Here is a 126,338-nt window from a genome sequence, read left to right on the forward strand (position 1 = left end):
GCGCTACCTGTTTATCCTGGTTTGAGGACGAAAAGTCAAATGAATCAGACGAAAAATTGCATTAAAAAACGTCCGACAGGACTAATATAATTTCTATGAACTCCGTTGAAACATTGATAATGATTTCATTAACTGTAAAAACTATGCAGCAGTTCATTATCAAATCTTGGAGGAGGCTCCTAGGGCCCTGGTGCCAAAAAGATTATAAAAATTGAAGAAGACTATTGCAAATATTTCTTTAGAATTTTTCTGATATTCAAATCTTGAAAAAAAATCATTCAATTACACCTGGAAGCAATGCAGTAACCTATAACAAAACCCTAGAGAAGGTTATGTGGCTCTTGAAGCAGGAGAAACCTAGACAATGACAAAATTCAGAAAAAAGTTGCAAGTTGCATAAAAAACTGCTAAAATTTGTGATAAAATGAAAACTAATCTATGGCCTTAAAACATTCCCCAATAACTTATTATTAAACCCTAACGCAGATAATGTGTTAGGCTGATAAACCTGAATAATGACAATATATGTCAAAAATTGCAAATTTTGTTTAAAAAAATGCTACAATTCGTGGTGTTGAACATTCCATAGAGTTAGAAACTATACAGTAACCTATTGTCAAACACTAGAGGATGTTTCTCGGTTCTTGAGGCAGGAGAAACCTAAAAACCGATAAAAATTGAAAAACCGATAACCTTGAAAAAATGCAGGTTTTTTTTTAAAAATCGATAGAAATGTATCATATTAAAACATTGAAAGTTATTCCATGTCAAATAAGATTTTTTCATCAACTTTTTTATCAAACACCCTATCAAACACCCTAGTGGAGGTTCCTTGACATGTACGGCTGAAAAAATTCAAAAAATGACAGATTTTCAAAAAAAAAATTGTGAATTGTAGAATAAAATTGATTCTTTTTAGCGAGCAGTTGCAGTTGTACGAACGTAGCGACGGGGGGGGGGGGGGGGGTCACCGGGGGGCTCATGAAGAGGGAGGTGGGGGGAGGTTGTGGGATGGGCAACAGTGGGGTGGGGAGCAACAACGCAGTGAGGTAATAGCGGGGGGGTCAACAGTGGGGGTGTCTTCAATTTCTAAGAACCGCTCTTTACACCATAAGAATTCACGCCATAAACCTTCACACCATAAGCATGAGTCTCCAAAATCGCTTGAGCTGAAAGGCTCTAAGAGCACTTAATGCCCGCTGGGAGCTACCTGTATTCCATTTTTGAGAACGAAAAGTCAAAACGTCAGACGATAAATTGGTCAAGAAAAAAATCGCATAAAAAGAACACTATTTTCTCCCTCTAAAGCTTGAGTGAAACCAATTCACACCGCATAAACATTCACTTTTCCGCTCCACTTCGTTTTGTGACCTAAAATCACTAATACAATTTGACTTCGAATCATGAGGATGTGTAAACAGAATCTAACCAAAAAGACAGCCACCCAATACAATTCAAATTCTTTAAATTGTAAAAAACGGAAGGACAATAATCGCTCCGGCTATCGCTTCGCGCGTATTAATAAACCACCTGTCAATTGCCCTCAAACAAATGATATGAGTTGTTCCAGGTTTGCGACGAACTTAAAAACATACCCGGCAGATGGCCGGAAAATAGCCGCCGTTGATTCAAATAAGCATGCTTGGGATTAAAAGAATAGATATTGAAAAAAAAAACAGTTTTTGTACAAACATTTTTTAAGTTCGATTTGTTTTGATGGAAATTTGTAGTTGAACATACTTCTGTTTCTTAAAGAGAGGCTACAGGGCCTACTTTCAATACAAATAAGCATTAGAGATGTTAACTTAGACTTATAGGTACGACGTTCAAATAGCGGGCATCTAAGATTGGGCTTTATGGGTTTATCCCATTTCCATTTCCGACTTCAATTTTTTTATACTGACTCTGTTCATTTTGAATTCCTTTGCTGAGCATCTGATTTTCAAAATCACTTTTAGCAGAATGAGAAGAGAGAACCTATCCTAGAGAAGTCAAAAAGATTTAACACAAAATGTTGAAAAAGCGGCAAAATGAGGTAAAGCGAAACATTTTTTTGTTCGACAAAGATAAAAAAAAATTAGGAGCGCTATAATAGCCGGCTGAAATGAGGGCAGCTATTAAAAATTAGTAACAATAAAGACATTCTTTCAAATGGTTAAACGTTATCATTATTGAAACTTAAACATAGCCGGCAGAATGCCGGAATAGCTGCAAAAGAATAGACCTGCGTGCCATATAATAGAGAAAGAAACAGATACAGATCTAAAGTGAAAACAAAAATCGACGCCTCTCAAAAAACTAGGCTAAAAAACATTCAGCGATAAATTAAAAGCTTGTTAAAATTCATTCCCCAGAAGCCTCTTATTAGGGCTCTTAGTGCATATATGAGTTCCTTTGACCTTAAACAAATTCAAATTAACTTGAAGTTTTAAGAGTGCAGAAGTCATTTTATTGAGTGGTTAAGTCACGTATGATCAAAATTTTAATCACGCATATAACCTAAAAACTTTTGCTAAAGCGAGTGAGAAATGACATCACGCGCGCAAATGACGTTAGTGAGAGGAAGAAGTCATTCAGAAAATTTGACTTCAGCTTTGCGGTGTGAACAACTGTAAAACGAAAAAAGAGCGTCAGACGACGAAACAAAAAACCAAGAGCACCGCAATATAGCTTCGCTCAGCTTACAGCTTCGCAGCTATAAAAACTAACTACTGCTCCGTCCAGCTGTTTCTTTAATTCCGCTTTTTTGATAACTCAAACGTTTTCAACATAGTTTTGTCTTGTAAAAGTTGGTTTCCACAGTATCCACAGAAACTAAATCATTGTTCAAATTTCTATTAGTCTTCGTGATAATCGTAAAGTTACTTTATGTCTAAATCTACTGATAAATAAATCTTTCGATAATGTATACAGGAGTACTCAAAATCAGTTTGTACAATTGCACCAAAATATACAGAAGTTCGGCTAAACAAGATTTTCCAAATAGTTCTAGGCATTCGTAAAGACTGAGTAGAAACTCTCCGCGGTCTCCAACTTTTCAGATAATCATTTGAAGACCTGAACATGCTATCTCTTCCACTTGATAGAGCGATCCTCAAGAACTCTTATGCACTCACGCATTTCTTTAGAACCCGGGGCCAATCTAAAACAAGCGTTATTTGGATCATTTACATTACATTCACTTTGCATTTTCTCAATTCCACCCTTCGAGAACCTCTGGAGGTTTGCTGATTTTTGAAGCCAAGAGACAAAAGCTTCTGGGAAAATTTCAAACTTCTTATTTTAATATCTTAAGTATTTTTATGCCTCTAACTAATGTTAAATCTTGATCGGCTAGCGCACTGTAACATTTTTATTTGGCAATAATTCATCTAAAAATCAATCAACTAGATGACATGTTTAATTGTTAGTAGGAAATTACCTGGCGGCTATAGATTCGAGACTGCTTTTGTCTTTATTCTCAATATGTGTCATTACAACCGCCAATTTACAGTCCAGTACCCCTGCCTGTTGTAGCCTAAAACACAAGCATGAAAGCGGTTGTCAATGGCACAAATCAAATCAAAGCAAATACTGGCCAAACCTAGCTTCTAGTAATAAAACAAGAAAACCGAGCGTTTTTGGTTTGAGATGTATTCTTTTCAAATATTTAAAATGAAATTTGTAAACATCTCAACGTTGTTGAAAACTCATGGCTCTATACTCTATACTAATTTCATGCTCTATACTATATGGAAGCTTGTAAATAGTTCAACAAAGGTCAGGTCTCGCCTTAAATCGAAAATACCATTTTATGCCCAATTCCTTTCTTCGCAATGAAGTCAGAATTACATCGTTTTCTAAATGTGAACGTCTTATGATGCACGCCTAAAATTTTAGCAGCAGCAGCAAATGTACGCATAACTGGAACAACATTGCCTTAAGTTTTTCCTAATTCCATAGAACAAACTCCTGAGTGATTTTGTATCAGTTGTTTTTAAATACAGTGCTGGGTAACCCAGGTTCAGGTTGACTATTATTTTTGATTAGATACGGACCTGGCGTGCTGGTCTTTGATGCCCATGAGGTATTTGCTCACAATGTCTGAAGGGGCATTATTGTCTGTCAGGATCTGGGCCATATTGTCAAACCCAATTGCACATTGGCTGCCTTTGGCCAAAGAACTGCCACTACTTGAGGACTGAAAAGTTATGAAACACCATCTTCACATAAGTCGAATGCAATGCATCTACAAGTCATTTTTCCTTAAATCACGACAGAAGTTGCGGGGCAAAAAGAGGCGGGGATGTCCGTACTACCTAATATTTCTCGTAACACCGTAAATTTACTCTTACATAGTCCGGAGGGTGGGGGTTGCGTGGACGGGTTGGAGTCTTGGGGGTCAATATTGAAGAAGCGCCCTTCACTATTTTATGTGCCCAACATTTTCGATGAATCGCATACTTAGACTTTTTATTGTTACAAACTTCATTTAAGAGCCTTTAAAAATAAATTCTTTTTCACAATACCTATCCAGGGTATGGCTTGTCACGTATTCAATAAAAATCTCAAAAAAATGCGAAGTATTTCCTGCATCACATCCGGAACTCGTCATAGCTAAGGATGCACTGATATCTTGATATCAATTGATATGGGCCAACTAACCGAGGAATTGCTTCCCATTCCCACTCCTCCCATAATTGAGGATGCAGCACTTGACAGGAATCCCTTCTGGACCATCAACTGGTCCAACCTATCCCACTGTCGCCTACTCGCATACACTCTTACCAATGGCCACTGATACTCGATGTCTGTCAACTTGAACTTGACTTTGTACATGGCCGAATCAACTACTCCTTCTATAACAAAGGCAACACTCATAATACTTAGAAACATTACCCACTAACGCCGTACGATTTCCTCTCAAAGGACAGGGTTTGCGCTCAGAGGACACGTGATCTGATGTCTCCAAAACAGTTTCGGAGAATTGCAAATTTGGAGTCTAGTAAGACGAAATGCTCTTAAGATAAGAGAACTTAATGCCCTCAGGGCGCTACCTGTTTATCACCTGAGGACGAAAAGTCAAAAAGGTCTGACGAAAAATTGCATTATAGAAGACCACTATAATTGCTACAAGCTTCGTTTGAAAGTAATTAAATAAACTTGAGGACAATCTGAAGTACACTTCAAAGAATGTTCAACAACACAGCTTAAGTAAGACCTCGATTAAAATCGCAAAAAACATTGACAAGAAGTTAAAATGCCACGTGAACACAAAATCATTTTTGCTTTAAAATTTACGCCAAAAATCACCTCTCGATTAGTACAAAAAAATGATTTATTTTGATATCAGAAGACAGCAACAGTTTGTTGAAAACTTAGAATCGATGATCAGCACTATTTGAGAGAAATATTTTCAAACTAAAGAATGATGCTTCAAAACTTTTCGCTTATTAGATGTCTTCGGAAGGGATTCATTTTTTGACATATCGAAAGAGCTAAGACTCTTTTTCACTCATATGAAGGACGCAGTATAAATCAACTTAGATAATTCAGCAGGTGCAGGTTAGAGAGAGTACTCGATGTTCGCATTGTTTAAAAAAACGATTATTAATTCTGCGAAACCCTCTTGGCTGTTGCAAGAGTTTTCAGAAAGAAGTTGACAGATCAAGTGTCTGAGATCTCGTGATAATTTGCAGTTGAGGTGACATTTCGATCAATTTTTTTGATATCAGAAGAAGGCAACCCAAAGGTTTGTTGAAAACTTAGAATCGATGATCAGCACTAATTGAGAGAATTATTTTCAAACTGCAAAAAAGATCTCAGAAGTTTTCGTTTTTAAGGTGTGTTTATTAGAGATCAGATTTTTGATATGAAATCGAATGAGCAAAGACTCTCTTTCATTAATATGAAGGAAACAATATAAATCAAGTCAGATAATTCAACACATTACAGGTTAGAAAAAGTACTCGATGTTTGCATTTTTTTTGTGAAAATCGAACGTCAATTCTGCAATACCCTCTTAGCTGCTGCAATAGTTTTCACAAGTGAATTGATCACGTCTGATATCTCGTGACAATTTGCGGTTGAGGTGGCATTTCGAGCAATGATTTATTTTGATATCAGAAGACAGCATCTTAAAAGTCTAATGAAAACTTAGAATCGATAATCAGCACTATTTAAGAGAAAAATTTTCAAACTTTAAAAAATGATCCTTCAAAACCAGTCGTTTAGATGTGTTCGGAAGGGATTCATTTTTTGACATGACATCGAAAGAGCTCAGACTCTTTTTCACTCATATGAAGGACGCAGTATAAATCAACTTAGATAATTCAGCAGGTGCAGGTTAGAGAGAGTACTCGATGTTCGCATTGTTTAAAAAAACGATTATTAATTCTGCGAAACCCTCTTGGCTGTTGCAAGAGTTTTCAGAAAGAAGTTGACAGATCAAGTGTCTGAGATCTCGTGATAATTTGCAGTTGAGGTGACATTTCGATCAATTTTTTTGATATCAGAAGAAGGCAACCCAAAGGTTTGTTGAAAACTTAGAATCGATGATCAGCACTAATTGAGAGAATTATTTTCAAACTGCAAAAAAGATCTCAGAAGTTTTCGTTTTTAAGGTGTGTTTATTAGAGATCAGATTTTTGATATGAAATCGAATGAGCAAAGACTCTCTTTCATTAATATGAAGGAAACAATATAAATCAAGTCAGATAATTCAACACATTACAGGTTAGAAAAAGTACTCGATGTTTGCATTTTTTTTGTGAAAATCGAACGTCAATTCTGCAATACCCTCTTAGCTGCTGCAATAGTTTTCACAAGTGAATTGATCACGTCTGATATCTCGTGACAATTTGCGGTTGAGGTGGCATTTCGAGCAATGATTTATTTTGATATCAGAAGACAGCATCTTAAAAGTCTAATGAAAACTTAGAATCGATAATCAGCACTATTTAAGAGAAAAATTTTCAAACTTTAAAAAATGATCCTTCAAAACCAGTCGTTTAGATGTGTTCGGAAGGGATTCATTTTTTGACATGACGTCGAAAGAGCTCACTCTTTTTCACTCATATGAAGGACGCAGCATAAATCAAGTTAGATAATTCAGCAGGTACAAGTTAGAGAGAGCACTCGATGTTCGCATTGTTTTTAATGAAAATCGAACATCAATTCTGCAAAACCCTTTTGACTGTTGCAATAGTTCTCAGAAAGAAGCAAACTGATCAAATGTCTAAGATCTCGTGACAATTTGCAGTTGGTGGCATTTCGAGCAATTTTTCATTTTGATATCAGAAGACAGCGACTCAGCAGACAGTCAGAAGAGACAGAAGATTTGATATCAGAAGACAGACAGAAGGTTTGTTGAAAACTTAGAATCCATGATCAGCCTTATTTGAGAAATATTTTTCAAACTTGAGAATTATTTGACTTTTCTCAAACTTTTTCAAACTTGAGAATTATTTTAAATAATTTTTCAAACTTATTTGAGAATTATTTTTCAAAATGATCCTTCAAAACTTTTCGTTTATTAGATGTGTTCGGAAGGGATTCATTTTTTGACATGACATCGAAAGACCTAATACTCCTTTTCACTCATATGAAGTACGTATTATAAACCAAGTTTGATAATCCAGCAGGTACAGGTTAGAGAGCCTACTCGATGTTCGCATTGTTTAAAAAAACGATTATCAATTCTGCGAAACCCTCTTGGCTGTTGCAAGAGTTTTCAGAAAGAAGTTGACAGATCAAGTGTCTGAGATCTCGTGATAATTTGCAGTTGACGTGACATTTCGATCAATTTTTTTGATATCAGAAGAAGACAACCCAAAGGTTTGTTGAAAATTTAGAATGGATGATCAGCACTAATTGAGAGAATTATTTTCAAACTGCAAAAATGATCTTCCAGAAGTTTTCGTTTTTTTAGGTGTGTTCAGTAGAGATCCGATTTTTGACAAGACATCGAATGAGCAAAGACTCTTTCATCAATATGAAAGAAGCAGTATAAATCAAGTCAGATAATTCAACAAATTACAGGATAGAAAAAGTACTCGATGTTCGCATTTTTGTAAATGAAAATCGAACGTCAATTCTGCAATACCCTCTTGGCTGCTGCAATAGTTTTCAGAAGTGAATTGATCAAACGTCTGATATCTCGTGACAATTTGCGGTTGAGGTGGCATTTCGAGCAATGATTTATTTTGATATCAGAAGACAGCAACTTAAAAGTCTAATGAAAACTTAGAATCGATAATCAGCACTATTTAAGAGAAACATTTTCAAACTTTAAAAAATGATCCTTCAAAACTAGTCGTTTAGATGTGTTCGGAAGGGATTCATTTTTTGACATGACATCGAAAGAGCTCAGACTCTTTTTCACTCATATGAAGGACGCAGTATAAATCAAGTTAGATAATTCAGCAGGTACAAGTTAGAGTACTCGATGTTCGCATTGTTTTTAATGAAAATCGAACATCAATTCTGCAAAACCCTTTTGACTGTTGCAATAGTTTTCAGAAAGAAGCAAACTGATCAAATGTCAAAGATCTCGTGACAATTTTCAGTTGAGGTGGCATTTGGAGCAATTTTTCATTTTGATATCAAAAGACAGTGACTCAGAAGACAGTCAGAAGACAGACAGAAGATTTGAAATCAGAAGACAGACAGAAGGTTTGTTGAAAACTTAGAATCCATGATCAGCCTTATTTGAGAATTATTTTTCAAACAAAAATGATGCTTCAAAAGTTTTCGTTTTTTAGATGTGTTCGGAAGGGATTCATTTTTTGACATGACATCGAAAGACTTAATACTCCTTTTCACTCATAGGAAGTAAGCATTATAAATCAAGATTGATAATTCAGCAGGTACAGTTTAGAGAGAGTACTCGATGTTCGCATTTAAAAAAACGATTATCAATTCTGCGAAACTCTCTTGGCTGTTGCAAGAGTTTTCAGAAAGAAGTAGACAGATCAAGTGTCTGAGATCTCGTGATAATTTGCAGTTGAGGTGACATTTCGATCAATTTTTTTGATATCAGAAGAAGACAACCCAAAGGTTTGTTGAAAATTTAGAATCGATGATCAGCACTAATTGAGAGAATTATTTTCAAACTGCAAAAATGATCTTCCAGAAGTTTTCGTTTTTTTAGGTGTGTTCAGTAGAGATCCAATTTTTGACATGACATCGAATGAGCAAAGACTCTCTTTCATTAATATGAAAGAAGCAGTATAAATCAAGTCAGATAATTCAACAAATTACAGGATAGAAAAAGTACTCGATGTTCGCATTTTTTTAAATGAAAATCGAACGTCAATTCTGCAATACCCTCTTGGCTGCTGCAATAGTTTTCAGAAGTGAATTGATCAAACGTCTGATATCTCGTGACAATTTGCGGTTGAGGTGGCATTTCGAGCAATGATTTATTTTGATATCAGAAGACAGCAACTTAAAAGTCTAATGAAAACTTAGAATCGATAATCAGCACTATTTAAGAGAAACATTTTCAAACTTTAAAAAATGATCCTTCAAAACTAGTCGTTTAGATGTGTTCGGAAGGGATTCATTTTTTGACATGACATCGAAAGAGCTCAGACTCTTTTTCACTCATATGAAGGACGCAGTATAAATCAAGTTAGATAATTCAGCAGGTACAAGTTAGAGTACTCGATGTTCGCATTGTTTTTAATGAAAATCGAACGTCAATTCTGCAATACCCTCTTGGCTGCTGCAATAGTTTTCAGAAGTGAATTGATCAAACGTCTGATATCTCGTGACAATTTGCGGTTGAGGTGGCATTTCGAGCAATGATTTATTTTGATATCAGAAGACAGCAACTTAAAAGTCTAATGAAAACTTAGAATCGATAATCAGCACTATTTAAGAGAAACATTTTCAAACTTTAAAAAATGATCCTTCAAAACTAGTCGTTTAGATGTGTTCGGAAGGGATTCATTTTTTGACATGACATCGAAAGAGCTCAGACTCTTTTTCACTCATATGAAGGACGCAGTATAAATCAAGTTAGATAACTCAGCAGGTACAAGTTAGAGTACTCGATGTTCGCATTGTTTTTAATGAAAATCGAACATCAATTCTGCAAAACCCTTTTGACTGTTGCAATAGTTTTCAGAAAGAAGCAAACTGATCAAATGTCAAAGATCTCGTGACAATTTTCAGTTGAGGTGGCATTTGGAGCAATTTTTCATTTTGATATCAAAAGACAGTGACTCAGAAGACAGTCAGAAGACAGACAGAAGATTTGAAATCAGAAGACAGACAGAAGGTTTGTTGAAAACTTAGAATCCATGATCAGCCTTATTTGAGAATTATTTTTCAAACAAAAATGATGCTTCAAAAGTTTTCGTTTTTTAGATGTGTTCGGAAGGGATTCATTTTTTGACATGACATCGAAAGACTTAATACTCCTTTTCACTCATATGAAGTAAGCATTATAAATCAAGATTGATAATTCAGCAGGTACAGTTTAGAGAGAGTACTCGATGTTCGCATTGTTTAAAAAAACGATTATCAATTCTGCGAAACCCTCTTGGCTGTTGCAAGAGTTTTCAGAAAGAAGTTGACTGATCAAGTGTCTAAGATCTCTTGACAACTCGCAGTTGAGGTGGCATTTCGATCAATTTTCTTGATATCAGAAGACAACAACTCAAAAGTTTGTTGAATCGAGGATCAGCACTATTTAAGAGAAACATTTTCCAAATAAAAAATGATCCTGCAAAACTTTTTGCATTTGTCTCTCATAGCCAAGTCTCTTCCACTCATAGGAAGGAATCGGTTTAATTTAAGAGAAATCAGCACGTGAGCAAGGAGAAAGAAGTCCATCATCTCATTCTTTATCAATTAGGACATCAATTATGCAAAACCCTCTCGGATGTTGCAAAAGTTTTAAGAAGGAAGTGACTTGATCAAACGTCTAAGATCTCGTGAGTATTTTCATTGGAGGTGACTTTTCGAGCAAGGTTTCATTTCAATATCATTCAACAATAGCTCAAAAGTGTGTTGAAAAAGTGTGCAAGCTCTTTTTTAATCATATGAAGTAAACAGCTACTCAAGTTTCAGGCCTGTATTACCTTTGCCTCGTAAGATGTTTTCTGTAGCGATAAGCGAGAATGTGAGTTTTCAACTCTTCGTAACTTTAATAATGCGTATATCTCCATAACAATACAATGTTGGAGCATTTTTTGGTGAAAGCTTTTGATGCGGCCCTTGCAACTGCAGCAAAGTTTTAAAATTAGTTTAAAGCGAAGTCATCGCTCGCAAAGTAAAAAGCTTTCGTAAAGCAGCATCTTTTATTCAGTACTAACCAGCATGCATTAAAAAAACGAAATTAAACTTGTCGCTTTAAAAACCCACCAAGTTATAACAGATTGTCAAAAACAACACAGTTCCTCAATTGCAATTGAACAGTTGAATGAAAACCTATTGCCTCTAAAGTTAATTTGTTGAAATACGAAAGCCCATCTGAGGTATTTTTGTTAGTTCTAACTTTGATATTACTCCCACTAATCCCCGCAAACTGATTACTCTATTTAACAAAGATCAGATTCAACGTTGAATTCTTCGATAAACACAATCAAAACAGAAAAAAATCGAAAACGAAAACGGTCATACGCATATAACGTGGCAAAAATTGAAACATCACAAAATGCATAAAACTGAAAATCAAATCAGTTGAACATAGGAAGCAATCGAACTTTGCACTTTCATCTATTTTTAAGTCAATCAATTATGTTCTAATCAGCAACTTCACCCTCCTTAAAAATTTTCCTTCATCAAGACTGGCCTTTTCTGGTTTGAAAGCGTCTTTGCTGCCATCTTCGCCCTTCTAATAACATTTCTGATGGAACATTTCCGACCCACGGCTGTCACCATTCCGGTCAATAACAACCGACTTTCCAACCATTTCCTTCAATGATGAGCTCTCCAATTCCTGTCGGGAGCCGGCTTTGTTACCTGCACTAACATGAACCTCCAATTGAAGATCAGTCTTTGACAAATTTTGACTTTTCTTCGCTGCGCTTGAAGCTTTCGCTGCACACTGCATTTAAACATCAGCAGTTTGTCCACCTTGACGCTCACTTTAGTACTCTTCGAAGCTAAAGACTGACAAGTCTTTGTACTCTAGGTATTGTTGACGGTCACATCTTTCAGGTTTGTTATCGCATGGTTTTGAGGGAAGCGCAGTAGTCCCATCTGTCCTTGTAAGAACTCAAACCCCAATCTCTTCATTCTTTTTGCCCCTCTTCCTCGATTTCAGGAACAAAGCCAGTTCGTCTCTACCACCTGACACCAAATCATGTGAATTGGGGTTGAGGGGATCAATGTTTCAGCCAATACAAAAAGAACCGACGAATTAAATTTCACAAGCTGTTTTTTAAAGGAATCACCAAATTCTTCGGTAAAGGAATCACCAACTTTTTTCAAATCGGAAATTTCGGATGCTCTTTATTTTTTTCCAGTGCACGTTCAACATGCGTAATAGAAAGTTTGACATCCTTCTCCACACTTTCAAATGATTTTTAAAATTGTTCTGAAGTGAGGCAAGAGCAAACGTAGACGATAACATTTGAACAAAGGGATAAGTTTGAAACTTGGCAATTCCAAATGAATATTTCTAGACAACTTCGATTCAGATCTCCCAACAATGAGTGATGCACAATAAGCAATCAAACACCAGTCAATTTCTGATTTGGGACCAGTTATATTCGCGTCGCTCGTCTTGAGAATCACAGTGGCAACAAGTGCTCTTTTTCAGCCGATCGAATTATAAACACATAAAAGACGAACACACTCACATGAAGACTGCAAATGATAACTCCATAACAATCGGACACGATTGCACAGGGTTGGTGAGGGGGCGGAGGTGGGGTATGTTGGTGTGATATCCGGGCTGGTTATTTGGAGGGGGGAGAAATGTTAAGATTAAATATTGCCGCTCCACCCTGGCGCCGTGTTGTGTTGATGAGGTGTGTGTGTGTGTGTGTGTGTGGTGTGTGTGTGGGGGGGGGGGGGGTAGATAAAACATATTCAATAAAGATAAAATTCCCCGCGCAATCCCTCCACCTTGGCGCAGTGGCTACCGACTTCTGTTGAATAGAATGAACTTAGAACTAGGTCAAGGTTCAATTCTCAGAGAGAGCAAAACTTATTTGTCACACATGTTTAAAGGACGTTAAAACATGTCAAGATAAGGGCTTAAACATTGTGCCTTTCATGTCGACACCGAATTAATATGTTGAAAACAATTATACAAACTGATTGTTGTACAAAAACATTTTTTAAATGCCGGCTATTTTGATTGAATTTATGCATACTGTTTCTTAATGAACGATACAGTCAGTTTTGATTGCTTTGATGAGCAACATTTTTAAATGCAGACCAATTTGATCTGAATTTATACATACTAGGTTTCTTAATGAACAAATCTCGTCATTTTTTATTGCTCTGCTGAGCAATTGCTCCTTAAAGTACTTTGAGTAGAATGAGCGACGAAAGGAACTAGCATAGAGAAGTCAAAAAAGATTTCATGCAAAATTTTCAAGCTGTGAATTCAGGTAAAGGGAAACAAACTTTTGTTCAACAAAAACATAGCAGGACAAGTCCTGAAATACAATCCAAAGAATTGAATGAAACACTTAGAACTACTGTATCTGACCAGCAGATCAATTGAACAATGTCGCCCTAAAAGGCATACGGTCTCAAAATTGGAGAAACTAAAAAAAAACTAATCAAACAAACAGAACAACACTATAATTATTGCTATAGCTCTTGAAGCTCTTAAACTGAAGGTCCAATTTGATCAACTTAAATTTACACATTAACCTATACACAAGCCTTGAAATGGGTTTATTGGCCACCAAAGATAGAAAGCCTCGAGAAATATGACAAATATTTCAAATATTGAAAATTGCAAAATTTATTCACATTTCTAAACTTCTCAATCCATTCAAAACAAATTCTTCCCTCAAATCCGTCTAGAAAACCATCTACAAGACTTGAGAAAGTTCAATTGGCCCCTAAAGATAAAAAACTCCAAAACTGATGAAAAAGAATTCAAAATTTGAAAAGAATTGCAAACTTTATTGGAGGGTTTCTAATATTTGTGCTATTGATATCTTAAGAACCATTTCATTGTCTTCTGTTGTGGTATAATTATAGTTATATAAGAAGTAACAAAAGTGAAACGTACACTCTCAAGACAAGCAGAAACTTAGCGCCCTTGGGCTTTATCAGTTTATCCTGATTCTATTGATAAAAGTCAGACAGGCCACACCGAAATACGATCCAGCGTAAATTGTATAAAAATATCAGGAACCAAATAATAACTGAAAACTTTGTTCGAGGAACTAGTCAAATCTCTTCGGTCAAAACTTCGAGAGAATTTAACATCGAGTGTTTATCAGAGCTCATAAAACTTAGCAGGTAGATTGCCGAAAATAGCCGCGTTGACCCCACTAACCAACGTTGATTGAAGAAGTATGAGAAAAAAAACGGAGAAAAATTGACGACAGCCATTTCATTTTGCTAAGTGTTGAAAGGTGTTAATTTTTGTTCAAACAGTTTTCTCACTACTTTACAATTAGAGTCAAAAAATATTTCACAGCAAAACCAGTTGTTCGTTTCACTTTTTTTTCATAGCGACCGAAATCACTACTTCAATTTGATTTCTGAATAGACCTTTAAAAAACAAGGTAGACATCAACACCATTCAAACAGAGCCGGCAGACGGTCGGAATAGCTGCGAAATAACAAAGATACACTAAAAAAATTTACAAAGGCCATCAACAAAACTTTATTCAAAACTCCAATTCTATCTTTGAGAGCATTTTGGGAGCAAAAAATATTCACACGAGGTGAAGCGACAGAATGTTCTGGAAATGTTAAACGAAAAAGGGCGTCAGACGACCAAACAAAAAACATAACAGGTTAAGTCCTGAAGTACAATCATAGAATCGAATGATCAAAGAATCGAAAAACTTGAGACTACTGTATCTGGCATCAACTCAACAGAGCCAGCCACAAAAGCAAAGTTAAAGTTTCAAAATTCGAGAAAATATAATCAGAAAATATAATCAAACAAACTAAACAAAAACAGTAATTGCTTCAACTCGTCAAGCTCTTACCTGGAAGATTTTATTTAATCCACTCAAAAATACCTATTAACCCACAAGCCTTTGGAAGAGTTTATTGGCCACTAAAGATGGAAAAACTCGAGAAATATGACAAGCTTTTTAATTATTCACATTTTGAAACAAACCGAAAAATGTCGGAATTGCTCTTGAACGACAGGCGAGGCAATTTGAATCAAGGGCTGTAGCCTAGATCAATTTTTTATGGGTGCAAAAAACCTTTTCCCGACGTGATTCGAACCAATGACCTCCCGATCCACAGCCAGACGCAGTAACCACTGATCTACGAATAACTTACCTCTGCTATTCTGCAACCTATTTTATATTAGCAACAAGCTTTACTTCGGAGCAATAGAGATCACTCAAAAATGAAGGACGAAAGCGTGAAAAAGTCACTTGAGAAGTCAAAAATGTTCTTGAAGAAAAGCGCACGCAAAAACTGTCAAGCAAAAAAATTGCATAAAAAAGACAAACGTTTACAATAATTGCTATGAACTTCGTTCAAGAGCAATTACAAATTCGCAGAAATATGTTTAAAAACGTTTGATTTTTTGTCTTTAGAATCTGTCCAGTAACCCATCTGCAATACCTAAAAATGTTTACTTGGCCCTGAAAGATCGATAAACTCAGAAAATGACAAGGTTGCAAAAATTTGTGGAAAATAGCAAATTTTATTTGCAATGTTGCCAACATTCGTGCTATTAATATATTAAGAACCATTTCATTGTCTTCAGAAACTATCTAGTAACCTAATTTCAATTCTAAAAAGCTTCACTGGCCCATAAAGATCGACAGACTCGGCTCAACAATTTTCAGAAAATTTCAAATTCTATCACAAAAAATGAAAAAGTTCGTCACAAAAATTCAAATTTTATCACAAAATTGCAAAAATTTGTCACAAAATTGAAAACCATTCTATTGCCCCTAGCAACTACGCAATAGCATGCTATTAAAATCTGGTCTGGAGGAAGTTCTGTGGACACTAAGGAGAGCAAAACTAAGGATAATTTGCAAAAATTAGTGTTCTTTTGCGTGTTTATTTTTACAGTACCAAAACATATAGCTCAAAAAATGGTCATAAAATGGTATTCAAATCTTGAACAAGACCTTGATCAACTTTGACAAACGTCAAATCAAAACTAATCAAACAAAAAAACTCGAAGACAAAAAACGGGAAAAATTGCACCACTTAGGGCTCAATTACCGCTTAACCTTGAACTAAGGCCTTCTCAGCCGCTGTACCACTCTAAGCACTTGCAGGACTGCTAAAATTATCTTATAAAAAATGCAGAGCACCAATACAATCCAATTCTTGGATTGTAGAAACCAAGAGTACCGCAATATAGCTCCGCTCAGCATAAAGCTTCGCAGCTATAATCAATATCTTTGAATTTTGAAAACAAAACCGACTGATTTCCGATGAATTGCTCTTGAACGAGAGCCAAGGCAACTTAATTTAAAGATGGTGTACCTTAGAAACTTTTTATGGGTGCAAAAAACTCTGACACCACGGGTTCGAACCCCAGACCTTCAGGACGCCAATCCTTCATCTTAGACACTAAGCTATAGTGGCTTCGCTTCTCTGTCTATAAATCGCTTTTATAGGCATCAAACTCTATTTCAGAATGAGAGCAACTTAGATTAGTTAATAATGAAGAAATAAAATGCTCAAGAGTCACTAAAGACCTCAAGGAATGTTCTAGGTGCAAAACTGTTGCATAAAGACACGTTTATAATATTGCGTCAGAGTTCGTTCGGCAATGAAAAATTAGGAGCACTATAATAGCAGACTGAAGAGATGAGATTGGCTATCTAAAATGATACAAATATCGGCGCACTCTTCATACGGCATTTAGTGGTAAACTGAAGCCGCTCAAACTGCAATCACGCAACATTCATGTCAACGTCGCAATATTCACCAGTCAGTCAAAACGATCAAGCAAAAATTAGCATTAGAAGACACGTAACTGCAACAATGCTTCAAGCTTTGTTCGAGAGCAATACACTACTTCGTCTGAAATTAATCATCTATAATAAACAATGTTTTATCAGGCAAATAACTTCCGTTCTCATTTAAGTATCGGCAATGCTCAGTGTTCTCATAATGCCTAAGTTCTCACAATGGTCATCTCCAAACAGTTCCCACTCCAAATATCTTACCGTTCCCACTCCCGGTTGCTGCAGATCCCTGTTTGACAGCTGACGTGCCAGTTGTGCTACTGGAGTTAGGATGGTAGAGCTCACAATGTTCTACAGTTGAGACCAGAGACAGACTTGTGATTGGTTTGAGAGGTGGCTGTGCCAGGAGTATTTGATTTGTTTTCTTCTTCAACATTACTTCATTAACCTGTCAAACGATCATTTCGTCTATAACAGTCAACTTTCTTCCCAATTTCAAGAGCCATATAGCTAACAAGTAGCAATTTAGAATAATTGCCTTTTAAGAAGCAAAAATTTCATTTAAAACGGCGGCATAAACTATACTTCCAAAGTCAACTCTCTTGCCTAAAAAATCGCGGTAATCAACTAAGATAACCCGAGTGAACAAGAATGTTAATCTTCATGGTCTGGTCAAAACATATTTGCTCAGAAAAGCATGGGGCTGTTCACAATTTCCCTTCGCCCCCTGAAGATCTGCTTTCTCAGCAGCTTCGGTGAACCATAAAGCTTTAAGAATCGTGCTCGGACATTTTTTCCGCTTTGAAGACGGAAAGTCAAGCGAGCAGAAGAATATTCCTAAGAAGTCAAAGCGGTCAAGCAAAAATTTTGCACAAAAAGACATGACTACAATACCTGCTTAAACTTTGCTCGAGCGCAATTAAAAATTTCGTATTCAAAGAAACGTTAGATAAAATAAGACTAGTAGGCAGTTAGTACTGACCTGTTGAATTCTAAGTTGACATTCCAGCAAAGAGATTTGTTCAGAGAGCATTTCTAGTTCGGACGGCGACACTCCGGCTATTTTGAGCCGAGGCTCCACATCTTTTGAACAGATGCGATGTTTGATTGTCTGCAGTGCCCAAAGTTTCGTCTCTGCTACAGGTTCACTAAAACATTCACTACTGCGTTCAACACACTACGCCAACTACTAGATTCGTGAATGCACTACAGAACTTCTGGATAGAACGACAATCTACAAGATGAAGATGCCTGTTTATCCCGATTTTTGAGGACGAGAAGTTCAGTGATCAGACGCGAAATTTTCGGACAAAAAAACTGGTTGAAAAATTGAATAAAAAGACCAGCAAGACTAAAATAATTGCTACAAATTAAGTATCAGAGCAATTAACAATCGACCCCCTTACATCATCATGAAAGGTTTTCTCAGCAGCTTCGGTGAGCTGCAAACTTCGCAAAACTCTTGAGAATTCCTCAGCGACTTACCTCTTTTACCCGCTTTGCGGACGAAGGTTGAATGCTCAGACAAAACAACCATCAGAAAAAAAACGTGTTTGCACCTGATATTGAAAAATGCAACAGGACAACTAAGTTCTTAACTCTTTGAGAGAGCTTCGTTAGAGAGCAAATAAACAGAAAAGATCCCACTAAGAAAATAATCTGAACAATTTGAAAAAGCAAGGGTTTCGGTTGTGGCGAGCTTCAGGTAAAGGTTAGACAACAATGCTTTGGGGGAGGTCAGCAGGAAAGTTGAAGTTGTGGCAAGGCGGGGGTAACCATAGCTTCCATTCACGTCTGGACTTTCTTACCTAGCCGCAGTTTGGGCGGACCGCATATTCAAACATTTTATATATCTAAAAGAGCTGCTCACCCGTTTTTTTAGCAGGACAATTAAAATTATCAAAGAGCGCCAGTGAAAAGTATTTATCAAAACGTATAGTAAAAGGTCAAAAAGGTACAATATTTGTTCACTTCGTTCACAAGAGCAATTTAACAAAACACATACGAAAGATTGCAGTAAATTCGCTGCCATTGATTCCCATAAAGAGTTATGATTGAAAAACAGAAACTGCAACTGATTTCCAACAAAAAAATGTCAACGTTCGAGCCATTTTGAGTGGATTTTGTAGTTCACCAGAGGAGAGGGAACAGGGATTGTACGTGAGGAGGAGGAAACAGGGTTTGTAGCTGAAGGGGAGGAAACAGGGATTCATCTCAATACCAAACATAACCGCCTAACGTCGGAAGAATTGCTCTCGAACGACTAGTGAGAGCTCTAACACAAAAAGTAGCCTGGTTCAGCAGGAGGTGCGGAGGGTAACAAAAATCACTATGGGGGCTTAAAATGACCGTCATTACAGGATATTATATAACCACTATTCACTAAAAAAAATTAAAGTAAAAAAAACACTAATTTCGCCGCACTTTTCAATTGACCTTTAGTAGTGAACTGCCGCCAGTTGAGTTCAGCTATTTAAAATTGTGAATGAGAGAGAGAGGAGAGAGAGAGTTAAATCACGCAAAACGAAAAAGTCAGGGCGCAAAAGTCACTCGAAAAGTCAAATCGGTCATGCTAAATTTTCCATAGAAAGACCAACACGTTTACAATATTTCTTCAGTCTTCGTTCGAGAGCAATTGATAAACATTACACCTGTATCTGAGAATAAGTAGAACACATTTCAAATACAGGGCTTCGAAAACTGGCTTTTATATTTGTTTATCCCGATTCTATTTTTGATTCAGTTTTCCGGTATTGACTCCGCCCACTTTAGACGGCTTTTCTGAGCAACTGCCGTTCAAAAGCACTTTGAGAAGAGTGAGCGCATAATTAAACAAGACTAGGGAAGTGAAAAGATTTCACCTATAACAGGTGAAAAAGCTGAACCCACTTAAACCGAAACATTGAGGTAAAAACGTAGCCCTATAATAGCTGCCTGAGAAGACGAGGGCAGCGCTAAAAAATCACTGAAAACAACATCAAGCAATATCTCCAAAGCAGTCAAACAATGTAAACGTTACGCAACGCAAGTTTTATCGAAAGTTTTATCCTTATTCTCAGAGGGAAATTAAGACTGAAGTCATATCATAGCACTGTAATTAAATGAGAAACTAAAGGACGCCAGTTGATTTGTGCTCTCAAACAGCAGGTGAGCGGTTGCCTTCGGTATTCGCTAGCCTAGTCTTAGGGAGGCCATCTTAAGCTGAAGATGGAAGCTAGATTATGGCTCCGGTGTAATGTCGGGAGAGGGGAAGCTGTAACCCCAAAAATTGAACCTCACGGCATGAATTCAAATCTTCCCAGAAGCTTTGGTCATTTGTACCCATAGAGGCCAGTGAATTTCTCAGACAGCTGCTTAGCAACTTAATGAACTCCAGGCTCTCCCCGTATTTCCTGATTTGAGGACAAGAACATATGCCCATACGACAAAAAACTATCAGAAAACTTGGTTGTACGAAAAGTAGCAACACAATCCAACATGATAGTCATATTTTGCATTAACTTCACAAAAACTTCACTTGAGAGCAAAAAGAAACATACCCGACAGATTGCCGGAAAATAGCCGCCGTTGATTCCCATAAGATTGGGATTGAAAGAAGAGGAAAATCTACAAAAGATTTTTGTACAAACAATTTTGAAGTGCGAACTATTTTGATGTCATTTTGGAGCTGAACATGCTCGTTTCATAGTGAGCTATTGATACTAGCCCCACACAGGGACTAGTATCAATACCAATAAGAATTAGAGATGGTAACTACGAATAAAGTTTGAGTAACGGGCATCTAAAATCAGGCTTTATGGGTTTATACCGATTATATTTCTGATTTCAGTTTTTTTTTACTCTGTTCATTCTGAATTGCTTTGCTAAGCAACTGCTGTCTAAATACACTTTTAGCAGAATGAGAAAAGAGTAAAACTAGCCTCGAGAAGTCAAAAAGATTTCACGCAAGATGTCGAAAAGGCGGCAACAAAATGAGGAAAGGCGAAAAATTTTTATCCCACAAAGTAAAAAAAATAGGAGCGCTATAATAGCCGACTGAGAAGCTGAGGACTTAAAAGGCGAAGATCCCGCTAAGAAAATAAATTGAATACATCAATTAGAAAAAGTCAGTAGTTCGGTTGTAGCCAGCTTTATATCTAAGAGTTAGGCAACTATGCTTGGAGGGTGGCGGAGAAGATATAGAGATTGAAATCAGTGTCAACAAACAACATATCTGGTAACTGAAACTAGTTAGAGCATTATCAAAATACCGGGCATCTAAAACTGGCCTTAATGGGATTACCCCGATCTATCATTTTGAATTGCTTTGCTGAGCAGCTGCTGTTTAAAAGGACTTTGAGCAGAATGACAGCAGAGTGAAACTAGCCTAGAGAAGTCAAAAAGATTTCACGCAAAATGTCGAAAAAGCGTCAAAATGTGTAAAGCAAAAAAAGTTCGACGAAGTAAAAAAACATAGCAGGACAAGTACTGATGTACAATTCAGAGAATTTTCATTGAATAGACAAAAAATTAGACCAAGAACAGACTATGAGTGAATTGGGAAAACCATTTATAAAATAATCAGTTGAAATATTTAAAAACAGAAAATCCATGTCAAACTGCCGCATGTGAAGAAAAAAAACCAAAAGCGAGAAATAGAAATTTGGTTAAAAAAAACCAATTAGAAAAAAATCCGATCCAAAAAATCGAAAAAACGGTAAAAATCAGAGTGAAACTGCCGCATGTAAACAAAAAACCACTAGCGAGAACGCGAATTTTCGTTCAAACACCGTTTTCTCACTACTTCAAATTCAGAGCAAAAAAATTTTACGCCGCAGAACCACTCGCTTTTTCGCTCCATTTCCTGTTTCGGCGTGACCAAAATCCCTACCCAAATTTGACTTCAAAAACCATGAAAATGTGTGAACAGATCTTAAAAAAACATAGCCGGAAGAATTCCGGAAACGACTCGAAGTGAAAATCCATTTAAACGCCATCCAACTACTCGTCAAACAAAACTTGCCTTCACTGATTTATGATTATCTTGAAACACGACCATGAAACAAAGTAAAAACAACAAAATCAAATCTGTTAAAATATGATAAACAAATCCGATCAAATTTTGCTATTAATTAAGATCCCGAAAAAACTATCTCTGTCAAAATAACTACCTCAAAACCACGAGTACTTACTAAAACCAGTTACGTGAATTTTTTCAAAAAAAAACTTGAGGCTAAATTATGGAAAAAGCTCTTATAACAACTTTCACTAAAAAAACTGGGAAAAGTTATTAAATTTTTTAATATTTCAAAAGCATATAAATCCAAAGAAAAAATCCCTTCAGTCAATAGGGTATCCAGATGATCGCAAAACAATAGGCAAGTCATAATAGGCTAAGAAACTTGGTCTGAAAACAGAAACATACCCGGCAGATTGCCGGAAAATAGCCGCCGTTGATTCCAATAAGGATGATTGGGATTGAAAGAATAGATATTGAAAAAAAAGATTTTTGTACAAAAACATTTTTTAAGTCCGATTTATTTTGATGGCATTTCGTAGTTGAACATAACGTACTTCTGTTTCTTAGAGAGAGGCTACAGGGGCTACTATCAATACCAATAAGCATTAGAGATGGTAACTAAGACTTATAGGAACGACGTTCAAATAGCGGGCATCTAAAATTGGGCTTTATGGGTTTATCCCGTTTCTACTTCTGACTTCAATTTTTATACTGACTCATTTCATTCTGAATTGCTGTGCTGAGCAACTGATGTTCAAAATCACTCTTAGCAGAATGAGAGAAGAGAGAAACTAGCCTAGAGAAGTCAAAAAGATTTCACGCAAAATGTTGAAAAAGAGGCAAAATGAGGTAAAGCGAAACAATTTTTTATTCGACGAAGTAAAAAAAAATAGGAGCGCTATAATTGCCGGCTGAGAAGATGAGGGCGGCTATTAAAAAAAAACGAAAAACTGCAAAAAATTTAGAAAAATAGTTCCAATTTCTGCCATTTTTGTCATTCTCAACAAAATGATTTGTTCTCACAAAACTGTAACCAACTGTTATCTTAAATTTGCTCAAGTAGAAGGCGTTTCTTCAATACCCATTTGCGCCAGTAAAACAAAATAATCGTCAAAAAAACGCAAAAATTAGCCCGAAATCAGCAAAATACATTAAAACCTCCGAATTATCATAAAATTTATATGAATTGCCAGAAACTTTCAAACCACTACGAAAACCGGCCTAAAATTAAAACAATCATAACCAAACCTCTTAACCAAAATAAATAAAAATGCTTTAAAATGCCGCACGTGATCAAAAATTTCGCTCGCTTACAGAATTTTTTTCACACCTCAATTTCTCGCTCTCTAGAAACCAGCGATATGAACAAAAAAACCACTCTCTTTTCGCTCCACTCTTCATTTTGTTCAGCAACAAAATCACTCCAAATTTTTTCACGTGTTTCATTTCGTTTCTAAATTCACTCCAATAAAATTGATTTTAAAAAAAGGCCTTCTCCAATACTCCTCTTCGAGTCGTAATAAAAAGACAGCGCCCCAATACAATTTAAATTCTTTGAACTGTAAAAAAATATAGGAGCGCTATAGTAGCCGGCTGAGAAGATGAGGGCGGCTATTAAAAAGCAACTAGGGAGCATCTTCAATGCAGCCAAACGATGTCAAAGATGCTCAGCGCAAATTCGGTTCATCCTTACTTTTATATTAAAATTAAGACATCATAGCATTGTAATTAAGAAAGCACCTCACTGACGTCGGCTGATTTGGTCTTGAATGAGTTTTTGGCTTCATTATTAGCTAGTTTACTCATAGGGAGGATATCTAAATGCAGCAAAAAGACGGTAAAAATATGCAACGCAAAAAAAGCAATGAAAAACAAACGAATGTTCGACAAGAAAAAGAAAAAGTCAACGGTCAAGTCGAACAAATTGTTGTTAATTTTGCACATAAATTAACCAAATGATTTGGATTTGAAGTTTGGAAAAACTGTGTTGGTGGTCTATCAAGACAGATGAACTGCTGCATTTGAGATTCTGTATGGACTTAAAATTATTATGCAAGACAATGATAACTACTAACATCCATTCAACTCAATATAGGGCTGAAAAGTTGCGTCAATGCTGCAATTCAAACAATTAATATTACCTTTACCTTTTAGTAGTCCAAAACCTGTGTCCTATTCATTTTCAGAAGAACGAAAGTATTCATCTCACGGAGTCAAATTGAACTGCAGTCATCATTTGGAAGTAATCCAATATACACAACTGGGATTGCTTAAAAAATTATTTTGGACCTGCAATTAATCAAAATTACAGAAAAGATGAACAAAAGCAGTCAGTAACTTTTTTTAAAATCATGCATCAGACAGCTTTGGGTACACATCAGTTGCAGCAAAACCCTCAAATATCAAATTTCACAGCGTTTCGGAGAATCAAACAAAAAATACATAAAGATGCGTTTCATATAATACCACATCGTCTAGATTTCAATTACAGATGCATCCAATGTCTATGAAGAACGAATTGCTTTCAAATAACACGACAGTTGGCTGAAAATTCGATAACACAAATGAAAACAAATGAAACAAACTTTCAGGGAATCTAAAAAAAGGCTACCAACTTCATACGAGAGCAATCAAAAACAAGGCGCAAAAAATTACACCTCGCTTTAAAGCTTTAGTCTTTCTCTATTACACGTCGCATTCTATCGATAAAATCAGAATTCTAAAATTGGACATCTCAAACAAAAGCGAAGTAACGGAATTTATGGTCAGTCAAGATCATGTCTGTCTTCAGAACATAGAAAATTATCGCTTCAAAAGGGGTTCAGTTATCAGAGATCTTCATTGAATCAGAGAGCAAAAAGTGTACATCACCTTTCATACAGGTTATCTAATCTCAAAATTAGTTACTGGTTCAAAAAAGCACAATTATTTTTCAATGGAAACTATAAAACGAGAACCGATCAATTGACACCTCTAAGCTAACACTATTTTTTTTACTTGCCATGACCAGGAGAGGAAACAAAGCGAATTTAATTGGGCTAAAGGAAAACAACTATTCAGGGACACTTTTATCATGTTTCAGACAGCTTTGGGTTAACATCTCTAGCAAAAACGTCCAAAACATTTAAACGGATCGAAGAGTGTAATATGAAATACAATTTAATTCATCTAAACCAAGTACATCATATTTTTGGCAACACTATCACCAACAACTTAGCAAAACAATTACCTCAGACCAGAACGAAGACGTGAAAACTGGGACTCATTTATTGCTTTCATTTTTTTCAAGTATGTTAGCTTAACGAGATTCAAATCAGGTATCAAAACCATGAAGATCATCATCTGTCCAGAACTAACTAGACGGGGAGAGTAAACTTTATCTTGACAATTGAAACCACGATTTGAACCATTCTGCTACATCAAAATTCAGTCTCTCATTACGATCAAATATTATTGCTTAAAGAAGGGCGAGGTCAAAACACCTCATGTAAGAAATGCCGAATATGAAGGCCACCATTTCTTGATTCTTAATCCACTCAGACGAACGAAAGTTTCATCTCAGGTAATCACTGACAGCTTTAATCACTAATTTGAAATCGACTAAATCAGTGCTTCTAAATACTACGATTGCCTCGGAAAATCAAACAAAAACCACTGATTTGCAACACTGAGTCAAATTGAACTGCAGTCATCGATTGGAAGTAATCCAATATACACAACTCAATTGCTTAAAATTAAATTGGACCTGGAATTAATCGAAATTACAGAAAAGATGAGCAAAAGCAGTCAGTAACTTTTTTAAAATCATGCATCAGACAGCTTTGGGTACACATCAGTTACAGCAAAACCCTCAAAAAGCAAATTTCACAGTTATTCGATGAATCAAACAAAAAATTTCAGTACCAATTCGTCTAGATTTCAATGAAAGATGCATCCAATGTCTGAAGAACGAATTGCTTTCAAATAACACGACAGTTGGCTGAAAATTCGATAACACAAATGAAACAAACTTTCAGGGAATCTAAAAAAAGGCTACCAACTGCATACGAGAGCAATCAAAAACAAGGCGCAAAAAATTACACCTCGCTTTAAAGCTTTTGTCTTTCTCTATTACACGTCGCATTCTATCGATAAAATCTGAATTTTAAAATTGGACATCTCAAACAAAAGTGAAGTAACGGAATTTATGGTCAGTCAAGATCATGTCTGTTTTCAGAACATAGAAAATTATCGCTTCAAAAGGGGTTCAGTTATCAGAGATCTTCATTGAATCAGAGAGCAAAAAGTGTACATCACCATTCAGGTTATCTAATCTTAAAATTAGTAACAGGTTCAAAAAAGCACAATTATTTTTCAATGGAAACTATAAAACGAGAACCGACCAATTGACACCTCTAAGCTAACATTTTTTTAACTTGCCATGACCAGAAGGGGAAACAAAGTATATTTAATTGGGCTAAAGGAAAACAACTATTCAGGGACACTTTTTTATCATGTTTCAGACAGCTTTGGGTTAACATCACTAGCAAAAACGTCCAAAACATGCCCGCATATTAACGGATCGAAGAGTAATATGATTTACAATTTAACTCAGCTAAACCATGTACATCATATTTTTGGCAACACTATGACCAACAATTTAGCAAAACAATTACCTCAGACCAGAACGATGACATGAAAACTAGGGACTCATTTAAAGCTTTCATTTTTTCAAGTATGTCAACTGAACGAGATTCAAATCAGGTATTAAAACCATGAAGATCATCATCTGTCCAGAACTAACTAGACGGGAAGAGCTTACTTTATCTTGACAATTGAAATCAGAATTTGAACTATTCTGCTACATCAAATTTCAATCTCTTATTACGATCAAATATTATTGCTTGAAGAAAGGCCAGGTCACCTCGCCTAAGAAATTCTGAATACGAAGGCAACCATTTCTTGATTCTTAATCCACTCAGAAGAACGAAAGTTTCATCTTCTCAGGTAATCACTGACAGCTTTCATCACTAATTTTAAATCGACTAAATCAGTGCTTCTAAATACTACGATTGCCTCGGAAAATCAAACAAAACCCACTGATTTCAAACACCGAGTCAAATTCAACTACAGTCATCGATTGGAAGTAATCCAATATACACAACTCGAATTGCTTAAAAAATTTAAATTGGACCTAAAATTAACCGAAATTACAGAAAAGATGAGCAAAAGCAGTCAGTAACTTTTTTAAAATCATGCATCAGACAGCTTTGGGTACACATCAGTTACAGCAAAACCCTCAAATAGCAAATTTCACAGTTATTCGATGAATCAAACAAAAAATTTCAATACCAATTTGTCTAGATTTCAATGACAGATGCATCCACTGTCTATGAAGAACGAACTGCTCTCAAATAACATGACTGTTGGCTGCAAAACCAATAACTCCAGTAAACAAAATTGAAACAAACTGTTTCATAGAAAATAAAAAGGCTACCAACTTATGAGCAATCAAAAACAAGGCGCAAAAAATTCCACCTCGCATTAAGCTTTAGATTTTTACTATTACCCGTCGCATTCTATCGATACAGTCTGAATTCTAAATGGGACATCTCAACAAAAGTGAAGTAACGGAATTTATGGTCAGTCAAGATCATATTTGTCTTCAGAACATAGAAAATTATCGCTTCAAATGGGGTTCAGTTATCAGAGATCTTCATTGAATCAGAGAGCAAAAAGTGTACATCACCTTTCATACAGGTTATCTAATCTCAAAATTAGTTACTGGTTCAAAAAAGCACAATTATTTTTCAATGGAAACTATAAAACGAGAACCGATCAATTGACACCTCTAAGCTAACACTATTTTTTTTACTTGCCATGACCAGGAGATGAAACAAAGTGAATTTAATTGGGCTAAAGGAAAACAACTAATCAGGGACACTTTTATCATGTTTAAGACATCTTTGGGTTAACATCTCTAGCAAAAACGTCCAAAACATGCCCGCATTTAAACGGATCGAAGAGTTTAATATGAATTACAATTTAACTCATCTAAACCAAGTACATTATATTTTTGGCAACACTATCACCAACAACTTAGCAAAACAATTACCTCAGACCAGAACGAAGACGTGAAAACTGGGACTCATTTATTGCTTTCATTTTTTTCAAGTATGCCAGCTTAACGAGATTCAAATCAGGTATCAAAACCATGAAGATTATCATCTGTCCAGATAGAACTAGACGGGGTGAGTTTACTTTATCTTGACAATTGAAATCACAATTTGAACCATTCTGCTACATCAAATTTCAATCTCTTATTACGATCAAATTTTATTGCTTAAAGAAAGGCGAGGTCAAAACACCTCATGTAAGAAATTCTGAATACGAAGGCAACCATTTCTTGATTCTTAATCCACTCAGAAGAACGAAAGTTTCATCTTCTCAGGTAATCACTGACAGCTTTAATCACTAATTTGAAATCGACTAAATCAATGCTTCTAAATACTACGATTGCCTCGGAAAATCAAACAAAACCCACTGATTTGCAACACTGAGTCAAATTGAACTGCAGTCATCGATTGGAAGTAATCCAATATACACTACTCGAATTGCGTAAAAAAATTAAATTGGACCTGGAATTAATCGAAATTACAGAAAAGATGAGCAAAAGCAGTCAGTAACTTTCTTAAAATCATGCATCAGACAGCTTTGGGTACACATCAGTTACAGCAAACCCCTCAAATAGCAAATTTCACAGCTTTTCGGTGAATCAAACAAAAAATACACAGAGGCGTTACATATTTCAATACCAATTCGTTTAGATTTCAATGACAGATGCATCCACTGTCTTTGAAGAACGAACTGCTCTCAAATAACATGACTGTTGGCTGAAAAACCAATAACTCCAGTAAACAAAATTGAAACAAACTTTCATAGAAAATAAAAAGGCTACCAACTTATGAGCAATCAAAAACAAGGCGCAAAAAATTCCACCTCGCATTAAGCTTTAGATTTTTACTATTACCCGTCGCATTCTATCGATACAGTCTGAATTCTAAATGGGACATCTCAACAAAAGTGAAGTAACGGAATCTATGGTCAGTCAAGATCATATTTGTCTTCAGAACATAGAAAATTATCGCTTCAAATGGGGTTCAGTTATCAGAGGTCTTCATTGAATCAGAGAGCAAAAAGTGTACATCACCTTTCATACAGGTTATCTAATCTCAAAATTAGTTACTGGTTCAAAAAAGCACAATTATTTTTCAATGGAAACTATAAAACGAGAACCGATCAATTGACACCTCTAAGCTAACACTATTTTTTTTACTTGCCATGACCAGGAGAGAAAACAAAGTGAATTTAATTGGGCTAAAGGAAAACAACTATTCAGGGACACTTCTTTATCATGTTTAAGACAGCTTTGGGTTAACATCTCTAGCAAAAACGTTCAAAACATGCCCGCATTTAAACGGATCGAAGAGTTTAATATGAATTACAATTTAACTCATCTAAAACAAGTACATTATGTTTTTGGCAACACTATCACCAACAACTTAGCAAAACAATTACCTCAGACCAGAACGAAGACGTGAAAACTGGGACTCATTTACTGCTTTCATTTTTTTCAAGTATGCCAGCTTAACGAGATTCAAATCAGGTATCAAAACCATGAAGATCATCATCTGTCCAGATAGAACTAGACGGGGAGAGTTTACTTTATCTTGACAATTGAAATCACGATTTGAACCATTCTGCTACATCAAAATTCAGTCCCTCATTACGATCAAATATTATTGCTTAACGAAAGGCGAGGTCAAAACACCTCATGTAAGAAATGCTGAATATGAAGGCCACCATTTCTTGATTCCTTATCCACTCAGACGAATCAGACGAACGAAAGTTTCATCTTCTCAGGTAATCACTGACAGCTTTAATCACTAATTTGAAATCGACTAAATCAGTGCTTCTAAATACTACGATTGCCTCGGAAAGTCAAACAAAGCCCACTGATTTCCAACACTGAGTCACATTGAACTGCAGTCATCGATTGGAAGTAATCCAATATACACAACTCAATTGCTTAAAATTAAATTGGTCCTGAAATTAATCGAAATTACAGAAAAGATGAGCAAAAGCAGTCAGTAACTTTTTTAAAATCATGCATCAGACAGCTTTGGGTACACATCAGTTACAGCAAACCCCTCAAATAGCAAATTTCACAGCTTTTCGGTGAATCAAACAAAAAATACACAGAGGCGTTACATATTTCAATACCAATTCGTCTAGATTTCAATGACAGATGCATCCAATGTCTATGAAGAACGAATTGCTTTCAAATAACACGACAGTTGGCTGAAAATTCGATAACACAAATGAAAACAAATGAAACAAACTTTCAGGGAATCTAAAAAAAGGCTACCAACTTCATACGAGAGCAATCAAAAACAAGGTGCAAAAAATTACACCTCGCTTTAAAGCTTTAGTCTTTCTCTATTACACGTCGCATTCTATCGATAAAATCAGAATTCTAAAATTGGACATCTCAAACAAAAGTGAAGTAACGGAATTTATGGTCAGTCAAGATCATGTCTGTCTTCAGAACATAGAAAATTATCGCTTCAAAAGGGGTTCAGTTATCAGAGATCTTCATTGAATCAGAGAGCAAAAAGTTTACATCACCTTTCATACAGGTTATCTAATCTCAAAATTAGTTACTGGTTCAAAAAAGCACAATTATTTTTCAATGGAAACTATAAAAAGTATACTATAAAGGAATCAAAACCATAAAGATCAGCATCTGTCCAGAACTAACTAGAAGGGGAGAGATTAATTAATCTTGAAAATTAAAATCACGATTTGAACCATTCTGCTACATCAAAATTCAGTCTCTCATTACGATCAAATATTATTGCTTAACGAAAGGCGAGGTCAAAACACCTCATGCAAGAAATGCTGAATATGAAGGCCACCATTTCTTGATTCCTTATCCACTCAGACGAATCAGACGAACGAAAGTTTCATCTTCTCAGGTAATCACTGACAGCTTTAATCACTAATTTGAAATCGACTAAATCAGTGCTTCTAAATACTACGATTGCCTCGGAAAGTCAAACAAAGCCCACTGATTTCCAACACTGAGTCACATTGAACTGCAGTCATCGATTGGAAGTAATCCAATATACACAACTCAATTGCTTAAAATTAAATTGGTCCTGAAATTAATCGAAATTACAGAAAAGATGAGCAAAAGCAGTCAGTAACTTTTTTAAAATCATGCATCAGACAGCTTTGGGTACACATCAGTTACAGCAAACCCCTCAAATAGCAAATTTCACAGCTTTTCGGTGAATCAAACAAAAAATACACAGAGGCGTTACATATTTCAATACCAATTCGTCTAGATTTCAATGACAGATGCATCCAATGTCTATGAAGAACGAATTGCTTTCAAATAACACGACAGTTGGCTGAAAATTCGATAACACAAATGAAAACAAAAGAAACAAACTTTCAGGGAATCTAAAAAAAGGCTACCAACTTCATACGAGAGCAATCAAAAACAAGGCGCAAAAAATTACACCTCGCTTTAAAGCTTTAGTCTTTCTCTATTACACGTCGCATTCTATCGATAAAATCAGAATTCTAAAATTGGACATCTCAAACAAAAGTGAAGTAACGGAATTTATGGTCAGTCAAGATCATGTCTGTCTTCAGAACATAGAAAATTATCGCTTCAAAAGGGGTTCAGTTATCAGAGATCTTCATTGAATCAGAGAGCAAAAAGTGTACATCACCTTTCATACAGGTTATCTAATCACAAAATTAGTTACTGGTTCAAAAAAGCACAATTATTTTTCAATGGAAACTATAAAAAGTATACTATAAAGGAATCAAAACCATAAAGATCAGCATCTGTCCAGAACTAACTAGAAGGGGAGAGATTAATTAATCTTGAAAATTAAAATCACAATTTGAACCATTCAGCTACATCAAATTTCAATCTCTTATTCCGTTTAATATTATTGCTTAAAGAAAGGCGAGGTCAAAACACCTCATGCACGAATTTCTGAATACCGAGGCTACTAAATTCTTGGTTCTTAAAATTACTTTCCATAACCAGGAGGGGAAACAAAGTGAATTTAATTGGGCTAAAGAAAAACAACTATTCAGGGACACTTTTTATCAAGTTTCAGACAACTTTTGGGTTAACATGACTAGCAACAAGGTCCAAAAACTTTCCGCATATTAACGGATCGAAGAGTAAAATGATGTACAATTTAACTCATCTAAACCATGTATATCAAAATTTTGGCAACACTATCACCAAAATATTAGCAAAACAATTACCTCAGAATTTCTTTTCAAGTATTTCAGCTTAACGAGAGACTACGAGAGACTAAAGAAGGCTACCAACTTTATTTGGGAGCAATTAAAAATAGGGCTTAACGAGGCTCAAATAAAGCTTAGGGGAGCAATTAACGAGAGCTTAAAAAGGCGACCAACTTGAAAAGCAGCAATCAAAAATAAGGCGCAAAAAATTACACCTCGTATTAAGCTTTAGATTTTCACTATCACCCGTCGCACTCTATCGAAACGGTCTGAATTTTAAACGGGACATCTCAAACAAAAGTGAAGTAACGGAATTTATGGTCAGGTCAGCCAAGCTCATGTTTGTCTTCAACACATAGAAAATTATAGCTTTTAAAGGTGTTCAGTTATCAAAGATCTTCATTGAATCAGAGAGCAAAAAGTGTACATTACTTTTCGGACAAGTTAACTAATCAAGAATTAGTTATTGTTTCTAAAGAGCACAACTGTTTTTAATGGGAACTATAAAACGAGAACCCACCAATTAACAACTCCACAGTAACACTGTTTTTTACTTTCCATAAACAAGAGGGGGAACAAAGGGAATTTAATTGGGCTAAAGAAAAACTTAACTATTCAAGGACACTTTTATCATGTTTTAGACAGCTTTGGGTTAACATCAATAGCAACAATGTCCAAAACATGCCCGCATTTTAACGGATCGAAGAGTGTAATATGATTTACAATTAAAATCATCTAAACCATGTACATCAATTTTTTGGCAGCATTTATTACCAACAATTCAACAAAACTACTACCTCAAAGATGGACAACATGAAAACTAGGACTCAATTGTTGCTTCCATTTTATTCCACGAATGTCAGCTTAACGAGATTAAAATCAGGAATCAAAACCATAAAGATCAGCATCTGTCCAGAACTAACTAGAAGGGGAGAGATTAATTAATCTTGACAATTAAAATCACAATTTGAACCATTCAGCTACATCAAATTTCAATCTCTTATTCCGTTTAATATTATTGCTTAAAGAAAGGCGAGGTCAAAACACCTCATGCACGAATTTCTGGATAACGAGGCTACTAAATTCTTGGTTCTTAAAATTACTTTCCATAACCAGGAGGGGAAACAAAGTGAATTTAATTGGGCTAAAGAAAAACAACTATTCAGGGACACTTTTTATCAAGTTTCAGACAACTTTTGGGTTAACATGACTAGCAACAAGGTCCAAAAACTTTCCGCATATTAACGGATCGAAGAGTAAAATGATGTACAATTTAACTCATCTAAACCATGTATATCAAAATTTTGGCAACACTATCACCAAAATATTAGCAAAACAATTACCTCAGAATTTCTTTTCAAGTATTTCAGCTTAACGAGAGACTACGAGAGATTAAAGAAGGCTACCAACTTTATTTGGGAGCAATTAAAAATAGGGCTTAACGAGGCTCAAATAAAGCTTAGGGGAGCAATTAACGAGAGCTTAAAAAGGCGACCAACTTGAAAAGCAGCAATCAAAAATAAGGCGCAAAAAATAACACCTCGTATTAAGCTTTAGATTTTCACTATCACCCGTCGCACTCTATCGATACGGTCTGAATTTTAAACGGGACATCTCAAACAAAAGTGAAGTAACGGAATTTATGGTCAGGTCAGCCAAGCTCATGTTTGTCTTCAAAACATAGAAAATTATAGCTTTTAAAGGTGTTCAGTTATCAAAGATCTTCATTGAATCAGAGAGCAAAAAGTGTACATTACTTTTCGGACAAGTTAACTAATCAAGAATTAGTTGTTGTTTCTAAAGAGCACAACTGTTTTTAATGGGAACTATAAAACGAGAACCGACCAATTAACAACTCTACAGTAACACTGTTTTTTACTTTCCGTAAACAAGAGGGGGAACAAAGGGAATTTAATTGGGCTAAAGAAAAACTTAACTATTCAAAGACACTTTTATCATCTTTTAGACAGCTTTGGGTTAACATCAATAGCAACAATGTCCAAAACATGCCCGCATTTTAACGGATCGAAGAGTGTAATATGAAACACAATTTAATTCATCTAAACCAAGTACATCATATTTTTGGCAACACTATCACCAACAACTTAGCAAAACAATTACCTCAGACCAGAACGAAGACGTGAAAACTGGGACTCATTTATTGCTTTCATTTTTTTCAAGTATGTCAGCTTAACGAGATTCAAATCAGGTATCAAAACCATGAAGATCATCATCTGTCCAGAACTAACTAGACGGGGAGAGTAAACTTTATCTTGACAATTGAAACCACGATTTGAACCATTCTGCTACATCAAAATTCAATCTCTCATTACGATCAATCATTATTGCTTAAAGAAAGGCGAGGTCAAAACACCTCATGTAAGAAATGCTGAATATGACGGCCACCATTTCTTGATTCCTTATCCACTCAGACGAACGAAAGTTTCATCTCAGGTAATCACTGACAGCTTTAATCACTAATTTGAAATCAACTAAATCAGTGCTTCTAAATACTACGATTGCCTCGGAAAATCAAACAAAACCCACTGATTTCCAACACTGAGTCAAATTGAACTGCAGTCATCGATTGATAGTAATCTAATATACACAACTCGAATTGCGTAAAAAAATTAAATTGGACCTGGAATTAATCGAAATTACAGAAAAGATGAGCAAAAGCAGTCAGTAACTTTTAAAATCATGCATCAGACAGCTTTGGGTACACATCAGTTACAGCAAAACCCTCAAATAGCAAATTTCACAGTTATTCGATGAATCAAACAAAAAATTTCAATACCAATTCGTCTAGATTTCAATGACAGATGCATCCACTGTCTATGAAGAACGAACTGCTCTCAAATAACATGACTGTTGGCTGCAAAACCAATAACTCCAGTAAACAAAATTGAAACAAACTGTTTCATAGAAAATAAAAAGGCTACCAACTTATGAGCAATCAAAAACAAGGCGCAAAAAATTCCACCTCGCATTAAGCTTTAGATTTTTACTATTACCCGTCGCATTCTACCGATACAGTCTGAATTCTAAATGGGACATCTCAAACAAAAGTGAAGTAACGGAATTTATGGTCAGTCAAGATCATATTTGTCTTCAAAACAAAGAAAATTATCGTTCCAAATGGGGTTCAGTTATCAGAGATCTTCATTGAATCAGAGAGCAAAAAGTGTACATCACCTTTCATACAGGATATCTAATCTCAAAATTAGTTACTGGTTCAAAAAAGCACAATTATTTTTCAATGGAAACTATAAAACGAGAACCGATCAATTGACACCTCTAAGCTAACACTATTTTTTTTTACTTGCCATGACCAGGAGAGGAAACAAAGTGAATTTAATTGGGCTAAAGGAAAACAACTATTCAGGGACACTTTTATCATGTTTAAGACAGCTTTGGGTTAACATCTCTAGCAAAAACGTCCAAAACATAGCCGCATTTAAACGGATCGAAGAGTTTAATATGAATTACAATTTAACTCATCTAAACCCAGTACATTATATTTTTGGCAACACTATCACCAACAACTTAGCAAAACAATTAACTCAGACCAGAACGAAGACGTGAAAACTGGGACTCATTGCTTTCATTTTTTTCAAGTATGCCAGCTTAACGAGATTCAAATCAGGTATCTCTACAACTCTACAATAAAACTATTTTTTTACTTTCATTTTTTTCAAGTATGCCAGCTTAACGAGATTCAAATCAGGTATCTCTACAACTCTACAATAAAACTATTTTTTTACTTTCCATAAACAGGAGGGGGAACAAAGTGAACTTAATTGCGCTAAAGAAAAACTTAACTATTCAAGGACACTTATGTTTTAGAAAGCTTTGGGTTAACATCAATAGCAACAATGTCCAAAACATGCCCGCATTTTAACGGATCGAAGAGTGTAATATGATTTACAATTTAAATCATCTAAACCATGTACATCAATTTTTTGGCAACATTTATTACCAACAATTCAACAAAACGACTACCTCAGAAAAGATGGACAACATGAAAACTAGGACTCAATTGTTGCTTCCATTTTATTCCACGAATGTCAGCTTAACGAGATTAAAATCAGGAATCAAAACCATAAAGATCAGCATCTGTCCAGAACTAACTAGAAGGGGAGAGATTAATTAATCTTGACAATTAAAATCACAATGTGAACCATTCAGCTACATCAAATTTCAATCTCTTATTCCGTTTAATATTATTGCTTAAAGAAAGGCGAGGTCAAAACACCTCATGCACGAATTTCTGAATAACGAGGCTACTAAATTCTTGATTCTTAAAATTACTTTCCATAACCAGGAGGGGAAACAAAGTGAATTTAATTGGGCTAAAAAAAACAACTATTCAGGGACACTTTTTATCAAGTTTCAGACAACTTTTGGGTTAACATGACTAGCAACAAGGTCCAAAAACTCGCCGCATATTAACGGATCGAAGAGTAAAATGAGGTACAATTTAACTCATCTAAACCATGTATATCAAAATTTTGGCAACACTATCACCAACATATTAGCAAAACAATTACCTCAGAAATTTTTTTCAAGTATTTCAGCTTAACGAGAGACTACGAGAGATTAAAAAAGGCTACCAACTTTATTTGGGAGCAATTAAAAATAGGGCTTAACGAAGCTCAAATAAAGCTTATGGGAGCAATTAACGAGAGCTTAAAAAGGCGACCAACTTCAAAAGCAGCAATCAAAAATAACGCGCAAAAAATTACACCTCGTATTAAGCTTTAGATTTTCACTATTACCCGTCGCATTCTATCGATACAGTCTGAATTTTGAATGGGACATCTCTAACACAAGTGAAGTAACGGAATTTATGGTCAGGTCAGCCAAGCTCATGTTCGTCTTCAAAACATAGAAAATTATAGTTTTTAAAGGTGTTCAGTTATCAAAGATCTTCATTGAATCAGAGAGCAAAAAGTGTACATCACTTTTCGGACAGGTTATCTAATCAAGAATTAGTTATTGTTTCTAAAGAGCACAATTGGTTTAATGGAAAATATAAAACGAGAACCGACCAATTAACAACTCTACAATAACACTATTTTTTTACTTTCCATAAACAGGAGGGGGAACAAAGTGAACTTAATTGCGCTAAAGAAAAATTTAACTATTCAAGGACACTTTTATGTTTTAGAAAGCTTTGGGTTAACATCAATAGCAACAATGTCCAAAACATGCCCGCATTTTAACGGATCGAAGAGTGTAATATGATTTACAATTTAAATCATCTAAACCACGTACATCAATTTTTTGGCAACATTTATTACCAACAATTCAACAAAACGACTACCTCAGAAAAGATGGACAACATGAAAACTAGGACTCAATTGTTGCTTCCATTTTATTCCACGAATGTCAGCTTAACGAGATTAATATCAGGAATCAAAACCATGAAGATCAGCATCTGTCCAGAACTAACTAGAAGGGGAGAGATTAATTAATCTTGACAATTAAAATCACAATTTGAACCATACAGCTACATCAAATTTCAATCTCTTATTCCGTTTAATATTATTGCTTAAAGAAAGGCGAGGTCAAAACACCTCATGCACGAATTTCTGAATAACGAGGCTACTAAATTCTTGGTTCTTAAAATTTACTTTCCATAACCAGGAGGGGAAACAAAGAATTTAATTGGGCTAAAGAAAAACAACTATTCAGGGACACTTTTTATCAAGTTTCAGACAACTTTTGGGTTAACATGACTAGCAACAAGGTCCAAAAACTCCCCGCATATTAACGGATCGAAGACTAAAATGATGTACAATTTAACTCATCTAAACCATGTATATCAAATTTTTGGCAAACACTATCACCAACATATTAGCAAAACAATTAACAGAGAATTTTTTTCAGGTGTTTCAGCTTAACGAGAGACTACGAGAGATTAAAAAGGCTACCAACTCTATTTGGGAGCAATTAAAAATAGGGCTTAACGAGGCTCAAATAAAGCTTAGGGGAGCAATTAACGAGAGCTTAAAAAGGCGACCAACTTCAAAAGCAGCAATCAAAAATAAGGCGCAAAAAATTACACCTCGTATTAAGCTTTAGATTTTCACTATCACCCGTCGCACTCTATCGATACAGTCTGAATTTCAAATGGGACATCTCAAACAAAAGTGAAGTAACGGAATTTATGGTCAGGTCAGCCAAGCTCATGTTTGTCTTCAAAACATAGAAAATTATAGCTTTTAAAGGTGTTCAGTTATCAAAGATCTTCATTGAATCAGAGAGCAAAAAGTGTACATCACTTTTCGGACAGGTTATCTAATCAAGAATTAGTTATTGTTTCTAAAGAGCACAATTGGTTTAATGGAAACTATAAAACGAGAACCGACCAATTAACAACTCTACAATAACACTATTTTTTTACTTTCCATAAAGAGGAGGGGGAACAAAGTGAACTTAATTGCGCTAAATAAAAATTTAACTATTCAAGGACACTTTTATGTTTTAGAAAGCTTTGGGTTAACATCAATAGCAACAATGTCAAAAACATGCCCGCATTTTAACGGATCGAAGAGTGTAATATGATTTACAGTTTAAATCATCTAAACCACGTACATCAATTTTTTGGCAACAATTATTACCAACAATTCAACAAAACGACTACCTCAGAAAAGATGGACAACATGAAAACTAGGACTCAATTGTTGCTTCCATTTTATTCCACGAATGTCAGCTTAACGAGATTAATATCAGGAATCAAAACCACGAAGATCACCATCTGTCCAGAACTCACTAGAAGGGGAGAGATTAATTAATCTTGACAATTAAAATCACAATTTGAACCATTCAGCTACATCAAATTTCAATCTCTTATTCCGTTTATTATTATTGCTTAAAGAAAGGCGAGGTCAAAACACCTCATGCACGAATTTCTGAATAACGAGGCTACTAAATTCTTGGTTCTTAAAAATTACTTTCCATAACCAGGAGGGGAAACAAAGAATTTAATTGGGCTAAAGAAAAACAACTATTCAGGGACACTTTTTATCAAGTTTCAGACAACTTTTGGGTTAACATGACTAGCAACAAGGTCCAAAAACTCCCCGCATATTAACGGATCGAAGACTAAAATGATGTACAATTTAACTCATCTAAACCATGTATATCAAATTTTTGGCAAACACTATCACCAACATATTAGCAAAACAATTACCTCAGAATTTTTTTTCAAGTGTTTCAGCTTAACGAGAGACTACGAGAGATTAAAAAGGCTACCAACTTTATTTGGGAGCAATTAAAAATAGGGCTTAACGAGGCTCAAATAAAGCTTAGGGGAGCAATTAACGAGAGCTTAAAAAGGCGACCAACTTCAAAAGCAGCAATCAAAAATAAGGCGCAAAAAATTACACCTCGTATTAAGCTTTAGATTTTCACTATCACCCGTCGCACTCTATCGATACAGTCTGAACTTCAAATGGGACATCTCAAACAAAAGTGAAGTAACGGAATTTATGGTCAGGTCAGCCAAGCTCAAGTTTGTCTTCAAAACATAGAAAATCATAGCTTTTAAAGGTGTTCAGTTATCAAAGATCTTCATTGAATCAGAGAGCAAAAAGTGTACATCACTTTTCGGACAGGTTATCTAATCAAGAATTAGTTATTGTTTCTAAAGAGCACAATTGGTTTAATGGAAAGTATAAAACGAGAACCGACCAATTAACAACTCTACAATAACACTATTTTTTTACTTTCCATAAACAGGAGGGGGAACAAAGTGAACTTAATTGCGCTACAGAAAAATTTAACTATTCAAGGACACTTTTATGTTTTAGAAAGCTTTGGGTTAACATCAATAGCAACAATGTCCAAAACATGCCCGCATTTTAACGGATCGAAGAGTGTAATATGATTTACAATTTAAATCATCTAAACCACGTACATCAATTTTTTGGCAACATTTATTACCAACAATTCAACAAAACGACTACCTCAGAAAAGATGGACATGAAAACTAGGACTCAATTGTTGCTTCCATTTTATTCCACGAATGTCAGCTTAACGAGATTAATATCAGGAATCAAAACCATGAAGATCAGCATCTGTCCAGAACTAACTAGAAGGGGAGAGATTAATTAATCTTGACAATTAAAATCACAATTTGAACCATTCAGCTACATCAAATTTCAATCTCTTATTCCGTTTATTATTATTGCTTAAAGAAAGGCGAGGTCAAAACACCTCATGCACGAATTTCTGAATAACGAGGCTACTAAATTCTTGGTTCTTAAAAATTACTTTCCATAACCAGGAGGGGAAACAAAGAATTTAATTGGGCTAAAGAAAAACAACTATTCAGGGACACTTTATCAAGTTTCAGACAACTTTTGGGTTAACATGACTAGCAACAAGGTCCAAAAACTCCCCGCATATTAACGGATCGAAGACTAAAATGATGTACAATTTAACTCATCTAAACCATGTATATCAAATTTTTGGCAAACACTATCACCAACATATTAGCAAAACAATTACCTCAGAATTTTTTTTCAAGTGTTTCAGCTTAACGAGAGACTACGAGAGATTAAAAAGGCTACCAACTTTATTTGGGAGCAATTAAAATTAGGGCTTAACGAGGCTCAAATAAAGCTTAGGGGAGCAATTAACGAGAGCTTAAAAAGGCGACCAACTTCAAAAGCAGCAATCAAAAATAAGGCGCAAAAAATTACACCTCGTATTAAGCTTTAGATTTTCACTATCACCCGTCGCACTCTATCGATACAGTCTGAATTTCAAATGGGACATCTCAAACAAAAGTGAAGTAACGGAATTTATGGTCAGGTCAGCCAAGCTCATGTTTGTCTTCAAAACATAGAAAATTATAGCTTTTAAAGGTGTTCAGTTATCAAAGATCTTCATTGAATCAGAGAGCAAAAAGTGTACATCACTTTTCGGACAGGTTATCTAATCAAGAATTAGTTATTGTTTCTAAAGAGCACAATTGGTTTTAATGGAAACTATAAATCGAGAACCGACCAATTAACAACTCGACAATAACACTATTTTTTTTTACTTTCCATAAACAGGAGGGGGAACAAAGCGAACTTAATTGCGCTAAAGAAAAACTGAACTATTCAAGGACACTTTTATCATGTTTCGGACAGCTTTGGGTTAACATCACTAGCAAAAACGTCCAGCTCGCATTAAACGGATCGAAGAAAGTAATATGAATTACAAATTAACTAATCTAAACCATGTACATCACATTTTTGGCAACACTATTACCAACAATTACCTCAGAACAGAACGAAGACATGAAAACTAGGACTCATTTATTGCTTTCATTTTGTTCAAGTATGTCAGCTTAACGAGATTAAAATCAGGTATCAAAACCATGAAGATCATCATCTGTCCAGACCTAATTAGAAGGGGAGAGATTACTTAATCTTGACAATTAAAATCACAATTTGAACCATTCAGCTACATCAAATTTCAATCTCTTTTCCGTTTAATATTATTGCCTAAATAAAGGCGAGGTCAAAACACCTCATGCACGAATTTTTGAAAACCAAGGCTACTATATTCTTGGTTAATAATCAAAATTACTTTCCATAACCAGGGGGGGAAAGAAAGTGAATTGAATTGGGCTAAAGAAAAACAACTATTCAGGGACACTTTCTATCAAGTTTCAGACAACTTTTGGGTTAACATGACAAGCCTGACAACTTTGTCTGAAAAGCCCTTCAGACAACTTTTGGGTTAACATGACAAGCTTGACATGAAAAAGGTCAAAATATCCCGCATATTAACGGAGCGAAGAGTAATATGTTTTACAATTTAACTCATCTAAACCATGTACATCAAATTTTTGGCAACACTATCACATCGCCAACATATTAGCAACAAAATTACCTCAGAATTTTTTCAAGTATGCCAGCTTAACGAGAGATTAAAAAAGGTACCAACTGTATTTGGGAGTAATTAAAAATAAGGCCTAACGATGCTCAAATAAGGCTTAAGGGAGCAATTAACGAGAGCTTAAAAAAGGCTACCAACTTCAATAGCAACAATCAAAAACAAGGCGCAAAAAATTACACCTCGCATTAAGCTTTAGATTTTCACTATTACCCGCCGCATTCTGTCGATACAATCTGAATTATAAAATGGGACACCTCAAACAAGAGTTGAGTAACAGAAATTATGGTCAGGTCAGCCAAGCTCATGCTTGTCTTCAAACGATAGAGAATTATAGCTGTAAAAGGGGTTCAGTCATCAAAGATCTTCATTGAATCAGAGGGCAAACAGTACATCACCTTTCAGGCAGGTTATCTAATCAAGAATTAGTTATTGTTTCTAAGGAACACAATTGTTTTTAAAGAAAACTATAAAACGAAAACTGATCAATTGACAGCTCTACACAAACACTATTTTTACTTTCCATAAACAGGAGAGGGAACACAGTGAATTTTATTGGGCGAAAGAATAACTTAACAATTCAAGGACAGTTTTATCATGTCCAAAACATACCCGCATTTTAACGGATCCAAGAGTGTAATATGATTTACAATTTAACTCATCTAAACCATGTACATCAAACTTTTGGCAACAACTATCACCAACAATTCAACAAAACGATTACCTCAGAAAAGAGCAACATGAAAACTAGGGCTCAATTATTGCTTCCATTTTATTCCACGTATGTCAGCTTAACGAGACTAAAATCAGGTATCAAAACCATGAAGATCATCATCTGTCCAGAACTAACTAGAAGGGGAGAGATTACTTAATCTTGACAATTAAAATCACAATTTGAACCATTCAGCTACATCAAATTCCAATCTCTTTTCCGTTTAATATTATTGCTAAAGAAAGGCGAGGTCAAAACACCTCATGCACAAATTTCCTGAATAACAAGGCTACTATAATCTTGGTTCCTAATCAAAATTACTTTCCATAACCAGGAGGGGAAAAAGTGAATTGAATTGGGCTAAAGAAAAACAACTACTCAGGGACACTTTCTATCATGTTTCAGACAACTTTTGGGTTAACATGACCAGCAAAAAGGTCAAAATATCCCGCATATTAACGGAGCGAAGAGTAATATGATTTACAATTTAACTCATCTAAACCATGTACATCAAATTTTTGGCAACACTATCACATCGCCAACATATTAGCAACAAAATTACCTCAGAATTTTTTCAAGTATGCCAGCTTAACGAGAGATTAAAAAAAGGTACCAACTGTATTTGGGAGTAATTAAAAATAAGGCCTAACGATGCTCAAATAAGGCTTATGGGAGCAATTAACGAGAGCTTAAAAAAGGCTACCAACTTCAATAGCAACAATCAAAAACAAGGCGCAAAAAATTACACCTCGCATTAAGCTTTAGATTTTGACTATTACCCGCCGCATTCTATCGATACAATCTGAATTTTAAAATGAGACATCTCAAACAAGAGTTGAGTAACAGAAATTATGGTCAGGTCAGCCAAGCTCATGCTTGTATTCAAACGGTAGAGAATTATAGCTGTAAAAGGGGTTCAGTCATCAGAGATCTTCATTGAATCAGAGGGCAAAAAGTACATCACCTTTCAGGCAGGTTATCTAATCAAGAATTAGTTGTTGTTTCTAAGGAACACAATTGTTTTTAAAGAAAACTATAAAACGAAAACTGATCAATTGACAGCTCTACACAAACACTATTTTTACTTTCCATAAACAGGAGAGGGAACACAGTGAATTTTAATGGGCGAAAGAATAACCGAACTATTCAAGGACAGTTTTATCATGTCCAAAACATACCCGCATTTTAACGGATCCAAGAGTGTAATATGATTTACAATTTAACTCATCTAAACCATGTACATCAAACTTTTGGCAACAACTATCACCAACAATTCAACAAAACGATTACCTCAGAAAAGAGCAACATGAAAACTAGGGCTCAATTATTGCTTCCATTTTATTCCACGTCTCTCAGCTTAACGAGATTAAAATCAGGTATCAAAACCATGAAGATCATCATCTGTCCAGAAGTAACTAGAAGGGGAGAGATTACTTAATCTTGACAATTAAAATCACAATTTGAAGCATTTAGCTACATCAAATTTCAGTCTCTGATTCCGTTCAATATTATTGCTTAAAGAAAGGCGAGATCAAAACACCTCATGCACGAATTTCAGAATAACAAGGCTACTAAAATCGTGCTTCCTAATCAAAATTACTTACCATAACCAAGAGGGGAAACAAAGTGAATTGAATTGGGCTAAAGAAAAACGACTGTTCAGAGACACTTTATCATGTTTCAGACAACTTTTGGGTTAACATGACTAGCAACAAGGTCCAAAACATCCCCGCATATTAACGGAGAAGAGTAATATGATTGACAATTTAACTCATCTAAACCATGTACATCAAATTTTTTGGAACACTATCACATCGCCAACATATTAGCAAAAAAATTACCTCAGAATTTTTTTCAAGTATGCCAGCTTAACGAGAGATTAAAAAAGGTACAAACTGTATTTGGGAGTAATTAAAAATAAGGCCTAACGATGCTCAAATAAGGCTTAAGGGAGCAATTAACGAGAGCTTAAAAAAGGCTACCAACTTCAATAGCAACAATCAAAAACAAGGCGCAAAAAATTACACCTCGCATTAAGCTTTAGATTTTGACTATTACCCGCCGCATTCTATCGATACAATCTGAATTTTAAAATGAGACACCTCAAACAAGAGTTGAGTAACAGAAATTATGGTCAGGTCAGCCAAGCTCATGCTTGTCTTCAAACGATAGAGAATTATAGCTGTAAAAGGGGTTCAGTCATCAGAGATCTTCATTGAATCAGAGGGCAAACAGTACATCACCTTTCAGGCAGGTTATCTAATCAAGAATTAGTTATTGTTTCTAAGGAACACAATTGTTTTTAAAGAAAACTATAAAACGAAAAATGATCAATTGACAGCTCTACACAAACACTATTTTTACTTTCTATAACAGGAGAGGGAACACAGTGAATTTTATTGGGCGAAAGAATAACTGAACTATTCAAGGACAATTTTATCATGTCCAAAACAAGCCCGCATTTTAACGGATCGAAGAGTGTAATATGATTTATAATTTAACTCATCTAAACCATGTACATCAAATTTTTGGCGACAACTTTCACAAACAATTCAACAAAACCATTACCTCAGAAAAGATCGACAACATGAAAACTAGGACTCAATTTTTGCTTCCATTTTATTCCACGTATGTCAGCTTAACGAGATTAAAATCAGGTATCAAAACTATGAAGATCATCATCTGTCCAGAACTAACTAGAAGGGGAGAGATTACTTTATCTTCACAATCAAAATCACAATTTGAACCATTGAGCTACATCAGATTTCATCCTCTTATTCCGTTCAATATTATTGCTTAACGAAAATCGAGGTCAAAACACCTCATGTACGAAATTCTGAATATGAAGGCTACTGTATTCTTGGTTCTTAGTCCAATCAGAAGAACGAAAGTTTCATCTTTTCAGGTAATCAATGACATCTTTCATCATTCATTAAAATCGAGTAAATCAGAGCTTCTCAGTACTACCATTGACTTGGAAAATCAAACATAACAGACTAACGTCGCGCGAATTGCTCTCAAAAGACGGCGAGCAGTTGGTTTCTGGAGTAGTCAACTGAGGCTTAAAGATGTTAGCACTAGGGGAGGGGGTGATGCGAGTGAAGGCTGAGGCATTTTTAATTCAAAACTTCGAAGACTACGAACCGCCCACTTCGATTCTAGTAAGGCGTAAGGCTCCAAGAGCAACTTAAAGCCTGAATTTCACGGTGAACCGAGGTCGACCTAACGAGAACAATCCATGAGGCGTATCAAAATAATCAGGCAATTAAGTGTACAGAAAAAGAAATTTACAGACGAAAATTCTATATCAGCTTAACGAGATTACAATCAGTTAGTCAAATCTAAGGGTATTCATCACAGCATTTCCGTTTTCAAGAGAAAGCGCGTCAAACGATTTAAAAAGCAAGCTAGGCCAAAAATTTCCATAATTCAAATTAAAAACGCCAATTTGCTTTTGAACAGATTTATATTTCGATATATTAAACAAATCAAGAAACTGACATTGTCAGAAATGAAGTCATATCAGATGTCAGACAGCTTTGGGTAAACATCATTATCGGCAACGAATCATTCATTCAGGTAATCGATCAAATTACATTGATCTAGTATCATTTAAACAAACATAAGGTCGGCAGATTGGTTTTGGTCGTTACTGGCAGTTTAAGCTCAGGGAGGCTACCCTCAATGGGCGCGGATTCCCATTAACCAGTATGTGATTGAAAGAACAGAAAAAAATGAAAATATTGTACAAAAAAACATTAAGTGCAAACTCCAGTGGTTTCATTTCACAATTAGACATACACCTGTTTCAAAGTGAGAGGACGTAAGTGCTAGTATTACTACCAAAAAGCATTCGAGATTCTAACGAAGACTTTTAAAAACAAAGTTCAAGAACCGTGCATCTAAAATTTGGCTTCATGGGTTTATTTGGTTTCTATTTTTGATTTCGTTTTTTAACTCTGTTCATTGGTTGCTCGGCTGAGCAATTATTGTTTGAAAGCAATTTTAGCGGAATGAGAGAATGGTGAGGCTAGCCTTAAAGATGTCAAAAAAGTCACACGCAAAAGGTTGAACAAGCTGTGAACTAAAGTAAAGCGAAAATTTTTATACAACTAAGTACAAATGAATAGCAAGACAGTTCCCGACACAATCAAAGAATTTTTGTTGACTAAAGACCTAGAATGGACAACGAGTGAATTAGGAAAACCATTTACAGAGAAACCAGATGCAAAAAATTGAAAAAAAAAACAGTAAAAGTCAAAAAGCTGCATGTGAAGAAAAAATCCAGAGAACGAAATATTGTTCATAGACCATTTGAGCCATATATTGAGCAAAATAGAGCAGAAACATTGACGCAAAACTACTGGCTTCCTGTTCAGGCGTGAAAAAATCGTCACTTCAATTTGACTTCAAAAATCATGAAAATGTGTGGAAAGATCTTAAAAAAACATAGCGGGAAACTCCGGAATCAACTCAAGTCCACTTCGGGTTTATTGTTCGCTCGCTCACATCAAAACAAAAAAACACCGCAAGAATTGAGAAAAAGTTTCGAAGAGTCGTCTCTGACAAAAAAAACAACTACAAAAACGAAAAAAAAAAACAGTCAATTCATGAAATATTTAACATCTGAAAACAATCAAAATTTTGAAAACTTCAATGATATCCTTTTATAAAATACACTGAGAAGAAAAGCTCAAGCAACAATAGGAAAGCCACGAAAGGTTCACAAACTTGTCAAAAATAGAAAAACTGCAAGAAATTAACAAAAAACAGTTTTAACTCGCCCTATTTTTTTTGACAAAGACCACAAAAATTAATAGTTTTGCAAATTAAACTGTAATCAATTGGTAAATCTGAGCGTTTTTCCAATTCAGAAAGTTGCAAAAATGGCCAAAAAATCATCAAAATAGCTGAAAACCAAAAATTAGTTAAAAATTCTTATTAATTACCGAGAACTTTAAGAATACTATTAACACAAACAGAAAGCAATTAACTTAGTCCAATCAAACCTATTAATGAAAGTTAAAGTCAAAAATTGGTTAAAACCAAACAAACTGCTTGAAAATGCAGCACGTGATAAAATTTCGATCGCTTAGAAAATTTGTGTATTCCCGAAATTCTCGCTCTCGAAAACAGCAGTATGAACAAAAAAAAACACTTATCGCTTCAATTTCCAAATTTTTTCGACACCTAAACCACTGTTTTCACGCGTTTCATTTCCCTCAAAATTCACTCCAATAAAAATGATTAAGCAAGGACTTCTCCAATTCTCAGAGTCGTAAAAAGACAGCGCCCCAATACAATTCAGAATCTTTGAATTACAGTAATCCCACTATAATAGCCGGCTGAGAAAATGAAGGCTGCTATTAATCCTATCTTAATATTGATATCAATTAAAACAAAACTGATCGAATATGCGGATACATCTTGTTCAGTTATGAAGTAAATCATAGATCAGACAGCTTTGGGTAAACATCACTGACTATGTTCAGAAACACTTCTCCACATTCAGAACGACTTTCTGGGATACTTTTGAGTAAGGTGACAATTATCTCAGAACCACCCCACTTTATCTTTAAACTGTCATTTAACTGATGATTTCATTCCAGAACATAGCTGGCAGATTGCCGGAATAGCTGCGAAAGAATAGACCTGCGTGTCATATAATAGAGATAGAAACAGATACAGATCTAAATTGAAAAATCGACGACGCTCAAAAAACTAAGTAAAAAAAATTTAAGCGAAAAATTGATAAAGGTTGTTAAAATTCAGTCCGCAGAAGCCTTTTATTAGGGACCTTTACTGCACAAATGAGTTCCGCTGACCTTAAACAAATTCAAATTAAACTTAAGTGCAAAAGTCATTTTATTGAGTGAGGTAAGTCACGTATGATCAAAATCGCATCACGCAAATAACCAAAAAACGTTTGCTAAAGCGAGTGAGAAATGACGTTACGCGCGCAAAAGCCGTTAGTGAGCGGAAGAAGTCATTCAGAAAATTTGACATTTTCAGCTTTGCTGTGTGAACAAATGTAAAACGAAAAAAAGGCGTCAGACGACGAAACAAATAAACATAACAGGACGTACAATTCAAAGAATTTTCATTAACTAAACAGAAAACTAGAACCAAAAAAGAAAAAACTGAATAAATCAAAGTCAAATTGCCGCATGTGAACAAAAAACCACTAGCGAGAAAGCGAATTTTTGTTCAAACACCGTTTTCTCACTCTACTTTAAATTTGGAGCAAAAAAATTTACGCCGCAAAACCACTCGCTTTTTCGCTCCACTTCCTGTTTCGGCTTGACCAAAATCACTACTCCTATTTGACTTCAAAAATCATGAAAATGTGTGAACAGAACTTAAAAAAAATAGCCCGAAGAATTCCGAAAACGACTCGAAGTGAAAATCTATTTAACCGCCATCCAAAAACTTGCCTACTCATCAGAAAAAAACTTGCCTCCACTAATTTATGATTTTCTCGAAAGCAAACCATAAAACAAAGTAAAAAAAAATCGAATCTGTTAAAATAAAAAAAAAATCTGATCATAACTTGAGATCCCGAAATAACTATCTCTGCCAAAATTACTTCATCAAAACTACTAGTACTTACTAAAACCACTTAAGTGAATGTTTTAAAAATACTTGAGGCCAAATTATGAAAAAAAGCTCTTAAAAACAACTTGCACTAAAAAACTGGAAAAAGTTAGTATATTTCTTATTACAAAAGCATATAAATCCAAAGAAAAATTCTTTTCAGACAATAGGGCATCCAGATGCTCGCAAAAACAATAGACAAGTCATAATAGTCTAAGAAACTTGTCTCAAAAACATAAAAAAAACCTGAAAAACTGCAAAGAAAAAAATTAAGAAAAATAGTTCCAATTTTCGCCATTTTTTGTCATATTTTTGTCAACAAAATTATTAATATCCAATATTGCCCATACTTATTACTAAACAACTAGAACAACTATTATGAATCCTAAACCTCCACAAATGCCATAAAAAATTAAGGAATAGAAACGGCATTCAAAAACAAATTCAACAAAAAACTATAAAAACTAAATGAGTTTTTTTAATAGTACAAGGAAACAAAGCCGAATAAGGTTCTTTTGCAAATAGAGCAATGAAAAACCTGCCAAACAATGGGCAAGTTATAAAAGGATGGGTAAGACACTTGAGTAAGATTTTAAAAAAACAACTGCAAAAATTGAGAAAAATGGTTTAAAATTTCTCAATTTTTCGGTCATTTTTCCTTAGAAAAAAATGATTTATACCAACAAAACTTTAGTCAATTGGTATCTGACAATTCCTTAATTAACAAGCTTCTATTCAAATCCCATTTAAACAGTAAAACAAAAAAAAACAGGTAAAAAACCGTTATATTTCGTCTAAAAATCAGCAAACCTGATCAAAAACCTCCAAATTAGCATTAAAAATCAAATTAACTACTTGAAACCTTCAATTCCTATCAAAACAAACCTAAAACTAATACAATATCATAATCAAACTTCATAACCATCAAAAGTTGCAAAAAACTGCTTTTAAAAGCCGCACGTGAAGAAAAAAATTTCGCTCGCTTAGAAAAAATTTTTTCACACATCAATTTCTCGCTCTCTCAAAAACAGCGGTGTGAACAAAAACCACTCTCTTTTCGCTCCGCTCTTCACTTTTGTTCAGCACCAAAATCACTCCAAATTTTTTCACGCGTTTCATTTCCCGCTTCAAAATTCACTCCAAAAATTGATTAAAAAAAGGACTTCTCCAATACTCCTCTTCGAGTCGTAAAAAAGACAGCGCCCCAATACAATTCAAACTCTTTGAATTGTAAAAAACCAAGAGCACCGCAATATGGCTTCGCGCAGCTTACAGCTTTGCAGCTATAATCACCATTCCTATAAACCACACAACTCCTCATTCTATAAAAAAAAATTTTATCGAGAATCAGCAATTTTCGTCATCAATTCAACTACTATTTCAAATGCAGCATTTTCAGAAGCAGTATTCATATCACGTAATCAATTAACCACATTTCACCATTGATAGATTGATCCGATATGAATTAAAACAAAGTTGACAGAATTTGCTAGCACAACCTGTTCAGTTACGAATTAAATCATAGATCAGACAGCTTTGGGTGGACATTGATCATAATAATTGATCAGAAAATATTTCAAATTCTTTAATTAAAAAAGATTGCACTGACTTGTTAGCTTTGCGTAGCAGAAGGTAGAACATGTCTCTATGTCTGCCAAGTGCCTTGTACAGCTTCTCCAGATTTGTGTAATCTGCCATTGAGGAGAAATAGGAGACTGCAAACAAAAATACATTTCTGAACTACTAGGCATTACTAAGGCTCGGTCATTTTTTCCTTGCAGCAGTCATTATACTTCTGCCACTTTTCGCAGACATTTTTGTTCCCACGTGGTTTGGTCCCACAAGATTGTGTTTAGCAAACATAACCGACTAACATCGGGCAAGTTGCTCTCAAACAGGCGAGCGGTTGGCTTTATCAGTAGCTAGCTACGTTTTAGCGAGACTAGCTTTAGCCTAATTGAAAGGGCGTGAGAGAGCGCAGCGCGGGGTGGTGTGCATCGTGGGGGGGGGCTGATGGGGAAAAGTGGGGGAGGGCAACGGTTGGGGTTGGGGGGTCAACCTCTAAGAACCTCTCTTTACACAATAAGTAAGTCTCCAAAACAGTTTCTGTGAATCGCATCCTTGGGGACTAGTGGGCTGAACGGCTCTAAGAGCACTTAATGTCCGCTGGGCGCTACCTGTTTATCCCGTTTTTAAGGACGAAAAGTCAAATGGGTCATAGACGAAAAATCGGTGAAAAATCGCATAAAAAGACCGACAGGACTTTTACATTTGCTACAAACTTTGTTTGAGAGCAAATAATTATTCAAATTCCATTCTATATTTTGGCAGTAAGAAACTTCAAGTAATTCTCACAAGAACTTCACGAAGCCATTCTCATGACACATGGTGCAAGTCATATGAGACGGGTAATTCGCAAATTTTCTCTCCAGAGGAAACTTCTGCTTCGTTTCAAGTTTTGGTTCTTAATCTAACCAGGAGCGTTCTAAAAACCCTCATTTTAGAAAAACCATTCGACAAAAATATCTCCACGGGAATATAATGCCGCTTGACTGATAAAAGCTGCGCATTCGACCATGCCTTCGCTGCCCGTGCGACTTAGTATTTTTTCCTTTCGAGATCAGACCGTTTGTTTTTCCGTGGGGTTTAATTCTTAGAACTAATTGAGAGGTCATATAGGCGAATTTCATTTTGGTCGAAGAAATTCAGTTGTATATAGATAGTTTAAAATATTCAGTATGCGATAGTTTGGTGATTTTTCTGATTTTTTGTAGTTATATTCTACCTCCCATAAAAACATGGCCGGCAGACTTCGGGAAAATAGCAGTCATTGACCTCAGTGACCTACGTTAAGATTAATAAGATTAAAACCGCAGTAAAAAATGAAAAATTGATAGCAGCCTAATTTCTTAATGTTTTTCGAGAACGATTGCTTAAATAAGTCTAGAAAAATTGGAGGACAATAAACTTTGTATTAAAACCAATTAGCAGTATATGCACCGGAATTTTGATAACATTATGCGTTAAGGCTTTAAACAAGTCTTAGCGCCCGGGCTTTATTGGTTTATCGCGTTTTTGCTTTCGATTTTTGACCTTGACTGTATTCGCCTAAATGCGCTGAATGAAACAAAACAGTGAGAGCGGTAAGGCAGACGTCAAACACCAAAGGAAATCAAAAGATGAAACAAATTTCGAAAACGAAAAGAGCGCCTAAATAGCTATTCAGTGGCTGGCGTACGCTTTTTGAGCAACAATCCCGTCTCTTTGGAAATCAATTAGACCTGTTCATTTGAACGTTTTCAAGAAATCGTCTTAATTCTGCCACATTGTCATGACCAACTAACGTTGAGGGTCTCTGATAATTGATAGCCTATGCTAAATTAAAATTCTTCAGCACTTTCAGAAGAAAGTAAAATCAGACTTGTAGAGCTCCTCTTAATGCACGGGGACACTTGTTATCCAGAAGATTAGCCAAATTATTTCATTTCTGAGGATGGAAAGTTGAATGGTTAGATGAATGCGTCCAAAAGCACAAAACTCAAAGTGAACTAACTGTTAAAGAGTTTTGCACAAAAAGCAGCTTTCTGACAGTTAATTTTTTTTATTGCAAGCAAACTAAAACGTTTTGACTTCATAACAAATATAAAGCGCGCAAAGTAAAGTTTTTTGCACAAGGCTTTTTGAATTGATTACTAAATACAAGAAAAATATCTGTATTGAGTCAAATGCCAAACTGATGAACTAAAATAATAGCCGATAGCTTTCTGTCTTGTTATCAATTTTATCAAGAATAGTGTTTTTTTGTAAAGTTTTTAATCGATTTAATCCCCTAAAACTGAAAAAGTAGAACAAAGTATTCACGCAGAAATTGGTTCAAAAGCAGATTGTAATCTATTTCGTAATCTAAATAAGCATTTAGGAAATAAGTTGAAAGGACTCAAAGAACAAAACAACTGACCTCTAAAAATGCGGTAATAAACAGCATGGGTTTGTTTAAAAATGCAGAAAAACTATTGTTTTTCTGGATTTCTTTCACTGATGAAGAAAACTTGGACGGTGTCTGACCTATGATGTTGCACTTTGTTCTGAATTAAAATAAAAATCAAAGCTGTCTTAGTCTGACACGGACAGACGGGTACTTTCCAAATAAAACGATCTAAAGGAAATCTATAACTGGTCACGATACGAGGCTTCGACGAAACGCCGTGAGGACGCAGTGTCCAACCTCAACATTTTTCTTCCAACCTACCTACTTCTTCTTAGTGCATTTTAATAGTAGCCAGCTGAAACTGAATCTTGCTGGTTTTTCTGAAAAGCAGTAATGCAACAATTTCAAAAAAGCAAAAGTTGCAAAGGCATCAAGTATTCGGCTAAAGGTTTTCACTCGTTCATTCCAGAAGACGATAGCATGACATCTCAGGCGACTTAAGTCGGGCGAATTGCTCGCAGAAGACTGGCGAGAGGTTCACTTCGGTAGTTGCAGCTGAAACCTAGGGTTGAGAGCATTAGTGAGGGAAGAGGGCCGAGCGGATTGCAGTGAAGGGGGTCAGCGATGGCCGAGGGTTGAGACGGGGGCTAAAGGATTAAAAATCACCCTTCACAGCAAAATTTTCTCGAAGTTTTGGTGAATCGCATACTTAGAGACAAGTAAGGCGGGGCGCCTGCAGCAGCAGTCAAGCGCTTCAGGCTTGGCTAGAAAAAGACACACACCAGAATAAATCGAGGAATGGTAGCTTGGACAAAAGAATCGAAGGTTGATAGAGTCCTAGAGTAGTCGTAGAGAGCAACCTGCGTTACAACTGTCACATCTGATCCTGGAACATCAGCGATGTCGGCCGAACATAAAAATGGACAGTTGTTACTGATGTCTGGAGCTCCGAGAACCAAGCGCATCTGAGATGGGGAGGAACAAAAAACATGGAATATTCGAAAGAGCTCAGGATAAAATAAGTGCGCATGAAGATGGAACGGAGGAGAATTGAGAGGCTCGGTCACTCATTGCGAATGCCTGTAAACAGAAGAACCCGGCACGTTGATTGCCCATGTCTCGAGAAAAGGGATTAAGTAAAGAAAGAAAGTTCAGATGTACTTCTTTCTGGATGAAACTGACGAAAGAAGCATGATGGGACCCGACTAGGGTCGAAAACAAGGCTCAGGATGGAAAAACCAAAGTCAAGGACCGTTTCCACCACATAGCACTCTGGGAGTCAGTACAAGACAACGGAAGGACGGGAGATCTTGTGTGATCCGAATACGCTAAGGAACCAGACAACGTGCCAGGAAAACATAAAATTATGTAAGCCAAGAGCTGGACCTGCCATTCATGTGAAAGAATATACCGAAGAATCGTAGTGATATGAATGTTCTAGTAGCCCACAGAAGTCAAATAAACCACGCTAAATGCCGAACAAGCTGTGAACCCAGGAAAAGCAAAACCTAGACAAAGTAAAAATAGGTCAGTGCCACAATAATAGCTGGCTGAGACGATGAGAGCACTTAAAAACTTTGCCGGTAGATTGCCAGAAAATAGCCGCCTTTGACCGCTACTGAAAAAACTGCCTTAAATTATTTCGTAGTCTTCTATTTGTTCTTCCGTCAGGGATACCTGCCCGAAAATTGACAACCAATCCATCATAATTCTTTACCTAAGTGACGGACTGCGTCCTGGTGTGGAGTTATGATCTCCTGAAAAACGTCCTCGCTCAGACTCCTGTACAAGAAGAGAGCCACTTTGGTGATGCAAGCTCCATTCAAAGATTGACAGGCCCTTTCCAACAGCACTCGTTTCTGTTTTTCACTTCTGAATACTTCCAGCACTGCTTCTTCGTTCCGCTTTCCACCTGTGGTCAGCTTAGCTATGACCTGAAAGCAAAACAAATCGTAGATAGACATAGCTTCAAGAAAGCTGTATTTGTCAATTTGAACTATTTTAACTACAATGCAAGATTAACGGGTAGTCAGTTTGCGGCTCTAATTCTGATTTGCTAAAAATCACATGGCTCATTCCATCATTCATTTAAGCTAAGTAAAAATTAATTAATAAGAAACATAGCCGGCAGATTGCCGAAAAGTAGTCACCGGTGACGCACTTGATGCATATCGGGATTGAAACAAAAAACATACCCGGCAGATAGCCGGAAAATTGCCGCCGTTGATTCCAATCAGCATGATTGGGATTGAACGAATAGAAGATATTGAAAAAAAAAGATTTTTGTAAAAAAGAATTTTTTAAGTCCGATTTATTTTGATGGCATTTCGTAGTTGAACATACTTCTGTTTCTTAGAGAGAGGCTACAGGGGCTACTATCAATACCAATAAGCATAAGAGATATAGGATAACTAAGACTTATAGGAACGACGTTCAAATAGCGGGCATCTAAAATTGGGCTTTATGGGTTTATCCCGTTCCTATTTCTGACTTCAATTTTTCATAGTGACTCTGTTCATTTTGAATTGCTTTGCTGAGCAACTGATGTTCAAATTCACTTTTAGCAGAATGAGAGAACAGAGAAACTAGCCTAGAGAAGTCAAAAAGATTTCACGCAAAATGTCGAAAAAGCGGCAAAATGGTAAAGCGAAAAAAAGTTCGAAGTAAAAAAATAGGAGCGCTATAATAGCCGGCTGAGAAGATGAGGGCGGCTATTAAAAAGAAGAGATAAATTGACAGTGTCAAAAAGTGTTCTAATTTGGCGTACAGTTTCCAGCCTCTAAACTGAAAGCTAATAAGCTTAATACCAATGTCAGCTAGCAAACACTCTAATGAACTTTGATAACCTAATTCTCAATGACTTAATGACCGCGCTTTTTCGGTTTATCCCGTCCCTTTTAATTTTGTTCTTTTGACCTTAACTGTATTCATCATCTTGAGTAATTCATTGAGTGAATGGATTTAAAAACCACTCAGTTGAAACAGTAAGTCAGAAGTCAAGCGTGAAATTCGAGAGTTATGTAGAACGAAAAACTTCATCAAAAAGGTAAAGCGAATTTTAAAAAACATAGCATGACAAGCCTTGACGTACAATTCAAAAAATTTTCATTGACTAATCCAAAAAAACTAACCTAGAACGGACTATGAGTGAATTGCGAAAACTATTTTAAAAAATTCATAGCAAAAAAATAAAAGAACAAAATCATGTCAAAACGCCGCATGTGAACAAAAAAACCATCAGAGAGAAATGGATATTTGGTTCAAACAAAAAACTAGGCCTAGAATGAACTATGAATCGACTGAGAAAACCATTTAAAACAAAAAGACAATCCAAAAAATCGAAACAAAATCAAAGAAATTGCCGCATGTGTACAAAAACGAGGAGAAAACGAATTTTTGTTCAAACACCATTTTCACAATCTTCAAAAATTTTACGCAGCAAACTACTCGATTTTTTGCTCCAATTCTTGTTTTGGCGTAAACCAAGTCACTACTCCAAATTGACTTCACAAATCATGAAAATGTGTGAACAGATTCCGGAAACGACTCGAAGTGGAAATCCGTTTAAACGCCATCCAACTACTCATAAGACAAAACGTGCCTCCACTATTTATGATTATCTTGAACCAAAACCTTTAAACAAAAAACTAAAAACAAGAAAATCAAATCTGTGACTACAAATATAACAAAAACATAAAACAATAGTAAAAACAAGAAAATCAAATCTGTGACTACAAATATGAAAATAAATCTGATCAAATTTTGTCGTAAATTGTGATCCCGAAAAAACTATCTCTGCCAAAATTAATTAATCAAAACAACTAGTTCTTATTAAAACCACTTCTGTGAATTTTTCAAAAAATACTTGAAGCCAAAAAAGCTCTTACTTGAACTGAAAAACTTGAACTGAAGAACTTGAACTGAAAAACTGGAAAAAGGAAATAAAATTTTTAATAATACAAAAAGCATATAAATCCAAAGAAAAACTCGTTTCAGCCATTAGGGCATCCAGACAATTGCAAAGCAATAGGCAAATTATAATAGGCTATGAAACATTAAAAAACTTTAAAACTTTAAAAAAACGTTTATACCATCAGGCAAATTAGAATAGGCTAAGAAACTTTAAAAAACGTTAAATCTTTTAAAAAGTTAAGTTAAAAAACGAAAAACTAAAAAATTAGGAAAAATAGTTTTGTCATATTTTTCAACAAAAAAATGATACATATCCACGAAACTGTAACAAATTGTTATCTAAAATTTGCTCAAGTAGATGGGGTCTTTTCAATACCAAGCCAGTAAAACAAAACAATCGTCATCGCTAAAAATTAGCGTCGGAAGAATTGCTCTCGAACTACTAATGGTAGCTCTAATCAATTGCAGCCTGCTTCAGTCGGGGAGGGGAGCCTTATTGGGACTAAGAAGTTCAATAGTGGTCTTCAAATAACCACATTATAGGTTAACATATACCACAATTAAGATTTAAAGTTAAAAAAATGGCACCAGTTTTGGCGCACTTTTCATTTGACTTTTAGTATTAAGTTGCCGCCAATTGAATTCAGCTGCTTGAAATTGTGATTGTGAGGGAATTTTAGATCAAGCGAAACTCAAAAAGTAGAAGGGCGTAAAAGTCACTCGCAAGTCAAAATTGTCAAGCAAAAATTTTGCATAAAAAAGACACACACGTTTACAATAATTGCCATGAACTTCGTTCAAGAGCAATTAACGAAATCATAACCAAACCTCATCCAAAAAAATGAAAAAGAAACTGCATTAAAATAACGCATGTGAACAAAAAATATCGCTCGCTTACAGAATTTTTTTCACACCTCAATGTCTCGCTCTCTAGAAAACAGTGATATGAAAAAGAAACCACGCTCTTTTCACTCCTCTCTTCTTTTTCTTCAGCAACAAAATCACTCAAATTTTCTCATGTGCTTCATTTCCCGCTTCAAAATTCACTCCAACAAAATTGATTAAAAAAAGGACTTCTCCAGTACCTCTCTTCGAGTCGTAAAAAAGACAGCGCCCCAATACAATTCAAATTCTTTGAATTGTAAAAAAAGGAGAGCTCCTAAATAATAGCCGTTTGAGAGGCTGACGGCGGCTATTAATTAAGCGAATTAAAAAATCAACTGTTTACTGTTGTGTTTCACTCAAACAAAGTTCATATAATCTGCATAAAAACAGTTATCTATAAATCTTGTTGTTTCAGAGATGTTCATCTGACAACGCAAAATTATCCAGAAACGTGAAAGAGTTCCAATTTTAATTAAGAATAATTCGTTCGTTTTAAAAGCCTCGTTTGAGGATGAAGAAGTCTGATTGCTCAAAAAATTGTAGCACGATTATTCACAACATGAATCTGATATATTGAAGTTAAGATCTTACCTGCTTAAATCAGTTCAAGTTTTCCGATTAAAACTTGCATAAAAAATGTTCACGATTAAAATGTTAAAAACCCTACACTCGCTCGAAATGGCAAAATAGTATTGAAAAAGTTCTGTAAATGCATCGATAAAGCCGCCTTGTCATAGCTTATCAATTAGCTATTGTACCGACCTATCACCTTAACAAGGAACACGCAAGAGGAGAGTTATCATTTTTGAGATACTTTTCCTCAAATAACTTACCGAGCGAACTTCCATCTCTTCTCTAAATTCACAAGTAGTCACCATGTAAAAATAATTAAATAAACTCAAACTCATCATTAATTGATTGAAATTTACTCAACTTAATGATTCTTCTGTCAGAGACCGAAATTCATTAATCATCAGGTTTTCAACCATCCAGTTACTACTCATCACTCTGAGTCATTATTCTTTCCACGCCAGTAGACGTTTCAGTAATCTGGCATAAACTTCACCGAGAGAAAACTCAAAGGAAAACAATCATGAAAACAATCATCAATTATCAAGATTAACCAAAATACACTCTCATTGAGACAAACTACAACAACTTGATTGCCGTTTAAAACGCTGCACAAGACACCGAATCAAAAATGAGGCTTCATTGCTACTTCTGGATATAATACTTTATAATCATTTTTCAGATGTCTGTAGAAAATGAGACGAGAAGACGCAAATCTCATACAATCTGCCCTAAATATCTTAACTTATTGCGTAAACTTATTTGCTGAAAATGACAAATTGATGCCGTTATCGAACAGAATGCTCTTTTTAAAAAGCACCAGACGACAAACTTAGAGTCTAACTTCACAATCGGCGATTCATCAGCTTGAAACAAACAGAACCGAAAAATTACCACCTATGAGAAAACTCTCGTTCAGTTTCAGCTCAATGTAAAGCAAAATCATATGTAATATCCATGAAGAATAAATTAACGTGAATTAGAAAATTCCACAACAACAGAAAGTAGTCAAATTATTTCTTCAAATACTCGGAAAAAGTATGCGGAGATGATCTCAAAAATCAAACGAAAGAGTAAAAAAATGCTTTCCAAATCAAAAGCGCCTGAAAACATAAGCGCCTTCTTATATTGAACTACAGAAAATTTCAAAAATTTAACATGAATATCTATCTGCCTGACCATTTATGTAAATTGGCGCGTTTTCTAAATCACACTATTAAACTCGCAACCGAAATTATATCCGAGCAGTTTGCAGTACAACCAATAGGCTGAAAAGTACATTCGAAAAAAGGACAGCAAACACAATTGCTACATAGCACAACCTATGCGAAGGTACTCAAATAATTCAAGCATAACCAACTCAATTCTGATGAAAAACAGTTAAGTCTCTACGTAGACACGGAAAAAGTTATTTCTTGTGGACAATGTGAATTAAAAACATTATTACATTAATTGCTACAAACTATGTTCGCGAGCAAATAAAATGGTCAATAAGCCGAAAAAACAGTAAAACATTGTTGAGAAATTAAATAGTATATTCAGAAATTAATTAAATCACAATTCAGACAGCTTTGGGTAAACATCATGCTCGGCAAAAAGTCTCAATATTTCAACCCTTTTCTTCTAGATCAGCACGTCGTTACAGAAGAGCAAAAAAATAATCGAAGGTGATCCATTATTTACATACCTTTCTTATGAACACATGGGGGACCTGATACTAATTGATCCGAGACAACCCATCAGCCTTTTCAGTTATAAGGTAAATCTCAGATCGAACAGCTTTGAAAAAACATCAATGATCATATTCAGATACAGTCGTTCGACACGTTAATTCAGAATAAAACATTGATAACTTGGAGAGGGGTGGCATTTATCTCACAACGGTAACAAAATTGTTATAGTCAAGCTGACAATGTAAGTTGCCTTATTATAAACTCAGATACTCACACTCAATATTCGAAATTCGAAGTACCATATAACTAGAAAGAAAATATACTATCCAGAATTATTAATGCCTTCATTTCAACGGCTATAAAAATTTCAGCATTTTCAGAAGAACGAAAGTATTCATCTCAGGTGATCAAATATTCACATATCATCATTGATAATTTGATCTGACAATAATCAAAACAAAATTGATCATAAATTGCGGACACACCATGTTCAGTTATGAAGTAAATCATAGATCAGACAGCTTTGGGTAAACATCATTGATCATATTCAGATAAATCTTTCGACACTTTGTAAAATTCAGAATAACACTTTTGGATAACTTGGACAGGGGTGGACGAGTATATCAATTTTGCACTTTCAGAATGAAAGTACTCATCTTACGTGCCCAACTATTCATTCACATATCATTGATAGCTTGATCTGCTAATAATTGCAAAAAATTATCGAAAATGCAGACACAACCTGCTCAGTAACGAATTAGATCATAGAACAGACAGCTTTATGTTAACATCCCTGTCCATATTCAGGGACACTTCTTAACATTGAGAGTAAATTTCTTGTATACTTTTGAGGAAGGTGGCACTTAACAAAGAACCGCTACACTTTATCTTCAAGCTGAAAATGTCATTTAACTAATAAAAATATTATTCCACATCACTATTCCTAGAAACTCCACTTAATTCCTCGTTCTATTAAAAACAATGTTTAATTAAAAGACAAACAAATAATCGGGAATCAGCAATTTGCTTCAAGTCGCGACTATTTTAATTTCAGCATTTTCAGAAGAACGAAAGTATTCATCTCAGGTGATCAATTATTCACATATCATCAGCAGCAGATTACTTAGATAGTACTATAAAGAAATTGATCGAGAATTTTCCAACACACCCGTCAATCTTTTCAGTTACAAAGAGACAGCTTTGATCATTGTTCATCGTCATAATTATTTTTCTCCCGACACTAACATATAGGTGCAAAATCAGGGGTATTTTGAGCAACGTGGTGCTAAATATCTCAAAAAGATTACCTTAAGATTTGTCATCTTCAAGGCTTAATAATCACAAAACATACCGTCCTTAGTTCTACGGAATTTATGTCGGTATCCCACACAGAGGTTGTTGACAGAGCAAATTGGCGATGAACCAGCAGTGTACAGACATTTACTGCATAAAATATGCTCAGGCTAAAACCCCTACAAGATCTCCTTTATTTCCGATTCGAACTTCCGCGTGGTAGCTTTTAACTTTGATTTAGCGGAGAAAATTGAAAACAACCGACTAACAGCGGGCTAATTGTTCTCAAAAGACTTGCAAACGGTTAGCTTTGATAGTAGCCAGCTTGGTGCGTTGTAATGCTAGCATGAGGGCGTTCATTGGGCGGTGGGGGTGTGGAGTGGGGGTCAAGTCCGGGGGGACGAATGGAGGCGTCGGTGCTCAAAGGGGTCTTCAAATGGCCGAGTTTTGTGGGAAGGGGTAAGAGCTCCAATTTGGAAAAGAACCACCCTTCACATTATGAATTTACTCGGCTAATTACAAGAAAATAGAAAGGTGAAGGGCTCTAAGAGAGCTGCTCAGCCTCTTAATGCCACCTGTGCTTGCCTGTTAGATCCCGTTTGAACAGTGTTTACTTCTGTAGTAATTACCAATTATAAGCTACAAAAGTACATATGCTGCTCGCCCTTAGCTCATGAGAATTTTGGGTGAGAATTGAGTATACAGGATAAATTCAACCGGGCGAATTAAATGATCTCAATATAACCATAGTGTAGATAAACTGCTCATGAAGAAACTTAAAAATACTCTTGATAGGAAATGTTTCAGAATTGAAATTGCGTTCTACAATCGAAATATGTTAGTTCAGAGTTGAAATGCTCACAGAAAACACAAAACATAGCCTGCAGATTGCCGGAATAGCAGCAAAAATAGACTTGTATGTCGTATAATAAAGATAGAAACAGATACAGATATAAGTTGAAAAAACTATCCACGCCGCTGAAAAGACCATTCAGCTATAAATTAAAAGAGATTGTTAAAATTCATTGAACAGAAGCCTTTTCATTGGTAACCTTTATCACACATGTCAATTCCTTTGACTTTAAACTAATTCAAATTAAATTCAAGTTATAAAGTGCAAAAGTACTTTTTTAGTGAGGTAAGTCACGTATGATCAAATTCTAATCACACAAGAGAAAGAAAATGAGTAGTGACGTCACGCGCGCAAACGCCATTAGTGAGAGGAGGACATCATTGAGAAAAATTGACTTTTTTAGCTTTACTGTGTGAACAAATTAAAACGAAAAAAGAGCGTCAGACGACGAAACCAAGATCACTGCAATATAGCTCCGCTCAGCTTACAGCTTCCTAGCTATAATAAACTAAAAAATTAACTAATGTTATCAGACTAACAGGAAATGGAATCATAGTGAATCAGTAATATTCATCATCATGAAAATAGACCTATAATCTTTGTCACAATTGTTGATTGTGGTAGACAGTATTTCTGAGTACGAATATCACGGTATGAATTAGAATAGAATCGTTTGAAATCATGTTATGAATGCTAGATTTAATTGAAAGGAGCATAGTTGAACAGAAAATGATCCAATTTAAGATTTAATTAAGATAAATCAGCGTGAGCTGAGTAGTCATCACGCAATGATGAAAACATCAAACAATCAACATAGGTTTTGATATTTCAATGGGCAGCAAGTTCAAGCCCCCAATCCTTTAATCGAAACAATAAGACAAATGACTTGATTCAGTCTCACTTCACTTACGGCAAATACGCAATACACCTATAGACCACGAACTGAAAACCAATTTCAGCTTAACGAGATTCGAATCATTTACTCAAGATTACAAATCATCATTGGAGCAAAGCAATTTTTAATGATATCAGATAAAATGCAGTTGTCGAAAGAGAGGCCACTGGCAGAGATACAGGACGGAAGGTAGTCAACAAAACACATAAGATTTATTAAATACGCTAATGATAACTCAAACTCTCAAACTGATACAAAGGACACTGTCGAGATCAGACTAACAGGAAAAGAAATCATAAAAGAATCAGTCTTGTTCATCATCCTGTCTCGATCAGTTGTTTAGAAAAATTTAAATTCTCAATCCTTAGCAACGATCGAAATCATATATTCAATAAATTGGCAGAAATAACAAAGTAAACTTTCGACATTACCAATCACGAAAAAAATTGGTCCTTTTGATTGTCACAGACTGTATAGTTCAAAGCAGCAGCAACAGAGTTCATTACAGCAATGCCATTAAGGTGCAAGAAGCGATTAAATACTGCGGAGAAAATTCAGTTAAGAGACATTTTAGATAAGAATATAGCTGTTTTCTCTAATGGACATTCTGAGCAAATATTGGCTGTTAATTAAAGGATAACAAGCAACTACTGCCGGTCGAACTTCTCCTTTACAACTCAAGAAGGGTTGGCTTTGATTGCAGTTAGCTTTATTTTAGGAGCCTAGCATCCGTAGGAAAGGATAAAAGCGGGGGGGGGGAGTGGGGAGTTCGTCCAAAATTATTCTTCCATAAGCGTTCCGTTGCAGCATCGCTGAGCAGTTTACTTAAAGCTAACTAAAACACAAAGATCCGCTCAGACACACAATACTATAATAATTGGTTCAGCACTCGTTCGACACCAATTAAAAATCTTTTTATTCCGAAAGAATAATTGCCCGAACAAAAATAGAAAAAAAAAATTGCTTGCACAACAGGCCGTTTGATCAATGATTGTAGACTACAGTAAACCACAGACTATTGTAAACTACAGAACTACAGATTGTAGACATATGAAAAACAGACTAACAGGAAAATGAATCATACAAATATCAGAGTTATTCGTCATCATTATAAAGTTAGTTGGTTAAAAAAAAACAATTTCATCATACGATTGAGCAATTTAAAACCAAAAATATGAATTCGATCTGCAACATTAGCGAAAAACTTCAAAATCAGGTATAGGTAATTTTACAGTCCTTTTTGTTTGTTCAGCTCGATAAAGCGATGTCACAAGTCAGTCAAGCGAAAAATGACATTTCCGTCATAATATTTTTTGTTAGCAAAGCAAGAAAATGGACAATAAAGGTGCTCCTGTCAAGCAGCACTGATGAAATGATCAAAGATTGTTTTTAGAATTGGCTTTGACTGGCTGGCTCAAATTTTTCAACCTCGTTTCATTTAGCATCAAAAGTTATCACCACAAAATCTGAAATTTTGATATGAAAAGATCTGTTAAGATATTCAATGGAACTCAGAGGTCAAAAAGCAGAACATGCTCCATAATGACAAAGCGCGCCTCATAATGACTCCGATCTTATCTTATCAACATCGCTCGAGCAAATAGAAAAAGAAGGTAAAGCATAACTTTGGGACAAAAATCAGTTTTTATTCAAGAATATTATATCAATCGCATTCAAAATTCCTCATCAGCCTGTTTGTCTTGAGGTTCAGAGACAACTGAAATTTGTAATCTCGCGACACAAAACGAAATTTTATAAGCTGCGCAAATAACCTAAATCTTACAAATTCAAGGAGCTTGAGCAGCTATCTTGACCAAAACGCCAAGAAAACAAATAGTGTCCTCAGTTCGGTTGCAATCCATAAGAACAAACGCCGTAATGTTGCTGACAAATAAAACAGTCCAAGCCATGTGAGCGCAAAACCAGAATTGACGTAATACAACGGTACTAAAAAGAGTCATTTGGAAACCTTTTATGGTAGCAAACAGTTCAGTTGGAGCTGTCATCACTGGATCTCAGAGTTAAAAGTTTGCATCACTTTATATTTGCAAATTTTGAGAAGCATCTATGTGCACAAACAAAAATAAGCACGACCTTTTTAATTATCACTAGATGAGGTGTCAGAAAATCGCATGGCAACATTAACATTCGATACAGCACGCAATCAAACACGAAATCAATTCCAAAAACCATTCAATGCTCAGATTTTAGATCAAATCATAGGAATTCAGAGTGAGCTGAGAAGTTTCATCACTTCATAATATTTCACAAATCACTTTCAAATAGCCAATTTTGGCTTTCTCTGGCACAAAAGCAGAGAAAAACTTTCAGGTATACACGATCTATTTAAGCCTCGACAACGACCTATGAACAGGTAACTGTCAAGATAATTACAATACGAGACAGAAGTTGAAAATCAGATTAGAGGAACTATAATACAATCATGTGATCAGAGATAACACACTGGTATTCATCATATATCACCTCAGCTAAACTTTTCAGAACTATCACCGTGTACTTAGGATATTGAAAAAGTTTGCAAAAGTTTGAGCAAGGAACAGAATCTAGGACTTATTGTCACAAGCCAGAAAAGCAAAAAATACAATTTCTATCGGTAATAGTTTTGGTTAGCAAAGCACGAAAATGGACAATAAAGGTACTCCTGTCAAGCAGCACTGATGAAATGATCAAAGATTGTTTTTAGTATTGGCATTGACTGGCTGGCTCAAATTTTTCAACTTCGTTTCATTTAGCATCAAAAGTTATCACCACAAAATCTGAAATTTTGATATGAAAAGATCTGTTAAGATATTCAATGGAACACATAGAGGTCGAAAAGCAGAACACCGACCAGTCGCACAAAGCTTAAATAGATAAAGAATATAAAGCAGAAAAAAATCAGTTTTCATTAAAGAATATGATATCAATCGCATTCAAAACTCTTCATCAGCCTGTTTATCTTGAGGTTCAGAGACAACTAAAATTGGTAATCTCGCGACACAAAATGAAATTATATAAGCTGCACAAATAACCTAAATTTTACAAATTCAAGGAGCTTGAGCAGCTATCTTGACCAAAACGCCAAGAAAACAAATAGCAGTGTCCTCGGTTCAGTTGCAATCCATTAGAACAAACGCCGTAATGGTGCTGACAAATGCAACAGTCCGAGCCAAGTGAGCGCAAAAGCAGAAGTGACGTCCGCAACTTAATACAACGGTACTAAAAAGCGTCATTTGTAAACCTTTTATTGTAGCAAACAGTTCAGTTGGAGCTTTCATCACTGGATCTGAGAGCAAAAAGTTTGCATCACTTTATATTTGCAAATTTTGAGAAGCATCTATGTGCACAAACAAAAATAAGTACTACTTTTTATTTATCACTAGATGACGTGTCAGAAAATCGCATGGCAACATTAACATTCGATACAGCACGCAATCAAACACGAAGAAATCAATTCCAAAAACCATTCAATGCTCAGATTTTAGATCAAATCATAGGAATTCAGAGTGAGCTGAGAAGTTTCATCACTTCATAATATTTCACAAATCACTTTCAAATAGCCAACTTTGGCTTTCTCTGGCACAAAAGCAGAGAAAAACTTTCAGGTATACACGATCTATTTAAGCCTCGACAACGACCTATGAACAGGTAACTGTCAAGATAATTACAATACGAGACAGAAGTTGAAAATCAGATTAGAGGAACTATAATACAATCATGTGATCAGAGATAACACACTGGTATTCATCATATATCACCTCAGCTAAACTTTTCAGAACTATCGGCGTTTACTTAGGCTATTAAGTTTGCAAAAGTTTGAACAAAAAACAGAATCTAGGACTTATTGTGGCGAGATAACCAATTTGAACATTTACTTTCACACGTATTTCACGTTAAAGCTCTGCCTCTGATGTTTGTTTTGTTATGGTGAAACCAACAAACGTTTAACCATAAGGCAACAATTCTGATTTTTTGTGTAAATTAAGCAAATACCAAAAAAACAATAAAAGGAGGTAGTGCGATATCCACTTTGTGAAGTGAAATAATGTAGTCACTGGAAATCGGAGTGAGCTGAAAAATTCATCACAAATATCATTAAATCTGAGATTGGACTGACATGCAAGCCGCCATCTTTGGTTTCAAATAAAGATTTGCTTTCCAACAGCGCAAAAGCAGAGAAATGTAGATATAGAAGCATTTTCACCACATAACTAACAGCCTGTCAGAAAATAGCTGCAAATTAACCTGCAAGAAAATATTCTCAATTAACAATTAAATTAAGAAAAATCAGTTAGAGGTCATTTTTAGAGTGAAGTAAGTCGCATAAGCCCAAAGCAACTTCAGGCCCATGCGTTCACAAAAAATTTCCTCACGAAAAATGAAGTCACGATTGCATGATTGGAAAGCGAGGGTGAAGTCGTATGCTCTTAGAAAAATCTTGACGAAAAAAAGAAGGCCAATGAAAGCCCTCCTCAGGTATCGCGGCTATTAATAAAACAAAAATAACTACTTCTAATAATTTATAATAGAATTTAATAATCAGATTAGAGGAACTACAATATACTCATGCGGTCACAGATAACACACTGCTTATCATCATATACCAACTCGTCTTCAATTATAGCGGCAGTTATTCATAAAACTCAAAACATAAAGAGCTCAAGCAAAAAATTGTCATTCTAAAAAAATTTAACATCAATAACTAATCTTAGTTATTTGAAATTTCAACGGAACGTAAGCGTTTTTACTTAATAATCTAAAATATGTCACGTTTATAGAATTTCCACTGGTTGAGGGTAATATAAGTATGATAATTCAGACTTTATTGCTCAGCAGATACTTTCCAGCTAACCTCGTCTGGAGAAAATGTGACTTTAGGCAAGGGGTTGGCTGCAATGTATGCCCTCACATACATCTGAAGCAACCTCTCACATCTTTCCAGCTCCAGCGCTTTCTGGTCTCCCGATTTCTCCTTGACAGCTTTTCTAACAGCGAATGTATATTCAGCCGCTAGGCTCTTAGGTACTGTTAGTCTAGCTTGCTGCTTCCGTGAGGGAGTTACATTGGCCGATAGTGGTCTCGTGGACGATTGCGCCTAGAGCATCAAACTATCATAGCATCATTTTAGGTTTCAGGGGACTCAAAGCCTCTTCAGCGACAGACGGGAGATAAAAATTCTAGTTGAATACACTTTTAGTAGAAGGAAAAACGAGAAGTTATAATTAGAGGCTGGAAGTTCCACAAATCCCCGACCTGAAAATGTTTTCTTTTACAAACATTGAACGCGCAAACTTGTAAGTAACTTATAAGTTATAACTTGTAAGTTATATTCCGACGAAATACAGCAATGAAAGTTTTTACAGTGCACAAAACGGAGAAGATGCTGATACCCTTAAAAGACAAAATACGTGTCAAAATTTCCATCATCTTCACTACATCTGATGACGACTTACAATACCTGGGAACTGTGGTACATTGTCGATTGTGCAGTTTGTAACCTCTGTTGCACTGTCATTCTCTCTCCGACAGAAACTGCAGGGACCGTTGATGAAACATTACTCGATGACAACGCAACTGCACTTGCTGACTGATTGGAGTTGCTAAAAGTTGAATAAAACGTCACTAACGTACAGTAACTTAAGATATAAGAAAAGGTGTGAAAACATCTTACAAAAAACATAGCTGGAAAAGTCCTGAAATACAATCCAAAGAATTAACGAAAATTCTAGAATTACTGTACCTGACAAGCAGATCAATGCACCAACGCGGGACAAAAAGAAAAACAATCTCAAAAGTTGAGAAACTATAATCAAACTAAAAAAATATAATCATTGCTAAAACTCTCAAGCTTTTACCCTGAAGGCCAAATTTCAGCCTTTTAAATATACCCACTAACCCCATCACAAGCCTTGAAAGAGTTTTATTGGCCCATAAGGAAAATTACAAAATTTAAGTCTCTTGATTTCGAAACATTAAAATGTTCAAAAGCAGTTTTTCGTCTCTACAATCTGTCCAGTAGCCCATCTGAAAGACCTAAAAAAGTTTTATGGGCCCATAAAGATCGATTAACTTACAAAATGCAAATGAAAACAATGAAAAAATTTAAAATGCTGCTAAAATTTTTTAATTTTGCAGCCATTTCATTGTCTCCTGACCTGAGGCTGTCCAGTAACGCTATCGCAAACCTTAAAAAGTGTAATAATCTAAAAGATCGATAAGCTAGGAACTTGACAAAAATTTGCAGAAATTCGTGATATTTGAATCGCGAAAAGGTATTGCACCTAGCAACTATGCAGTAACATACTATTGAACCCTTGGAGGTTACTTGGCCAGTGAGGCAACAAAAACTGGAAAGAATTTGTCAAAAAAATTGCTAAAATCGTCATATTAAAATGTTGAAAACAAATCCATTGCCACTTAGAACTATGGAGTGACCTATTATCAGACACTAGATCAGGTTTCTGGCCCCTAAGATTAAAATCATTTTCAAGAAAAAATTTAAAAATGCTAAAATTAGTATCATTTTTCGTGTTTGTCTTTGGAGCACCCAAACGTATAGCTCCTAAGATGGCAATAAAAGTACATAAATCTCACAAACGACCTTTATCAACTTAAAAAAACAAGCGTCAATTCAAAACTTACAAACTCGTAGACAAAAAACGTAAAAAAAAATTGAACCGTTTTGTGCCCAAAAACTTCTAAACATAACCGACTAACGTCGGGCGAATTGCTCTCAAACGACCGGCGGGCGGTTGTCAGCATCTAGCCACTGTTTAGTGAGGTTAGCTTTCTCTTGATTGAAGAGGCGTGAGGCTAGGGTAATAGACGATATCACGCCACATAACAGCCGCCACAGAAGTCAACAAAAGAGTTAAGGAGAGAGAGAGAGAGAGAGAGAGAGAGAGAGAGTGCGAGGTAAAACGTGAGCAAGAAAGAGAAGGAAAGAAACGCCAACCAACGCACACACAGAGAGAAAGGGAGAGAGCTAGAAATTTTTTCCATGAGATTCTAGCCTCGTTAGTAACTAAATCATATAAAAAACTGAAAGTGCAAAATTCAGAAGAAAACTTTCCACATTTCGCAGTGACGAAAATGTTCAAAGAACATTTTTTGCCTCTGGATTTTTGTCATGTAACCCATCTGCAAGACTTAAAAAGCTTCGTTGGCCAGTATTAATCGTTAAACTCAAAAAAGGACTCAAAAACTGCAAATAAAATGACAAAAATTTCAAAAAAAAAATTGAAAAAATCATAAGTTTTATTAAAAAATCGATAAAATTTGTGATATTAAAAAGTTCAAAACTATTCTATCGCAATAAAAATTGTTCAGTAACCTATTATCCAAGCCTATACGAGGTTTCTTGGGGCTGGAAGAAATTAGATAATGACAAATTTTGAAAAATTTGAAAAAAAATTCAAGTTTTATCCAACAATTGCTAAAATTCGTGATGTTCAAATGTTGAAAAACATTCTATTACCGCTAGAAACTATGCAGCAACGTATTATCAAACCCTTCAGGAGGTTGTCTGGACCCTGAGGCTGAAAAATCTTGAATAATGAAAATATATGTCAAAAAATTTTAAAAATATAGCAATTTTTGTCAAAAAATGCTAAAATTCGTGTTGTTTAAATCTTGAAAATGATTCCATTACTTCTAGAAACTACATAGTAACCTATTATTAAACCCTCGAGGAAGTTCCTTGGCTCTTGAGGCTGGATAAACCTAAAAAACGACAAAAACTTTCAAAAACATTGAAAAAATTTGCAAAATTTATCAAAAAAATGCAAAAAATTCGCAGTGTTGAAATGTTGAAACCATTCTATTACCACTAGAAACTATTCAATAACCTATTATCAAATCCTAGAGTGGATTCCTTCACACCTAGGGCTGCTAGGGCTGAAAAAACTTAAAAAACTGACAAAAATTTTCAAAAATCTTGAAAAAAATTGTGAAAATTAGTATAAATTTGCGTTTTTAGCTAGCGGTTGTTCGTCAGTAGCTAGCCACGGGTGGGGGGAGGGTGCACGGGGGTGCCGACAGTCGGGTGGGGGTGGGGGGGGCAACAGGGCGGTGGGGGGGGGGGCAATTGTGGGGGGGGGGGTCAGCAGTGGGGGGGGGGGGGGTGGGGAGGGGTCTTCAACCTAAGAACCGCCCTTTACACCATAAGTATAAGACTCCAAAACTGTTTGAGCTGAAACAGAGCTAAAAGGCTCTAAGAGCACTTAATGCCTGCTGGGCGCTACCTGTTTATCCCGTTTTTGAGGACGAAAAGTCAAAAGCGTCAGACGAAAAATTGGTCAAGCGAAAAATCGCATAAAAAAAAAAGACCGACAGGACTAATATAATTGCTACAAACTTCGTTTGAGAGCAATTAAAAATGACCTTTTAACCTTGAATTAAGGCCTTTCCAGCAGCTGCACCACACTAAGCACTTGAAGGACTACTAAAACCAAATTTGGCCTCTAATGAAACTTAATGCCCACCGCGCCTTACCTGTTATCCAGTTTTGAAAGATCACAGTCATTGAAAAATGTGTTGAAAACATCTTACAAAAACAGAAAGAGCACCAATACAATACAATTCTTGGATTGTAAGAAGGAGAGCGCCTAAGTTAAGCCGTTGAGAAGCCGACGGCGGCTATTAATAAAGCTTACAATAGACCACTAAAATATTTTTACTTAAGGTCACTTTCAGCACAAATTAGATCATTGCAACTGTCCGTCTCGCTCGAACTGCACACAATCTTAAATTTTAATATTAGTTGAAATTTTGATATAATTTTTGTGAACATTTTTCAACTATTATTCCGATTTTTGTCATCAGCTGTTGATCATGCCTATAATCCAAGTAAACACAAACATTGGACAGACTAGAAAGACATTTTCTTGCTAACCCAAATTTATTCAATGTTATTAACTCAGCTCCTATCTCCGGTTCAACTTCTGTGGTCAGATACGGATCGGGATCTTCCTGCTCTTCGAATGAGTTGGCATTGAAGAAGTCCAATTTGACAGTTCTCCCGACGTCCGATTCATTCCAGTAATCATCGTCTTCCAACATTGTCTTTACTTCACAACTATCAACATAAACCTTAAAAAAACTGATCAATTAATAATTACAAACTTTTCAATCACTAAAACATGCACAAATGAACCTTTCATTAAATTGCAATACCCGCTGAAAAATGACAAGGCATTGGGTGACATCCCGACAAATAGACGTTCCAAAAAATAAATTTTGAACGAATCTGATCTATTAAGAAACTTAAAACACTTGAAACCCCTTTATGCGTTCAATTAACCTCAGCCTAGTTCTAGATATATTTTACCGCGTTTGGCCATGCCTCCGCGGCCCGTGGGACTTGCTATGAATATCACAATCAAACGTGAGATCAGTTTTCCCCAAAATTTATTCTCTTTCGGCTTATGGCGATTTCTGAGCAAATTAACGTTAACTCTCATCCTATTTTAAAAGATGACGAATTTGTTAGACAATCAGCCAATCTGAAAACAGTATTAACATTTTCTCACTTCTGATTCGCCAGCAACAAAAATTCTATATTTTGATACATCTGTCACTTTCAGTAGCGCCAAGGCTTTGTGCCTATAATTCTTATATCTCTGGCAAAAATCACCCCGTTTGCTAATTTTTGAATTATGCGAAGTTGCATTTATTGTAAAAATCATTTACTAACAAATGAGGTAAAACTAATCATAAGAATTTTCAGTTTGTCCGGAAAGAGCCAGCAGCTAATGCGGGAACAAAAGCTTCTTATTCAAGTCCATAATATGAGTTGGCCTTCTTAACGATTGATTGCCGTTCTTCGATTTTGAATCGCCACTCGCGATTACGCCGTCGCTAATATTCTGAACACTCTTAGATGTAGGAAAGAGGGAGCGCGCCGCATGTGAAGATACATCAGTTGTAACTTTAGTCTCCAATCTTGAAAAACAAATCCATTGCTGGAAATGATTCTGCTTGTACAGTTTCACACTACCGTCACCATTAGAAGCAGCAAAAATAGTTCCCAGAGCATTCCAGCCTAATCTGTAACAAATATCAGCTGCCGAAGTACTGGACGTTCGGCCAGAACTTACAACGGTTTGAGAACTGAAGATGTACTTTGATGATGCGGCATCATTACTCAGCGAATCCGAGGACTCGTTGGCAGCAGAAGCTTGAAATTGGGCAACAAAAGGAAGCTCAATTTTGATCACACGAATCTCGTTAGTTGCAATAGCTAACGTGTGATATCGTCGACCACATGAAGGCGCAAAAGCAACCTCATAAACTGAGGTCGGTGCGTGAATTTCGATTCTGGGGTCTTGGATTCGTCGCCATATTAGTTCCTTCCCTGAATCTGGGTTAGCTGAATGTATCAACTCAAACAGACCGAATCGTTCTGTTTTGTCTGGCAGTGATCCACCATTAGCACCGACTGCCAGCAATGTTGGCAAGGTTATGGGAGTGCTCCAAGATATGGATGTTAAGGTACAGTTCTTGAGATGTTTGATTTTCGAGTGTTGCACCCAGACGGTCAGATTCCAGGGCGATGTCGCCTGAAAAATCAATACTCACTTTGAACGTAACTATAAACAGTTCAATTATTCTAACTATCTAACCCGCAGTTTAATTATTCACACATCCTGACAATTATTTTAAAAAAGAAATGATGTGAAATAGTTCGGAAATTGAATGATTTCAGTCGATATCTCAAAACTGATACGCGTGATTGTTTGAAAAGCGAAACATTGTTCCGATTAGAGGAACCGAGCGATTTAAATCTAACTATAAATAACTATAACCTATAAATAACCAATAAAGGCTGCAAAATTTTTCCAGTCATCTAGCAAAAAATTTGAGATAATTTGAAATTACTGAAATAACGGAAAATTAAACAATTTTTAAGAACTACTAGAAGAAACAAAACAACCTCCTCAATGCAAAAAGCTGTTAGCCAATATCTCAAAAACTGTACATAATTACTTAAAAATCGTAATATGGGAGTTCAGAATAGACGAATAATTCCTGATTCATAAAAACTCACAAACCAAGCGAGAAGTTATCACCATTTAAATTGGTTTGACATATTTATCGCAATCAAATGCTTGTTCAACCGTTTGAAAGGGATGAATGTAATTTTCGAGAATTAGGTAGTCAGGTGACAACCGAAATGAAATCACGCTTATCCATAAACTGATTCCAATAAGAAAGCAAAATTGAGTCACGCGCACAACTCAATCAAATGAATGAATGAATGAGCAAAGCAGTGACGTCACCGGTCCTACAAACATTCTTGACGAAATAAAAGACAGCGAGACAAGCACTGAAACACAATCCAAAGAAATGAATGGAAATCATGAAATATTTGATCTCACCAGCAGAGCAACCAAACACGAAGAAGCTAAACAGACAAAAAATAGCTTCAAACTTACAGAAAACAATGTTTAAATTTTACGCACATTTGGCGTGAAGATAATGAAAGGTAATTAATCCCATCGAAAAACGAAGAAAATGTCATATCTCGCTGAAATCTTGCTGTCGAAGGAGAGAATCGGAATCGAAAACGACAAGAACTGCAAAATAAATTTAACATTACCATAAATTTCTTAAATTTGCTTAGGGTTCTTTTTGTTTATGGCTTCAAAAACATTAGCTAGCTGCAAAATCAACGCATCAACCAAACATCGAACAAGAAAAAATTTGAGGTTCGTCAAACTCGAAAAACAGAAATATTCAAAACCTCAAAATTGCAAATGATTGACAGCTCTTTAATTTTTACCGTGTCTTCATACAGGTTTCCTGCCAAAATCTTTAAAACGATTAAACTACAGGCTGTAAACATTGTTGTATCTAATTTTCTGTACAATGCTAATATATCACCGATAAAATAAAACTAGCTTATGTACATTAGTTAATTCGAACAAACTATTTTATCTAAAACGATGTTCAATGTTCAAGCCCAGCGAATAGAACAGTCCTCACTTCAGAAATCCAGCCTTCAAAAAATGCGAAAGAAGCTCAAGATGCAATGGATGAATTTGCAAGGAGACTTGTAATTTTAATGACTGTATTTTTTTGTTCTATAATTTTTTTTTTCATTTTCTTATTTATACATCTAATTTTATACGTAGTGATCTTGATCGCTCACGGAAACAAAAAGAATCCGAAAGAGCAAGATTTTTCTCAAAAGTAGAAAATCTGAGGAAGCCAACATCCGCAAAAATTTGCAAAAAAAACGGCATCACTACAGAGCTCTCTGTCATCTGCTAGCTTTGCCCTGATAAGCGTAGAGCTAAAGGTGACTTTTCTGGCTCAAACCAATACGTAGGCAGATATAAATGTACAAGAGCTGGTGACAAAACGATTAAGACCGCCTCACGAATATACACTTCTCTTTAATATATGCTAGCTTAGCCCTGACAAGCTTCAGGCTAAAAGTGACTCTGCTAGCTCAAATTTCCTTATTAGCTAGATATAACTATACAAGAGCTGGTGACGAAACAGTTAGGCAGCCTCACGAATATGCATTGCTTTATATCTGCTAGCTTAGCCCTGATAAGCGTCAAGCTAGAAGGCACTCTGCCAGCTCAAAGTAATGAGTTAGATGTAAATGTACAAGAGCTGGTGACGAAACAGTTAGACCGCCTCACGAATATGCACTGCTTTATATTATCTGCTAGCTTAGCCCTGATAAGCGTCAAGCTAAAAAGGGACTCTGCTAGCTCAAATAAATGAGTTAGTAGATATTAATGTACAAGAGCTGGTGACGAAACGGTTAAAACCGCCTCACGAATATGCACTGCTCGATTTTATTTGCTAGCTTAGCCCTGATAAGCGTCAAGCTAAAAGGGACTCTGCTAGCTCAAACAAATGAGTTAGTAGATATAAATGTACAAGAGCTGGTGACGAAACGGTTAAAACCGCCTCACGAATATGCACTGCTCGATTTTATTTGCTAGCTTAGCCCTGATAAGCGTCAAGCTAAAAGGGACTCTGCTAGCTCAAACAAATGAGTTAGTAGATATAAATGTACAAGAGCTGGTGACGAAACGGTTAAAACCGCCTCACGAATATGCACTGCTCGATTTTATTTGCTAGCTTAGCCCTGATAAGCGTCAAGCTAAAAGGGACTCTGCTAGCTCAAACAAATGAGTTAGTAGATATAAATGTACAAGAGCTGGTGACGAAACGGTTAAAACCGCCTCACGAATATGCACTGCTCGATTTTATTTGCTAGCTTAGCCCTGATAAGCGTCAAGCTAAAAGGGATTCTGCTAGCGCAAACAAATGAGTTAGTAGATATAAATGTACAAGAGCTGGTGACGAAACGGTTAAAACCGCCTCACGAATATGCACTGCTCGATTTTATTTGCTAGCTTAGCCCTGATTTGCGTCAAGCTAAAAGGGACTCTGCTAGCTCAAACAAATGAGTTAGTAGATATAAATGTACAAGAGCTGGTGACGAAACGGTTAAAACCGCCTCACGAATATGCACTGCTCGATTTTATTTGCTAGCTTAGCCCTGTTGAGCGACAAGCTAAAAGGGACTCAGCTAGCAAAAACAATCGAGCAAAAAACTAATGGAAGTACCTGGTATATTTGCACCAGGCCGTCTACAGATGCCAGTGCCAGAATAAGTCCTTCTCGCTGCGGTCCAAACTTGACATCTATCACAGACGCCTGGCAGTCCACGATCAAGTTCCTTTGAGTCCAAACTGTTTCTGAATCTCCGCTTGGCTCACCGGCGGTTTCTTCGAACACAATTGCTTTTCGGTCAAATGAGCACGTCGCAATGACCTAGGAATAGTTTTTTTTTAAACTGAACAATCATTCCTCATATTGCAGCTAGGCAACCAAAAAGGTTTTGGGTATTATTACAAATGCATACAAATACATACATCAGAAACAGATGCAATTACTTTAAGTTTTACCCAATAATGCACTTGGGAAACCTGATTTTCCTTCAAAAAAAATATTTTGACACGAATGGCAACAAGAGCTTAAGCTGACGGAAATGCTCACTTATTCCATGCTCTTTCACTCTATATAAAGGATAAATGCGGTCAATGTCTGCTGTCAATGTAATGCATGAACGAATTCTATCACAAACGAACGTTAAAGCGAGCAAATGACAAATCTGATTTTATCATAGAATATCAGACTTTCCGAGAAAACACCTTGTCCCAACTTTAACGAGACATTGATTCACGAACCTGTCCAAAGTGCGGATCAGCCCATGACACTTTCCACACAGGTCCATTGTGTGCTTGAATCTTGTGCGTGATCACCCACCTCGGCTGTAACTCTCCAGCATTCTGCGTGTCTTCTTGGGTGGTGGAGAACGAGTTCACAGCAGACATTCCTGTATTTGAAATTAAAATTATCCTCGCAGTGTTTTCAGTTCAACCAGTTAGATAAGTTTAACTTAATTTTTATGGCTGTTCATCTGAAATGAAAAAAACTATTTTAATTCCTTTTTGCATTTTATGTCTGTTTCAACGAGGTCTGAACGATTTGTTTGAGACTTATTCTTGAGAAATATTTATTCTCGACTGCGTCTTAATAGCAGTTTTCAAGACCATGTCGCAAAAGCTTCGTAGATCTGCAGTCTCAAAAAACCAGACGAAAAAAAATTCTTTTATTAAATGCTGAGATTTTATATTTTGAAATAAACCAAGAATTTCGCCCGACGGAAACCAAGAAATCCGCAAGATAAACTTTTGTCTTACAAGATCATAAAAAAACAATGTTTTTATTAAAACTGCAAGATCACACAAGATGGCCTTTTGGTCTCATCTTGGTCCCTGGTATTGAGTGTATCACTAACCCGCAAAAGTTTCAAGATTAATAAAGGTCGCGCAGAAAGAAAAAGAAACAAAAATCAATTCATCTGGCAAGCCCCGAATTTTTTTTAATTCACGCGCTACAATTTCTTAAACTTCAAATATGATAAGTATGTCGGTTGTTTTAAATCAATGAAACTGGTTAAGAAAATCGTTTTTTTTTTCGTCGCTTTATTGGCTCCCTCTGATTTTTTGAAATGCTTAAAGATTCAATTGTTCTCATTTTTTAGATAATTAAAAGTCAGAGAAATAAGCATAGCTGGCAGATTGCCAGAAAATAGCCGCAATAGCTTCTGCAATCTCAAAAAAGTAAGACAAACAAAAAGAAATTTACTCTTTTCATTAAGAGCTGAGATTCATTAAGAATCTGTACAAATTATTGCTGCCTCTATTAACTGCTCTCAATTAACTTTCATTTAGAGTGACAAACATTCAGTTGACCTTATCTCTTTGTAATAAAGTAAACAAAAGTCAATTTTAAAGTGAGGAAGTCATTTTTGAGAGTGAGGTAAGTCACGTGTGAACAAAATTTAAACGTAATCACGCGATTGAACAAAAAAACTCGCTCCCCTAACAGTGAAAAATGACGTCACGCACACAATTCAGTTGAAATTACATGAACGAATAAAAAAAACATAGCATGAAAAGTCCTGACGTACAATTCAAAGAATTTTCATTGAATATACAAAAAACAAGACCTAGAATGAACAATGAGTTAATTGAGAAAACCATTTATAGAAAATCATAAAAATTTTTTAAAACAGAAAATGTCAAAATGCCGCATGTGAACAAAAAACTACTATCGAGAAAGGAAAATTTGGTTCGAACAAAAAAACTAGGCCTAGAATGGACTATGAATGGATTGGGAAAACCATTAAAAAATCCGATCCAAAAAATTTGAAAAAAACAGTAAAAATTAAAGTGAAATTGCCGCATGTGAATATAAAAAACCACAGGCGAGAAAGCGAATTCTTGTTCAAACACCGTTTACTCACTCTACTTTAAAGTCAGAGCAAAAAAATTTCACGCCGCAAAACCACTCGCTTTTTCGCTCCATTTACTGTTACGGCGTGACCAAAATCACTACTCCAATTTGACTTCAAAAATCTATGAAAATGACTGAAAAGATTTTAAAGAAAGACAGCTCCCCAATACAATTCAAATTCTTTGAATTGTAAAAAGCAGATTTGAAGTGGTTGTGACGTCAAATCGTCGTAAAAAATAGTCGGAAACGTTCCGGAAGCCAATCGCAGCTTCACAAAGAAAATCATAATTGCAGCTACTAGAAGAAGCACTAGAAGAAACAAAACAACCTCAATGCAAAAAGCTGTTAGCCAATATCTCAAAAACTGTACATAATTACTTAAAAATCGTAATATGGGAGTTCAGAATAGACGAACAATTCCTGATTCATAAAAACTCACAAACCAAGCGAGAAGTTATCGCCATTTAAATTGGTTTGACATATTTATCGCAATCAAATGCTTGTTCAACCGTTTGAAAGGGATGAATGTAATTTTCGAGAATTAGGTAGTCAGGTGACACCCGAAATGAAATCACGCTTATCCATAAACTGATTCCAATAAGAAAGCAAAATTGAGTCACGCGCACAACTCAATCAAATGAATGAATGAATGAGCAAAGCAGTGACGTCACCGGTCCTACAAACATTCTTGACGAAATAAAAGACAGCGAGACAAGCACTGAAACACAATCCAAAGAAATGAATGGAAATCATGAAATATTTGATCTCACCAGCAGAGCAACCAAACACGAAGAAGCTAAACAGACAAAAAATAGCTTCAAACTTACAGAAAACAATAATGTTTAAATTTTACGCACATTTGGCGTGAAGATAATGAAAGGTAATTAATCCCATCGAAAAACGAAGAAAATGTCATATCTCGCTGAAATCTTGCTGTCGAAGGAGAGAATCGGAATCGAAAACGACAAGAACTGCAAAATAAATTTAACATTACCATAAATTTCTTAAATTTGCTTAGGGTTCTTTTTGTTTATGGCTTCAAAAACATTAGCTAGCTGCAAAATCAACGCATCAACCAAACATCGAACAAGAAAAAATTTGAGGTTCGTCAAACTCGAAAAACAGAAATATTCAAAACCTCAAAATTGCAAATGATTGACAGCTCTTTAATTTTTACCGTGTCTTCATACAGGTTTCCTGCCAAAATCTTTAAAACGATTAAACTACAGGCTGTAAACATTGTTGTATCTAATTTTCTGTACAATGCTAATATATCACCGATAAAACAAAACTAGCTTATGTACATTAGTTAATTCGAACAAACTATTTTATCTAAAACGATGTTCAATGTTCAAGCCCAGCGAATAGAACAGTCCTCACTTCAGAAATCCAGCCTTCAAAAAATGCGAAAGAAGCTCAAGATGCAATGGATGAATTTGCAAGGAGACTTGTAATTTTAATGACTGTATTTTTTTGTTCTATAATTTTTTTTTTCATTTTCTTATTTATACATCTAATTTTATACGTAGTGATCTTGATCGCTCACGGAAACAAAAAGAATCCGAAAGAGCAAGATTTTTTCTCAAAAGTAGAAAATCTGAGGAAGCCAACATCCGCAAAAATTTGCAAAAAAAACGGCATCACTACAGAGCTCTCTGTCATCTGCTAGCTTTGCCCTGATAAGCGTAGAGCTAAAGGTGACTTTTCTGGCTCAAACCAATACGTAGGCAGATATAAATGTACAAGAGCTGGTGACAAAACGATTAAGACCGCCTCACGAATATACACTTCTCTTTAATATATGCTAGCTTAGCCCTGACAAGCTTCAGGCTAAAAGTGACTCTGCTAGCTCAAATTTCCTTATTAGCTAGATATAACTATACAAGAGCTGGTGACGAAACAGTTAGGCAGCCTCACGAATATGCATTGCTTTATATCTGCTAGCTTAGCCCTGATAAGCGTCAAGCTAGAAGGCACTCTGCCAGCTCAAAGTAATGAGTTAGATGTAAATGTACAAGAGCTGGTGACGAAACAGTTAGACCGCCTCACGAATATGCACTGCTTTATATTATCTGCTAGCTTAGCCCTGATAAGCGTCAAGCTAAAAAGGGACTCTGCTAGCTCAAATAAATGAGTTAGTAGATATTAATGTACAAGAGCTGGTGACGAAACGGTTAAAACCGCCTCACGAATATGCACTGCTCGATTTTATTTGCTAGCTTAGCCCTGATAAGCGTCAAGCTAAAAGGGACTCTGCTAGCTCAAACAAATGAGTTAGTAGATATAAATGTACAAGAGCTGGTGACGAAACGGTTAAAACCGCCTCACGAATATGCACTGCTCGATTTTATTTGCTAGCTTAGCCCTGATAAGCGTCAAGCTAAAAGGGACTCTGCTAGCTCAAACAAATGAGTTAGTAGATATAAATGTACAAGAGCTGGTGACGAAACGGTTAAAACCGCCTCACGAATATGCACTGCTCGATTTTATTTGCTAGCTTAGCCCTGATAAGCGTCAAGCTAAAAGGGACTCTGCTAGCTCAAACAAATGAGTTAGTAGATATAAATGTACAAGAGCTGGTGACGAAACGGTTAAAACCGCCTCACGAATATGCACTGCTCGATTTTATTTGCTAGCTTAGCCCTGATTTGCGTCAAGCTAAAAGGGACTCTGCTAGCTCAAACAAATGAGTTAGTAGATATAAATGTACAAGAGCTGGTGACGAAACGGTTAAAACCGCCTCACGAATATGCACTGCTCGATTTTATTTGCTAGCTTAGCCCTGATGAGCGACAAGCTAAAAGGGACTCAGCTAGCAAAAACAATCGAGCAAAAAACTAATGGAAGTACCTGGTATATTTGCACCAGGCCGTCTACAGATGCCAGTGCCAGAATAAGTCCTTCTCGCTGCGGTCCAAACTTGACATCTATCACAGACGCCTGGCAGTCCACGATCAAGTTCCTTTGAGTCCAAACTGTTTCTGAATCTCCGCTTGGCTCACCGGCGGTTTCTTCGAACACAATTGCTTTTCGGTCAAATGAGCACGTCGCAATGACCTAGGAATAGTTTTTTTTTAAACTGAACAATCATTCCTCATATTGCAGCTAGGCAACCAAAAAGGTTTTGGGTATTATTACAAATACATACAAATACATACATCAGAAACAGATGCAATTACTTTAAGTTTTACCCAATAATGCACTTGGGAAACCTGATTTTCCTTCAAAAAAAATATTTTGACACGAATGGCAACAAGAGCTTAAGCTGACGGAAATGCTCACTTATTCCATGCTCTTTCACTCTATATAAAGGATAAATGCGGTCAATGTCTGCTGTCAATGTAATGCATGAACGAATTCTATCACAAACGAACGTTAAAGCGAGCAAATGACAAATCTGATTTTATCATAGAATATCAGACTTTCCGAGAAAACACCTTGTCCCAACTTTAACGAGACATTGATTCACGAACCTGTCCAAAGTGCGGATCAGCCCACGACACTTTCCACACAGGTCCATTGTGTGCTTGAATCTTGTGCGTGATCACCCACCTCGGCTGTAACTCTCCAGCATTCTGCGTGTCTTCTTGGGTGGTGGAGAACGAGTTCACAGCAGACATTCCTGTATTTGAAATTAAAATTATCCTCGCAGTGTTTTCAGTTCAACCAGTTAGATAAGTTTAACTTAATTTTTATGGCTGTTCATCTGAAATGAAAAAAACTATTTTAATTCCTCTTTGCATTTTATGTCTGTTTCAACGAGGTCTGACCGATTTGTTTGAGACTTATTCTTGAGAAATATTTATTCTCTACTGCGTCTTAATAGCAGTTTTCAAGACCATGTCGCAAAAGCTTCGTAGATCTGCAGTCTCAAAAAACCAGACGAAAAAAAATTCTTTTATTAAATGCTGAGATTTTATATTTTGAAATAAACCAAGAATTTCGCCCGACGGAAACCAAGAAATCCGCAAGATAAACTTTTGTCTTACAAGATCATAAAAAACAATGTTTTTATTAAAACTGCAAGATCACACAAGATGGCCTTTTGGTCTCATCTTGGTCCCTGGTATTGAGTGTATCACTAACCCGCAAAAGTTTCAAGATTAATAAAGGTCGCGCAGAAAGAAAAAGAAACAAAAATCAATTCATCTGGCAAGCCCCGAATTTTTTTTAATTCACGCGCTACAATTTCTTAAACTTCAAATATGATAAGTATGTCGGTTGTTTTAAATCAATGAAACTGGTTAAGAAAATCGTTTTTTTTTTCGTCGCTTTATTGGCTCCCTCTGATTTTTTGAAATGCTTAAAGATTCAATTGTTCTCATTTTTTAGATAATTAAAAGTCAGAGAAATAAGCATAGCTGGCAGATTGCCAGAAAATAGCCGCAATAGCTTCTGCAATCTCAAAAAAGTAAGACAAACAAAAAGAAATTTACTCTTTTCATTAAGAGCTGAGATTCATTAAGAATCTGTACAAATTATTGCTGCCTCTATTAACTGCTCTCAATTAACTTTCATTTAGAGTGACAAACATTCAGTTGACCTTATCTCTTTGTAATAAAGTAAACAAAAGTCAATTTTAAAGTGAGGAAGTCATTTTTGAGAGTGAGGTAAGTCACGTGTGAACAAAATTTAAACGTAATCACGCGATTGAACAAAAAAACTCGCTCCCCTAACAGTGAAAAATGACGTCACGCACACAATTCAGTTGAAATTACATGAACGAATAAAAAAAACATAGCATGAAAAGTCCTGACGTACAATTCAAAGAATTTTCATTGAATATACAAAAAACAAGACCTAGAATGAACAATGAGTTAATTGAGAAAACCATTTATAGAAAATCATAAAAATTTTTTAAAACAGAAAATGTCAAAATGCCGCATGTGAACAAAAAACTACTATCGAGAAAGGAAAATTTGGTTCGAACAAAAAAACTAGGCCTAGAATGGACTATGAATGGATTGGGAAAACCATTAAAAAATCCGATCCAAAAAATTTGAAAAAAACAGTAAAAATTAAAGTGAAATTGCCGCATGTGAATATAAAAAACCACAGGCGAGAAAGCGAATTCTTGTTCAAACACCGTTTACTCACTCTACTTTAAAGTCAGAGCAAAAAAATTTCACGCCGCAAAACCACTCGCTTTTTCGCTCCATTTACTGTTACGGCGTGACCAAAATCACTACTCCAATTTGACTTCAAAAATCTATGAAAATGACTGAAAAGATTTTAAAGAAAGACAGCTCCCCAATACAATTCAAATTCTTTGAATTGTAAAAAGCAGATTTGAAGTGGTTGTGACGTCAAATCGTCGTAAAAATCTTGACAAAAAATAGTCGGAAACGTTCCGGAAGCCAATCGCATCTTCACAAAGAAAATCATAATTGCAGCTGAAAGCATCGCCTTTCGTTTTCAATCATTAACTCTATCTCACCAGATTTGATTTCAAAAGAGGGAATCTACGAACCTACATCGCTCAAAAAGATGGAACCTGGGAGAACCGCTTCAGCATTGGCTTCATTGGAGCACGTTAAAACACAAAAAATTACGACAGCATTCAGTAATCATACAAAAAACGGAAAAAAATTTTCCGTTTAAGATAAATTTGAGGCAGAAAAACTCAAAAAATTTTATGCTGCAAAACTTTGTTACCGAAAACATTCATTAACAAAAAAATGGCCTAATTTCTTAGGATGGTGCAAAACTGATAAGCTCAAAGAACTGACGGGGCTAAACAACGCTATGAAATAAATCACAATACTGGTCTAGAAAAAAAAAACTCCGCTGTCAACTGTAAAACTGTAAAACAACCCACAGACAACTTTTCTCTTCTCCCTTTTCGGAGAAAGAAAGGATAAAAAACGAATTATACTATTGCAAAAATTAAATTAGTTGTTAAAAAGACAACAGAATATTCGGAGTCAAATTGTTTAAAACCAAATTGATGCCCCACAAATATTTGCATAAAGTATTCAGTCAAAAAAATTGAAAAAGGATTCCAGCCATTTCTTAGTGCATTCTTAGTACAATTTTAAAAAACAGAATACTTTACGTTACAAAGAGGCATTCAATGAATGAACTATCCAAAGTAAATAGCAAAATTCAAAAACTTTTGGAAAAAAGTCCGCTTAAAAATCCAAAAAATGGTGAAAATGCAAAATTAACTTAAAATCATAAATATGTGCCCATTTTGAACATGAAACGCATTATTAGGCTCTCAAAAACAGTGATAGGAATTGCCGGTGATCACATTTCAAAACAGCATCGAATAGAAAAACATTTCTATAAAAAGCCAAATTCAAAGCCAAAATCTCTGCCTAGTGGACAAAAAATCTGCTAAAAACGGTAATCTATATTATGCACCATTCTCTCAAACATAATTTCGAAGTCGAAAAGTCAATCACTGCACGCAGCGCATGATAAAAAACTTCTCTCGCTCAGAGAACGATTTACTCACGTTTGCTTTTAGGTCAAAACACCGTCTGAACGAATAGTTCCTCCGGTTTTAAAAACCTCAAGAAAACCAATACTCCTCTTTCAGTCATAAAACACCAAAAGAAAGCCAATACTATAGCCTCATCTATTGCTTTGCGGCTATTAATAAAAATAACGCCAACTGGAAAATTCTAACAAATTAAATGAAATTCGAAAATAAGGTTGCTTTTTTATGTTGCGCCACAAGCTTCAAAAATTTAATTCAAAAATATCTGCGCGCCGAAAATTAAAAATTAAAATTCGAAACAAAATTCAGGCTGAGAGAAAAAAAGCAGAACAAGAAGGCAATTCTGTAACGTTGCTAGTTAAAAACGGTGTCTAGACTCTTTTACTCTTTTACTCCTATAATCCCCTAAAGACATTACACCTTCCGCAACAGAATCGAAGAAGGATATGTTTTTGTCGCGTCAATTTCCAGTACAATAAGTTGCATTCAGCCCTACCTTTAATATACTTATTGAAAAACACGTTAACCCCAAACATTAGAACATTGGCCTGTTACTTCATTTTACATACCAGTAGTATCCATATTAGCGGTTGAATGGAGGGGCGAATTGGGGTCCACTTTCTTCCATATTTTTACACACATATCGCTGGAACAAGTGGCCATCCGACGTCCAGTACTGTCGAATGAGATGTCATTAATCCTATCAAGGTGACCATGCTCCACAACAGAAGACGAATGAGTTGCTGACATAGTCAATTGACTACGTGAACCGAGGTTCAAATATGTTAAAAGTAAAAATGCTATCTCATGTATGTTAGTATTTTTTAACTCATCAATCTGAAAACAGAGAAATGCTCTCTCTGTTATACAATTAACAATTACGTTTGTGGATACCAAATACTTAGTATAAGTCCGGTAGCTGTTTAACAATTAGAGGCCACGCCTTTTTAAACCTTTTAACTTCTAAACCTTTTTAAAATTCAGGGTCAAGGAGCGACTTTCCAGAGCAACTGAATTCTTAACGGAGCAACTAAACATCAAGAATTTTTCCAGCGAAATCAGCAAAGATTAGGTTTAAATCATGGAGAATCAAAGTGAGCTGAGATATTTCATCACATACAATCGTACGTAGTTGAAAATTCCCATTCGAAAAGGACATTGACGTTCTAATAGCAACTTTAAGCCACAGTAGAATATTCATGGTTTAACAAAGCAGAACTTTCAAGATTTTTCTGGTGTCATTTTATCATCGAGCAAAAAGGATACATCACAAAAAACAAGCTTATTTAGCACAAAAGTCTGCCCGTTTTCGGGAAAATCAGAGAATTGATTGAAATCATGGACAATCAGAGTGAGCTGAGAAATATCATCACCAAAATCATTGATAAATCAATCCAATTTACGAATACGCTGGGTCATCAAACATTCACATATAATTTGACATTAAGGTGCTTTAAAAAAAACTTCGAGAAAATAGGAAGAAACCACATCGCCAATGAAAAATTCCACAAGCTCAGTCATTTATGTCGTCATTTGATCAGCGAGCAAAAAGATTGCATCACAAAAAATTCAATTTAGCGATATTAAATAAAGCTCCACTTTCAGAGCAAAGGTTTTTGATCAGATGAAAATGAATATCACTAGTCAGACAGCTTTGGGTAAACATCATTACCGAATACTCTAAATTTTTAAAAATTTAAAGTGAAAAATTAATTCAATCTCTATCTACGACCTCCTTGAATAAAGCCATGATGAAATAGGGATAGAAACTCTAGTAATACGTGTTTGTGTTCGTGTTAAGATTTTCTACCTTACAATTTATTACCAAGCGATCAAAATATATAAACATGCTCTTGAAACATGTAATTTGAGAAAAATAAAAACTTCGGTCCATTCATTATACTCTTCGGCAGGATGTCTTTATACCCATTCTATTTGCTTATAACTGCATATAAATTTTTCTCACTGCTGCAGAAGTTTGTTTGATTAGACTGACACACACTTACTTGACGTTATCTCTCTGAATTAAAGTGAAGTCAATTTGAGAGAGGACGCCATTTTTGAGATTTTCAAAGAAATGAACAAACTCGCTCCACAAAGTGAAAAAATAATGTCACACACGCAATTCAGTTGCAATTGCATGCAGGAATGAAAACAAAAACAAATTTGAAGTTATTGTGACGTCAGATGGTTGTAACAAAAATCTTGACGACGAAACAAAAAAAGATGACATATCTTGACATACAATTTCATCGAATAAAAAAAACTAGACCTATAATGGACTATGAATGCATTGCGAAAACAATTGAAAACCATTGATAAAAAATCGAAAACAAAATTTAAGTATAATCGCCAGTGTGAACAAAAAACCACTAGAGAGAGTGCGAATTTTGGTTCAACGAACGTTTTCTCTCTACTTCAAAATGGGGTAAAAACTCACGCCGTAAGAACACTCGCTTTTTTGCTCCACTTCCTGTTTCGGCGTGACCAAAATCATCAGGATTTGACTTCAAAAATCATTAAAATGTTTGAACAGATCTTGAAAAGAGCGCCCCAATACAATTCAAGTCCTTGAATTGTAAAAATTCAAGACAAGGCCGATAATCGCTGTGCGGCAGATTGAACAATTGGCAGATTGCTACAAAATGACTACAAAAATCCGATAACAAACATGTAACTGAGAAACGATGTCTGAACTTGATATAGACTTAAACTTTTTAACATTCTGCCCATGAAATAAACTTCAATAAGATTGAAGCATCCTCATTTGAGCTTAAATTCTCAAATTTAAGTAATAAAGTCATATCGGAGTCAGGAAAGTCTTTTTCGGAGTGAGGAAAGTCTCGACCAAAAATTTGTTAGATCGCATGAACAAAAAATTTTGTTTCAATGACGTACCACGCAGCAGTAAATCGTAAAGATGAAAAAAACATAACCGACTAGTGTCGGGCGAATGACTCTCAAACGACAGGCTGGCTTCCTCAGTAGCTAGACACGGTTTAGTGAGGCTAGCTTTAGCTCAATCGAAGGGACCTACGGGACTACACGGGGCCATTACGGCCTGAACGATGTGCAGGGGTGGAGATTGGGAGGTGTGATTGTGTGTGGGCGGGGAGGGCGAGGTAGGTAGGTGTGGGAGTCAACCTCACTTCACACCATAAGTATGTCTCCAAAATAGTTTATGTGAACCGCATACTTGGAGATTAGTGAGATTAAAGGCTCCAAGAGCACTTAATACCCGCTAGGCGCTGCCTGTTTATCCTGTTTTTGAGGACGATAAGTTAAATGAGTCAAACAAAAAAATGGGCAAGCAAAAAATCGCATAAGACCAACAAGACTAATATAATATAAATTGCATAAGACCGACAGGACTACACACTTCGTTTGAGAGCAATTAAAAAGCTGCCGATTTGAGTTGAGCGTGACGTCATATGGTCAGCACTTTCTCCAACAAACTTAACTTCTTGTTGACAACAAAAAGTCGACAACATTGTGAACAGATCTTGAAACATAGGACAAGTCCTGATTACGAGAACTAAACAAAATTAATCCCAGATGTCCATATTAAAAAGCTTAAGAAAAATTACACCAACGTTTCTCAGACAGGAAACGCCAATTTGTTGAAGACAGCAGAGCAATGTAGAGGGACAACAGAAAAATAAAATTGGATAAAATTGACTTTCACCAAAATCTATGAAAATTAGTGGTACCAAAGTCATAACAATACGTAATTTCAAATCTTCAAAACATAAATTTCAAATATGTAACTTCAAACCTTTACAAGAACTCAAACCAAACTTTTCAAGCACGATGAAGGGCTAATGTGATAAAACTAGCAACAAAGGAAGGCAGCAAAAATTGAAAATGAAAAAAATTGAACAGGAACGGTTTCAACGTCAAACGAAGATTAGCTACAAACTTGACGGATAAAAAGGATTCTATCTTATCTCTTCAGAAAAGCTAATGAGACCCGTTGCAAACTTAGATTTAGAGACTGGAAGCCAAAAAGGTTACCAAGCAGTCAAAACTCGAACGTCCGCTGTTATTTCTGAGACTAATTATCAAGCCAAAATAAATAACTTAATATTTTTCGAAAAGAATTAGTGTCAAATCCATAGAAAAAACGTTTGACAAAATCAAACCGTTAAATGGCGTCCAATCTGCCTCAGTAGATGTTCACGGAGGACTTTCATTTAGAGAATGAAAAACAAGGCAACAAAAACGGGCAAAAATTACTGGGTCGTTAAGTTAGGTATGGATTGAATACATTTAAAAGCTTTAATTCTTCCTCTTTAGCTCTTTGGACAGCCAGGGAGAACTGTCACAGAGTAATGACGAAAAAAATAACTAGGAAAACTGGCAAAACTCATAGTGATAAAGTTAAAAACCGTCAAAAGGAAAATAGCCAAAATAGAAGTCAATTTGCCGCACGGTAAAAACTGCTTTCAAGATCTTGTTCAAGCAACCTGTTCCTCAACTCACTTTAAATTGCTCAAAAAAAGTTGTTCATGTCTAAAAACTTATTGTTTTTTACGCCTCTACTACCCTCCCCCCCCCCCCCCCCCCCCCCGCTTGACATCTCTGAACTGACATCTCATTGAAAAGTCAAAAAATGCACAGAAAAACAGCGCCCCAATTCAAGTCATTCTTTGAAAAGTAAAAAAAAACAAAAGACAATATATCCTCTCAGCTATCGCAGCTGTTAAAAATTATACATCCGAGAAGCAATGCTACACACTCAAAATTGGTAAAATTATTACTAGTGGTAGGGAAAATAGCTTCCCCATATTCTAATAACTACCACATTGTCTTCATGGTTATGCCTCAAAAATTGTCCACATAAGGAAAATAGCTTCCCCATATTCTAATAACTACCACATTGTCTTCATGGTTATGCCTCAAAAATTGTCCACATAAGGAAAAGTAGTGTTTTCCTTATGTCCACAAAAATTGTCCACAAGGAAAAATTGTCCACAAAGGAAAAGTTCACAATGCCAAACACAGTTTAAAAATTAACTTGATGGCTATAACAGTCAGCGGTGTCAATTCTGAATGATCACACTCATGAGCACTTAGATAACGTTAAAATCAAGAAGTGAAACTGTCAACAAGTCAAATCTCCCAAACGAAGATTCTGGAGCAAAATACACCCAAAAAACCACATTGGCTTCAAACTTCGTTCGAGACCAGTTACGAAAATTGGCAGCTCAAGCGGGTAGCTTAAGCACAACAAAAGCGATTATGATCAAACTAACAGGAAATGTCACTCGAAATATTTATATCAAATTGTCCGCCACCAATTATTAACAAAGTGGACATATTGGGCAAAGCAGAGTACATCAATAGCACTTTATATCCTACCTTTTAGATTGAGGTAAACGGACTTGAGCACAGTACGTCTTTCTCGTGACCCCTTCTCAGAACTCGTTCTCCACCCACGCACATCGCTGAACAGTAAATATGCCCTCCTTTACCGGAAACCATTACCGACACTTGCCCTTAGCTTGCAAATAAGAAGAACGAAAGTATTCATCTCAGGGAGTCAAAATTTAAACTTCATCATGCACTCCACGTTCTATGTTTGTATTACTAATGCTCAGAAAATTCGAAATAAAAAACTAATAACATGACAGAGTGGAAAAGTGTATAATTAAGCTCGGCCAAATCTCAGACTAACAGGAAACAGTATCATCGCAAATCATTGAGTTCTATCATCATTACACGAAAGAAAAATCAGTCAAGCTATCAGCATATCTGGTATCACAAAAAATGACTCAAAACATCTCAGCCAGTGGAATTGATTTCTCCATTTTTTAACAACCTTTGGGTGGATTAACTTGATCTTCCGAATTTATCTACGAATTCAGAAGATGTTGTCAGATTACTTTTCAGAAGAACGAAAGTAGTTATCTCAGGCAATCAATGATCATATTTTCATCATTTCAAGAGATCAAAACGTAAAGTTTAACTGTTCAGTTTCAAGTTAAGTATACTCATTAGTAACAAAACCATTATCAAACGGAGAGCAAACGTGTATTGTTCAGATGAAGTAGTTATCATTATTCAGACAGCTTTGGGTAAGCATCACAAATATTACTCGTACTCTGGGTACGATTTTCAATATTTCTAAAATCGAAACATTGTTTAATTCATTTCAAGTTCACTTCAATTCAATTCAATTAATGCTCACTATATCACTTATGCCACATCGCCAATTTCAAAACATTACGTCATTTATTATGCGAGTGAACAAAAGTCATCTCAATTCCGGATTTGACTTAAGACAGTTTTATGAAGGCTACAAATCGAAGTTATTTTCCTTTTCTGAAACAAAAATAACTTCGACTTTTTCTGAAAGCCAGACAATAGATCAGAAGTATTAAAATTTAAAACTGCCAATCAAAACAATTCCTGCCTAGAAATTATTGTTCACACAACCACCTTGGCAAAACCAGTGAAACGAAACCTAGAACATTTTGTAATGCCAGATCCTAAATTTAGACAACACTTGCCATGCTTAAGTAAAGTCATATATCCTGACACGTTTTGATAACATCTTAGTATAACCGAACAAATGGAAGATCTTGCAACATTATCTTGACGTTACAATTTCAAAAATAGTCAAGATACTTCAGCTTTTGGTCAGTTGAAAGCTACAAAGATTTTGTAACACTAAGGATGTACAAATTAATGAAGATCGGATCGGATCGTGTTTGTCTTGAGGTTCAGAGGAAGCTAAATTTGCTTTCTCGCGACACAAGACCCAATTATCTATGCTGTACAAATACCCATAAATCTACACCAGATTCAGGGAGCTTGGACAGCAATTCTCAATCACCTGATAAGATAAAAATACAAAATGAAATACTTAAATTGAGTCTAAGTCAACGCTAAATAAAAAATGAACAAGATAGATGTTATGCAAATAATTGTTAACACTAATGTCGCTGCAATCATTTCAGATTCTTCACTTTTTCGCTTTAATCTCAATTTTTCTGATAAACTGCCGTGAAAAATCTGGTAATAACAGGCTACATAGCTCAGAATCAGTAGTTGGTTCAGTTCTAAAAGGTACATGGTATGCATCAGCAAATACAAACCAACCGCCACAATTTTAATTAACAGCTTTTAATTCTCTTGAAGTTACCTTAACTTTATTTTGACTATCAGTTGCATAATCTTGAAAAATTCTGCTGCCGCCACTAAAAAAACTTTCAAAGCTGACTTATTATTTTCGGGCAATCCATCAAATTTGTACCCGAAATTTTTCTACTTAGATAGTAAAAATTGTACTATCAATTATAAGCACAGTGACAAACGGACGGGAACTTGTCGGGGAGGAGGGATCCACTTTCTCGATATCAGCTGCGTAAAATTATTTTTGTTTAAATCTTCAGCAATCATTAGAGAATCAACATTTTAAAGCTTTCGTGCATTTATTTTATTTCTGCACATGTTGCAAAATTTGCAACATTGACAAACATTTTCAAGCTTAAAAAAACTTGCTTTAGATATTAGATTTGAAGAACGCTGGCCTTCAATCAAAATTTGGATCCATTTCGTGACGTTAGACCTTTAATCACTTGGAACTACAAAAAAGAACAAGCACTACGAAATAAAATGTACAATTTCTAGCATCAGACATCAGTTGAACGAGTATAGTAGTATTGTATAGTGTAATAAAGTGTTTTGTTTCTATCCACTACACAAGCATCCTCATACTAAATAATAGCACTCTAAATTAGCACCAAGTGCAAAAACACATTCGACACTCACAAACTCCAAATTCACAACCTACCACAAAAACACTACCCTACAACAAGGTAATCAATCGTTTTTAGCAGCTTTTCTCATTTCTACAATTCTCGGATTCCGGACACTTGATAATTTAGCCGCCGGTATAGAATATTTGATACTTCAAATGATCCTAGTTCTCGCAATTTTAGCAACCCAAGCAATCGTTGTCTTCTACCGGATCATTTTGTTTCGTCATCTGATTTAGAACCCACAAAATCTACTCAAAAGTTTAACCTTATACGGACTCACATAAGCTATCGTGCCGTCAGGTGAAACACATTGACCAAGCTTCATTTAAACTTTTCTTGGATTAATAAAAACTTGATGATGACTATTAAAAAAAATCAGGTTGGGACTATCTCAGTATATTTGGAGTCTGTCACGAAAGATTTTCGAACTGAAAAATAGTGACCTTACATGAAAAAGCATCCGTATTGAGGGTGAGTTAGTCTAATTAAGTAAGCACTAGTATTTGAAAAAGAGCACAAAATACGCACTACAAATAATCTCCGGTTTTGTGAGGATGTCGTATTAAACACCATTACGATCAAAACGAAATTAGCACAAAAGGGCACCAGTTCACTCCAGTAAGGGACGAAATTGAGAAAATTAAGAGGAAAAACAGGTCCTGAATTACACGGGATGTCAAAATAGCAAAAGTTGAAAGGAATGAAACATAAAAGCCGCTCTTCTCTTCACAGGCAGAGTATAAAAACCTATAAATTTCATTTTAGCACAGCCCCACCCTTTTGTAGTCAGATTATAGAAACTATCGTGCACAGACTATTTAAATTGTTCAAGTAAAAACGTGTTTTTAAGACGCCATTGAAACGAGCTCGTCCGAAGGCGAAGTTGTCATTAGCATCGGCGAGTCGATTCTCGCCGATGTTGTACAAGAAATGTTGGCGAACGTTTCAATAATCGCAGGAGTCCTCAACAAACTTCGTAACTGCTGATGATCAATTTCTTCTCTGGACTCCTTGCGCTGCTTCGTTGATTTAGATGCTTCATAATTGCAAGCTTCAAAACTTTCTGTTTTCAGGGAAGAATTATTCTCTCGGTTCATATCATTGTTGTTTGCACTACAGAACAGGGAAACATCAACTTTTCGTTTCTCCTTAGCGTTTGTGAGGGCAATGTTTGGCGTCCAGCCATCCGGATTGACAGAAAACCCGCTATTTTTATTTATTGCTACGTCAAATCTATCTCTGGTCAAAGAGGTATAGTTCTCATTCACCTTCTGTTCACCTAAAATTTAAAACCGATCAGTAACATGTCTCGCTAAAAATATCCTTTCAGATACAACAAATGGATGGGTGAATCCGAAAACGAATGTTAGAGTGTATTTTTCCATTCTTCTCTGATAATAACAGAACCTATGCACAGTTTTTGTCTCCGAAGTTTAATAGAGTCAAAAGGAGGTTGAACAATTTTGAACATTGAACTTTTCTAATACAGGTCTTTCTAGTCTAGTCTTCGATATAATTGGTCTGTTTTTTCCTGGGACTGGTTTTTTGTCAATATAAACTGAAATTTTCAATCTACTAAAATTTTTGTTCCCCGTGGATACATTGAGAGCAGCCCAGGAACTTATTGAGATTGCGAGGTTAACATAAAACGACCTCCGAAGCAAGGCCTAATAAATTTCTTTGACTCGTACTTCTCCTTATGGTCTGAGCGCTGATGCAAGTATGGGGGGGGGGGGGTGGGGTGGTCAACTCATAGGGGGTAGTGTTGCACGACAAGGGGGTCCAAACAGCCAGGAGGAGGGTGGCCTGGGTTGGTGGTCGGGGGGGGGGGGGGGGTCAAGTGCTTCAGATTAAGAACCGTCCTTCACACCATGCAATTGAGTCCTCAAAACAATTTTGGTGAATCGCATTCTTAGACTGGTTAAAAGTAAGGCTCTGCGAGAACTTAATGCCTTCCCAGCGTCACCTGTTTATCCCATTTAAGGACGCAAAGTCATACGGGTCAGACGAAAAATCGATTATGCAAAAAAATCGCATAAAATGACTACCGGAGAAATACAATTGCTGCAAATTTCGCTTGAGAGCAATTAAAGGAGATGGAAATTGAGTTTTTTTCCCTAAGTTTCCAAAATGTTTTCATTCGATGTGCAATTTCAGTTAGATTCTAAAACTATACTTAATTCAGATTCTAAACTGAAAGCTTTCAAGTTTGATGATAGTGTCCGCCAGCAAACGCTCTAATGAACTTTGATTACCTAATGCAATATGACTCATTGACCAGGCTTTATCTCGTTTTTGATTTTGCTCTTTTGACATTGACCGTCAGCAAGCGTAATTTTTGATAGCTAGGAAAAGCCATTTTGAGAGCGAGGGAAGTCATTTGTGCCCCGAAATATTTCACTCGCATGAAACTCAAAAGCCAAAATTGATATCACATTCAACCAAGTATGAAAACAAGAAAGAATGAACAAAATTAAAGTGAGCGTGACGCAATACGGTCGTTACAAAAATCTTGAAACCAAAAAAAACTTATCAACGTCGTATGAATTGCTCTCGATTGAGAGGCAGGGGCAATTCAACTTACGCCTGTTATATATATAGCATACAGAAGATTTACGAGAGAAAAGGGACATAGAAAGTTCAAACCCCGTACCTCCAGGATGACCGTCAGCAATCTTAACCACGAACCTACAATGACTTTTCTTCTCTTTCGCTCACATGCGCATTTATTTTAGCAACAAACTTCAGAATGAAAGCAACACAGATCTTTCAAACAAGAACTAAACGCAAAAAAAAATCACTCATGAACAAAAGCGCAAAAAAAGTCAAGCAAACGACACACACGTTTGAATTGCATCAAGCTTTGCTCGAGAGCAATTAAAAAACAAGGCCAATTATACTTCAGCTATAGCAGCCATATGAGAAAGAACTTCCTCCTCTAATACAGCAATTAGAGGAACAAATTTTTATTAAAGTCATCAAATCTAATAAAATTAGATAAAAGCTAGAAAGACATCAGAATTACAGACAAGATGAAAACAAACAGATTAAATAATTTCATTTATACTCTAAAAACCGCCCACCCTTTACACTACGAATTTATGTTTCCAAACCGTTTCGTTGTATCACATGCTTAGAAACTAGTGCGCCGTAAAGTAACTTAATTCTTTCCGGGCTTTACCTGTTTATCCAGTTTTTAGGGACGAAAGTCACATAGTCCTAAGAAACAATCAGACAAAAACCTATAATAATTGCTGAAAACTTCAACTGAGAGCAATTAGAAAACAATGACATAACAAAACCAGCCATCTTCTTGAACTTATTTTTCAGCATTTCCGGTACATCGTTGATTTTAAGTGCACTTCGATTTAATATCTCGCGCCTCGGCGATTTGACAGGACAGTTGTCAAAAGCACAATAAGATTATAAAAACTCAATATTAATAAACATAACCGACTAACGTCGGGCGAATTGCTCTCGAACAATCGGTGAGCGGTTGGCTTCGTCAGTAGTTAGCCACGGTTTAGTGAGGCTAGCTTTCGATTGAAGGGCGCAGTAGCTGAAGTGTGGCATCAACAAAAAAAGAGATAGAGTGAGAGAGAGATAAAACGTGAACGAGAAAGAGAAGGAAGGAAACCGTAGCCGGACAGAGAGAGAAAGAGAGATAGAAATATTTTTCATGATGGGATTCGACTCTGCAACTTCTAGTTTTCTAGCCATGTTTAGTAAATAAATCAAAGAAAAAAAGGCAAAAAGTTTTCAACTTCGCAGTAAAAAAAGTTCACAACCACTTTTCGTCTCAAAAGTTCTTTAAAGTAACCCATCTCCGAGACCTAAAAAGTTCGTTCGGCAGTAATGTTCGTTAAATTCGAGAAAAGGACAAAAAGTATAGAAAAATTTTGGAAACAATGACAAATTTTAACCAAATCTTGCTAAAATTCAAGATAATAATATCTTAAGAACTATTTCATTGTCTCAAGAGGCTGTCCAGTATCCCTGTTTCAAACCTGAAATGTTTTCACTGGTTGATAAAGATCCATACACTTGAAACAAAAAATTTCCAAAAATTTGAATTATTTTAATTCTACCCAAAAATTACTAAAATTGCGGTCATAAAAAATATTGATCACCATCCCATTTACTCTACAAACCATTCAGCAGCTTATTATCACACCTCGGTGGAGGTCCCAGGGCCCCTGTTACCGGATAAATTCAAAAACACGAAATGCAAGTATTTTAAAATTGCTTAAATTCGTGATTATTAAAATCTTGAAAAACATTCCATTGCATCTATAAACTATGCAATAACATATCAAACCCGAGTTCCGTGGCTCTGGAGGCTAGAGAAACCTTTAAAATGAGAAAAAATTTCGAAAAACTTTCAAAAATTGCTAAAATTCGGGATAAAATGTTGAAACCATACCATTGCAACTAGAAACTATGCAGTAACCTATTATTAAAACCTAGACGAGGTTACTTGCCACCTAGAGCTGATAAAAATCAAAAAATGTCACTTTCAAAAAGCTTTAAAGCAAAATAGTAAAAATTTGAGTGTTTTTAGCGAGAGGTTGTACGTCAGTAGATAGAAACGGGGGGGGGGGGGGGGGGGAGCACCGAAGGCTGAGGGGGGGCAACAGTAGGTTCGGGGTATCAACGCGTGGGGGGGGGGGGTGGGAGCAAAAGGGGGGTCAACAGTGGTGGGGTCTTCAACCTCTAAGAACCGCGCTTCACACCAAACAGAGCTACAAGGCTTTAGAGCACTTAATCCCCGCTGGGCGCTACCTTTTTATTCCATTTTTGAGGACGAAAAGTCAAAAGCGTCAGACGAAAAATCGGTCAAGCGATAAATCGCATAAAAAAGACCGACAGGACTAATATAATTGCTACAAACTTTGTTTGAGAGCAATTAAACGTCTACTAAATGTTAGCAAACTTCCCCTAAAATTGAAAAACGGTTTCCGTTAGAGACTAATATCTACAACACAGAACCTTGAATCACCTTAACTATTCGCAATGCTGTGACTGCGTACAGTAAACCGGTAAAAACTGTTTCCAATGATAATTTTAGCTGATATAGCTTTGATTTGAATACAAAAATTGATGAAATCGTGCTAAAAGTTTAATTCCACAAGACTATTTTGTTCTCCGCTCTCTGTCATTTCGGAGAAAAGTTTTACCAAAAAACTATTCGACCAAAATGTCTCAAAATTCGACAGCTTTTTAAGCCATTTTGATAGAATAGTGAGATTGTTTCAGTCCACTCAAAGGTTTTGCAAAAAAAAATGCATCAATGAGCAAAAGCTGCTTTGAAGGGGATGTAAAAACATCTTTACAATTATTTTGAAATCGAACCTGTAACAGCTACGTTAAACTCTCTCAAACAAATACTTAGCATGAAAGTTGCCTTTAGTCTTAAAGTTGAGCTCTGAGTTTTCAAAAGATTGACTGAAGCTGCTAACTTACTCTGAATTTCAGGAGGTCTGCTAGTTACTGACAAAGCTATGCAATTAACTGACTAAGCTAACTTGTCCATATTTCTAAAACAAAGCCTTGCCATATGCCAAATTAATGCCATTACCTAAAAACTCCGAATCCTGATAGAGAAACTCATTATTTGATTCCTCTGGAAAACTTGACCTCGTCTCCTCGTCGAAGTCTAGGTCACCAAAATCGTCTTCACCAAAAGCCGAAATGTTGTCAAGAGAAATACCCAAGATCTCACTCTCATCCATCATAAATTCTTCCGGAATCAAATCATCAAAGGATTCTCCGATAATGACAGGATCACCACTTTCTTCGCTGCTGTCTTTCTCGGGTTCAGCAAGAGTTTCATTGGATGCAGCACTAATTTGTTCACTCGTGCTAGATGTGCTAACGTATTCATTCTCTTCTTCCTTTGGTACCACTTCAGACCCCAAATTTTCAGCAACAGCTGCGAGGCATTCATCTTGAATCAGTGGAGTTGAACAAAACAGCCGAGACCTAAACGAACAGCTGTAAGCTAATAGACAACCGGTCAGATATCAATCTAAAAGCTAGATTTCAAATTTGGTTTGTCAAATTTTAATTGTTCAAACATACCCGAAACTCTGGGTATTTAAGCAATCGCTGAAGTTGCTGATCTCTTCCTTCACGCGTCGAGTCTGGTCTAACACTAAACACAATTAATTCATAGTAATACATCACGTGAAGTAAAGACGTGAATTTAATGAAGGGTGCGCGCATTAGTGAAATTACCTTGTTTTAGATTTATAAATTGCCTGGGTTTCCGTTTCAAAGTTATCACAATTTTCTGCAATTGTTTCTGTCGTTGCTTTAGAGCATCAAGACACAGAGTGGGATTTGAATGTTCTTGCTTTATGGGGGAGCTGATTTTAAGTTGTCGTTTAGCCCGTTTTTGAATTGTAGCTGTCTTGAAACCTGCTTGAGGTTGAAGTCCAAATGAAACAATCCCTGGACTTTTACAGGTCCTCGGTGATGGTCGAAGCTTTCTGATCGATTTCAGTCTCGGAGAGTTCCTTGTTATCTTTCTCCTTTTATTCACGCGACCAGTGGCAACCTTTGAGGTCAAATGTCCAAAATTTGAATTAATAAGCTCAACTTCTCTGTCAGCTTCAAATTCTTCAGCTACAGAAACAGCTGATTCGTTATTAAGAATAGTTGTCCTTACCAATGGCTGAAATGTTGAACCGTCACATTTTGTTTTTTGTAGAAATGAGTTTTTGTCGGATGTGTTAACAATTATTGCATTTGAGCACAGGGTATTTGGGAACGATAGTCTCGCAGCAAGGGGAAGATTTGTAGTTGGGGTCTGAATTGCAGTAACCCGCTTAAGGGCAGGCGTTATTTGTCTGAGTGTAGAATTATTATTGTAGTTGCTGGGGTTTGCCGTTATTCCTAGACCGATGTTAGCACCACGAGATGAATAGCACCTGTTTAGACAAAGATGAGTACCAACTGCATCAACATGTGTCGGCTGCAAAGGATGCAGTCGACTCCGCATAGCACTGTTGCTACTAAATTGGCTATTTGTACTGGATATAGATAAACGAGTAAATGAAATTTGAGAGCCTGAGTTGGGTTTTGTAGCACCACGTATTGCTGTCAATTGCTCGCGCACCGTCACCGGTCCGACGGAGGACGAAACCGTTGATGGCGTCACGAGTTGAGTTGAACTAAACCCATAACGTCCTCCAATCGATCCCATACCACCGACATTCCCTGAAGCACCGCCCACTGCGCTTCCGCAGCCACCGCTGGCCTTGCGTTTAATCCGCCTGTTAGCCATCGTTTAATTAGTCACCGTTCTTTAGCACCTAAAACAACTATAACTCCAAGAACAATGACGAAACAACTGCAGCCTCAAGACTAGAGCGTCTGATAGACAGTTTCACCAAGTTGTTCCTCAACAGTAGAGCCTTTGAGGGGCACTGTCACGAGGTTGATCGAGTCTTATCGAAATTTCTGGTCTCTCCCATTATAGTCCCCCCCCCCACCTGCTTAGGGGCAATATAAGCTATGCCCCCTCTCATAAGTTGTTCCTCAACAGTAGAGCCTTTGAGGGGCACTGTCACGAGAGCCTGAGTGCCCCTCAAAGGTGGGGGGGCAACGTTTAAATATGATATACGGGGCAGCCGTGGTGGCCCCCTGACTTTGCTGATGATCATATTTGGAGCAAGTTCACTGCATCAACTTATTGTAGCGACACCAAAAGACACCCGAAAGAAGCTCAGACGTTGGGTATTCACGAAGCCTGGCCTGAGTCTCAATATCAGAGCAAACAATCAGAAGAAAGTTGTTCAAAATATCTGGCAATTAAACGTTTTTCGAAAAGAAAAAGCTGTTATTTGGCACGATACGATCAACAACTCAATATCCCCGCATTCCAGCAACAACTATCACCCCCTCACCACTGCTGAGCTCATTGCCGATCTCAAGATACTTAAGCCCCACATTGCCGCAATATTATATGTCCAACGCGAAGGAGTCCCGAACATAAAGGAGGAACTTTGCAAAACAGGAATCCTTATTATCGACATCATCAAACACCTGCTACCGAAGCGGCAGGCTAAGAACCCCATCTTGACTCGGCAGTACCGACAACTGCACAATGGCCGTTTCTTGGAACAGAGACTCTCTGGAAAAGTCTTAGCCCATCTTCGACAACTCCAGGATCTTCGTCCCCGCCGAAACAGGAGGAGGAACAACCTGTCACTGAGACGACGGATTACAAGACAGAGACAACAATCGCCCGAAAACAGTGGACTCACAATCACTATTCAAAACCCCTGAAAAGTTTTAGCTGCTTACTCTTAGTCTTTCACGTGACCGTCTCTTAAGTGAGTTCGTGTTACCGAAAGGCTTTTTCTTTTCTTTTTGAGCAGTCTTTCACGTGACCGTCTCTTAAGTGAGTTCGTGTTACCGAAAGGCTTTTTCTAAGCAGTTTTATTTTCTTTTCTTTTCTATTCTGTCCTGCATCTGTTCTCTGAAAATTAAACTTTTCATGTGACCGTCTCTTAAGTGAGTTTGAGTTGTCAGAAAAGCTATATTTTTCAGAGTTAAGTTTTCAGTTTCACGTGACCGCCTCTTAAGTGAGTGTGTGTTACCGACACTGCCTATTAAGTTATTCATCAACAATCCGTTAAGACAAATCAAAATCTTTTGCATGTGCTAGCCAAAATGTCCTCAAGAGTTATCACGTGCCAATCTTGCAATCACAAGATTGCAAAGAAGGAAGCAAAATTCTCATGTGCCTACTGCAGCAAAGCAATGCACATGACACCCGACTGCACAGGCTTCGAACAGTCCAGTATTGAAGTCCTTGTCAAGTTAGAAGCAAATCTGCTTCACATCTGTAACGAATGCAGTGAAAATAAGACACATGAGTCCATCTTAAAACCTGCTGAACAGTCGAAATTGGAAGACGATCTAACAGACCTCCGAGAACAAATGAAAAAGTTCCAGCAAATCATTGAAAACTCAAATACAATGATCGAAAATGTAAAGAAAGACTTGACCGAATTAAAGTCAACTGCTCCCAAGAGTTATGCACAAGCTGTTGGAAAACTGCCCGGTAGCACAATTCGCGACGTGTCAAATGCAAACATTCCTGGTCTGGGAATTCGAATAAGAGGTATACCTGAGAGTAGAACCAAAACACCAGACGAGCGTATGCATTCCGACATCGAATCGGTTGAGCAAATCCTAGACTTCTTGAAAATCAAAGACAAACGCATGAGCAAAATTCATCGTCTCGGTAAATTTGACCCTGACAAAAAAGGGGCACGCACTATACTTGTTTGCATGGAAAACATCATAAGTAAAGACCTGATTCTGAAATCAGCTCACCTGCTAAAGGCCTACGAACAACCAATCTTCATAAGTCCTGAGCTGTCTGCAACAGACGCGAAAAAAGAAAATGAATGTCTGCGCATTCGCCGTGATCTCATTGACAATCATAATTACAATAGCAGGCAAGTTCGTATTAGAAATCTCAAGGTGGAGCATAAAGTTGGACACAACTGGGTTGTCTTTGAAAACGCACAAAAAGAGAATACTGGTATCAACTGGTGACTATACACACTCGAAATGCTTTCGTTCAATGTAAGGAGTCTGATGAAATTTGGGCGTCGCCTGAAGTTCTCAGACTGCTTGTCAACGCGAAGCTATGACATTTTATGCCTCACTGAAACATGGCTGACTCCTGATGTTCAAAACTATTCGCTCTTCCTACCTGCATACACGATCTACCGAAATGACAGAATACCATGCGAACACGAAACGAAACACGGTGGCGTACTTATAGCAATCAGATCGACTATTATGCACGAACAAATTTTGATTGACCTACATCTTGAGGATTTTGTGGTGATTAGTGTACAAACAAAACCACAGCCGACTCTCATATGCTGTTTGTACAGCCCCCCATCAGACAGCGACTACACCTGGTCGCCGCAACAGTTAGAAATTCTGCTCTCCAAAATATCAAATCATGCTAAAAGAATAGGCTACCAAGGCGTGTTCATTTGTGGAGACATCAACTTCTCCAAAACAGACTGGAACAACATGAGCTCCAATTCCGAGTGTGAAAACGCTGTTCTGGATGCTCTTTCGGAATACAATTTCCTGAACTACTCAAATCTTCAGTTAGACGTCATTCTGGCCAACAACCCTGACCAGATTGTCAAAACTGATCTTGACACCGATCTTTACAACTGTTACGCACTAAACGGCAAGCCATGTGCTGATCATCTACCGGTCAGTGTTACAGTAAACGCATTCCATAGCGAACTATACATTCCTCATCAAGTCAAATATGCCTTTAAGAAAGCGGATTGGGACGAATTGAATAAGGCTATAGTAGACAGTCCTTTCAACCCTTACTGTTTCAGTAATCTCGATTTCCTTGTCAAAAAATGGTACGAATGGATCTTCAGCCTCATCGATCATTTCATTCCGAAAGTTACAAGACACAGGTCAACGCTTCCACCTTGGGTATCCAGCCGTACCTCACACCTGATGAAGAAGTTAGCTACAAAAAAGAAGCAATGGGTCTCTCCGGTCTTGTCAAAACTCCTGAAGTTGAAGAAAATGGAGCGTCAAATAAAAGAAGCCACAAATGAAGATTTGAAAATGTTTGAAACCGAAATCTTTCAAAGTCGACAGTTCAGCAACATCCAGAAGTACCTACGTTGTGTTCGCAAGTCACCAAACGTTCCTCCTGTCGTCACTCTGTCCACTCAAAAAGCCGAAACTGACCAAGAAAAGGCCAAATTATTCAATCAGTTTTTCCAAAGTGTTTTCAACGAGAAGCAACATCACTGCAAAACTTTTGAGAACAGAGGCCTCAATAGTCTCCTTTTCTCCGAAACAGAAATCCAGCACATATTGGAACACTTAACTCTAAACAAGTCTACGGGACCTGACAACATCGGAAACATTGTTTTAAAAAAGTGCGCCTTCTCACTCAGCAAGTCACTCCTCCTCCTATTCCAAACAATCTCGAATAAAGGAATCTTCCCCAGATACTGGAAAATCAGTCAAGTTACGCCAGTGTTCAAAGGGGGAAACAAATCAGACACTACTTGTTATCGACCGATTAGTTTACTCTGCTGTGTGTCAAAAGTCCTCGAGCGTCTCATCTTCAACATACTATACAAGTTTTGCCAACACCGCCTACACGAAAACCAATATGGATTCCGAAAAAATAGGTCAGCAGTGGTACAATTGTTGGTCTACCTTGATTCAATTTACCAAAAGTACGATGACCCCACAGTAGACAACCTGACAATTCTGTATCTCGACTTTGCTAAGGCCTTCGATAAAGTACCGCATGACTTGCTTATACTGAAACTCCAGTCCTTTGACATTGGCGGAAAGTTGTTGCAACTCATAGGCTCCTACTTGAGCGACAGGGAGCAATATGTTAAAATAAATGCGGAAACATCCACTCCAGTAAGTGTCAGCAGTGGAGTTCCACAAGGCTCCATTCTCGGACCACTGCTCTTTCTGCTGTTCATAAATGATCTACCAGCTTCAGTGTCAAATTGTGAAAGTTTTGGATATGCCGATGATTTCAAGATAATTGCACTGACTCAGAGCCAACTCACGATTGGTGCCATGACTATACAGAATTGGTGCTCCGAAAACAAAATGCAACTGAACACCTCTAAATGCAAGCTCCTCAACATAAAAGGCACTTTGACAGCAGCAATAGACAACCTTGAAATTGAACCGACGAATCTTCAGCGCGACCTAGGACTATGGATCACCTCAAATCTCACGTGGAACGATAACTGTACCACGAGAACGAAGAAGGGATTAAGTGCACTGTTCCAACTGAAACGAAACCTGTCTACAAACAGCACGCGAAACAGTAAGCTAAATTCTTACGTTGGTTACGTTGTGCCAGTCCTGACCTACTGCTCTCAAGCATGGCAGCCGAACAAGTCGAATCTTGCGAAGTTTGAAAGGGTGCAGGAAATTGCTACCAAGTGGATACTGAATGCAAGTTTTGAATACAAAGATCGACTTCTACAGCTGAAGCTGCTGCCTCTCAGCTTATATGTCGAAATGCACAATCTCCTGCTTCTGATATCATTGGATAGAAACGAATACGACGTTGTTGTTGATCTACCTAGAGTCACCGAAGATAAAACTCGACAGCATACAAGAGGAGAACTGACGATCGGAACGAATCGACTCTACAAAACCGATGAAAACTTCTTCCATCGTACAAAATTATTATACAATATTATTATCAGAGTGTACACCAGCTACGGAAAATATCTCAATAAAGACACCATCTCAAAAATCTACTGGGACTACTTTCTGAGAAAATATGACAAGAGGGACAAATGCACTTGGCGAATTGTTTGCAAATGTGACCACTGCAATAACTGGAAAAAACTAGACTAAACTAAAACTACCTTTGGACTGAACTCATGTGGGTCTAACAAACCCTTGGATTTATTTATGTTTAAATCCTAAAGCCTTTACTACTACTACTACTAATACTAATCATGGTAAATATACCATAATAGGTGGGCCTATAATTTCGTAGCCGAGGAAGATTTCAATTTTGGTAATTACTGGATATCTAGAGCTGAGCCCGCAAATTCAACTGACGTCACCAGAAAATGACGTACTTTCATTGAATTATAGAATAAGGCGTGGGGGCTTAAACTTCTCATTTACACTAATATTGTGGCGCCATATTCGGAACCGTGCCGTTAAATTCTTTTCCATTACTGTTAACTTCAATCTCATCTTGTTCTGTAATCACATTTCCCATTTTTCTTGATTTCAAAGTTCTCAACAGTAACACCATTACCGAATTTGCGTCGATTTAAAATAATGCCACCAATTTTAGAGCACTTCATTTGACTTTTAAAAGTACAACGCCGCCAAAAACTTCAGTTGCATAAAATTGTGAGAAGTTTCGATCACTCAAAACAAAAAAAGTCGAAAGCGTAGAAGTAAAGACAATCAGATAGACAGAACGATCAATCAAAAAATTTGCATGCACACGTTCAAAAGAAACACTTCAAAGGTTGTGCAAGGATAAATTTCTCACCAGAGAACGTTCGAAGACGTCAAACTCGGAAGAACAGGTTCCATTTGTCGAGTTGTGAGTAGCGAATTCCTCTCAGCCGATAAGAAAGTGCGCAAAAGTTGGAATTGCTAAACATTCCGGAGTCTGCACCATTCATCTAAAAACACATGGTCAAATACCTTTAATTACATTAGCCACCTTGTTTCATAGCGTTTATTTTAAAGGCGAAGTTCCCGGATCAACACGCCGTTCATTCATCGCAACTGCTAAGCACAAAACTGTCATACTTTGCCTCTTAGCGCAACCTAATAATAATATATTCAAACTTTTCTATTCAGTCGAAATTTCTATGTAGTGTAACTATTAGCTAGTTGAACAGATTTTCCAGTTGTTGAAACGAAAACTCACACGAGACGTTACCGGAATTTTCAAATAGAAATTTTCACTTGACAAAAAGTGAGCTATGATTTTCTTGAATCATCGAATTTAGGTGAGTAGCGAATTAGAGTGGTAAAGCGAATTAGAGTAGCGAAGCAGTGAGTAGGTAAAATAACAAGATAAAGCTGAAAGCAGAAAGAAGCAAATGCATCAATTCGATATTGAACAACTGAACGAAGGAAAGAAAAGCCACTCGATAGCAACGCATTGGACACATCGTATGACGAATTCGCCAAGGCTATTCATGAATCGGCAACCGTTCAGCCTGAAAGAAAATCACAGAAATGATTAAAAATAGAACTAATTATTGCATCAGCAGTTAAAAGCTTGATACAGACAGAGACATAAAGCAGATTCTGATTATTTTAAAATGAATAGAGCCTGTAAGAAACTTTGCAGAAAACACAAAATGATGCATGAAATAGATCGCGAAAGTTTCATAATCAGAAAAGCGGAATCAAAGGCGAGAATTTAACAAAAGTATCCAGAATTACAATTCCAACTTAGGAATCATATTTCGAAGGTCTATTTAAAGCTGAGGTCGAAATATCAGATAAACTTTCAGACGAGCAACTCATAGGAAACCACGATTATTGTTTTCCAAACTGGAAGTATACCGGACATTTGATGGATCCATTAACACGAAGAAAATACCGAGGCAGCTTCAGAGTTAAAAGCTGGAAAAGCAGCGGGACCAGATGGAATAACCAACACTAGCATTAAATTAGGTTTTCAGCCAATGCAAAGATACGTATTCCATTTATTTAACCACTTGCTTTGCGGAGCATAATGTACCCCGAATTTGGTAGTTGTCATATATTAAACCACTGTACAAAGGCAAAACAGAACCAAGTTCCTTCAGTTGCATTAGCCTGTTATGTTGCTTGTACAAGTTGTTCACGGGTATCATTTAACCACTTGCTTTGCGGAGCATAATGTACCCCGAATTTGGTAGTTATCATATATTAAACAACTGTACAAAGGCAAAACAGAACCAAGTTCCTTCAGTTGCATTAGCCAGTTATGTTGCATGTACAAGTTGTTCACGGGTATCATTTACCAGCTTTTAAGAAAATGGGTCGAGCGCAATCAAGTTTTACCACCAAGCCGATATGGTTTCGGACGCAAACTCAACAATCGACACAGTTTCGCACTTGAAAAAAGCAATCAAGCATAATATCAGCTGCAATGGCAAATACTATGCCTGCTTCATTGACTACGAAAAAGCTTTCGATTTCGTAAATAGGAACCAGCTGCTTATAAGACTGATAAAAATGGGGCTCCACGAGAATATGCTACACACAATACAATCAGTACTAAAATGCAACTTCCAGCAGATCCTTGATGGAGAATTCTTGTCAAATGAGATTGAAGAGACATCAGAAGTTGCACAAGGAGACAAATTCTCACCACTCTTTTTTAGTTTATTCATTGCTGAATTACATTTTGAGCTGAAATGCAAGGCGCTAGATGTTATATTTTACGCTGATGACTTAGTAATTGGGAGCCATAGCCAATGCCAACTACTATAAAGTTTGAATAATCTGAACACGTATTTGAAAATTAATGTAAACAAGACCAAAATGCATGAAATTCAGAAGAGGTGGCCGTTTAGCTGTCGATGAAAAATTCTATATATCGAAAAGATAAGTTGGATTTACTAACAGTTTTTGTTATCTAGGTGTATTTTTTTCAAGCACGTTATCTCCCAGTCATCATCTAATGCATCTAATTAACAAAGCTTATCCGTCAAGAGCTTCAATAACCCAAAAACTAAATCTGCAGAAAGGCAATTTCAACTCAGCACAACTCTTCAATTCAATTGTTTTTCCACCTTACCGATTAGAGACGTACGTCGATGAACTTTTTGAAATCAAAATAAAAAACAATACCAGAAAATAGAAGCCGTTTTTTGGAAAAGTTGGTGCGGAGTAAGCAAGTACACCTCAACCACACCGTTTTAAACAAATTGATGTTTCATGATATATACGGATTGAAAGACTGCCCGCCAAAACACAGGAGAATAATAGCCAATTTTTATGCCAAGGGAATGCCCAATAATTTTTGTTGGATGGAAGATTGTTACCAATGGGAAGAAAACATATGTTTGCGCAGATTTTATCAACCGATTTTTTGTAGTCACTTTTTAAACTTGACATCTTTACAAAAGTTCTATTAACTCTTAAACTAATAAATTTAAGGTTTATTTCTGAATCTGTATATAATTCGGACAATTTGTCAGTGTGATCTGATGCTTTAATCTTCTGCTAATTAATTTAGGTAAAATAATAAATGCATGACAAAAAGTATCGAACTAATCCAACGAAATATAGAATATCAAGAATTGATAGGCAGAAAAAAAAACTACTCGAATCCCAAACAGGTTTCTTAGTTGAACAGATGTTTTAAATGGGGTGAACCAAAAGCTTGAACAGAAAAGCGCGTGAAGAACTTCAAGGTCATGACCTCGCAAAAAGACGGTTCACAAATGGCTCGCATCTGTAATAATGGTTGGCAATATAAATAAACGTTCTCTATAATGTTTCGCGAACACGTCCTATATACAGCAAGATCGCAAAATCAGAAAAAGCGTTAAAAACATTGCAACTCATAGGCTCCTACTTGAGCGACAGGGAGCAATATGTTAAAATAAATGCGGAAACATCCACTCCAGTAAGTGTCAGCAGTGGAGTTCCACAAGGCTCCATTCTCGGACCACTGCTCTTTCTGCTGTTCATAAATGATCTACCAGCTTCAGTGTCAAATTGTGAAAGTTTTGGATATGCCGATGATTTCAAGATAATTGCACTGACTCAGAGCCAACTCACGATTGGTGCCATGACTATACAGAATTGGTGCTCCGAAAACAAAATGCAACTGAACACCTCTAAATGCAAGCTCCTCAACATAAAAGGCACTTTGACAGCAGCAATAGACAACCTTGAAATTGAACCGACGAATCTTCAGCGCGACCTAGGACTATGGATCACCTCAAATCTCACGTGGAACGATAACTGTACCACGAGAACGAAGAAGGGATTAAGTGCACTGTTCCAACTGAAACGAAACCTGTCTACAAACAGCACGCGAAACAGTAAGCTAAATTCTTACGTTGGTTACGTTGTGCCAGTCCTGACCTACTGCTCTCAAGCATGGCAGCCGAACAAGTCGAATCTTGCGAAGTTTGAAAGGGTGCAGGAAATTGCTACCAAGTGGATACTGAATGCAAGTTTTGAATACAAAGATCGACTTCTACAGCTGAAGCTGCTGCCTCTCAGCTTATATGTCGAAATGCACAATCTCCTGCTTCTGATATCATTGGATAGAAACGAATACGACGTTGTTGTTGATCTACCTAGAGTCACCGAAGATAAAACTCGACAGCATACAAGAGGAGAACTGACGATCGGAACGAATCGACTCTACAAAACCGATGAAAACTTCTTCCATCGTACAAAATTATTATACAATATTATTATCAGAGTGTACACCAGCTACGGAAAATATCTCAATAAAGACACCATCTCAAAAATCTACTGGGACTACTTTCTGAGAAAATATGACAAGAGGGACAAATGCACTTGGCGAATTGTTTGCAAATGTGACCACTGCAATAACTGGAAAAAACTAGACTAAACTAAAACTACCTTTGGACTGAACTCATGTGGGTCTAACAAACCCTTGGATTTATTTATGTTTAAATCCTAAAGCCTTTACTACTACTACTACTAATACTAATCATGGTAAATATACCATAATAGGTGGGCCTATAATTTCGTAGCCGAGGAAGATTTCAATTTTGGTAATTACTGGATATCTAGAGCTGAGCCCGCAAATTCAACTGACGTCACCAGAAAATGACGTACTTTCATTGAATTATAGAATAAGGCGTGGGGGCTTAAACTTCTCATTTACACTAATATTGTGGCGCCATATTCGGAACCGTGCCGTTAAATTCTTTTCCATTACTGTTAACTTCAATCTCATCTTGTTCTGTAATCACATTTCCCATTTTTCTTGATTTCAAAGTTCTCAACAGTAACACCATTACCGAATTTGCGTCGATTTAAAATAATGCCACCAATTTTAGAGCACTTCATTTGACTTTTAAAAGTACAACGCCGCCAAAAACTTCAGTTGCATAAAATTGTGAGAAGTTTCGATCACTCAAAACAAAAAAAGTCGAAAGCGTAGAAGTAAAGACAATCAGATAGACAGAACGATCAATCAAAAAATTTGCATGCACACGTTCAAAAGAAACACTTCAAAGGTTGTGCAAGGATAAATTTCTCACCAGAGAACGTTCGAAGACGTCAAACTCGGAAGAACAGGTTCCATTTGTCGAGTTGTGAGTAGCGAATTCCTCTCAGCCGATAAGAAAGTGCGCAAAAGTTGGAATTGCTAAACATTCCGGAGTCTGCACCATTCATCTAAAAACACATGGTCAAATACCTTTAATTACATTAGCCACCTTGTTTCATAGCGTTTATTTTAAAGGCGAAGTTCCCGGATCAACACGCCGTTCATTCATCGCAACTGCTAAGCACAAAACTGTCATACTTTGCCTCTTAGCGCAACCTAATAATAATATATTCAAACTTTTCTATTCAGTCGAAATTTCTATGTAGTGTAACTATTAGCTAGTTGAACAGATTTTCCAGTTGTTGAAACGAAAACTCACACGAGACGTTACCGGAATTTTCAAATAGAAATTTTCACTTGACAAAAAGTGAGCTATGATTTTCTTGAATCATCGAATTTAGGTGAGTAGCGAATTAGAGTGGTAAAGCGAATTAGAGTAGCGAAGCAGTGAGTAGGTAAAATAACAAGATAAAGCTGAAAGCAGAAAGAAGCAAATGCATCAATTCGATATTGAACAACTGAACGAAGGAAAGAAAAGCCACTCGATAGCAACGCATTGGACACATCGTATGACGAATTCGCCAAGGCTATTCATGAATCGGCAACCGTTCAGCCTGAAAGAAAATCACAGAAATGATTAAAAATAGAACTAATTATTGCATCAGCAGTTAAAAGCTTGATACAGACAGAGACATAAAGCAGATTCTGATTATTTTAAAATGAATAGAGCCTGTAAGAAACTTTGCAGAAAACACAAAATGATGCATGAAATAGATCGCGAAAGTTTCATAATCAGAAAAGCGGAATCAAAGGCGAGAATTTAACAAAAGTATCCAGAATTACAATTCCAACTTAGGAATCATATTTCGAAGGTCTATTTAAAGCTGAGGTCGAAATATCAGATAAACTTTCAGACGAGCAACTCATAGGAAACCACGATTATTGTTTTCCAAACTGGAAGTATACCGGACATTTGATGGATCCATTAACACGAAGAAAATACCGAGGCAGCTTCAGAGTTAAAAGCTGGAAAAGCAGCGGGACCAGATGGAATAACCAACACTAGCATTAAATTAGGTTTTCAGCCAATGCAAAGATACGTATTCCATTTATTTAACCACTTGCTTTGCGGAGCATAATGTACCCCGAATTTGGTAGTTGTCATATATTAAACCACTGTACAAAGGCAAAACAGAACCAAGTTCCTTCAGTTGCATTAGCCTGTTATGTTGCATGTACAAGTTGTTCACGGGTATCATTTAACCACTTGCTTTGCGGAGCATAATGTACCCCGAATTTGGTAGTTATCATATATTAAACAACTGTACAAAGGCAAAACAGAACCAAGTTCCTTCAGTTGCATTAGCCAGTTATGTTGCATGTACAAGTTGTTCACGGGTATCATTTACCAGCTTTTAAGAAAATGGGTCGAGCGCAATCAAGTTTTACCACCAAGCCGATATGGTTTCAGACGCAAACTCAACAATCGACTCAGTTTCGCACTTGAAAAAAGCAATCAAGCATAATATCAGCTGCAATGGCAAATACTATGCCTGCTTCATTGACTACGAAAAAGCTTTCGATTTCGTAAATAGGAACCAGCTGCTTATAAGACTGATAAAAATGGGGCTCCACGAGAATATGCTACACACAATACAATCAGTACTAAAATGCAACTTCCAGCAGATCCTTGATGGAGAATTCTTGTCAAATGAGATTGAAGAGACATCAGAAGTTGCACAAGGAGACAAATTCTCACCACTCTTTTTTAGTTTATTCATTGCTGAATTACATTTTGAGCTGAAATGCAAGGCGCTAGATGTTATATTTTACGCTGATGACTTAGTAATTGGGAGCCATAGCCAATGCCAACTACTATAAAGTTTGAATAATCTGAACACGTATTTGAAAATTAATGTAAACAAGACCAAATTGCATGAAATTCAGAAGAGGTGGCCGTTTAGCTGTCGATGAAAAATTCTATATATCGAAAAGATAAGTTGGATTTACTAACAGTTTTTGTTATCTAGGTGTATTTTTTTCAAGCACGTTATCTCCCAGTCATCATCTAATGCATCTAATTAACAAAGCTTATCCGTCAAGAGCTTCAATAACCCAAAAACTAAATCTGCAGAAAGGCAATTTCAACTCAGCACAACTCTTCAATTCAATTGTTTTTCCACCTTACCGATTAGAGACGTACGTCGATGAACTTTTTGAAATCAAAATAAAAAACAATACCAGAAAATAGAAGCCGTTTTTTGGAAAAGTTGGTGCGGAGTAAGCAAGTACACCTCAACCACACCGTTTTAAACAAATTGATGTTTCATGATATATACGGATTGAAAGACTGCCCGCCAAAACACAGGAGAATAATAGCCAATTTTTATGCCAAGGGAATGCCCAATAATTTTTGTTGGATGGAAGATTGTTACCAATGGGAAGAAAACATATGTTTGCGCAGATTTTATCAACCGATTTTTTGTAGTCACTTTTTAAACTTGACATCTTTACAAAAGTTCTATTAACTCTTAAACTAATAAATTTAAGGTTTATTTCTGAATCTGTATATAATTCGGACAATTTGTCAGTGTGATCTGATGCTTTAATCTTCTGCTAATTAATTTAGGTAAAATAATAAATGCATGACAAAAAGTATCGAACTAATCCAACGAAATATAGAATATCAAGAATTGATAGGCAGAAAAAAAAACTACTCGAATCCCAAACAGGTTTCTTAGTTGAACAGATGTTTTAAATGGGGTGAACCAAAAGCTTGAACAGAAAAGCGCGTGAAGAACTTCAAGGTCATGACCTCGCAAAAAGACGGTTCACAAATGGCTCGCATCTGTAATAATGGTTGGCAATATAAATAAACGTTCTCTATAATGTTTCGCGAACACGTCCTATATACAGCAAGATCGCAAAATCAGAAAAAGCGTTAAAAATACCCCCAATCTCATTACGTTTTTTTGTTATTGCGGTCTTGCTGTACATAGAATATAATGAGCTCAATGTTTTTGCGTTCCTTAGAAGAAGAAGAAGAAGAAGAAACTTTAACTTTTAGTACTGTATCTGTTGAAGCGAGACGCTATCAATGCTAAAGTATAAAATTAAAATTACAAATCGCAACAAAAATTACTTTAAAAAAAAAGATGTTGCAAAATTCCAAAGTGAGATTTTTAAAGAGCCGAAGTTAAGGTTAAGTGTTTTTTCAGAGTCGATTTTAACTTAGTCTTAACTCACGCCACAAATACGTTGAGAATTATTCACGCTATCGTGAAATAGATCTTTGTAGTGCTTTATTAACAATTTTCTGAACACATCATTGCCAGTTTTTTGATTGCCAGTTCTGAACACATCATTGCCAGAACACATCATTCCATTTTTTTGACGTAGCATGGAAAACAAACTTGTCTATAAAACAAGTTGATCTGTGGTCATGGAAAATGTTTTTTGAGTACGTTCGTTAATGGAATATTTTGCACTTGGTAAAATCAGTGCCGTATTGAATGTACATTTTTCTCGCCTGATAATTTTTTGAGATGAAAAATAGAAAGTTGATCCTTTCTCTGTTAATTCGAGATCAACTTTTATTTAATTCTTTACGTTCTGCTGTTTTTTTAGAGAAGTCATTAAAGATTTTCTAATGGGCTAATTAAATAAAGAGGATTATTGAGATGTGACGAAACAATTGAATGAAAAAAACTCCTATTTCTAAGCTTGCTGCAGGGAGTTGAGTTCAAATTGAGTTTGTAGTTTTTATCCCTGAGCCTTTTTCTCTAAGGTTTACTTAACATAATTCATGAAATTGAGACTACTATCAATTGTTAGTCCTAAATAATTACATTCATTAGACTTTTATATTACTTTGCTATTTATTATTATTGTGTCCCGGGTTTTGTTTCTTTGATCATTTTGTTTGCTGAAACAAATGAACTCTGTTTTTGAAGATTTCAATTTTATTTGATGTTCTCTGAAGTAATTTGATAAGTTATGTATGTGTGATTCCAGGGAATTTTTGTTATCTTTTCGACTTTGTTAGAAGCAAATACTAGGCAATCATCAGTATACTCTATCAGCGTTACATTAGAATCAATAGCTGTAGAGAGATCGTTTACATATATAAAAAGAAAAAGTGAATGGGTCACACTTCTGACAAGTTTAATACAGTTGGAGTAAATTGAACCGAATTTTACACGTTGAGGTCTCTTAGAGAGAAAGTTTTTTCTAAGGTTCTCTGCATCGCTATCAAATCCAATCATTTTTAGTTTTTCGATTAGTATATTTCGAGATATGGAATCGAATGCATTTGAGAAATCCAAAAGCGTAGTTTGGACAATATTGTTTTTGTCAATACTTTTACGAACTGATTCTATGAAAAAAAAATGAAGCATCGGCTTTGGGAACATATTTTCGAAATCCAAACTGAAGCAGATTCATAAGTTCAAACTTTTGTAAGTGATTCGTTATTTGTTGATGTAGGATTCGCTCAAAACTTTTTAAAAAAGCACTTGGTATTAATATTGTGCGGTAGTTGGTTGCAACCATCGGGTCACCTTTTGGTAGATAGGGCTGATTTCTGCTTTTTTGCCTGGAAAAAAATTCTTTAATGCAATCGTGAGAATGTAAGTAAGATGTGATACAATAATTTATAGCCATCTTTTATAGCCTAGGCAGGAATTGTACAGGGAACTAATGGGTTGTTGGAACTCAACTACCTGACAACATCATTACTTATTTTTCCTGAAACAAGCTGAAAACTGAACGTTTGGTATTCTTGCTTAGGTTATTTTCGTGGGTGTATTGTTGTACATATTTGTCCCTAAAAAAGTTCCCTGGATCAGAAAATTATAAATAAGAAACTGCGCTATTTCAATTTTTTTAGTTAGTAAGTCTTTAAACGAACTTTTGCAGCGCAGTTACAATAGTAAAAATATTTTGTTTCCCTCTAATTGAGTTAATAAAATTCTAGCGTTTTTTTCAGTGTCCAGGGACTCAACACAATGTCTTGAATGATAAGTCTTTTCAACAATTATTAGATTTGATACAGATTGTCACTTTTTGTTATAAAAATCGCAATTGGTAGACGTTTTGTTTTTCTGGTATGTCCTAAATGCATTTTTTCTTTGAAATTCTGTTTTACAATCCTCGTCAAACTACTCAGTTCTCGGCTTGTTCTTGTGTTTACGACTTCAGTTAAACACATACAATTGGAGCGTGAGTTCGAGTGCATTGCTAACAATTGATATCAATATACTAAACATTAGAACATCAATGCATTGATAAATGAAGTGCCACTTGGAAAATGACGATGTTGAACAGCAAGTTCAACATGCTGTTATCCAATACTGGCTTGGCTCAGCAAGAGGACAGTTGTGCCAGATCTTCAAAACAGATAAAATATTCTTTTCCTTAAGAACTGATTCCTGTGTTTCGATAAAAAACAATCAGAGCAGAAGGAGGTCTAAAAATTTTAAAACTGCTCTAAAAAAGGTTTTCTGAAAATGCTTTACTGAAGGCCTTACAAAAACAAATTGAGTTCTGTGATAGTATCACAGAAATTCAAATTGCACTACAAAAATTAGTCACTATGCTGTATGGATTCCATGTTTCCTTACGGATGGTCAAAACTTTTCTGGCCCACCCTTAATAAAATTAACCATCGTATCCTTCTATCATTTTACCATTTGATCTCAAAGAACAAACTATAGTCACTCTATTACGAATTTTCACCCCTGATGTTCTAAATGTCATCTACCACCATAGTCTCAGCCAACCACGGACTCGCTTTAGAGTCATCTAAAGAAGTATACCACATTTAGATCATCTAATGTCAGTAGTTTCATCGGCAACTCATCATGAAATAGTTTTTGCAATATTTTTCCACAAGTAGAACCAGGAAGATATTTAAAATTGCGAGTTTTATCCTTTTTTTACCGATGCGAATTGCAACCCACCACCAATAGAAGAAGCGAGAGCTTGTTCAAACCATAAAAACTTAAAGGCTATGTACGGGAAGGGCATATCTGCTCCGTCAGTACTCCTCCAAATCAACAAATTGATCTCGTCTTGCTAGGCACTTGCCCTCTTAATCAACTCACACTCCTGCGCTGGTCAAACCATAAAAACTTGAATCAATCAACATCCAAAAAGTAATAATGAAGAATCTCATAAAAAGCACGAGAACAACCGACAACGAAGCATCACTGATCCTTCATTACCCCCTTAAAATTAACAGATTACACACGTCGTAATAGACGCTCGCCCTCCACGTCACCACAACTAATAACTGACGTTATTAATATCCAACGCCATTTTTTGCCAAAAAGCTACGGAAAATGTACTGGCTATCTGTCCGGCAATTAACACAAAAACTTCTTAATTAACACAATCATGTTTTTCACGCACTAAAAATGTTATTACTGTTAACAAATATCGCATTATTACTAGATCACAAAACAGAAAAACCGTCATTTAAAGACACTAAAACCTAAATATTGTAGTCGGACTCTATATATGTTGGACTATAAAAAGCTTGTATGGTTTTTTTCTCAGCCGGTTTAATTTTAAAACACACGACAATAACTTAACACACACTATCACCAACATAATGCTCACACATACACTATCCATTCCATCAGTAACTTTAAGAGGAATCGGTACTCTCACCTGTTATTCAACGTCTTGATAGATGTAACAAACTAAAATTTTTTTTAAAATTAGGCATTATCAAGATTTTTTAAATTCAATATAACAAAAACCTTGATTTGGCCAGAGGTAAACCCTTCAAAATGTTTCGTGATGACATTTAATTGTCTCCAACAAAACACCATCGGTATCACCACACCCCCCAGCACACTTTTGAATTGATCATGTTAAATCAGAAGAATGAAAACTCTACCTCAATTCTGAAAATGTGAACTATTCAGAAGACAAAAACTTAAAAGACGCAGTATAACCCAACGTTCAAAATGACCCAAAAGTTGAATACGTTATTAGTCGATATGTTCTAAAATTTTCAAAGACTAAATCACACTAGTTTAACTGTATTGAAGAATTATAACTGTGTCTCCGTGATCCTGACAGACCTGAAAAAAAAACAGCTTTCATCCAACCCACGCGAAATCTCTTTTTAGATATGTAACTACTGAAAAAAACTTTGATTAATCGTTCAAAAACTCTAATTTAAACTCATTATTCCAACATAAATCAATTTCTTGGCCTCTTTATCTATTTTGAAAATCATTGACTTGAACGCTTTTCAGTAATTTACTAAAAAAACCAATCTGCTAATCAGGACACTCGTAAAATTTTCACCTGTTCATTTGAACAGTCATGGAAAGCTGATAACTCAGACCAGCTGATTATATTAGACGCAAATGACGATGACTCATATTGTCTCGTGCTATACTAATTTATTGCGCAAAATTAGATAAACTAATAACACCTGATGATAAACAACGCTGCTAACAAAAAGTGAATTTGGACTAAACAGCTGAAATCAAGTTTATCAATTATGGTTGACGATGCAACAGGAAATTTGAAGTAGCACAAGCCAAAAGTGGTGCAGATCTTGCAAATCAAGCCTAACAGTAAGCGCGATATTCTTAATTACAAAAACGAACACATATTACTTTTCATCCATGGAGAAAAACTAAAACTCTGTCGCCTCGATTGGCGTGATCTTAGAAACAGAAAATATTTGGAAGCCTCCATAGTTGCAATTTTTTTAAATGTTTTTTTTTTTTGGTTTGGACCGAAATATTTGGATAATCATATATAATTTTGAAAATATTTAGGACTGAATTTCATATTGGCCAGAATATCTACCTCAATCTTTAATCCACTTTTCGGGTGATGATTCGACCTATTGACGTTTCGACAACCAAATTGTCAAACAATGCTTGACTCAAGAGTTCACCGAAAGCTATCCAGTCCCCAACCCCTCCCGCCAACGTTGTGCCGGCAGCGTTCTACCTATCGTTGCTGCAATTCAAGAGCATCTTGCCCTCGCTATTGGAGTCCAATTGCTCCGAGATGCAAAACGAAGCTATTCAAAACAGCACACTGGTCAAAACAGCCACAGTCTATATCAGCGGTTACCTCTTCCCTGGAAAAGTTATTGCCTCCCCGGGTGAAAGTTTCAAGTGTTTTACCAAGGATCAGGTTTTTGTTTGCTTTGTTTGTTTTTTTTTTATTTTGTCAACTCTGAGATTGTTTCTTTTGTGAGCTGGCATTTTCGATTGGTCTGCTGGTCAGGTACAGTAGTTACAAGTTCTTCTTTCAGCTTTTGGGTTGTCTTTTAGGACTTTTCAGATAGAGTTAGGTAAGTCTACTTTCCTCGCAAAATTAAGAAGCTCCATCCAGATAAACCTAATGTCAATATAGAGGGGTCAAATAGGGTCTGCCCTAATAATGACGTGCTTTGTGTCAACGCATTAATTGCTATTGGTGGTAAAAAAAAACGCTGTGGAATATAAAAGATTTCTAGTTTTTATAAAAAAAAGAGAATATATATATATATATATATATATATATATATATATATATATGTATACAAATGAAAAGCTACGATTTTATCAGGTATTAAATTCGTTGGGAAAAACCTTGCAAAATGCAAAATTTTTCCGCCTAAGAAGTTTGTCATGAGTTATGAAAAATTTCTTTAACCAATCTTTTAGCCTTGTAGCAGTGAATTTATATAAACCGCTATACCAGGCGAGTGGGTTGAAAAAAGATTCATTCACCTACAAAAATTCACCGCTAAATTCACCACGAATCTTACAAATTTCACCGCTTTCACAGCATTTACCGCTTAAAGATGCTATAATTTTTTTGACTGCTAATCACCGCAATTCGTACTTTTTTGACAAATCCTCAACCCGGGGTGGGTTAAAATTGATGGAAGAGAACCAGAGAGAGCCTGCCTGGAAATATTACCTTTATGTCTCAAATTAACAATCTTAGTTAGGGAATACCACAAAATAGTGCGACGCGCTTGCGGTCCGCTGATTTTCATTTTGAACGTGTTTTGTTCTCGTTGCCGCTTCAGGATTGAAAATCTAAGCATAATATAGACGGAAAGAATCATTTTCTTCTCTTTCCCCAAAGTTATTTCATTCAATAATGGGAAATACCTTATCCCAGTTTATGAACAAACAACTCCCGAACATTCCATATCGATACTTTTTCTATCAACTATAAATTGTTACTGTTTTTTTATTCAAAACTTTATTACGCAGGAAATTATTTGGAACCATCTGTTCTACAGTAAACAGATATCATTGAACCAGTGAACTGTTTGCGTTGCGTTGTGAAAGACAAGGGCCGAGTTAATTTAGTTTTGCGCTGCAGTAGAATTATAAACAAAATAAATCATGATGACATTTTTTTACGCCCGGTTGATTTGAATCAGCGAATTTTAAGCCTTTTGTGGAAATACGTTGATGGTGGATTCGACGAGCAAAACGAATCTACCTGGCAATTTTTAATATTGTCAAAAAGCAAAGTTTACTGGCGATGTCCTAGAAGAAGAAAAAGGAGGGATCCGTCAATACTTCTGCGAAGATACAAAACAACAACAACAACAACAACAACAACAACAATAATAATAATAATAACAACAACAACAACACCAACAACAACAACAACAAAAACAGCAACAATAATAACAACAACAACAACAAAATTCAGCCAAAATGTCTGAATTAAGTTCTGAAGAAACAACTTTCAACAATTACCATAACTGGCTCAAGTAAATTCAGGACTTTCGTTACAAGAGTGAAATTCGCAATTCTTTAACCCAATTACATTCTTCTTTCCTGAAAATATGTTTAATATATAAAATAAAATAAATAAATAAATAATTAAATAAATAAAATATCTCACCTTACATTTTTTTTTTCATTACGCATCTATGTTTCCGAACAAAAATTCTAATTGTACGGTCAAAATACTCCAAAACCAGGAGTCCCGAAGATGCCTGTGTCGATGTTTGGCGGTACATTTTCGTAAGAAATGCGCTGAAATGTGATTAAAAAAGTTAATCTTCACCGCGTGTTTCATACATTTTTTTGCAGTGAATGCAGTGAATTGCGCTGAATTATTTATTTTCAACTTGTACTTAGTCTTCTTACAAAAAGAAACTTCCTTACACGGGTTTGAACCTGTTACCTCCTGCATACCATCAATTTCTTATTCCTCTACGCCAATTATCACCTACTGCCAAGATGTTTCTTGTGAATTTAAATCTGATTCAGTAAACGTTGAAAGCATATGCGATTAATTTTCGTACGAATGGCGGTGAGTTTCGTGGTGAATTTTTGTAACAAATGCGGTGAAATGCGGTGACTGTTTTTTCACCGCATTACAGACATTAATTTACCACAAAAGTCGATGCGGTGAATTTTTGTCAGAAATGCGGTGAAGGCGGTGAATTTTTGTAAGAAATGCGCTGAAATGTGATTAAAAAAGTTAATCTTCACCGCGTGTTTCATACATTTTTTTGCAGTGAATGCAGTGAATTGCGCTGAATTATTTATTTTCAACTTGTACTTAGTCTTCTTACAAAAAGAAACTTCCTTACACGGGTTTGAACCTGTTACCTCCTGCATACCATCAATTTCTTATTCCTCTACGCCAATTATCACCTACTGCCAAGATGTTTCTTGTGAATTTAAATCTGATTCAGTAAACGTTGAAAGCATATGCGATTAATTTTCGTACGAATGGCGGTGAGTTTCGTGGTGAATTTTTGTAACAAATGCGGTGAAATGCGGTGACTGTTTTTTCACCGCATTACAGACATTAATTTACCACAAAAGTCGATGCGGTGAATTTTTGTCAGAAATGCGGTGAAGGCGGTGAATTTTTGTAAGAAATGCTGTAAAATGCAGGGAATTATTTTTTTCACCGCTTTCACAGAAATCACCGCTTCTCTTGCAAAAATTCACAGCATTCACTGCAAAAATTTGTTCAAAAACCTCGACCAGGGTAGCTCCAAGGATTCTAAACTAAAAAAAAATTACGTAGCATTTATTTAGAATATCAATAATTTTTTGGAGCATTTCATAACATCACCAGTTCTTCATATTATTAACTTTATCAAATTTTTACTTTGAAAAATTTAGGAATCAACTGCTGGCAAGCCATGTTTATTGAAGTCAAAAGAGCGTATTAGGAAATTTGGTTTTTCTATTCAGTTTAATGTGACAGGAGAGCAGACCCAAGTTGAATTCTACGTTCAAAATTACACATGACATTAGCCAACAGATCATTTTTGCTTTCAAAAAAACCAAAGTAGGTAAGAACAAACTACAGTCCAGGATTTTGCCTGTTCCATTTTTTATTCCAAGGTTAACTTCAAACTCCTTAAGAAAAAATCTGTCTAGTCCAAAATGGTATATAATTCAGACTAGTCTCGTTCAATTTGTGATAAAACTCAAGAAAACAAAAACCTTATGATCCAGAATTTGCGCCGTCTTAATGAAAATTGCCATCCGACCTTAAAATAAAGCCCAATAACGTCAAACTTTGAAATTTCGTTAAATGTTTCTTAAAATTTTGAACGTACTTTGAAAATTTGGTTGAGCTCCTTTGGTTGAATTTTGGTGAGAAAAAGGTTTATTCTCAGAAAAGTAATTTTGTTGTATGTCATTCCCTTTTGTGTGCCATTATCGGAACCATGTGATGTAAATCAATTGTGACCTTGTTTCTGTTCTGTGCTATTGTGATTTTTTTTATCATGGCCTAGCAATGATTCCATGTACAGATTTGAAAGAGTGTCGGCTATGAAGAGCGTTGGCGTTTTCGTTGGCTAGAGGAAAAATTTCATTCAATTTTTTTGTGATCTTAGATGGTATTGTTCTTAAATAACAATCCATATATTGCACGATAGTTTTTTTTGGTACCTTCGGTTTTTGCGGGGTAGCTTAATGGCGCAAAAAACGTATTAGAATGCTTACGATGCGGGTTTTAGGTTGCCTTTGAGTAATTTTTTTGCTCTTCCGTGTGGTAAAAAGTGGCCCGTGATTGAGCCATAGCGCGATTCGGCTCCTCTATGTTACAGAGTTTGTGCGTTGCTGGAACTGAAAATGGCTCATCTGTGGGTCACACTTTGTCTTTACTGTAAATGTGATGCTTTTATGACGCTCTTTAAAAACATTTCTCTAATGGGCAGGTTTAAACGCAACATAATCCATATGTATGTTTATCAATCAAAATTGGTCTGCGTCACAAAAGAAATCAATTGAGAACCTCGACAGACAGATTTTTAAATAGAGAGTGATTTTATCTTCCTATCATTACAACAATTTTGACTTTTTATACGGTTGTTGCCTTTTGCTCTACAGTTTCTCTTCTGCCCTAACCCGTTGTAGGGATCAATTGGATATATTTATATTATTCTGTGGTCTTGTAGAAAATTCGCTCAAGACCCATTATAAGTGATTTTCAATCTGAATTAGCAATTCTGAAAACTTAAAAAAAGAAAAAATTTGTGATTGAAAATTGTTAAATACATTAACTATACAAATACTGATTATTGCAGTTACACCATTTACTCTCAATTAAAGCAAAAAAAAATTGGGATATTTTTTCAGCCTGCTTTAATTTAATATTCAATTGTTTCAAATAAATAAGAGTAATCATCGAAATCCATGACAAACTGAAACTACAAGGACTCTGTTTTTACTGAGAGTGTAAGTGTTGTCCAGTCGTTTCTGAAAATAAAATTTCAACGTTTCAATTGCTTTTTGGATTTTCTGGAATTTTAGTCTCAAAATTAGAATTTAAACCGATTAAGGTCCAATGAATTGCTCGCAAAAAACAGGCCGGGCAATATAATTCAGAGGGATGTATCTGAACTCCTTTAGGATTAATAAAACGCCCCAGCAATGGGTCCAAACCACGGACCTGCAGAATGTCGGTCTATCTTAACCACTACGTTACAATGGCGTTGATTTTTTTCGCTCACAATTGCTTCATTGCAACAATTTTCTTTACTTCAAAATGAGGGCAACTCAGTACAGTCAAAAGTGAAAAAATTGAGCGGAAAGAAGTCACTCAAGAAATCAAAGAATGTTTTAGAAGTAAGTTCAAGGCACCAGCCGTTCAATGCACCACTGCTGACTCAAACTAAGTGGGATATCGGAATAATTTGCATAAACTTTTCTATCTTCGCTTTTCCTATCCGTTTCGTCAATTCACTGATCTAAAGACACTTCTGAAAGTAGAAAAAAAACTTTTTTTTTCAAAATTATTCTTTGTTCACATTTCAAGATAGGACGCATGAGGTAATATATGCAATACTGGAATTGTACATCTATATGTTTTTTTTTCGGAGGTTTATCTTTATGTTATGCGTCCCTTTCTAAACTGAGAACCGAGTGTATCCAAAGTGAGAGTTATTTTACTACTTCTGAAACAAAACTTATGTGTTATAGTTATATTGAGTTTTCAAAAGAAAATAAAAGGGGCCTTCCCCATTGTACCCCCGCCCCCCGCTTAGTGTTCATTTTACCTATAGCCCCCAATCATGGTAATTACACCATAAAGGAAGCTATAATTTGGTGGGCGGTTGGGGCCAAAGTTATATCGGGAAAAACCCCGAAGGAACCCTTTGAATTGTTTTTATGTGCCGTCATTTAATTCCCCAACTTTTTTTTATTTCAGGCTCCATTGGCGTGTTTGTTCACCAATTAATAATTGCAGTTCAGAGGAGATGATATCGCTCGCACAACAATATTCGTCCCAATATTTCAACTGGTTCCCAATAATTTGATCTTAACGTTTTCAACCGATAAACCTCCTATATCATCAAGAATTAAAGTTGGAAATACCGTTTCAAAATATCGTCCTTTTATATATTTGGATATATATATATATATATATATATATATATATATATAATGACCTCGATTTATTTATATAAAAAATTCAATTTTCAAAAAAGGAGAAATTGATTTGAGGTCACCTTGGGAAATTTATAAATTTCAACATTATGCTAATTATGAACTTTTCACTTTCGTATAAATTTGATGCAAAATTGATTTAAAGCTTAAGCTATATTTAAAGAAAATTAATACAAAACTTTTAATTAAAGGAAAAATATGTTCAACGAACTATAAATTATTTTTTGTTGCCCTAAATAATCATTCTTTAGCGTTTAAAGACTATAATTACGCGGCCAACATCGGATTAATTGAGTAGAGTTTCCTGATTTTGTTATCATTTTTTATGATCGGGTTTTAAGCTTAGGGCTAGAAGCGTGCATGCAAATTGGTGAGCGATTTTAGTTCAAATTATATATATATATATATATATATATATATATATATATATATATATATATATAGAAGCTTTTTTATTTTGTAAATCTGAAAAGCTGGTTTTAAGTCACCTCCCGGACTAGAGTCGCAGAGCTTTTCAGCGCTGAACCAGCACATTTTAGGAGTAAAAAACTTAATTCAGTTCTGAAACATTGTATATCCATAATATTTTAAGTTTCTTTATGTGCAGTATTTCTTCATTATGATTAAATTGAGGTCATAGAGTTCGCCCAGGCTAAATTTATCCTGTATAGTCTGAAAACTACTCATACCGAAAATTTAATCTGAGGAGAATAATGTTATAATTCTATAGCTTACAACTGCTAAGTACTATAGTAGTATAGTAGCTGGTTTTATATAGTATTATAGTAGCTGGTTTGTATGCATTTACAACAAAGCCCATTTAGCTCAGTGGTTAGGACTAGCTACGCAAAGTAAATGTTTCAAGTACCCATGCAGAAGTTCGAATCGCATATAAAGCAAACCTTGTTGGCGGGAGTTAAGCTGAACATCTTATTTTTCATGAAGTAAATTTTACTCAAAAATCATGTTGGCCA

At 36.0% G+C, this 126,338-nt stretch overlaps 4 protein-coding genes across 4 annotated transcripts; 1 reads left to right on the forward strand and 3 right to left on the reverse strand.

Annotated features, from left to right (window-relative positions):
• Nucleotides 1–2,819: 2,819 nt before the first annotated feature.
• Nucleotides 2,820–72,670, reverse strand: LOC142345583 (spermatogenesis-defective protein 39 homolog). The gene is made up of 11 exons (XM_075397704.1): nucleotides 72,449–72,670; nucleotides 69,014–69,155; nucleotides 68,408–68,650; nucleotides 55,192–55,408; nucleotides 51,156–51,261; nucleotides 18,010–18,175; nucleotides 17,289–17,475; nucleotides 4,645–4,838; nucleotides 4,038–4,180; nucleotides 3,422–3,517; nucleotides 2,820–3,142 (listed from the first exon to the last, which is right to left on the reverse strand). The coding sequence occupies exons 1-11, from the start codon at nucleotides 72,613–72,615 to the stop codon at nucleotides 3,067–3,069; spliced, it is 1,737 nt and encodes a 578-aa protein (XP_075253819.1). The 5' UTR covers nucleotides 72,616–72,670; the 3' UTR covers nucleotides 2,820–3,066.
• A 520-nt stretch (nucleotides 72,671–73,190) lies between these two features.
• Nucleotides 73,191–87,082, reverse strand: LOC142346101 (nucleoporin SEH1-B-like). Its single transcript, XM_075398605.1, has 6 exons — nucleotides 86,401–87,082; nucleotides 82,860–83,008; nucleotides 82,237–82,443; nucleotides 77,772–77,960; nucleotides 77,149–77,355; nucleotides 73,191–74,114 (listed from the first exon to the last, which is right to left on the reverse strand). Exons 1-6 carry the CDS (start codon nucleotides 86,579–86,581, stop codon nucleotides 73,305–73,307), a joined length of 1,743 nt encoding a protein of 580 aa, XP_075254720.1. The 5' UTR covers nucleotides 86,582–87,082; the 3' UTR covers nucleotides 73,191–73,304.
• Nucleotides 87,083–92,684: 5,602 nt separating this feature from the next.
• Nucleotides 92,685–106,996, reverse strand: LOC142345584 (uncharacterized). The gene is made up of 5 exons (XM_075397705.1): nucleotides 106,673–106,996; nucleotides 99,835–100,913; nucleotides 99,679–99,751; nucleotides 99,176–99,579; nucleotides 92,685–94,876 (listed from the first exon to the last, which is right to left on the reverse strand). The coding sequence occupies exons 2-5, from the start codon at nucleotides 100,883–100,885 to the stop codon at nucleotides 94,443–94,445; spliced, it is 1,962 nt and encodes a 653-aa protein (XP_075253820.1). The 5' UTR covers nucleotides 100,886–100,913; nucleotides 106,673–106,996; the 3' UTR covers nucleotides 92,685–94,442.
• On the forward strand, nucleotides 103,186–104,327 carry LOC142346102 (uncharacterized). The gene is made up of 2 exons (XM_075398606.1): nucleotides 103,186–103,854; nucleotides 103,989–104,327. Exons 1-2 carry the CDS (start codon nucleotides 103,186–103,188, stop codon nucleotides 103,989–103,991), a joined length of 672 nt encoding a protein of 223 aa, XP_075254721.1. The 3' UTR covers nucleotides 103,992–104,327.
• Nucleotides 106,997–126,338: the final 19,342 nt, after the last annotated feature.

The sequence above is a fragment of the Convolutriloba macropyga genome, chromosome 9 (genome assembly GCF_964194025.1).
Source record: "Convolutriloba macropyga chromosome 9, txConMacr16.3, whole genome shotgun sequence".
NCBI classification, from domain to species: Eukaryota; Metazoa; Xenacoelomorpha; order Acoela; family Convolutidae; genus Convolutriloba; species Convolutriloba macropyga.

Bases quoted from the DNA above. Each gene is read 5' to 3' on its own strand.
- LOC142345584 (XM_075397705.1), bottom strand. From the start codon at position 100,885: ATGGCTAACAGGCGGATTAAACGCAAGGCCAGCGGTGGCTGCGGAAGC. The intron at 99,752-99,834 runs GTAATTTCACTA...AATTGTGTTTAG, and splicing joins ATTTATAAATCTAAAACAAG to TGTTAGACCAGACTCGACGC. The intron at 94,877-99,175 runs GTAATGGCATTA...TTTAAATTTTAG, and splicing joins TCAGGATTCGGAGTTTTTAG to GTGAACAGAAGGTGAATGAG.
- LOC142345583 (XM_075397704.1), bottom strand. From the start codon at position 72,615: ATGTTGGAAGACGATGATTACTGGAATGAATCGGACGTCGGGAGAACT. The intron at 17,476-18,009 runs GTCAGTACTAAC...ATCGTTTGACAG, and splicing joins GTCAACTTAGAATTCAACAG to GTTAATGAAGTAATGTTGAA. The intron at 3,143-3,421 runs GTAATTTCCTAC...CGCTTGTTTTAG, and splicing joins CTCGAATCTATAGCCGCCAG to ATTGGCCCCGGGTTCTAAAG.
- LOC142346101 (XM_075398605.1), bottom strand. From the start codon at position 86,581: ATGTCAGCAACTCATTCGTCTTCTGTTGTGGAGCATGGTCACCTTGAT. The intron at 83,009-86,400 runs GTATGTAAAATG...TTTCAAATACAG, and splicing joins CGCTAATATGGATACTACTG to GAATGTCTGCTGTGAACTCG. The intron at 77,961-82,236 runs GTACTTCCATTA...CTAACTGGTTGA, and splicing joins GCCTGGTGCAAATATACCAG to ACTGAAAACACTGCGAGGAT.
- LOC142346102 (XM_075398606.1), top strand. From the start codon at position 103,186: ATGCTTTCGTTCAATGTAAGGAGTCTGATGAAATTTGGGCGTCGCCTG.